The 138,595-nt window shown below is 47.8% G+C and overlaps 3 protein-coding genes and 1 long non-coding RNA gene across 5 annotated transcripts; 2 read left to right on the forward strand and 2 right to left on the reverse strand.

The window, feature by feature from the left end:
- Positions 1 to 10,427: 10,427 nt before the first annotated feature.
- Positions 10,428 to 11,815, reverse strand: LOC105474548 (uncharacterized). Its single transcript, XR_003016380.1, has 3 exons — positions 11,763 to 11,815; positions 11,058 to 11,082; positions 10,428 to 10,483 (listed from the first exon to the last, which is right to left on the reverse strand). It is a non-coding gene; the product is annotated as an uncharacterized lncRNA (long non-coding RNA).
- A 35,486-nt stretch (positions 11,816 to 47,301) lies between these two features.
- On the forward strand, positions 47,302 to 65,390 carry LOC105474546 (coiled-coil domain containing 167). The gene is made up of 4 exons (XM_011729326.3): positions 47,302 to 47,427; positions 63,143 to 63,237; positions 63,472 to 63,524; positions 65,034 to 65,390. Exons 1-4 carry the CDS (start codon positions 47,386 to 47,388, stop codon positions 65,135 to 65,137), a joined length of 294 nt encoding a protein of 97 aa, XP_011727628.1. The 5' UTR covers positions 47,302 to 47,385; the 3' UTR covers positions 65,138 to 65,390.
- On the reverse strand, positions 64,811 to 117,106 carry LOC105474547 (cap methyltransferase 1). Of its 2 annotated transcripts, none has more exons than XM_011729329.3 (24): positions 116,966 to 117,106; positions 114,584 to 114,722; positions 106,200 to 106,351; positions 103,589 to 103,747; positions 99,666 to 99,758; positions 98,132 to 98,203; positions 96,531 to 96,625; positions 96,360 to 96,432; positions 90,842 to 91,040; positions 89,983 to 90,101; positions 88,006 to 88,102; positions 87,565 to 87,697; positions 86,663 to 86,842; positions 78,230 to 78,286; positions 77,400 to 77,457; positions 76,825 to 76,893; positions 75,389 to 75,520; positions 73,691 to 73,813; positions 72,922 to 73,013; positions 72,123 to 72,191; positions 70,672 to 70,719; positions 69,792 to 69,904; positions 69,063 to 69,171; positions 64,811 to 65,831 (listed from the first exon to the last, which is right to left on the reverse strand). In XM_011729329.3, exons 2-24 carry the CDS (start codon positions 114,714 to 114,716, stop codon positions 65,795 to 65,797), a joined length of 2,412 nt encoding a protein of 803 aa, XP_011727631.1. In that variant the 5' UTR covers positions 114,717 to 114,722; positions 116,966 to 117,106; the 3' UTR covers positions 64,811 to 65,794. The 2 variants fall into 2 exon arrangements, with proteins under 2 accessions (XP_011727631.1, XP_011727629.1); XM_011729327.2 differs by lacking the exon at positions 64,811 to 65,831 and adding an exon at positions 66,804 to 68,301.
- On the forward strand, positions 116,751 to 119,064 carry LOC105474583 (CRACD-like protein). Its single transcript, XM_024790606.2, has 3 exons — positions 116,751 to 116,802; positions 116,880 to 117,295; positions 117,415 to 119,064. The coding sequence occupies exons 1-3, from the start codon at positions 116,751 to 116,753 to the stop codon at positions 117,565 to 117,567; spliced, it is 621 nt and encodes a 206-aa protein (XP_024646374.2). The 3' UTR covers positions 117,568 to 119,064.
- Positions 119,065 to 138,595: the final 19,531 nt, after the last annotated feature.

The raw sequence follows: 138,595 nt of genomic DNA on the forward strand, positions 1-138,595 counted from the left end.
TGGGGCTCCCTGAGTCAGGGCTGTGTCCCCTCAGACTGGGGCTCCCTGAGGACGGGGCTGTGTCTCCCTCAGACTGGGGCTCCCTGAGGACAGGGCTGAGTCTCCTCCCTAGGAGTCACCTCATTTATCTCCTGGAACAAGACTGACCTCTTGGGTGTTCTAGGGAGGGAAAGGATGTTCCATATACTCAAAAATTCCTTTCTTCTTGCCAATAGGTGGGCCACAGAATAGAGCATTAAAGGGCCTGGTAGAAACTGGAAAGACCAGGTAAGAGCCATGGAGTCCATGCTCGGTGGTGAGGGCTGATGGAGGTTATGTTGGGGACACACTCTCTTCCCTGGTCCTGGCCTTGGCCACAGCCAGCAGCTTTCTCAAGCTTGCACCAGTTTCAGGGGACAGGAAGGAGGGTGGATGGCTCCCCAGTGCCCAGCCTTCTTAGGAAGGAAGCCTCCCGTGGTGTTGGGGTCTGAAAGACCGTCTCCACACAGAAAAACATAGGGATTTATTGAGCTTCAGGGGCTGCCCACTTCGTGTCTGTTGAATAAATAATTGTAAACTCGCAGGCCAGTTCCTCCCCTAGCCTAGACCACTCACCTCTGCCGGCCTCTGTCTTCCCAAATCCGCAGGGCCAGCCCGTGTTCCCCAGTCGGCCCAGCCACACATTGTCTCAACCTCTCTGTCCCCTCATTGCACTGAAGCCCGGCCTCCACTCCAGCCCTCAACCTTGTCACTCATTCAGGAATGCCCAGGCTCCACCACCAGAGACCCTGGTTTAATTGGCTGGTGGTGGGGCAGCAGGACATTGATTCCTTTTCATTCCCCAGGTCATGCTAACACGCATGCTAGCAAAGCTGGGAGTCTAAGCCATGGGCTCCTCCAGAGGAAGGGGAGCTCCCTTTAATCTCTAAATCCTAGTGTCTAGCACTGTGCCTGGCTCATAATGGTGCTCAATAAATGTTTCTTAATCAATGATTGCCTAACAGATGGACCATCCCCTTCCTGGAGCTGCCTGAAGGTTCCCGGGACTGGAGTCACTCTTCCTCTCCAGCAGGCAAGCCAGTGATTACCTCTGTTAATCTCTGTTGCCAGACAGAGCTGGGTTCAAATTCTGCCACTTCCTCGACCTTGGGTAAGTCAAACCTCAGTTTCCTCATCCACCATTGGGGCTGATAACAGCCCCTCCCTCGGATAGTTGTTTTGAGGCTGGAGAACACTTCTGTGAAGGCTTAGCTCAGGCAGTCTGTGTTAACCTGGGTCCTGGCAGGAAACAGATGGGTCATTCGAACTGTTCAGGAGTTTACCAGAGGGGTTGTTTGCACAGGTGTGGGCTGGGTTGAGGAAAGCAACAAGGAACAATGCAGAACACCTGGGCCGACTGCGCTAGGGAGCTGGCCATCCATAGGCCTAGAGAGGAGACGGGAGGGAGCGGTCAAAGGCACCCAGAGACAAAACTATGCTGTAGGCCAGGCGCGGTGGCTCATGCCTGTAATCCCAGCACTTTGGGAGGCCGAGGCGGGTGGATCACTTGAGGTCAGGAGTTCAAGACCAGCCTGGCCAAACTGGTGAAACCCTGTCACTACTGAAAATACAAAAGTCAGCTGAGCATGGTGGCAGGTGCCTGTAATCCCAGCTACTCTGGAGGCTGAGGTGGGAGAATCACTTGAACCTGGGAGCTGGAGGTTACCGTGAGTCGAGATCGTGCCATTGCACTTCAGCCTGGGTGAAACAGTGAGACTCGGTCTCAAAAAAAAAAAAAAAAAGAAAGCTATGCTGTAGGAGAGGGGCCATGACAGGTACCGTGGACACTGAGGAGGCAGCCACTGCCATCCCAAAATATCTACCCCAACCTCACTCACCTTCCTCCCTCCAGTCTCCAACCATTGGGTAACACCACCCAGAGAAGATCCCAGGATGCGATCCACAGAGTCAGCCTCCCGGGGCACAGTGCAGGGCAGAAGAGGGTGGAGAGGGGATTTGGAGGAGCAAACGGAAGGTCTCCAGCACTGACATCGGCCAGCGCTGATTAAATAGTATTGCTATTATTACTGTTCATTTGGCCCGTGAACCCTCTTGTGATGTCTGACCTGGATATTTAACTTGATATTTAACTGTATTGTATGTACACACGGGGTCTCGCTGGCATAGCAGACGGCCTAAGGGTGGGACCAGGCCCTTGCAGCAGGTGCAGCAGGTGCCCCGAGCACACTGGAGGAAGAAAAGACTATGTCTTTGCACCACAGCACACTTCCACGTTCAGCCACAGGCGTTCACGCTTTTGACAAGCCATCAAATGGCTTTTCAATAGCAAGCTTCATTAAAATGGAAGCACATTGCTCTAGTATGCAGATGGGGCCACTTTATTACTTTTTAATTTGTTTACAGAAAGCCCATGTTTGGTGTACACCATCTTTGCAAATAGTAACAAATGGGCATGTTCGCTGCCTCCAAAGCTGTGGTGTCCCTGGATAAATAGACCGAAACCATGTTGGAGCACTGCGCTTGGTTACTCTTAATAGAATCTGACACACTCTTCAAAATGTGAGGAAGGCTGGAGGGAAGGGGGCCACCGTGTGTGTGGCGTGTGACTTTGGGCTACTCTAGTCCCTCTCTGGGCCCTCTTTTTCAATCTACACAGTAAGAGACCAGGCCCAAATAGAGCCTTTGCAGCTCTCCTCTTCCATGACTTCAAGATTTCTCTACCTTTACCATCCTGGAAGCTGCAAACTTCCTGAACCACCCGCCTCCCAACTCCCAAAGGAAGCCCTCTCCACTCAAATGAGATAAAACTTACAAATTACCAAATTCATTTTGAAAATGGGTCAAATTGAATGGAGAATACTTAATGGAGCATAACTATTCAAGTGGCAGTTAAACACTCATGCGATAGACCCCAAAACACCAATATTCTCAAACTGGGCAGGACCCTCCAATTCCAGTTTCATTCATTATTAGCTGTGCAGTGTTGCTTAACCTCTCTGTGCCTCAGTTTCCTCACTGGTAAAGTGGGGATTGTAATGATATCCTCCACCTGGGTTGTCGGGGGCATTTGATTCCTTTTTGTGGTTTATTTTGAGGCAGAGTCTTTCCCTGTTACCCAGGCTGGAGTGCAGTGGTGCGATCACGGCTCACTGCAGCCTCAAACTCTTGGGCTCAGGGGATCCTCCCACCTCAGCTTCCCAAGTAGCTGGGACTACAGGTACGCACCACCACCACTTGTGACTAAATTTTTTAAAGTTTATTTTTAGAAATGGGGTCTCACTAAGTTGCCCAGGCTGGTCTCAAACTCCTGGCCTCAAGAGATCTTCCTGCCTCAGTCTCCCAAAGTGCTGGGATTCCAGGCATGAGGCACTGCACCTGGCGGGGATTCGATTCTTCTAACCATTCAGAACAGGTATGGCATCAGCAAATAGTCAGTAACTGTTAATTACCGTCATTGCCCATATGCACGGTAGCAGTAGTACTTCCATTAAAGAGAAAGGACTTGGGACTATCTGTGTTACATAAAGTGGCCCATTCAGCGAATCTGTCCTGTCCTGACCACACCCAAGGAAGGATGCTTGCCCTTCAAGTCACTTTCTATCACACTCCCCCGGTTTCTTTTTTTCAAGGCACTCATCATGAAAAAAACCCTTTTTATATATCTTCCTATTTGTTATCAGTCTCTCTTCCTCTCACCATGGGCTCCATGAGGGCAGGGACATTGTGTTACTCATGGCTGTCTCCCCAGTGCCTAGAACAGCATTTGGCGGTTTCTCCATAAATGTTTGTCAAATGAATGAACGTCTACATCCGCAAAGTGTGTGGTATTGCGCAGACATGAGCTCTGGGAACGAAGATGCTTGTTACAAGGGCACTGGTGAAAGTCGGGCCCATGTGGAAGCCACAGTACACACAGGCACCCCTGACCTCTGAAGTCTGGATTCTTGGAACTATCCATTAAGTGGATTTATAAAACAAGATCAGAAAAGAATGCAAGGAACAAAACAATATCCTAATCCCTTTTTCTCCTGGGCCTCCCCTCCAGGCCTTGGATAAGGTGACATCTTGTCCTGAAAAAGGATTCCCAGGGTGCAGAGGCTGTGTGGTGAGGAGGATATGCCATTTTGGGTGACCGGCATGTTACAGTTTTAAAAGTTATCTTGGAGCCATCATCTCACCTGAGATCTCCTTGTGAGAACGGAAAACCCCACGCCTTCTCGGTGGTGTTGCCCCCCTTTTACAGATGTGGAAGCCGGGGGAAGAGGCAGAACTGACTCGCCCTTCTGACAGCCTACCCGCAGCTCCTGCTGATAACACCTCATGGCCTCCTCAGAAAGGAGTATTAATAATCCCGCTAAGGCAAGGGACAGGATTTGTGCATTTCAAATAAGTGTTCAGCTATAGGAGAATGAAACTAAAAGGAATGGGCTATTCTCAGTTAACCAGTGTATACTATTAGCCAGAAACACACACACACACACACACACACACACACACACACACACACACCGACCCCAACAGTCTGCCTGGAAGTATACCTTAAAGGTCATCCCATGGGGTGCCCTCAGAATTTCAGAAAGTAATGTCTCTAATTGATCCCTCTAGCAAAGATGCAGGAGACAACATGGTAAAATAAAAAGGCCACTTCTGAGAAGGCTTCAAAGGCATTCTGTTATTATCATTCACAGTAATAACACTCATCACTTAATAAGTTTGCACTAACTATGCACCAGGTACTGTTTTAAGCCCTTCAGACCACAGCAACTTTGTGTTGTATTATTTTCCCCACTTTTTTTTTTTTTTTTTTTTTTTTTTTTTTGAGATGGAGTCTGTCGCCCAGGCTGGAGTGCAGTGGCGCAATCTCAGCTCCTTGCAACCTCCACTTCCTGGACTTAAGCAATTCTCCTGCCTCAGCCTCCCGACGTAGCTGGGACTACAGTATTTTTAGTAGAGACAGTTTCACTATGTTGCCCAAGCTGGTCTCAAACTCCTGACTTCAGGTGATCCACCCATCTCAGTCTCCCAAAGTGCTGGGATTACAGGCGTGAGCCGCTACTCCTGGCCATTTGTCCCACTTTAAAATGAGGACACGGAGGCGCAGAGAAGTGAAGGGGCACCCTCAAATTAACAAAGCTGGTAGGTGGCAGAGCCAGGATTCACATCCAGGCAGACAGGCTCTTGGGCTCACACTCTTCACTCTTACAGCCTGTTGTCTCTCCAAGGGAAAAATCTTAGGAAATTTTTTAAAAAGTAAAAATATACAGTCTGGTATGGTTTGGCTGTGTGTCCCCACCCAAATCTCGTGTTGAAATGTGATCCTGAGTGTTGGAGGTGGGGCCCGGTGGGAAGTGATTGGATCATGGGGGTGGTTTCTAATGATTAAGCACCATCCCCCTAGTGCTGTCTTATGAGATCTGGTTGTTTAAAAGTGTGTGGCACTTCCCCCTTTGCCCTTTCTCTCCTGCCACCATGTGAAGAGGTGCTTGCTTCCCCTTCACCTTCCTGAGGCCTCCCAGCCATGCTTCCTGTGCAGCCTGCAGAACTGTGAGTCAATGAAACCTCTTTTCTTTATTAACTACCTAGTGTCAGGTAGTTCTCTATAGCAATATGAGAACAGACTCATACATAGCAATATAGTAAGAATCCATCTTATTGCTAAAATTTTAAATCACAAAGATAATTATTAGTAGTGAAAGTGCATGACTGTCCTGTTGGCTGTAAAACCTTCCATGTAATAGCATTATCGGCAAGTGAGGCTACAGAAGATGGCCCAATATTTTGACTGGTGGACATGATGGAAAGAGCATTTGGCCCACGGTTATAAAACATGTGTCCCAGCATGATTACTCCTGGGTCTCGGAAATGGTACACTCATCTCACCCCCGCTGTCATTTTACATATAAAGTATGTGAAGCCCAGAGAGGTTAGGTGACTCACCAGAGGTCACCCAGCAAATTATGGGGAAACCTAACCACTCAATTCAATGAATGCTTAACGTCACGTCTACCATTTGATTGAGTTATGTTCTTTGCATTAGAAGCCAGAGAGAAGCCCAATGCCAGATCAGAATGGGCCAAGTTAACCCGCAAAGGGCTAGAACCAATTCCTTCCAGGGCTCCAGTCACAGCCCAGGGCTATTTTCTGCCTAAGTGCAGCTGCTGCTGTGGGGTAGTCACTTAAGAGTTTTAGCCCTTGGCTCTCCTCAGGAGAGGAAAGAGGAAAGACCAGACACCTACTGATCCTTTTATGCGAGGGCCAATGAATACCTCACACCTTTCAGAAACTTCCAAATAACCCTCTGCCTTCCAATAATTCTAGGAGAATGGAAATTGACTCCCACCTGCCTCTCCTACCACCATTCAAGCTAATGGCTCGGGGAAAGGCCAGGGACCGCTTCTCTGTGTGTCTGCAGCCTCCTCCTCCTCACAGGCCCAGGATATTGATCATCTCCATCAGTGAGGACACAGGACTGGGTGGGGAGGAGGCAGCTGCCCTGCAGGGGAACCTGAAGACAGCGATCTCCAGCCATGCAGCTGGGAAGTGGGGAGAGCAGAAGAAGGGGGACCAGGAGCCTCTCTGAGGGTCTGTGCTGGAGGCTTTCCAGTGAGGTGACAACGGCTTATTACAGCTAATTTCCTTCCCTTTGCTAGAACCAAAAATCCACAGGGTTTTTGCTGCATATTTGTGTATCTGGCACTCTCAGCTCACCTCCCCTTGGGGACCATAAGAGATGCAGAGGAAAGAAACAACATGGCCTTCCATAATTTCAAAGTCAGTTCCAGAGTTAATAATAAATTAAGAGCTGGGGGCGGGGTGGAAGCCTAGATGTGGCAGAACCGCTCTTGCAGCATAGACCAGCCCCTCTGGGAACACCTTCTGGAAGTCAGCAGGAAAAGTAGGTGCCCTGGGGACCGAAGATGCTGAGGTGGCTTCCCCACTGTGGCAGGCTTCCCCCTGGACCTCAGGTTTCTGTGGTATCCACGCCTGTGGGTGCCCACACCAGGATGGATGGGGATGGAGGTGGGAAGAACTGGAGAGTATTCTCTTCCACTTCTCCCCGGAGCAGACACCAGCCCCATCAGGGCACCCATAGTCCCACGGTCTCTGAGGAGGGGGGCATGGCTGTTTCAGACAGAACAGGGAGACTTCTCTCCCTGGATGACGACTGAACCTGCTCACCTCTGAGGAGGTTTCTAGACCAGCCGCCATGCCAGTGGGAAATCCAACAGTCCCAAATGCCTGTGTGATTTTGTTATTCATTCTTTAGGTCCTAGGAAGACTATCTCCCAGACTAGAAGCTCCTGGAGACCAGGGCCTCTGACATCTGACTGGAAGCTCAATCAGTTCTTGTCAGAGCTAGAGCGTGAGGGGACTGGGGAGCAGCAGGGAGGATACTAGGCAGGTTTTGCCCCAAGAAGGTGGAGTGGAGGGTGGACAAGATCACTGCCCTGAAACATCTGAAGGGCGGTCCTGTAGGCATGGAGTTCACACCTAGGCCAACAAGAAGAGCTAGGATGAATGAGAGATGACACAAGGGACTCGACCTGGGATCCAGAAAAGGGTGAACTTTCTGGGAGTGGCTCAGCAAGAGGCAGTGAGCCTCCCACTGCGGGGGCGGGGGTGCTTCTTGGGAGGGGTCTGGAGCACAGGGTGGTGGTCAGACCAGGCGGCTGTTAAGATCCTTACCAAGCCCAAGAGTCAGTCCATGATGGATAGATGTTCTGGTCTCTTCCGCCCCTATACCTAGAGCTCCCCCTCCTGACCACACAGAGAGGGACCAGAGGCAAATGTACAGGAGGACCCAGGGAGGAGGACCCAGCCAGGGAGGCCACCAAACAAATCAATCAGGCAAACAGCCACAGACAGAGGATGGACACAGCGGTGGCTGGTGTGGGGATCTGTCCTCCTCTTCCCCACCCCATGGCCTAGAGGACAGTCCCTGTGTCTGCCAGTTAAACAGGCTAATAAGCAGGAAAATCAGTCTTCCCTGCCAATGGAGAGAGTGTTCTCTCCTCTCCACTGCAGGGGAGCGAGGCCTCAGCTCATCCTGCGTGCTACAGGGGACCCACTCATTCTTCACAAGGAAAATGGAACAGCACAGAGCCAGGGTGTGACTTGCCCACAGCCACACAGCTCACACGGCTGGTAAGAGGAAGGGGTGAGGCAGAGCCCAGGACTCCTACCCTGCTGCCAGCCAGTATTCTTTCTCCTGCCCTTGCCTGCCCCTGTGTCACCATCTGCTCCTACAGCAATTGGGATTCCTTTTAAAACATATGTTCATCTCAGGCAGGTCCCAAAGTGGATGGAGAAATGATATATATGTTCTTTGCTGGCCCAGGAAGAGCTGGCAGAATGAGCTCTTGACATTTCTGGGATACCAGAAGCATTCCTGGGATGCATGGTCCCCATGCTTCCTTCCCACTACCATATTCTCTCCCGAGAACTGCGGAAGCATGGATTTGTCATTCTTCTCCTCCCTGTGCCCATCTGCTTCCTTCCAGGAGCCCCTCCGCACCGTGAAGGCCAGGCCAGCTCCTCCAGTTCCTGATGGGCTGTTAACAAGAAGCTTGGAGGCCAGACCTCTATGCACACTGCTGAGGAGACCAGGGCAGTTCAGGACTGAACACAGCCAGATGTGTCCAGCACAGACCATGACCTCTGCCCGCCTGCGAGGAACAGGAACTAGTTCTGGAACTAATCCACATCTGAACCCAGACCCCTGAAGTCCACCCTCCTTTTCACCCACCAAAGCAGACAGCTCCGTCCCACAGACTGGGCCCCTCCTCCACTACCCAGACACTGTCTGAGGCTGGAGACTGGAGGCAGTGACCTCTGGGGATCCCTTGCCTGAGGTTTCTGGTTCCATCAATCCCAGGGAGCTGGAGAAGGAGAGCGGATTTCCCTCCAGGACTCCCGCGGATACCGACCTGAGCACATCAGCTAAAGTCCTCGCAGCAGCGCGATCACAGGCTCCAGAACAGGGCCTGAGGGTCCTGTCCCCTCCCCCACCCCGCCCCTCCTCTCAGACCCAGGGCAATTTCCCTGCAAGTGTGCTCACGCTGGGCCCTCTGAGCCACCGCGCCAATTGACTGGATTTCAATCAGAAATCCATCTCCCTTAAGGACCGCTTTGGATAAAAGCAGAAGTAACCTGCAATCTAGATGCTGATGCCAAGCCATAATGGGGAAGCCGGAGAGAAGCCGGGCCCAACTCGGCCTCGGCCCCAGCCCCCAGCTAGGACGAAATCAGGCCTCAGCTGAAGCAGACTCAGCTTCCAGGGCCCGAGGAAAAGAGCCTGAGTTCCCTCCATCTCCACCACCAGCTGCCACAGGCTAAATCCTCGAGCCTGCCGATGGGGTTAGCCGGCTGCTAGCCGTATTAACAGTCGGCCAGGGGCCGGGGACCAGTCTTGCACCCCTGGGCAGGTCCTCTGTGTGGTTCCCAGCGCGCGCCCAACAAAGGCCCTTACAGGCCGGCTAAGGAGGGTCTGGGTGTCCTTAAGAGCCAGGAGGAGCTGCGGGCTCAGCACTTGTTCCCACCTACCAACCCCCAACCTCATCGCCAGCTGCCGCTTCCGCCACTGAGTCCTCTCCGGGCTATATTGCGGTCAGGAAAGGGTCACTCCGAGAGAGCGGGGCTGCTCCAATGCGGGTCTGTAGGGACAGGAGGGACTCCGTGGAGCGCTGTTGGCTCTGGTGCGCAGCACGGACAGCCTCCCTGGTAAATAATGCACGCCTCCCGGGCCAGGCTGCAGCAGGTAGTGTATCAAAGTAATATCGCGCTGCGAATTGCAGTGTAATCGCCGTGATTTAGGGCCCCGTGGGTGAGCCCGTTTCGGAAGGGCTGCGCGCCCGGACGGGCAAGGTGACTTGAGCGTCTGCACCGGCTTTGACCTCTGGATTTCCTCCAAGCTAAGTGAGCCCATAAAAAATGGAGAAGCCCAGGCTGTCTCCTAGCAAATGGGGTGTGGGCAGAGAGATTGTATTATCTATCCAGACCCAGCGAGATGGATGCACCTGCCGGGAGAAAAGCGATGTCACTGTGCGCACAGCCCTGCAGGTTGGGTATCCACGTGCGGCGCCCATCCTCTCCCAGGTGGCCGAGAAGGCCGGGCGATGTGTCGGCTGCGCCCTGCCAGGAGCTAGATGTGTTCATTAGGACTTGGGCGGCCCCTGCCGCCGTGAGCTGGAGGATCCGTGCCTCCCACGAGCTGCTCAGCAACCACCTTCCAGGGTCCCCAGGACCTGACTGTGCCATGGCCGCTCCTCCTCCCTCCTGTTGTGCTGGGAAGTTGGGGTATTAATATTCCTGCCCAGGGCCTCCTGGGGGCCTGCTGCTCGTCTCCCCTCCCCCAGTTCTGCCAGGGAAAGTCATTCTGGGGTGGAGAGACGATAGCAGGAAACGTGTTTGCAGGCTCCCTTCTAACTTCTTGATGGGAGCCAGCTGGAAGCGCAAAAGCTGTGTTGTTCCTCTGTGTTGTTCCTCTGTTGTTGCTCCTGGTGACCTAGAAGGCAATAATCATGAGCCTGTCTCAGGAAAGACAAAGAAACGGAAAAACTTACTAGGGGCGGCAGCCCCCTCACATTGCATCAGCAGAGAGCCTTGTGTCTGCGGCCCCACCTTGGTGCCAGGCAGGGTGTTCTGAGTATCTTTAGAAGCCCCCGCCCCCACCCCATGCCTAATTCCCCGGATCCAGGAGTTACTGGTTCCTCCTCACCCATCTCTAAATCATTTTATGTCCCTCATTGAAGAGCTGGGGCAGACACCCAGGCTTCCTAGTCTGAGAATCTGCTGATATTCCCCAGCCCTGTTCCACACCCACCTCCAGCTTTTCCTTTTGCCTAGGTGATGGGCTCTGAGCTAGTAGGGACCTTGGAAACCAGCAGTTCTGGTTAAACAAGCCAGAGTGCATCCTTCCCGCAGAACATTCTGCAGCAAGAATGAGGGAGATTTATGTGTATGGGGACATGGAAAGATGTCCAGGATATATTGTTAAACAGAAAAAGCAAGTTGCAGAATAGCATGTAAAGTACAGTCTCATTTGTGTTACATTTTAAATAAAGGCTATATATACTCACATGCTTGCATATGCATAGAAAATGTCTGGAAAGATAAAAAGAGACTGTTAGCAATGGTTGTCCCACGGGATAAGGAGAAGCAGAAAGGGACTTTAACCTCTCATCTTACTGTTATGTACTGTTAAATTTTTTTAACAATTGTATTACTTTCATAATTTAAACATAAATCTTCCCCTCCCCCCCACAAAAAAACAGCAATCTCTCAGTGCAACCCCTTCTTATGAAACTGAGGCCCAGAGAAGGAAAAGGACTTTCCCAAGTTGCACAGCACTTATAGCTTGGCCTCAGCCCTGGTCCTGCCCTCTCCTCACCCCAGGCACACAGCTCTGCCAGCCAGACCCACCAGACCCATGAGGGAATCATGAACCCCCCTTCCCAGAGCAGGAAGGGCCCCTGACTGGGGTGCGACCTTACTTGAGGGAGCAGTCAGATAAAGGCAGGGGATCCCAAGACGAGAATTAGAGACGGATTTGGAACCTGGCTGGACAGCCTGCACTTGCCCGTGACCTTATCCAGCCACCACCAGCCCAGTCTTCTGACACAGCTGGCTTCTCTTGGTCCAGGTTTGGCCGGGGTAGGGACTGAAGGTTCATGCCTAGGGTGACCTACCATCTCGATTTGTCCAGGACTGAGCGGTTTCCTGTGACATGGGACTTTCATTGCTAAAACTGGGCAATCCCGAGAAAACAGGAACAAGCTGGTCACCTTTGTCTTGCCAGACATGTCCGCAGCAACCTGCTAAGAGCCTGGCAAGGACACCTCTGGGTAACTCAAGGGCAAAGATTCTAGAAGGTTGTCTCTGGGCGGAGAGAGCCAGCCCCTGCTCTGACTTTTCTGAAAAATATGAATTGCAAGAGTTAATTTACATTTTGTCAGTTGTGCTTTCTCCTTGCATTCGTCCACACACATGCACACACACACACACACACACACACACACCACTCCTAGTCTCCCTTAGTCTACTGAGAGGCATGTCCACCGGGGCCCAGAGATACCACCCAGAGCCCACTGAGTCTCTTTGAGCAACATAATCCTCAAGACATTGTAGAGCCTATAATTACACATGGGATGCGGCGCGATTTCTCATCTCTCCCTCCCCACCCCAGGAGACAAAAAGGAAATTTCACACCCTAGTGAGCCAGGCTCATCTTTTCCTCTTTGATGCCAGCCTGGGGTTAAAAAGCAGGGACAGACGACACACACCTCCTCTGGGGCCTGATTCCTTGGCTGATTTTGAGATTCAAAGCATGCATCTTAAAGATCATAATCTGATTGTGCTATGCCCGCCTTCCCGGCCGATTAATGGCCTCCTGGCTTCCGCACTGCAGCACCCAGTGCTCAGCAGAAAGCCACCTCCCACACCCCAGCCCCACCTGAGTCTGGCAACCCAGAGGAGAAGAGGCTAAGGCTAAGCAGGGGGCGTGTCAAGGAAGGAACAGAGATCTAAGTTCAAGTCCTAGTCCTGTCGCTAGCTAGCTGTGTGACTTTAGATAAATTGCTTGCCCTCTCTGGTCTTTGATTTCCTCACCGTGAAATGAGGATATTGACCTACACGGTCTCTAAGGCCCTTTAGACCCGATAAACCAGACTTCCTTGGTTAAAATCCTGACTTCTCCTTCTAGGTGGGTAAACTTGGGCAAGTTTCTTCACTTTCCTATGCCTCTGTCTTCATCCACTTCATTGTGTTGTAGTAAGAATTAAGTGTGTTAACATTTTTAAAGGGCTTAAAACAGTGCCTGGCACATGCCAAAGCACTTGTGGCAGGGACATTGGTGCTCTGTCTTTATACCCCTGGCACTCACTAGTCCCATGCCTGGCTCTTGAACTCCAAGCACCTGTGGTTCTCTGCCCTGCCTGATAGGTTTCTTTGATTCCCACACTCCTACCCTGTCACGCCAGTGTCCTTGCCCTGAGCTCCAGGCAGGCTGGAAGTACAAGGAGTTTAAATGACTCAGAGTAGCCCTCAACCTGATAACTGTAGGGAGTTGGCATATCAATACCCCAGCAGTCCCTCTGAGATAGCTCTGAGGCTTATTCTGCACAGCCCCACAGAGGTACAGCAGGATTGAGCCCTGTGCCCAGGAGGCTAACTGCTCATTCCCACACCTTTTACTGTCTTCCTTCCTGCCCCGGCTTCCCTACCCAGTGCTCCCCAGGATCACTCTCCAATAAACTACTTGCACCCAAATCCTTCCCTCAGTTATTACTCTGTGCTAATGCACTTTACAAATGTACCTTCGTTCTTTTTTTCTTTTTCTTTTCTTTTCTTTTTTTTTTTTTTTGAGACAGCATCTCACTTTGTCACCCACACTGGAGTGTAGTGATGCAATCATAGCTCACCGCAACCTTCAATTCCTGGACTCAAGAGATCCTTCAGCCTCTCAAGTAGCTAGAACTAAAGACATGAGCCACCACGTTTGGCTAATTTTTAAATTTTTGGTAGAGGTGGCGTGTTGCTATGTTGCCCAGGTTGGTCTCAAACTCCTGGCCTCAAGTAATCCTCCTGCCTCGGCCTCCAAAGTGCTGAGATTACAGGGATGAGCCACTGCGCCTAGCCTACCTTCGCTCTTCAAAGCACCTGAGAAGTGAGTGTGATTGTGCCCATGTTACAGATGTGGAAACTGAGGCCAATGGAGGCTAAATGCCTTGCCCCAGACCACACGGCAGGTGAGTGGCCCAGCTGGGATTTGAAGCCATGTCTGTCTGACTCCACAGACTCTACATCTCCATCCGTCTCCCTCTTTTCCCTCTGAGGGGCTGGACCTTGCTTCAGAGATGGAAACCTCATGCCTTCAGAGGTACAGCAGCAGCTCCTTTGCTCCAGGCAGAGAGCAGAGGCACAGGGCTAGGGCCATCTGTGGTATTTTCTCCCTTGCCAGTCACACTCATAGAACCCTTGGGTGGCACAGTCCCAGGCAGAGCAATCAGGCACTTGGTACCACAGTCCCAGTTTACATGCAGACACGTGGAAACCCTTGAGGGAAAGTGGCCTCCCAAAGTGCCAGGGTTGGACCGAGCTGCTGCCTGCCCCAAGGTGGTGCAGCACTTCCTGGTCCCCAGCTGAGCCCCCGTCTCAGCCCCTGCAAGTGTGTGCTGATGGCAAGAGCAACAGGCCATATGCCTGAGACTTGGGGAGCCAAGCCTCACATCATCCCCTCAGCGTAGAGAGCTCACTTCAGACCTGGCCTTATTATAGTTTCTGGCTTTGTACATATCAATAGCTTTTATAGGCACATGGTTCCAAATCCACAAAAGCCTTCCTCTTTTCCTGTGCCCCAGCTTTCCTCTCTGAAAACAACAGCCACTGTCACTGATCTGCTATGAGTCCTTCCAGAGATAGTCTATGCACAGACAAGCACATAAATGCAGTCCTTCCAGAACATTCTTTTTCTCTAGAACAAAATGTCTTGGAGATCTTTCTGTGTGAGTACAGAAAGAACTTCCTAATTCCTTTTTAAAGCTATATAGTATTCCAGTGTATTTGTGTCCCATAATTTATTTAACTAGTTCTCAGTGAATGGAAATTTGAGTTATTTCCAATCACTTACTAATATATATCTTGTTCATAAGTTATTTTACACACTTGGAAATATAACGGTATGAAAAATAGCTAGAGATAGAATTGCTGGTACAAGAGGAGTGCACATTTGTAATTTTAAAAGATGTGACCAACGGACCTCCAAAGGTGCTGAGCCATTTACACTCCCACCAGTTATGTGCTGCGCTGAGGCCCAGCTGCATGACAGGCATGGGTGTGCATTGTCGACTTTGGTCTCACTACATTCCTGGGGGGTGGCACTATTATCCTTATTTGATGAGAAAATTGAGAGAGTTCAATTTTGCCCAAGAAGACCCAATAAACCTTTTATTATTTCATTACATGCTAGGGTCTGTGCTTTACATTTACTATCTTATTTAACCTTCATAATAGCACTATGAGGTAGGTACTTTTTTTTTTTTTTTTTTTTTTGAGACGGAGTCTCGCTCTGTCGCCCAGGCTGGAGTGCAGTGGCCCGATCTCAGCTCACTGCAAGCTCCGCCCCCCGGGTTCACGCCATTCTCCTGCCTCAGCCTCCCGAGTAGCTGGGACTATAGGCGCCCGCCACCTCGCCCGGCTAGTTTTTTGTATTTTTTAGTAGAGACGGGGTTTCACCGTGTTAGCCAGGATGGTCTCGATCTCCTGACCTCGTGATCCGCCCGTCTCGGCCTCCCAAAGTGCTGGGATTACAGGCGTGAGCCACCGCGCCCGGCCGAGGTAGGTACTTTTACCATCACCGCTCATTTTCCAAGTGAGTCTAGTATTGGAGCTCAGAGAGATTATGTAGCTTTCCTAGCATCACACAGCCAGTGGTAAGTGGCAGAACCAAATGTGAGCCTGGGCTCTCCCTGCTCCCACCAGGAGTCTATCACTGGCTTCCTGCTTCCTGCCTTATGTGTGCCTCAAACTCCTCTAGTTTGAGGGACTCTGCACAAAGCAGAGTCCCCTGGAAGCATCAGAGAATCGAGGAGTCAGTGATTGCTAGAAGGTAAGAGCTGGAAAGGATCATGAAAGGGGCAGGGAGGGTGGGACCGGAAATACGAGGGGTGGTTGCCTCGATGTTTGGGAGAGGTGGGGCTGCTGGGATGCTAGATTGTTGTACCCTGCCTGGGATATTCCTTCCCCCCACATGTCCATAGTGCCACCTATTGAGAAATTCCGCATTTCATTTTGCAGATGCAGAAATAAAGGAAGGATCCCCTTGGAAAAGGCACAAGAGTCCTGCATTGGAGGCAAAGCCAGGACGAGAAATCGCTCTGCCGAGAATCTGGGTCCCACCCCTCCAGGACCAGCACTCTGAACTCTGCATGGGGCTGCCTCCTGCACAACTTGAAATAAAGTGAACCAGACCAAGCAGCCTTCGTGTGGGAGGAGGGCTCACTTACCAAGCACCTGCTGTATACACATAATCATTTAAGTTCCATGATAGCTCTATCCCTTTACAGAAGAGAAAATTGGCACTAAGTCCCCCAGCTGAAGGAGGGTGTCGGAAGGCAGATTTTGGGAGGCCTGAAACCCAAGCAAAGGGCTTTATGTTGACTGCGATATTGAGTACAGTGAGTTAACAGGGCTCTAGAAACAGGTTCTTGAACCAGGACATAACTTACATGACTTGATCAAATTCGTGCTTTAGGACACTCACTCTGGTGGCAGTGCTTTGCACGTGCCATTCCCCCTGCTTGGAATGCCCTTCCCAGACTTGTGTGACCCAAGAACTGCAGCCCGAAGCTCTCTGTGGAGCATCCCCTGAACCCTGATCCCCCCGAAGGCAGGGGCTGGGTTTTAGCTTTTCATCCCCAAGCTCTGGTCTAGTGTGAGGCACATCATGGGAGCTTCATAAATGTTTACAGGATGAAGGAATGGAGTGAGGAAGGCCTGACGGAGACAGTGGCAGCGGGAAGCAAAGGGAAATGTGAGAACAAGGGAAAGGAAGATGGACAGGGCCCCTTGACCGGTTAGATGTGATGATAACAGCTTGTACCTTTTATAGCAACTGTTGTATACCAGTTTTTATAAGGGAGGCACTATTAGCACCTGCATTTGACAAATGAGGAAACTAAGACTCGAAGAGGGTACACAGCTAGTTGGTGCTTGAGGTCATATAACTCGCAGGCGGTAGAGCCAAGCTTTGAACCCAGGCAGGCTAACCCAGGATTCATGCTCTTAACTTCTGGTCTGTTCTGTACAACTTACAAGGACAAGCAGGTAGTAAAGACAAAACCATCCATCCTGGAAAACTGGATAATGATGCTCAGAGTTCTGGGTCTTCTGATCTCTCATCTGTTGCACTGTCTGCCAGGTGACCCCCTCCCATTCATCACCTCCTTAAAGGCTCAGCCCAACACCCACCAGGATCCAAGCTCAGTCTCCACAGAATGTGCTGCCTGGACAGAGACTCCGTGTGCAGACATGGGGGTGGGGGACATGTGGGAGCGCAGGCAGGAATCTGGGTCCCACTCCTCAGGCTCTTGGCCTGCCCCAGCAGGCTCCAGGCAGGAAGCCAGTCCAGCCTGCTGTGCCCTCTCTCTGCTGCGCCTCCTCCCTCACCCAAGTCACACTCCACACGCTCAGGTTCCTTTGTGGTGGGTGTTTTGATTAATTTTATTCTAATTAATTCAGTAATCTCAAGCTGTTTGCAAAATCTTGCACCGAGCGCTGCTCTGTGATGGATCTGCAGAAGAGGCTACAGACAAACACCGGATTCATGTCATTTCTCCATTGGCGCTATATATATCTTACGGCTGGGAGAGAGTGGGCTGGGGGAGAGCAGCAGGACACTGCCTGCCTGTCAGCTTTTCACTGTCATTCCCCAAATGCCCTCTGTTTGCCTGCGGCCAGGGCGTGGGGTCTGTGGTTGGGGCACAGGGACCCCGAAGGCTTTCCTACAGGCAGGCGGGCTTGGTGGCAGGGCTTTGAGCCCTACTCTGCCTCTTCCTCTTTGTGGAGCCTCGGATGGTTTGCTTAACCAGCTTCAGCACCCTCACCTAGAAAACGGAGATGAGCCAGGCGCGGTGGCTCACGCCTGTAATCCTAGCACTTTGGGAGGCTGAGGTGGGTGGATCACAAGGTCAGGAGTTCAAGACCAACCTGGCCAAGAGGGTGAAACCCCGTCTCTACTGAAAATACACAAATTAGCCAGGCGTGGTGGCAGGTGCCTGTAATCCCAGTTACTAGGGAGGCTGAGGCAGAAGATCACTTAAACCCAGGAGGCGGAGGTTGCCGTGAGCCAATATCGCGCCACTGCACTCCAGCCTGGGCAACAGAGCGAGACTCCATCTCAGAACAACAAAAAACAAACAAACAAAAAAGGAAACGGAGATGAAACGCCTACCCTGGCCACCTCAGAGGCATTCAGAGCCAGCTGGAGTATGGGGACAGGCTTGGGAAACTGGAAGGACCTTAGAGTACTGCTAATGTCTTTACTGGAGAAGCCGTAGAAGGTGATGGGGAAGACTCAAACCAGATTTCCTGGGTTTGAATCCTGCCTCAACCTCTTACTAGTGGGAAACTTTGCAGAGGTTACTTCACCTCTCTGTGCCTCAGTTTCCATGCCTGTAAAATAAGGGTGAAAATAGCACCCATCTCAGAGGGTTCATATCAGATTAAATGAATATGAGCAAAGCTTTTACAACAGTGATTGGCATGGAGTCAAGCACTATACAGGATAACTATTATTATGGTTATCTTAGTTGTCTTCATCCCTTCAAAATCTTCCCAGTGCATTGTAAATGCCTTCTCTGGTTAGCCAGAACGCACCTTGCACTCCAGTCTCAAAGCACACATCCTTCCCTCATTTCTCTGAATGTGTTAGTCTTGGCCCATAACTGGTTTCCTCTCCAAGTGGCCAATATCTCTCACCCCAGGTCCATAACTCCCACCATGGTAGGATTAAGGGGGCTTGGTCCATGAGTGTTCTAGTAGTCCTATCCAAAGGGACTTGGAGACAACAAGATGATTAGAAGGGAGCTCATCTTAAAGCTGAGTCTGCTAAGTATACACATTGATTTTACTTAAAATCCAAATACAGGAAGGTATGCAAAAATTGAGGCAATGTCAATTATGTATATGAAGGGTTATTTTTCTTTTCTATGGAGGGACATTGGGAGGGACACACGGAAATGGGGGACATCCCTCCCAGTACACTTTTGGCACCTGTATTCATGCCATGAAGAGGAAAACAACTGACCCAACCAACGGGGCAATGGAACAGGGTGGGAAGTGATGCTGTAGGTGGGTAGTCAGGGAAGGCCTCTCTGAGGAGGTGTCAAGCCCTGAGAAAAGGGAGAAAAGCCCATTGTGTGACAATATGAGTAAAGAGCACTCCAGGAAGAGCATACAGTGTGCAAAGGCTTGAGGCAGGAATGAGCTTAGGGGTATTTGGGAGACAAAGAACAGCAGCTGATGGGGACAGCAGGATAAATTACAGTGACGAAGCCACAAGGTCCAGGCCAAGGGCTATCAGCCATAATGAGGAGCTGGATTTCATTCTAAAGGTGCTGGGAGCCTTTGGAGAATTTTAAGCCAGAAAGTGACCTGATTTCATTTATGTTTTTAAAAGATCACGTTGGCTGCTGCTCTAGCATTCATCCATCCATCCTTCCACCTGCTTATTAATAAGATTTCCTGCATACCTACTGTGTGCTAGGGTCTGTGCCTGGCACTTGTAGTTTAGAATTGAGTAGGATATTGCCCTCCCTCGTGGAGCTCAGCATGGATGAGAAAACGATCTTCTGGTGCTTTCAGAAGCAGGGATTGAGTGCATGGCAGAGCTGTGTGCAGGGTGTGCACTATGGAGGAAAGGACTGGGGCCCTGGGACTGGGGACAGGAAGAGCTATTGAGAACAGTGGTTCTCCAAAGTGAGTGGCATCAGAATCCCCTGAAGGGTTTGTTAAAAACAGATTGTTGGCCGGGCACGGTGGCTTATATCTGTAATCCCAGCACTTTGGGAGGCCAAGGCAGGCAGATCATCTGAGGTCAGGAGTTCGAGACCAGTCTGACCAATATGGTGAAACCCTGTCTCTACTAAAAATACAAAAATTAGCTGGGTGTGGTGGTGCACACCTGTAGTCCCAGCTACTCGGGAGGCTGAGACAGGAGAATTGCTTGAACCTGGGAGGCAGAGGTTGCAGTGAGCAGAGATCATGTCACTGTACTCCAGCCTGTGACAGAGTGAAACTCTGTCTCAAAAAAACAAAAAACAAACAAAAGATTGTTGTGCACAACCTCCCTCCAACCGCCATACGGATTCTGATTCAGTAAACCTGGGGTGAGCCTGATAATTTGCATTTTTAGCAAGTTTCTAGCTGGTTCTGATACTGCTGGCCTAGGGACTACACTTTGAAAACCACTGTGTAGGAGGATCTCAACTTCTGTGGACCAGAAAGAGCTATTTCCAGGAATTTATCTCAGCACCCGAGGTGTGGACAGCTCCCCAACTGGCTCCACCACTCAGGCCTGAGACAGGAAGCCTGCTGAGGACAGCATTTCCCCACCATCTCCCTCCACCCACCACCCACCGCTTGGTTTCCTCTCAGAAACCAGAAACCCCTGCCTCTCCTTGCTCCCTCCCTGGGAAGCACATCCTCAAACTCTGTCCTACAACCAAAGGAGCAATTTCACTCTCAGCCACCTTCACTGATTCCTTTCAGGATGCAGAAGACCTCAGTTAGCCCTGCACCCACCCCCTGGCCAGCCAACTGCCCCCATCTGTTCCTTTCCCAAAACTGTGCCCTGGGCTGGGGGACCCCCCACCCCTCCCACCTCTGTCACCTGCATGCCACAGGCCTGATTCATTTCACAGCTACGTGGTCAGATGTCTCCTCCTCCCCTTCTCCTCTCCCTGCCCCCATCTTTCTCTGAGCTTTGAATGTCCCCTTTTTACCCAGTCATATTTCCCCAGCCCCCACCTCTCCTTACTCCTTTGCCCATCCCATCTGTGATAAATTTGGCAGATTATCCTGTGAAAGCCTAAATTATCAGCGTTCCTGGTCACTTTGACCCTTAGTCCTTTAGAAAGACAGTGTTGAAATTGCAAGCATTCATCAGAACCCGAATTTCAAAATTTCTAAAAATTCCCTAATTTGAGGTTGTCTCAACTATTCTTCAAGACCAAAACTCTCCTTGTATTTTTCAGCGGGCAGTTGAGCCCAATCCCTACTCCTCCACCAGATTGTAAACTCCCTGAGAACAAGAAGCTCAGCCACTCAACTCTGAGCCACTCAGCCTAACACAGCGCCCAGCTCCTAGTAAGTACCTAGGAGGTGGCCACTTCATTATTACTATTACCATGATGGCATTGTGGCTGTTGTTATTGCTCTCTGCTCTGCTGTCCTCATGCCTTGCCCAGTGCCTTGCACACAGTAGGGTCTCAGCAAAGTCTTACAGGTACACAGATGACAAATGCATAGTTGTCATCCTCACCTCGCTGCTCTTGCCTCCTACTACCCCATTCGCCTGTAACAGCTTCTCCTTCATTTGCCTTTTTTTCTTTTCTTAACTGCTGCTATGTTCTGAGCCAGAGCATTTGAACAATGTTTGTGCAATAACTCCCCACCCCCACGCCCAGATCTTCGAGGCCTAGGAGATTAGTGTCAGGAGATTTGGTGGGTAATGGGTTCTGGGCAGTAGAAAACAGCCCCCTTTACAGAGATACAATTATACAGGTTATACTTCCCCGAGTTCAGACACAGCCACAGACCTCGGGGAACCTGGTGTCGGCACAGATGGTGCATGAGGCCACATTATGTGGAATATTCTCCACTTGCTATAAAACTGTTGACAAATATAGGAAATGAGATGTTTTTCTTTTCCATGTTTTTTTTTTCTTTTCCTTAGCCAAACACTGCAGGCCCTCATTGAGTCACAAAAGTTTTGAGATATTACTCAGAAATACAGGAGGAAAACTCCATATTTCCCCCTGTCAAAGGTTTGGTTTTCTTATTTATTTATTCGCATGCCACTGGGTAAATTGAACCCTGAACAATATTAAAAGGAAATAAACATATCTCTCAGCCGCTCACCAGGGAGCTGGGTTATCAACAAGCCTCCCCAGGTGGGGACAAAGTTGCAGTCTGGAGGGAGGTGGGGGTCCAGGGGCCTGCAAAGCGGGGGCCCTGCAGCTCCCCACTCCAGGCAAGTCGAAGCTCCCTCTCCCCTGGTCAGCCGCCAAGACCCACAACTGATGCACACATCCACTCGGTGTCCACAGCAGCTCCCAGAAGGTGGAAAGACTCCATTTTTATTTCCACCTTTCCAGTACCTGGGCCTCTTACTGACCCATTCCAACACACACACAAGAACACACACACACACAAATACACACACACGCGCACATCAGCAATGACTAACAAGCCCCAAACCATAATGGAATGTCATTTCAGAGTCCTGTCTGCATGGTAGAAATCAGAGGGTGGGATGCCTGAGAGTGTTCATATGGCCTGTTTACAGTCACTGAGAATCGATACTTACTTTGGGGGAAGAAAAAAAATACATTAAAAAAATTATATATATATATGTGTGTGTATACACACACACACACACTCAGATACATATCGGTGGTGGTTAGATGGATTTTTCTCACCCTGAAAACCATGACAGATGAGTTTTCTTTGGGCCTCTATGCACCTTAAAGGTGCATTTAAACTCACTAAATTAGAATCTGGATCGGTGGCGGTGCCCACCCAACCCTGGCCTCCTCTTCCCCTCAGCAGGAAGGCAGCCAACCAGGTTCTCATTCAGAATTTAATCTTGCCTGAGTGGCGTGACCACTTCTGTCTCTGCCCAGTTTCTCTTTTTTTTTAAATTTTTTTTGTTGAGACGGAGTCTCACTGTGTTGCCCAGGCTAGGCGGCAGTGGCATGATCTCGGCTCACTGCACCCTCCACCTCCCGGATTCAGGTGGTTCTCCTGCCTCAGCCTCCTGAGTAGCTGGAATTACAGGCATGCACAATCACGCCCAGCCAATTTTTGTATTTTTAGTAGAGACAGGGTTTTGCCTTGTTGGCCAGGCTGGTCTCGAACTCCTGACCTTGGCCTCCCAAAGTGCTGGGAGTACAGGTTTGAGTCACCACCCCTGGCCTCTGCCTGGTTTCTGCGATGAGAAAGCTGGGCCATCTCCCCAGGGGACAGGTCTGGACTAGGTGAGTTTACAGGGTGAAGGCAGAGACCCCACTGCCCTGGGGTCTTCAGAGGGCCCATCCCCCACTGCAATTGAGTCAAAGTTGATGGGATCATGACAAGCAGTTCACCCAGGATCCAGGAACACAAAACTGTTCTGACACCCATTCTGCTGCTCAAGAACATGCACTGGCTCCCAATTACCCACAACACTGACGCTCCCTCTCAATGGCAGACCACAGGTGGGGACTGCCTGGAGCTCTGGGTGGAACAGATCTCTGAGGCCTTGTGTGGGTTCAGCAGGGGGACTGCGGTGATCAGTGATTCATGTCTGCCATGAATGAAGGAGGAGAGATTGCAGCCACCCACACTGAATATCAGTCTTCCCTGGACTACAGAACTAAGTCTAAATGCCTCTGCTGCTCTACCAAACTCCTCCACCATCTGACCCCTCATTTCCTCTCCAGCGTCGTCGCCCACTCCTCTCCAGCAAAGCCACCCTGTCACGCCAAGCTTTGCATTGTACTTGGCACACACCACTCAGACCAACCTCTGTGCCTTGACTCAAGCTGCCATTCCCACGCTCCTGCCCCATCTCCATCCTTCCAGTACGAGTTTAGTTCCTAGCATTTCTTAAGGTCCAGCTCAAATCCGCCTCCTCCAGGAAGCTTTCTTAACTGCTCCGATCCATTCCAGCTCTCACGGCACTCGGAGCATTACCACATATTGAAATAGTCAGTGTTCGCAGAGTTTCCTATTTCCAAGTACTCATCTCACCAACCTGTTTGGAAACACACCATCACCACCACCAATGAGAATCACATCTGACTTTCTTTTTTTTTTTTTTTCCAAGACAGAGTCTTGCTTTGTCACCCAAGCTGGAGTACAGTGGTGCAATCTCGGCTCACTACAACTTCTTCCTTCCAGGTTCAAGCAATTATTCTGCCTCAGCCTCCCGAGTAGCTGGGATTACAGGTGCCTGCCACCACGCCTGGCTAATTTTTGTATTTTTAGTAGAGACAGGGTTTCACCATGTTGGCCAGGCTAGTCTCGAACTCCTGACCTTGTGATCCGCCAGCCTCAGCCTCCCAAAGTGCTGGGATTACAAGCATGAGCCACTGCACCCAGCCCTTTCTTTTTTATCTTCCACAGCATTTCACACGATGCTTACCAGGAACCAGCCTGGCCACAAGCACTTACTGATGTCCACAGGTTTACCTAGGAGCTTTAAGATCCTTGGGGTCTCACAAACCAAATTTGTGGGGCCAGAGGTGAAATCAGAAAGGCCAGCCCTGGACTGAGAGTCCCCCACACACAAGTTCCATTCCTGACTCATTGTGCAACCTGTGGCTTATGGGCAGGGCCACTTAACTAAATGTCTAGCCCTCGATGTGCCCGTCTGCAAAATGGGCAGCCGTGTTCTGCTCCCTCCCCGCCCACCACATCAGCGGCAGAATTTTAATCTCTACCCTTCCACTGACTAACCAGCGGAGCCAGGGACCCGCCCTCCTCAAGCCCCAGGGTCCTCCCCTGTGCAATGTAACGTTCCCAGTAATGGAGCAGGTGTGCGGGGAAGCCCTGCTTCCCTGAAGGACAACAGCAGGCCGCTGGGGAAAGGTGAGGCGTGGGGAGGTAGCAGAGACGTGAGCCCCAGCATCTCATTTCTGGTGGACTTTCCTTTCCCCAGAGCTCTCTTTCTCCCCCTTCTCTTTTTTCTCCCTTTCCCTGGGGCTAGGAAAAGGTTTGGGAAGACAGGTGTGCTCCACAGGGTGTGGGTAGGGGACCCTCTCGCCTCCCCTGGCTGAGCTGCAAAGACGCCTCTGAGGTCTGGAAGTCAGTCACAGGACAAGATAAGGCAGGTGGGGAAGGCTCGAGGCCCTGCAGCCTCCCTTTGGACTTCAGAGAGGGCCTGAGAAGGCAGGCAGTCCCCGGGGAGAATCAAAGAGGGGCAGAGAGAACATGTCAGCCAGGCCAGGAGGGCTTGGGCTCCATTCACCACAGGCCCCAGCCAGGCAAGTGCCCACAAATGCTTCTTGACCCCACACAGGAACCACAAGCCCCTCCTCTCCCCCTATTTACTGCAGACCACAGCTGCTCTGCTCCGCCCTTCCCCCTGGAGCCACCACAGATGGCGATGACAGAAACTACAGGAAATATCTGTGGCTCCGTTAACTGAGGAAAGCAGGGCACAGGGCAAGGCGTGCAGCAAGGGCACTGGAGTGCAAGGGCGCTAGAGGCAATAGTGGGCTCTCCAGCAGACCATCCAGGTCAAAACCCAACTCTGCCTCACATAAGCCGTGCGACCGTAGTGAGTCATTTGACCTTTCTGTACCTCAGTTTCCTCACCTGTAAGACAGAGGTGACTAATGTGGGGACCCAACTTGCATGAGTTAGTCCTCAGAAACAATTTGGATCGGGCGCAGTGGCTCACACCTGTAATCCCAGCACTTTGGGAGGCCAAGGAAGGTGGATCACGAGATCGAGAGATCGATACCATCCTGGCTAACACGGTGAAACCCCGTCTCTACTAAAAATACAAAAAATTATCCAGGCATGGTGGCGGGCGCCTGTAGTCCCAGCTACTTGGGAGGCTGAGGCAGAAGAATGGCATGAACCCAGGAGGTGGAGCTTACGGTGAGCTGAGATCACGCCATTGCACTCCAGCCTGGATGACAGAGCGAGACTCCATCTCAAAAAAAAAAAAAAAAAAAAAAAATCAAAAAATTAGCCGGATGTGGTGGCGGACATCTCAAGGCGGATCGCTTGAGCCTTGAAGGTTAAGGCTGCAGTGAGCTATGATTGCACCACTGCACTCCAGCCTGGGCAACAGAGAAAGACCCTGTTTCTTTTCTTTTTCTCTTTTTTTTTTTTTTTGAAGAAAGAAAGTACTGCGAACAGTGCTTGCCTTTTTTTTTTTTTTTTTTTTTTTTTGAGACTGAGTCTCACTCTGTTGCCTAGGCTGGAGTACAATGGCACCATCTCGACTCACTGCAACCTCCACCTCCTGGGTTCAAGTGATTCTCCTGCCTCAGCCTCCCGAGTAGCTGGGATTACAAGTGCCCACCATCACGCCCAGCTGATTTTTGTATCTTTAGTAGAGACAGGGTTTCACCATGTTGGCCAGCCTGGTCTTGAACTCCTGACCTCTGGTGATCCGCCTGCCTTGGCCTCCCAAAGTGCTGGGATTACAGGCGTGAGCCACCGCACCTGGCTGAACAGTGCTTCCTATCACTATAGAAGCCACTGGGATGTGAGCCCCAGAGGGTACAGACTTCTGCCTCTTTTATTCATGGCTTCATCCCTGTATCTAGAACAACATCCAGTGCATAGGAAGCACAAATGTTTGTTGAATGAGTGAACTGGGGAGGGGAACACATGGATCAATCAGCGGCCGCCACACATGTACTCCAGTCAAGGAGGCAAACACACGTGCTGTAACTGTCAATACAGGCCTTTCTGCAAATGTGGAATGTTTACAATGTGCCAGGCAATGTGCTGTGGTGTGGCTGGGGCACAACATAGGGATGAATGAGGCAGGGGCCCTATGGCAGAGACTGCTGGTCGTCCCCATTCCACTCTCCCCTTCTTCCCTAGTCCTGGAATTCTTGGCCAGGCACATAGCCATACAGAATAAAGACCAGATTTCTCAGCCTCTCTTGCAGCTGGACATAGTCCTTTCACTAAATTCAGACCAATACAGTGCAAAGTGTCAAGTGATAGCTTCTGAAACTCCTTAAGGGATGGCTGGCACTCACTCTTCCCCCAGGTGACTGAAAAGTGGATGAAATGGCTGGAATTGAAGCAGCTGCATTGGACTGTGAGGAGGCGGAAGTCACCCCTCACAGCACAACAAGATAATAGGAGCCTGAACCTCGGAGGACCATATCAAACACAGCCACCAACCAGCCCCATACTGCAGACTTTCAAGAGAGGAAGAAATAACACTGCTAAACTGCACGGGCCAATATTTGGGGTTGTACTATTCATGACCTACAGCCCATGCTAAGGCTAACTGATACGGATGCCTCACTAGAAGCTCACAATCAGCTGGGGGAGGCACACAAAGAAACAGACCAACCCATCCCTCAGAGTGTGGTGAGGATGTGTAGACACAGAGTATTGTGGGAGGAAATGCAGGGGTGGGAGGGGATCTGGGAAGACTTCCTGGAGGGAGTGACATCTACGTCAAGTCCCGAAGAATGGGGAGGCCTTTGGTGGGCGGTGGAGGGAGAGGGAAGAAAGTGATTTAATGAGATAGATACATGCAGAGAGTTGGGGAGTTCAGGAGCGAGCGAGAGAGAGAGAGAGAGAGAGAGAGGGAGAGAGAGAGAGAGAGAGGGAGAGACAGAGAGAGAGAGAGAGAGGGAGAGAGAGGGAGAGAGAGAGAGAGGGAGAGAGAGGGAGAGGGAGAGAGAGGGAGAGAGAGAGGGAGAGAGAGAGGGAGAGAGAGAGAGAGAGAGAGAGAGAGAAAGGTAAATTTATCCCAAGGGACTGAGAAAGATTTTTCCGAAGTGAATGGAACAAGGCTCTGAATGATGAGAAAGACTTAGACAGGTTGGGAGGAAGAACAGTCCTGGCTAAGGAACAGCAAATGCAAAGGCAAAGAGGCCACAACTGGACATGGCTTAAGTGTGGTGTGCTCAGGGAGGGGGTAGGAATGACGGCAGATGTTGGGGAGGACTTGGAACTATGTACCGGATGCTTCGTATTTTAAGTGCGTAACATGCGTTAGCTCGCTTACCCTCACAACCCTCCAGGCTAAGTGCAGTCCTATCATAGTCTCCTTGCACAGATGCAGAAATCAGGCTCAGGGGGATCAGGCCGCTTGCTCAAGGATGCACAGCAGTGCCCAGCAGGGCCGGGAGTGGAGCCTGGGCAGTGGGACTCCTCAGCCTTATGCTCCACTCTCACAAGGCAGCGGGTTTGAGGGTACCCACCGCCCCTTCCCTCTCCTGACCTGAGCACCCGTGTCCATACCCAGCATCCTCCGAGGCTTCCTGTTCGTCCATGCTGGCTTATAGACACATCAGGAGGTTTTGATATTGGACGTGGAGGGAAAGGGAAACGTAACAGCACCAGGAAGGCCCAGGGAAGTCCAGAGCAGCCAAAGAGAAAGGCAGATCTGAAAAGGGAACTCTCGGGTTTACTCAGACATGGCCCTCTTTTCATTTCAGGGGTGAGAGTTCCATCAGGAAGCATCCCGTCTCCCATCTTACACATGTGCTAAGGAGGTAGCAGCTAATTATATACTAATGTGTTTCCGACATTGTCTCGTTTATAACCCTCACATCAGTCCTGTGAGGCTGACAAGCTGACTCTTACTTTATGGATGAGATGAAGCACGGAGAGGGTGAATAACTTGCCTAAAGTTGCCCAGCTCATAAATGAGGGAGCCAGGATTCACCCCAGGTCTGCCTGATGCCAAGTCCACAATCACAGCCACCTCACTCTTACAAGTCCTCAGGAAGGCTCTTTCTACATCCGTGACAGAATTCTGTTCAGACACCGTGGCCTCCTCCCGCTTCTCCTCCCCTCCCCTCCATCCTGCTGCCACAATCTGTAGTCAGCATATGCCTCAAAAAGGCGACAAAGCCACAGACGTGTCCTCAGAGGTTTTTTTTTAAAAAATGTAGTTTATTATGCAAGAGCTGAGAGAATCGTTGCTAGAAACACCCCTCGCCTTACTTAATCCTGGCACGTTGGAAAACCATCCGAAGACAGGAATCTGAGCCTCTGGGCACCCAAGACCTTGGACTGGCTTTCTCCTCCATGCCCTGCCTCTGGAAGGAGGCCCCTTAAATACGATCTGAGACAGAGAAGGGCCTTTCTGAGAAGACATGTGTTCCCCTTGCCCTGTAAGGAGAGGCCCAAACCAGGAGTGCCCAGCTGCACAGCTCCAGGGGCCCCGTTCCCACAGAGTACAGCATGCCTGCGTCCGGCAGCTGCTGCAGGCGGCCTCCCAGCTCCCCGACTGTCCTCAGTCCTCCAGTGCCCCGTGGTCCAGTCCATCCTCCGGGAGCTTTGCGCTGGCTCCAGGCCTGCCCACTCCAGGCCTTGTGGCATCTTAAGCCCAAACTTGAGTCTGACGGATGGCTGCATGCGGAGCGGCACACGCGCGTCTGGAGTCCTTCCCGGGAGAAGCCCCAAGTACAGCCCAGTAAATCAATAAACAAATTAATAAGCAAATACTGCTGTCTGCTGAGCTGAACTGGGATTCCTGGGCGAACAGATTTAAAATCAACAACAGACGGCCACAGGGCATGCCGGAACCGGGCACCATACCTGGGTGGAATTTTCAGAGCCTCCATTCCCCAGCCCATCGCTCTCAGGACTAGAAACACGGTGGGGCGTGAGGTGGGGGGGACTCCTGATTTGGGGCCGGCAGGGAGCAGCACGGGACAGGCTGTTGTCTGGGAAAACTCCCCACCAGCTTCTACTCTCCCTCACTTGCTCTAGTCTGTTGCTTCCTGCCAAGAGGAGGACTTGGTGCACCCTTGGCAGGACCTTTGATCTAGGTACCACAGATGATGTGGCCGAGGAGCCCCAGTCACGTGGGGCACCAATTAAGCCGATTGGCCCTTCCTAGCTGACTCCCGGCCACACCGCAGCAGCTTCTGTTCACTTCTCAGAGGGCTGCAGAGGCAGGGAGAGGGAGGCCAGGCGGTACAGGACTGATCCCTGTGGATGCCATCTCATCACCCTGTTGGTGAGAGAGCAGGCAAGCAGGGCACATGGGCCTGGGGAAGACCACAAGGCCAGGTCCTCCAGGCAGAGAGGCCGTGGCAGAAACCTCTGTGCCAACCCCCTCCTGTCCCCACATGCAGAGGCCTGCCCCCTGCAGTGCCCAGGAGGCCAGGGTCAGGAAGCAAACAGAAACGCCTGCGCGCCTGCAAACAGACTCCAGCCGAGCTCAGGAGAATTTCCAGCCAGCAGGCCTGTGGCGCCCTTTGCTGAAAGGGCCTTCCGAATGCCCGAGTCTTCTCTTTTGTGCTCACAAATGCCACCCAATCACAGCGGCCGCGAAGCTGCCTAAATAAGGCAGAGTGTCTGCCTGGGGCGCTGGCCTCTGGGCTGCCTGCCAGGGCTGTCAGGCTGCCCAGACTTCAATACCAACAGACTTAAGGGACAAGAAAACAGCTCCGGTAAAGGCTTGGAAGCTCAGGAGGGAAGTGACCTGCCTTGTGAGGCAACAGAGATCAGTCTGCTCAGGGCCTTCTGACGCGAGGCTATTGCGAGGCCCATGCCCCGCAGGCTGTCCCCCACCGGGTGGGGGTGCCCAGCAGCTGGGGAAGCAGGCCTCGCAAGCATCATCCTGCTGCTTCCCACACCTCGTGCTGCTGATGAGCGGGGTCCACCCTCTCTTTTGCAGCCCATGGGGAGGGGCTCATCAGGCTACCAGAGCTCTCAGTAAACACTTCAGAAAGAAGGGAGGATGCTGCCAGGCACAGTGGCTCACGCCTGTAATCCCAACATTGTGGGAGGCCAAGGCAGGCGGATCACTTGAGCCCAGGAGTTTGAGACCAGTCTGGTCAATGTGGCAAAACCTCATCTCTACTAAAAATACAAAAATTAGCCGGGCTTTTTGGTGTGCACCATAGTCCCAGCTACTGGGGAGGCTGAGGCAGGAGAATCGCTTGAAACTGGGAGGCAGAGGTTGCAGTGAGCTGAGATCGTGCCATGGCACCCTAGCCTGGGCAACAGAGTGAGACTGTATCTCCAAAAAAAAAAAAAAGGGACGATACCAGCCAGCCCCAAACACCTCAGGACACTTGGAGAATTCTGGCCATGAAACTCACCTGCTGGAAAACCCTGGTGACCCACCAGGCCCACAGAACATTGTCAAGACCTTTGAGAACATTCTAACATTCCTTTGCAGAGTCTAGCAGTTATTGGTACCTGCTGTGTCCCAAAGCACCTTTGAGGAAGGTGTCGGGTGGTGACAGTGAGGAAGACAGATATGGTTCCTGCCTTCCCGGAGTCGCAGTGAGGGAATCTGGGCTCTCAGATTCACAAGGCGGGGTGTGGGTTCACTGGGCCTGGAAGGCCGTGGAGCATCTCACAGGCTGGGGCAGCAGCAACTCATTGCAGGTGGTGGGGAGGGAGGGCGAGAAGGAAGCCAGCCTGCTGGGGCTTGTCTGGGCAAACAGAAACCTCTCCCACCTCCAGGCTGACCGGGAGAAAGGCGAAGCCCCAGGCCCTGACTCTGCCTCCCAGGCTGCCTGCCCTAGGGCGCTGCTCATTCATTACCACAGTGCTGCCAAGATAGCCCTGGCCTAGACTCCGTCCCACACCAATTGCCACGTGAGAGGAAAAGAACTGGAATTTGGGGGAAATGACAGAGAAAAAAGAGATCGGCTTCAAGGGAACAGGCCCCGAGTGTAACTTTCTTTCTGGCCCTGAGGAAGATGAGAAGCTGCACAACATGGATTGGAGCGCAAGCCCTGGAGCAAGTCCTCTATTCTACAAGCTGTGTGGCTTTGGGTGAGTCACTTGACCTCTCTGTGCTTCAGTGTCCTTGTTTGTAAAATGAAAGTAAAGACAGTACCAGTGTTCACAGGGCTGTTGCGGGGATTAAATGAGTGAATGCATATTCAGTTCTTAGAGCTACTCCCAGCACATAGAAAGAGCTATATACATGTGACTCATGATTACTCTCAGCGAATAAGGTGGCTGGACCTCCCCAGGGAGGCAGGCATTCTGGGCTGGACCACGTCAGCCTTGTACGGATGGGCTAAGAGGAGTGAGAAGAAAAGACAGTGAGGGAGGTAGCCCTGGAGCTATAGGCAGCCCCACCTCCTGGATGAACAATGGAAGAACAGGGAACCCGCTGACCCAGATCGGTGTGCAGCGTGACACAGGCACATGTGTATGCACTCATACAACCACCATGAAGATCAATTTAATGTTCCCGTCACCCCAGAGTGTTCCTTCAGGGCACTGGCCTTTGAACTCGGTGTTCCTCAAAGCAGGAAAAACACACCCCCACGGGGCGTGAAAGAATCTATTGGGGGCAGAGGAAATGGAATAGAACTTCCACTTCTATCTGTTTTACCACATGCTTTTTAACTCCCCTTTTTCTGTATACTTTATAATGCACATATTAGCACAATTGCACATTTAGAATTTACTAATAAACAAGTGTACATTTGCTAGGGATACACGCTGAGTATCTCCTGCTTACCCCTGGGTTCCTCACCTCCTCCACCTCCCTGCTCTGAGGCTGCCCTGCATGGTCTCCATCACCTGGGCTCCCTGCCCTCAGGTGTCAGGTAGGATTTGGCTAAGGGGAGGCTCGGGGAGATCAGAGGACACTGGCAAAGTGCAGTTGGGGAATTGATTCCACCGCTCCATCCCCTCAGGGCACCGCAGGCAACTCTTTCCTGGAAGCTGCTTACAAGTTGATTGTCTCCTTCCAAATTTGGCTCAGCACCCCCTCCCCTTGTGGTGTGGCGGTCACAGCCCTGCGGCGCAGCCAGCCCCTGCTTACTGCACTGTCCCTCCAGGCGTCCCTGCACTCGCACCTTTACAAAGAGTCCTCTGTGAAGAAATCTGCTCATATTACCCTAATTGAAAAGTGGCATCTGTCTCCTGCTGGGACCCTGACCTGATAAGCGGCACATCCTCAAAAATATTCTGCCCACTGGGGTGTGTGAGCCAAGTGTTTGGAGATGACTGTTAGTGCTCTGGATGGTCTCCATTGGTGGTTCAGGGCGGCTTCCCCTTCCCAGAGGAGGAGTGGAAGGAGCCACCTTCGGCATTTGCACTCAGCTCCATGTTGGAAGCAGCAAGCACTAAGATAGTCAGTGGAGTTTACTGAGCTCCTGCCTGTGCCTCGCCAAGGGGTGCCTCCATTCCAGGAGAAGGATGCCCAGGAAGTGGCGGCTGTGCCCTCCTGCCTACAGAGCCTGCTGTCTCAGTCCCTGTTTCTTGTCTGGGGATTCGGCTCTCCCTCAAGGGGCCAGCATTAGATTCGTGCAGGGTGCTGGTAGCACCGTGATCACAGCCTCACCCTGAGCAACGTGAGGAGACTTGAATAAAGGGCCTCTACAAAGATGGAGGCAGGGTTTAGGGAAACCAACATGGGGAGCCTCAGAACCCTAGGGCTAGCAAGAGTGGGGAGCCCCCTCTGAGAATAGCTGCCTAATAGCAGCTGCAAACGGGGTCAAAGGGACACGGCCACCCTGTGGTGACCTTGCGGGAGGGACCTGGGGTAATAAATTCCCTGTCCTCACTCTCCTCCCTTCCTCCAAACCCAGCTGCAAGCCAGAGGGCAAGGGAGCCCTTGGATGCAGAGAAGTCAGCATTCCAGGCCAAGAAGGAGGGGAAGCCGGGTGTGGAAAGGGGAGTATGCGTCAGAAGGGACAAAGAGAAGGTTTCCTGGATGCACTGCAAATGACCTCTCTTTCACAGAGGCCTGGCCCCTACCCACAGGGCTGCTCCTTACCCCTCAGGCGCTCATGGATAACCATATCCCACCTCCACACAACTTTCCTACAGGAGTGAGAGCAGAGGGACTGAGCGGTGAGGAAAGGCGGGCGGGAGGAGGCTGGAGGAGTGAGCTTGGGCGGATCAAGGCGTGCTTGGAATATCAGATGAAGAAGCCTGAACTTTCCCCATAGGCAGAGCCGTCTCAAGCAGCCGTGCAGTGATCTGGCTAAAGCCAGGCCTGAGCAGGTGCCCTCGTGGAGGGGATGCAGGCAGGAGGTGGAAGGAGAGCTCTCTGATTCCTTACTCAGCTCAAAGACAGGAGGCAAGGAGACAGGAGGCCACTGATACAAACACTGGTGCCTCCAGCCAGACATTTAGGAAGAGCCCCCGAGCCTTTGTTCACTGCCATATACACAGCTCAGCTCAGGCTCTGACTTCCCCTCCAGAGCGCAGTCTTCTGGTGTTGAAGGCTCTGAACTAGCTGGGAAGATGCAGCTGGCAGAGAAGGGGACGAGGGAGCTCTCTCTCCCTCAGCCCCAAGGAACTCAGAGCCGGCTCTGACCCACTGTGCCTGTGACGGACTGTGCTGCTCTAGGCAGGCTCCTGCCTTTCTCAGGGTGGCAGTGCACTCATCTGGAAAGCGGCAATAAAGCACCCACTTGCTGGGGTTCTTGGAGGGTGGAATGCAACAGCACAGGTGACAGTGTGTGTTTCCCATCAGAAGAAATGCGGGGGTTGGGGGGTAGGCAAGTGCCACTTGATGGGAAGCCCAAAAGAAACGCTAGTGGCTACACATGTCTGATGGAAATGACAGCACCTTTCCTTCTCCCCACGAGGGTTTACCGAGCACCAGTGGGGGCCCTCGCCCTGTGGGCTTCTTGGCGCACAGGAGATGGGGGTCTGCTCTGGCAGGCCGCAAGTGGGGCTGCAGACAAAACACACGCAAAAAACAATGTGAGAAATCTACGAGGCTGCATTCCTCATTGGGCTGAGTGGAACAGTACAGGTTTCAGTGTATAGGAATCCCAAAAAGGGGGAAATTGGTCGGAGGAGGCAGGGAGTTTAGCTAAGCAGTACTTGGAGAGGTCAGAATTCCATGACAGGAGTCGCCCAGGTAAAGGCAGGTGCTGGGAGCAGAAACATCACCGAGGAGGGAGGCGGGCAGGGGGCAGCCCTCTCTCCACCAGCGAGAGCTGGCCGGGAAGGGCTGGATACAGGTCCTGGGGTCCGTGCTCTTCCACACCACACCTTGTGTCCTGATAACCAAAGATGTGGAGACCTCACCCCAGAGGAGCTTCTCAAAGCCCTCGCCCGTCCTGCTGACTTTCTTTCACCTCCTCTGAGCCAAGCCCCATCCCTGAATCAGGCCGAACAGCTGCTTTCATCCTCCAGGCGGCTGAAATCAGCACGAGAAAGTGACAGCTTCCTGTCAGTCCTGGAGTTCCTATAAATTCATTCATTCAGCAAATATTTAGTGAACATTTCCTATTATCCTCCACTACGCTAGGCCCTGGGGATCCATCAGTGAGGAGATGGAGCTACATTCTAGTAGAGGAAGACAATAAGCAAAACAAATAAGCAAAATATACAGGAAATGCTATGGAGAAAAAGCAAGGGGAATAAGGGAAATTCAGAGGGGGTTCAACTTAAAGACAGTAGCCAGGGAGGGCCTCGTGGAGAAGGCAACTTTTGAGTGAAGACTGGAAGGAGGGGACGGAGGGAGCCATGCAGGCTTCAGGAGAGAAGGCATGCCAGGGCCAGGAGTAGGGTGAGAGAGTGAGGCACCTCAGGGACAAATCCTGAGGAGGTGTTCCCTCTGGGGTCGTGTTGCAGCCCTGCCCCCCACCACCCTCCCTATTGCAACCAGGCTGACTGTTCTCAAACACAAATCTGATCACAGTGGCACAAAAGCTCAGAGTTGCCCGGGGGCTTGCCTTGGCCTTGGTATAGAATCAGACTTCTGGGAATGGCCCAAAGACCCAGCTGTCCTCCCAGTCTCCTCTCTCCATTCCCTCCTCCCCGTGCACGCCATGCCTCGTCTTTCTCATGCCTCCACCCTTGCAACCTGGAGCCTGGGCCTGGAACACCCTTCCCCCACCTCTGTGCTCTCCTACCTCTTCTAACTTTTCTTTCTATTAATATTGTAAATATTTAGGACCTACATAAAAGGTATAAATAACAATAAAATTAATCCCCATGCACTACCACCTCCACCCAGCTTAAGGAAGAAAACATTACCCATGCAATAGAGGCCCCCTGGGCACCTGTCCTAAGCACATCTGTCTCTCCAGTGACTGGGGCTGTCACTATCTTGCTTTTTATATTTACCATTAGTACAGCACAGGTTTGAAAGTTAGACGTGCTGTGGTTTGAAGATTTGTCCCCTCCAAAACTCACGTTGAAAAATTAATTACCATTGTAACAATATTAGGAGGTGGGATCTTTAAGGGGTGATTGGGCCATGGGGGCTCCACCTTCGTGTGTGGGTTCATGCCATTATAAAAGGACACATTCAACCCCCTCTGGCTGTCATTTGCCCTTCCACTTTTCACCATGCAAAGACTAAGCCTTCCTCCCCTCTGGAGGTCACAGCATTCAAGGCCCCATCTTGAAATCAGAATCACCAAATCTGCTGGCATCTTCATATTGGATTTCCCAGCCTCCAGAACTGCAAGCCAATAAATTTCTTTTCTTAAATTCCCCAGTCTGTGGTTTTCTGTTATTGCAGCACAAAGGGACTAAGACGAGCAGTATGTAGCCCTGTTTTGAATATTTTGAATATTTTCAAACTTTAAGTGAATGGGAGCCTCTGGTTTACATTCCTCTGCAACTTGTCCTTTCATGTAACATTATGTTTGTGAGATTTATCCATGTTGATATGCGTAGATCTAGATCAGAGCTCGGTAAAGTTTTCTGGAAAGGGACAGATTGTTCATATTTTAAGCTTTGTGGGCCCAACAGTCTGTTGCAGCTGCTCAACTCTGTCATTATAGTGTGAAAGCAGATACAGACAATATGTAAATGAATGAACGTGGCCATGTTCCAATACAACCCTGTTTACAAAAATAGGCAGCAAGCTGGATTTGGTCCATGGGCCATAGTTTACTGATCGAGGCCATTTGTTTTCATTGCTGTATAATACTTCATTGTATGACTGTACCACAGTTTATTGATCCATTCTTCTATTCATGGTCTGGTTGAATTATCACTCCCAATTCTTTACTCTAGGACTGTATAGAGTAGATGTACAGAGTAGATGGAGAATATATCCCCATCCCGTTGACTCGGGCTTTGGCCTAATGGAACTTAACCAAGCAAATGCTAAAGAATGTGATACAAAAGGAGGTTTTTTGTTGTTGTTCTTGTTGTTTTGAGACGGAGTCTCATTCTGTCACCCAGGCTGGAGTGCAATGGTGTGGTCTCGGCTCACTGCAACCTCTGCCTCCTGGGTTCACGCGATTCTCCTGCCTCAGACTCCTCAGTAGCTGGGACCACAGAGGTATGCCACCACACCTGGCTAATTTTTGTATTTTTAGCAGAGATGGGGTTTCACTGTATTGGCCAGGCTGGTCTTGAACTCCTGACCTCGTGATCTGCCTGCTTCAGCTTCCCAAAGTGCTGGGATTACAGGCGTGAGCCAATGCGCCCGGCCGCAAATGGAGGTTTTTAATGTGCTTTTGTGGTTTAGTTTGGCCTCTTGAGGTCCTGTCATTTGCCATAGAAGAGCATGTTCCCAGTAAGCTGTTGTCTTTTCAGCCTGAGTCCCCAGATGAGAGCTACTTGTAGCCAGTGTGAACGTGAGTTCACCCCAGCTCACCTGCACTCCTGTGTGCAAGAAATAAATGTTTGTCCTTATAAGCCAATGATATTCTTAGGATTGTTTGTTACACAGCTTTACTGCAGCAGTAGCTAATGAATACAATGGACATTTACATTTTTTATTTTTTGCTGTTGCAACAAAATTCACACTCATATACCTCAATTGGTACACAAATGCATCTTCAACTTTGCTAGTTAATGCTGATTTGCTTTCCAGAGTTTTGTACCCATTTACACTCTGCCAGCAATGTCAGAGTTTTCTTGGTTCTACATCCATGTCAACATTGGTTTTGTCAGGTGTCTGCTGATCTGTGGCTGTAAAATTCCATTGCCCATCTAACTCTTACTCATCTTTCTCTTCCTCTGGGCCTCCTTCCCTAATGCCCCCATCTGAACTGGGTCCATATACTCATTGCATCCATAGCTCCTTACACTTACCTCTTTCACAGTCCTGGTATTGTATTTATCTATTAATCTGTCACCATACAGACAGACCCTGTCCCCCAACCCAGGCACTTAGCAAATAATTGTTGAATGAAAGTTTCATGAGACACCTCAATCAAGCTGGTCAGCTCCTGTCCTAGGCAATGTATAATTGAGACAACTACCTCATCAGAGGTACAGCCCTCATATCAAGGTGTGTCAAAGAACAGAGACTGATTGCTTTTCTTGTGGTTATCACACTTGGGCTTTGAATGTGACTTGTTTTTATGCTAAAAATGTAATCATTCCAGGCTGGATCTCAGAGGAATTGCAGTAGCTAGAGAGATGTGAGTGAAAGCTAAACCCTAAGGGTCTAGGAAGGTTTTGTGGGCAAATGCCATCTTTAAAAAGCAGGTTAGTCGCATAACAAATAGCTTGCATTGCTGCATACTGCTCTAAGCACTTTACATGTACGAGATAAATATCAGAGGAGGAAACTGAGAAAAGTAACTTGCCCTGGGTGCACAGCTGATGAAGGCCTCACTGTAGCCACTGTGACTCCCTCACCCCAAGGTAATTGCTTTAGAGATCAAACAACTGGACACCTGCCAGAACTACCCCCACCCCCCCACCACCTACCCCCACACCCCACCACCAACTACCCCAACCCCCACCACCACCTACCCCCACCCCCACCACCTACCTCACTCCCCCCCCACCTACCCCCACCACCACCTACTCCCACCACCACCACCACCTACCCACACCCCCCATCACCACCTACACCACCCACCACCTACCTCGCTCCCCCACCACCTACCCCCACCACCACCTACTCCCACCACCACCACCACCTACCCCCATCCCCCATCACCACCTACACCACCCACGACCTACCCTCACTCCCCCACCACCTACCCCCACCACCACCTACTCCCACCACCACCTACTCCCACCCCCACCACCACCTACCCCCACCCCCCATCACCACCTACACCACCCACCACCTACCTCACTCCCCCACCACCTACCCCCACCCCCACCTACTCTCACCCCCACCCCCACCTACCCCCACGCCCCACCACCAACTACCCCAACCCCCACCACCACCTACCCCACCCACCACCTACCTCACTCCCCCACCACCTACCCCCACCACCACCTACTCCCACCACCACCTACTCCCACCCCCACCACCACCTACCCCTACCCCCCATCACCACCTACACCACCCACCACCTACCTCACTCCCCCACCACCTACCCCCACCACCACCTACCACCACCCCCACCCCCACCTACCCCCACGCCCCACCACCAGCTACCCCAACCCCCACCACCACCTGCCCCCACCCCCACCACCACCTACTCCCACCACCACCACCACCTACCCCCATCCCCCATCACCACCTACACCACCCACCACCTACCCTCACTCCCCCACCACCTACCCCCATCACCACCTACCCCACCCACCACCTACCTCACTCCCCCCCACCTACCCCCACTACCACCTACCCCCACCCCCACCCCCACCTACCCCCACACCCCACCACCACCTACCCCCACCCCACCACAACCTACCCCACCCACCACCTACCTCACTCCCCCACCACCTACCCCCACCACCACTTACCCCCACCACCACCACCACCACCTACCCCCACCCCCCATCACCACCTACCCCCACCCCCACACCACCTACCCCCACCCCCACCACCACCTACCCCCACCCCCATCACCACCTACCCCACCCACCACCTACCTCACTCCCCCACCACCTACCCCCACCACCACTTACCCCCACCACCACCACCACCACCTACCCCCACCCCCCATCACCACCTACCCCCACCCTCACACCACCTACCCCCACCTCCATCACCACCTACCCCACCCACCACCTACCTCACTCCCCCACCACCTACCCTCACCACCACCTACCCCCACCCCCACCACCACTTACCCCCACCCCCACCACCACTTACCCCCACCCCCACCACCACCTACCTCCAACCTTTGGATGGCATGAGTTTGTTTGGTGTGTCCAAGGTCACATTTAAAGAGCAGAGTTTTGAAAAATCCATGGGTAGACGCCTTTGCTGCCAGTCAGCATGATGGAAAAACATGAGTCTTGGAGCCGGGAGGCGGGTTTTAATCCAAGCTTGGCCACAATCTTAATTTAGATTGTTTTGGTTGTAAGGAAAAGAAATCAATAACTTTAATAACTTCAAAACCCCAAAATGAAGAGGAGAGATGTGCTGTAAGGAATGGGTGGTGCTCGTAGGACAATCAAGGGTTGGAACCAAGAACTGGACCATTGATATAACCATACTGTCATTCTGCCCCTTCCTCCCTGAGCTAACTATGATCGGCATCTCGTCCTAGGGTCAGATTCCCGGGATTTAAAATCTGATTGGCCCGGCTTCAGTCAGGTGTGTTCCTCTGATCCAATCAGCTGTGACTGGGTAGGTGGGATCACACAAACCTCAGGAAAGGGGGCCTATTGTGAGCTAGGCAGATATTCTGTAGAAGGTGCCTAATGCAGTTACTATCAGTAGACCTTAGGGAAGATATCTTCCTTCCCAGACTCACAGTTCTCATCTGTAAATGAGAGATTTGATCTGTGTCTGGTTCATCATTACATCTACTATGCCTGTTTAATAAATGTTGAATGGACTACAATGATCTCTATATTGGCTTCTGGTTCTGACCATCTGTCTTTTAGAATTTTCATAAGTAAAGTGTGTGGGTACAAGGAGCTTGCAGTGAGGGAGAAGCAGGGGAGAAGGAGGGTGTGCTGAAACTGGCTGGGGTGCCTGGGGACTTCAGCTTAAGCAGTCTTTTCTCTGGGCATCTTTCCAGGGCCAATCCTCTGTCCCCACCAAGCAGCATTCTGGCCAGAATTTGGCTTCTCTAATAAACACTGTCCCTGGAGGGACAGTGCCCTTTATAAGCTATTAAATTGGCCACCTGACAGTTGCCAACACAATGCTATTTGAGAAGCATAGTCCAAAGTGGGGGGACTCCGGATTTGATTCCGGTGTCCAGAATCCAGACTCTTCCACTTATTATGTGACCTAGTGGGTCACAGCCCTCTGAGCATCACAGTCTTCGCTGCCCAGACAGATATGGGAATCTTTGTTCTGCCTTATTCATAGAACTGTTTGAGGGATATTGTGTATAAAATTATCCATAATAATTGAACTATATTTGTTGTGTGCTAACTAGATGCCAGGCATAGCATCATGTGCTGAAAAGGATTATTATGTATAATCCTCACAAGAGCCTTATGAGGTAGCTGCTACTATGATCTCTGTTTCACAGATGAAGAAACTGAGGCTCAGAGGTTAAATAACTTGCCCAAGGTCACACAGTTGATGAACAACGGTCAGATGCCGTGCTATGAACCACTAGGCTCTAGTACCTTTGTTTGTACCTTTGTTTGTTTGTATCCAGTTGTAGACAGATACAACATTATGATTACTTCCCAGGGCCTAAGACCTCTCAGATAAGCTGAACGTTGAGACCCACGGAGCTGGGAAAACAAAACTTGGACACCAGAGAAGCAAACTTCTGGGTTTATTCCTTCAGTCTAAAAACTACATGCATCAAAAAATCTGGGCTGTAAATGAAGTAACTCAGCTCAAATTAGCTCACTCAAAAAAGGGAATGTGTTGGCCTCCACTCTCTGAGGGGTAAAAGTGAGCTAGGGCACCTGGAATTCAAGTTTCAAACAAGCACCCCCAGGGCAATCTTCCTCATTGTCTCTCACTGCAGCTGCCCTGTGCTGGCTGCCTGCCCTTTCATACTCCATGAGCTTCTTCTCCGGAAGAGAACACTGCTGCCAGCAGTTCCAGCATCACATGTCAGCTGCTCTGCAACCAAACCTAAGGTGGGATTTCCTTTACCGGCTACAGGTGAAACAAATCTCAGGGAAGGATTCTTATTGGCCCAGCTCAGATCATGAGTCCTCCCTTCTGAACCAATCACTATGGCTAGGGACATGTGGTTCTATGATTGGCTGCCCAGCTTAGATCATATGCCACCCACGTGAATAGTGGGAGTGGGTCTGTTATAAGAAGATGGGGTGCGGGGGGAGATGGCCACACCGATGTGAAATCTGGGGGATTCTCTGAAGCCTGGGTCACCCCAATTTGTATCCTTTCCAACTGGCAACAGCAACCCTGGTTTTCTCCTTCCTCAATCTATATCTACTAAGAAGTCACCTAATAGGCTGTTAGTTTCATATTCTTGTTTTCTTCAGAGAGGCTTATATAGTCTTTTATATAGAAAGAGTGGGTGAGTATCCTCTTCCGCAAACTAGTTCATTCACGGATGTACCTCAACTTTCATGTCTGGAAATTTGGGGCAATGGAGCCTGCCTTACTTTCCTCGCAGAGGTATGTGAGGACCTACAGAGTTAATGGATGCAAACACTGCTGTAGAACGAACAAAGTGCCGTATTTACAAACACAGGATCTATTTATTGATTTATTTATGCTCCTTTGTGTTTCAAAAAAGGATTTGAGATAGCTTACCAAAATGCACACAATATAGTGGGATAAAAATAGTAAGGGGATAGAGCAGAGGGAAAACATGGGTAGAAAAATCAAATAAAGCCAGGGAAAATTCTTGTACCTGGAAACTTATGCTCAAAGTCCCTGAACAAGTTTGGTTCTGAGCTTCCTCATGAACAAAGTGGGAAACATGATCAGCTACAAAAAATAGCCTAGTCACAGGATAAGAGAATATCAGCATGCCAGGAAAGGCCACAGAGCTTAGCTCAGCACCAATGTCTGGTAGAAATTTCTTCTCATCGGGAGGATGCTGCAGGGAGGGCCGGGCGCGGTGGCTCATGCCTGTAATCCCAGCACTTTGGGAGACTGAGGCAGGCGGATCACCTGAGGTCTGGAGTTCAAGACCAGCCTGGCCACAATGGTGAAACCCCGTCTCTAATAAAAATACAAAAATTAGCCAGGCATGGTGGCGGGTGCCTGTGATACCAGCTACTTGAGAGACTGAAGCAGGAGAATCACTCGAACCCAGGAGGCGGAGGTTGCAGCGAGCCGAGATTGCACCAATGCACTCCAGCCTGGGTGACAGAGTGAGACAAAAAAAAAAAAAAAAGATGCTGCAGGGTGGAGTGGTCTGCATATTCAACAATATACAGAGATCCTTGGGTTTTCATGTCACTGGATGTCTAACTCTGTTTCATGTGGATTCACTGTCTACCATTTGATTTATGTTAACTGAAAACTGGATACCAACTAAATAGCAAGCACATTCTTTTCCTCTTCCTTCCTTCCTTCCTTCCTTCCTTCCTTCCTTCCTTCCTTCCTTCCTTCCTTCTTTTTCTTTCTTTTTGCAGGGTAACATGAGGTTGGGTGCAAGGAGTGGTACGTGCGTTTTCCCCAGTGAAGTATGTGGACAAAAAAGTTCTAGCATCTTGGCTTAGCCGAAATGTATAAAACTCACTAAGACATAAAACTGTTCCAAGCAGGCCATAAAGGCGCTGCTGCCTTTGCCTCAGAACTTGGGCTATAATGTGCTGTCCTGGAACAAAACGCACACATAAATCAGCTTTCACAGTATTTTTAACCACCTACAAAATTCTTCATTTCCTGCCTGAAATGCTTCTGACAGTGAGCGATGCCACTCTCCCTCATTCTTGCTCTGAAAAGGTTCCCTTCGGGCAGTGATGAGGACCCAACACTGGGCCCCACAGCTCAGGTAAGCCCAGGAGGCACGGGATAGAGGAAATGATCTCCCAGGGTCTCTAGGACAAATAAGCCAGGGATGTGGCTAGAGTATAAAATGCTTTCGTGCAAAGTTGGAAAGGGCGCCCCTTCTTGGCACAGGAAGCCCTGTGGGTTCCCCCCTGGGATGCCCTCTCCTGCATCTTTGCCTGACGCAATCTCGTCTGTCCTCCTGGACCCATAACCTCCACAAAGCCACCCCCAAATACCCATCCCATTCTCTTTTCTCTGCACTCCAAATGCAACAATAGCGAGTACCAGACAGCTGGCATTTAATTATATGATGTCTGGCATGCACTATTTCATGTTGTCAGTCTGTCGCTCTAACTAGATTAAAGAGATCTTGAGGTAATCGTTAGTTCTTACTTTATTTGTCTCCCTTACAGCTAACGAGGAAGCTTTATGTCTGCATACCTTACAAATAACAAGGTCATGAAAAACAGGAGCCTAGGGTGACTGTCTCATTCTCCCCGCTGTACCCATTGAGCAGACAAAATTGAGAGCCAAAGAGGAGGCTTGACCTGCCCAAGGTCATGCAGTGAGAACTTGGGCTAGCCAGGAACGACTCCAGTTCTCCTGTCTGTCAAGGCAGTGTTCTACTTCCCTGAAACACTTAGTTCTAAAACCCCCAAATAGGAGGTTCAGAACCACAGCTCCCTGGGGTAATAAAGACAGACAGACAGACAGACAGCTGGCCCACAGTAATCTGTCTGCTCATGGGCAGAATTTCCAACACGGAGGCAAGTCAAGCTGCTCTAAGGCTCAGCAAACAGCCTCCATGGGAATCTAAACTGGGTCTCTGTATGTGCCAGGGGGATGAAAGGACCTCAGTGGGGTACCTGGAGCACTTGCATCCTCCCTGACACCACACAGGTCACTATTGTTTGCGATGTCTGGGACAGAGGAAACCCGTAATTGATGGTCTCAGCAGGAAGGACACGTAGACAGGTGGAGAGGGCATCTCCTGTTTACAGAGAGATGCTTGTGTTTGCTAGGGGCTGCCTTTTGCAGTGAATTATGCACCCTTGATAGCAGGAAACCACCCAAGTATTTGCCCCAAATTTATAATAACAGATACAATAGTGTCAAAGTTGATAGAAACTGAAAACAAAATAATAACAAAAAATACCCATGGCAACAATTGGTGAGCAAAACTCTATAATGACAAGCTGGCAGCAGCCTCATCAGTCCTGCTGAGACTCTCCTGGGCACTCACAAGCCACAGCACCCGGCACTTCGTACTTCTCGCAGACACCCTATGAGTTTGGTATGATGTGCTTGTTTATAGATGTGGAAGCTGAGGCTTAGGGGGCTGAAGTATCTTGCCTCACATCACAGGCTGCTAAGAGGCAGAGCTGGGACTGACATCCAGGTTGATCTCCCTCTAAAAGCTTCCCCTTTCACTACAACCCACATAGACTGTCATTCCAACCCCACTTCAAGCATTTCTTCCCATTATCAGACCTGTGGGACAAGGTTTGGTTGGGAAAACATGAGGCTCTTCAGAAAGACAGACAACAGATTGCCCATCATTTCATGGACAAGGGACCGACATGAGGCGCACCCAGATCTCTGTGGCTTTTTCCTGGTGCCAAACAAATGCAGAAGGAGCCACTTCTCAAAGAACACAGTGTTTTTCTTCCTCTTCTCACCTCCCCTGGGCCGGTGCCTGTGATAATTGGGAAGCACAGAGTCTGGTTTTTCTGGGATTGGAACCAATGTTGTGAAGAGAGTTCTGACAATAAATGTTGATTGACAGTTGATGGACAATGTTCTTGAATCAGTTTTTCCTGTGCTGGGTGTTAAGCTGAGAACTGCACTAAGCAACTGCTCAACAGGCTGCTTCCTGTTCAGATAGAATTTACTACTCTCTCTCTCTGTGGGCCTCAGTCAGGTAGCCAGGCGAGATGGTATCTCAGGCCCCTTCCAGCTCCATCACTCAATGTCTCTATCAAGAAGAGAACACAGATCTGAAAATATTTTTTTCCCCCAAACACGGAGTTGGGGTTATTATTCACACACACAAACACAGGCACCAACAGAGATAACTGGTCAGGAAATAAGGAGCTTTGATTCTGGTCTCATACTCTTTGACCTAGTAATTCTACTTCTGTGAATTTATCTTAAAGAAAGAATCCAGAGGACAGAGCTGTGTGCACAAAAATGTTTGCTTTCACAATATTTGGAGTTACCATTAATAAAATGATGTCCAATGCAACAATGGGAGAGACTCACTTGGTGGCACATGAGGCCACCGCAAATGATAATTTCAAAGACACAGGAAAACATCCTCGGCAGTGGTTTTCAAATTGCAATTCACCCTCCATTAAGGGGTCATGAAATAAACCTAAGAGGTTTCCTGCCACCAGCTTGTTTTTATTTTTATTTTTTGAGATGGAGTTTCTCTCTTTTGCCCAGGCTGGAGTGCGGTGGCATGATCTCGGCTTACTGCAACCTCCGCCTTCAAGTTTCAAGTGATTCTCCTGCCTCAGCCTCCCGAGTAGTTGGAATTGCAGGTGCCCACCACCACACCCAGCTAATTTTTGTATTTTTAGTAGAGATGGGCTTTTGCCACATTGCCACTGCTCTCAAACTCCTGACCCAAAGTGCTTGGATTGAGAGGTGAAGCCAGCTGGACTTCCTGGGTCAAGTGGGAACTTGGAGAACTTTTCTGTCTAGCTAGAGGATTGTAAACGCACCAATCAGCATTCTGTGTCTAGCTAAAGGATTGTAAATGCACCAATCAGCACTCTGTAAAAATGCACCAATCAGCACTCTATGTCTAGCTAAAGGCTTGTAAATGCACCAATCAGCACTCTGTAAAAATGCACCAATCAGTGCTATGTCTAGCTAAAGGATTATAATACACCAATCAGCACTCTGTGTCTAGCTAAGGGATTGTAAATGCAGCAACCAGCACTCTGTAAAAACGCACCAATCAGTGCTCTGTGTCTAACTGAAGGATTGTAAACACACCAATCAGCACTCCGTGTCTAGCTAAAGGATTGTAAATGCATCAATCAGCACTCTGTAAAAATACATCAATCAGCACTCTGTGTCTAAAGGATTGTAAACACACCAATCAACACTCTGTAAAATGGACCAATCAGCACTCTGCACAATGGACCAATTAGCACTCTGTAAGTGGGGACAAATAAGGGAATAAAAGCTGGCCACCTCCCAGTCAGCAGTGGCAACCCACTCAGGTCCCCTTCCATGATCGTGGGAGCTTTGTTCTTTGGCTCTTCACAATAAATCTTGCTGCTGCTCACTCTTTGGGTCCGTACTACCTTTAAGAACTGTAACACTCACTGTGAAGTCAGCAAGACCAAGAACCCACAAGAAGGAACCAACTCTGGACACAGGATTACAGGCCTGAGCCACCATGCCCGGCCTTGTTTTTTTAATTAAATAGGCAAGAATAGAAAATAACAGAGTGCATCACAGGTGGTAAAGGTACTTACTGTGAAACTTTGGTTTTGGTTTCATGGATAATTGGGCCATGGTATAAAGTATACTTTTTATCATGGGGTCACAGTCAAAACATTTCAAAGGCCGTAGGTCTATGGTGTACAGTATAGTAGGATTACAACAATATAAAATACTGTGTGTGAGGCCAAGCCTGGGAGGAATAAACAGAAGCAAAGAGTAACTGATAAGGTTGGTAGAATAAAGGATTCTGCTTCTCAGTTATATGTATTCTGTGATGTTTGTAGGCTGTTCTTACAATAAAACAAAACAAAAAGAAAAGAAGTCAAGACACAAAGGAAAAATAACAACAGAAGGTCATTATCAGATTCCACTGGCGGAGGAGCTCAGGGCTCCTGCACCGGCCTTGAAGGATGGACAGAATTTGAATCAGGGGCGTGGCCTAAACAGGGACAGGGTTTTTGCTGAAACACAAAACACACTGAAAGAGAACATGGGGTTAAAAAAGGATCTAAGTGATGCAAAGTGACTTAAAACTGGGGAAGAAAAGGGCAGGTCCACTCCCCGACTGTCCATTGTGCCTCCCTGTACCGACTTTTCCTTCCTCCACCCACCTAGGCTGAGACCTCAAGCTAGAGGTTGCCCCTCATAAACATGTCCGCACCAAGCCGGCCGCGCCCCTCAACAAGATGGCGACGCCAGCAGCCCCACCTCCCGCTGCCTTGGTGGCCAATGAGGGAGAAGCATGAAGACTTGAGCATGCGCATAGCGACTTGGTGGGCGCGTCCAGTGATGACTTGGGGATCCGGGCAACTAACATGACTAAAAAGAAGCGGGAGAATCTGGGCGTCGCTCTAGAGGTGAGGGGAAAAGTGGGGGTTGGGCCACCTCGTTAGTTGCCTTCTCCTGGCCGCGGGATAAGGGCTGGGCTGGGCTGGGCTGTAGGTGGGAGGAGGAGGCAAGCGGAGGAAGAGAGGGCGACGAGGCTTGGGGAGAGGGACGGGAGGGGTGAGAAGGCCCACGGGGTTCCCGGAGGCAAGTTAGCAGGAGAGGGTGCCCGATGGGCGAACCAGACTAGAGGGCATCTCCAGAGAGGAAGAGACATGGAAGTGAAGGGGAGCCCCAAAGACGGCCTGGCATAGAAGTGAGGGAACTGAAAGCGAGGGACACAAAACAAAAGGGATGGGTACAAAGGTGAGGGAGACCCCAGAGAAATAGGGACCTGTAGATGAGGGGAACTCCCAAAGGACTAGGACGCAAAGATGAGGGAGCCCATTCTGGTGTATATTACTAATGGTTTAAATATCCTCTAAAAGGGGAAATTTTTCCTCCAGAGTGTGGAAGCTTGTATCTTCAGAATTACTTTGGGAATATGTAAAGATAATTCGGTCTCATGCGTCCGTATGAAGAGACCACCAAACAGGCTTTGTGTGAGCAACATGGCTGTTTATTTCACCTGGGTGCAGGCGGGCTGAGTCCGAAAAAAGTCAGCAAAGTGTGGAGGATTATCATTAGTTCCTATAGGTTCTGGGATAGGCGGTGGAGTTAAGAGCAATGTTTTGGGGGCAGGGGGTGGATCTCACAAAGTACATTCTCGAAGGTGGGGAGAATTACAAAGAACCTTCTTAAGGGTGGGGAAGATTACAAAGTACATTGATCAGTTAGGTTGGGGCAGAAATAAATCACAATGGTGGAAAGTTATCAGTTAAGGCTATTTTCACTTCTTCTGTGGATCTTCAGTTGTTTCAGGCCATCTGGATTTATACATGCCTGTCATAGGGGATATGATGGCTTAGCTTGGGCTCAGAGGCCTGTCTGACAAATTCTGGAATTGGTGATGTGACGGAATGGCTTAAAAATAATTTGCTGCATATTGAAGGGAAAGAAAACATGCATATTGAGCAACCACCGTGTGCTACTTTCATTGCATTATCAGTTAATCCTCACTGCAGGCCTGTGAGGTTTGTACAGATGAGGAAATTGAGGTTTCAGGTGGAACCCAGGCTGAGATGGTAGAAGTGCTGGAGCCTGGGAATCAGCACAGGTGGTCTTCCTGGAAATTCATCTTGCTTCCCGTTTCCCTTCCCTTAGGGCATCCTCCTGGAGGTTGCAGGAGAGGTACTGGGTCATAGTCTTCTTCAGGCTTACTAGTGAGTTCAGTGATTCTCAAACTTTAGCATGCATAGAGTCACAGAGCTTGTTAAAAATGGAGAGCTGAACTCTTCCCACACCCCGAGTAATTCAGTAGGACTTTGATGTGCATTCTTAATAAGGAATCTGCTTTTTTTTTTTTTTTTTTAAAGACAGAGTCTCGCTCTGTTGCCCAGGCTGGAGTGCAGTGGCATGATCTTGGCTCACTGTAACCTCTGCCTTCTGGGTTCAAGCGATTCTTGTGCCTCAGCCTCCTAAGTAGCTGGGATTACAGGCACGTGCCACCATGCCTGGCTAATTTTTGTATTTTTGTAGAGACGGGGTTTCACCATGTTGGCCAGGCTGGTCTTGAACACCTGACCTCAAGTGATCTGCCCGCCTTAGCCTCCCAAAGTGCTGGGATTATAGGCATGAGCCGCCATACCCGGCCAGAATCAGCATTTTTTTTTTTTTTTTTACAAGCCACGCACACCCCGTGGTGATGCAGGTAGTTTTAGTAGCACCCCTTGAGAAATATTGGCCTATACTTGGTAGGAAAAAGGTTGATGGAAGTGTGAAGAGGATGGTTTATGAATGGTGAAATGAGATGGCACTGCGTGGCGGGAAGAACATAGACTTTATAACCGGTATTAGGGTACGACAAGCTGCAGTAACAGAGAAACTCCAAAACTCAGTGGTTTCAAGAACAAGAAAGTGAGTTTTTTTCTAACAGGCTAGAGCAAGGGGCAGCAGATGTCTGCACAGGGTCAGTAACGATTTTAGAAGAGACGTGGTCTCTTCTAAAGAGCCAAATGGTCTCAGTTGCAACTACAGTTGATCCTCATTATTCACGGATTCCACATTTGTGAATTTCCCTAATAGCTAAAATGCATTTGTAACCCCAAAATCAGTACTCTCAGTGCTTTTGTGGCAAATGCAGAGCAGTGGGAAAAAATTTGAGTTGCTCGAGGTCCATGTTCTCAGCTAAAGTCAAACAGGTGATGCCCTGCCTTGTTTCAGCTGCCCTGCTGTAAACAAGGGTCCTTATTGTGTTCTATTTAGTGCCCTGTTTTTTGTTTTTTGTTTTTTTTCATTCTCGTGTTTTTTATTGGTGATTTTGCTGTGTTTTGCTTTTGAGACGGAATCTCGCTCTCGCCCAGGCTAGAGTGTAGTGGTGCACTCTTGGCTCACTGCAACCTCCACCTCCTGTTCAGGTGTTCCCCCCTTCCCCTGCTGCAGCCTCCCTAGTAGCTGGGATTAGCCCACCACCAAATCCGGTTAATTTTTGTAGTTTTGGTAAAGACGAGGTCTTGCCACGTCGGCCATGCTGGTCTCGAACTCCTGACCTTAGGTGATGCGCCCACCTCAGCCTCCCAAAGTGCTGGGATTACAGGTGTGAGCCACTGCCCGATTTCGTGGTTTAAAGTGCCCTGCCCACCCCCCGACCCCCGACCCCCGACCCCCCGCCCCAAGCATAGGGCTGAAGTGCTGTCTGGTGGTGTTCCTAAGTCCAAGAAGGCTGTGATGTGTGGCAGAAGAAAACAGGTTTCTTGGCCGGGCGCGGTGGCTCAAGCCTGTAATCCCAGCACTTTGGGAGGCCGAGATGGGCGGATCATAAGGTCAGGAGATCGAGACCAACCTGGCTAACATGGTGAAACCCCGTCTCTACTAAAAAAATACAAAAAAAAACTAGCCAGGCGAGGTGGCGGGCGCCTGTAGTCCCAGCTACTCGGGAGGCTGAGGCAGGAAAATGGCGTGAACCCGGGAGGCGGAGCTTGCAGTGAGCCGAGATCCGGCCACTACACTCCAGCCTGGGCAACCGAGCCAGACTCCGTATCAAAAAAAATAATAATAAAATAAGAAAGAAAACAGGTTTCTTAGATCAACTGTTCAGGCATGATATAACTCATGTTGGTTGTGAGTCCAGTGTTAATGAATCAACTATATATTGAATAAGATCACTTTAAACAGAATCACACATAAAACAAGATGGCAAAAATGTGTCCGTAGGCTTGCAGGAACCCAGCCTGGTTCGGTATTTGCTAATTCAATATTGGAGGCAACTTTATAGGACATAGCTACCAGGAATAACAAGAACCAACTGTATTCAGGCTAAGGAGTATGTAAATGAAGCAATATGTAAATGAGTGGGTGTGTCAGTGTTCCACTAAAGCTTTATCTGCAAGAACAGGCATTAGACCATTTGGCCACAGGGCTTAGTTGCCAACTCCTGGTCTAGAGTACCGGTCTGTGGTGGTTCTGCCAGATTCCCTTCCTCTGTGGCTCCACCATCTCTCAGGATCTTGCCACCTTATCAGTAGAACCAGGGCGTACCCCACTGATGTGTCCACTGGCAGAGAAAGAGGAGAATGGAGGAAGCACACCCACCGTCATGGGCCCAAACTGCCCACTTTCCATTGGAAAGAACTAAGACCCCACCTGAGTGCATGGGGACCAGGGAAACGCGTTCACCAGTCAGGAGGCCACAGAGCCAGCTACTGTTTGCTTACTATGGAAGAAGAGACCAGTGTGTTTTCACAGACAGCCTGTAATCTCACTGCAGATGGCACCTCACCTCACAGTGTGGTTGTGAAGATTAAATGAGACATTGTGTTAAGTGCCCAGCACGTGCCTGGCACGGGATTGGTAATCAATACACGGTAGCTCCAGCCTTTGTATTTCTTTTGCATCCTTCCACCATGGCTAAGTCGAACTCATTCTTGGGGATTTGTTCCCTTGTCTATAACATGAAGGACTTGAATTTCACCAGGGGTTACAAACTCCTTGACTATGGACCAAATACAGATCACAGATGTCTTCTGTTTGGCTGACACAGATTTTTAAGTTTTTATTTTTATTTATTTTTTTGAGACAGGGTCTCGCTCTGTCACCCAGGCTGGAGTGCAGTGGCGTGATCTCAGCTCACTGCAGCCTCCGCCTCCCGGGTTCAAGCAATTCTCGTGCCTTAGCCTCCCGAGAAGCTGAGACTACAGGCGTGCATCACCACGCCCAGCTAAGTTTTGTATTTTTAGTAGAGATGGAGTTTCACCGTATTGGCCAGGCTGGTCTCGAATTCATGACCTCAAGTGATCCGCCTGCCTTAGCCTCCCAAAGTGCTGGGATTACAGGCGTAAGCCACCACACCCAGCTGGATTTTTAAGTTTTTAAACTTGGTGGAGCATGTATTCTCCAAGTGCCTTATACTGGGGCAGATTCCATTGTTTTACCCTCTCCATACCACTGTAGATATTTACATTTGCTATCTTGGTCCCTAAGTTTACTTTTTGCTTGGATATTAGAAGATTTGACATCTGTAACCGTGTGCCTTGGCAAAAGCCTGACATCTGGCTGGCTGTCTCCCCACCTTGCTTCTCAGTTGCCCCCAGCGGGTCTAAGTATTGAATGTGCACTGATGCTCAGTAGCAGTAGATATTGTCCTCTTATTAAAAGTCTTGTGCTCAGAGCCAATGAAGTGGTGATTTAATAAAAAATGTTTGTTAATCTGACGAGTGCAATAAAACCCCCACAAGTGAGTGATCTCAGCACCTGCAAACAGTCTCCACTTGTAATGAAGCAATTACCAAGCAGGCAGCACTCACCCGTGGGGCTGGCTCAGGCCAGCTGTATTAGCAGTCACCTCTTAGGATGACCAGGGCACCCTGTAGCCTCCCCCTCAGAGTGGTTCCTTTTATCCAATTCATTTGCCACCATATGAGATCTCAGAGTTGGAAAAAACTGTGTTTTAGCTTCTGATAATTTATTCTTAATAAGAAAAAATTAGAGTTCAAATGAGAAATCACCCACCCAGTACTGATTTTAATGTTGTGTGGGAGGAAGGAAATGTTGAATTCCAGTCTAAACTGATAGGAGAATTTTGACTGATGTGAAACCTGTTTGTGTTTTCAGGTCTCTGATAGTAATGAGCTGTTCCTTGGTCATAGCACTTTTCTTTTGTAGCTGGGCTGTTCAAACTGGTGTCTTTAGATGTTTGGTCTTGAGTTAACAGATGTGTGGTGTCTTAGCCAATATCTTAAAGCAGATAACTTGGTTGGATCTGACCCCTAGTACAGAAAGTCTATCAATTTGGAAAGCTTTTGGCTACAAGTTAAAGAAAACTGACCTCAATGATTTAAGCAAATGGGAGTAGACTTTTCCCCCTACAGAAATTTGTAGGGGCCAGGCACATCGGCTCACGCCTGTAATCCCAGCACTTTGGGAGGCCGAGGTGGGTGGATCATTTGAGGTCAGGAGTCTGAGACCAACCTGACCAAAATGGTGAAACACCATCTCTACTAAAAATACAAAAATTAGCTGGGAGTGGTGGTACACACCTGTAATCCCAGCTATTCAGGAGGCTGAGGCAGGAGAATTGCTTGAACCCAGGAGGTGGAGCTTGCAGTGAGCTGAGATCGTGCCACTGCACTCCAGCCTGGGCGACAGAGACCCCATCTCAAAAAAAAAAAAAAAAAGAAATTTGTAGAAAGGTGGCTACTGGCATTGGTTCCAAAGCTCACCTATGTCAGGGCTGATATTTCTGCATTATCTTAGCTATTTCCTCGTGGTCACAAGATAGCAGCCACAGCTCCAGTCATGATATTCAACTTTAAGTCAGGAAGGAGGAGGAAGGAACAACACTGTCCCTTTTATCAACAAAGCATAAGCTTCCCCAGGAATCTCCTAGCTGACTTCTGGAACGTCTCATTGACCAGAACTGCGTCATAAGTAAGCCTAGCTGCAGTGAGGGTGGGAGAGCATCTGCTGAGGTTTTCCACCTTCTGGAGTAGAGGTGGGCAAAGGAGCTGGGGTGGGGAGTTGGTGTTGTGTTGGCCAGTTGACAGTATCTGCTGTAAGGAATAAAAGCTAATGCGAGTCATTGAAAATTCACTGGAATCCTTACCAGAAAAAGAGGGCAGGATCGGCCCGGCGCAGTGGCTCACGCCTGTAATCCCAGCACTTTGGGAGGCCGAGGCGGGCAGATCACCTAAGGTCGGGAGTTTGAGACCAACCTGACCAACATAGAGAAACCCTGTCTCTACTAAAAATACAAAATTAGCCGGGCATGGGGGCACATGCCTGTAATCCCGGCTACTCGGGAGGCTGGGGCAGGCGAATCGCTTGAACCTGGGAGATGGAGGTTGCAGTGAGCCGAGATCACGCCATTGCACTCTAGCCTGGGCAACAAGAGAGAAACTCCGTCTCAAAAAAAAAAAAAAAAAAAAATAGGGCAGGATCACTGACCATGTGGGAGAAGTGGTAGGCTGAGGGGAGAGAATGGCCTAGGCCAGGAAGAGCACCGGAAGGCTTGACACTTGTGGTTATTTATATGGTGCCAGCCACTGCAGTAGCCTCGGTGGGGCAGGGCGGGCAGAAGCACCAAGTGTGGAGCACTGCTCTGGAGCAGGCTGTATACAGGGCTCAGGGGAACCTCCCAGTTTCCTGAGACAAGGGCTAGGAGCAGGTGAGTGGACTGTCAATAAATATTTGCTGAAGTGGCTCGAGTGGCAGGAGGAAGCATTGAACCTTCCACCCTGACGTCTGGGCCCAGCCGAGTGACTGGGTGATCAGAGGTGAGGAGGCCACAGTAGAGCAGGTGGTTAGACGCCACCTTGCTGGGAGCCCAGAGCCCCAAGCCAGGGGCTGGGAGAAAGGCTCGCAGCACGCAGAGGACTGTTCAGGGGCCGCTGACCATTAAATGAGCCTCACCTGCTGCCAGGCGGGAGCGACAGGTCGCCATTGGGCAGGTGATTTCTCGCGGCAGCCTGCGTCTGGCTCTGCGCCACTTGACGGGGGTCAGGAGACTAAAACCTCATTACCTAGCGCGGCTGGATGGCGGCGTGTGTGGAGTGGCTGTCTGCCAGCATCTTAATTAATGAATTCATAAGGCTCGGGGTGGATGCCAGTTCTTGAAAAGTGCTTTGAGCCTTTCAGCGATGAAGAAGCTTTTGCTAATTTATCAAAAAATAGATATCGGGGGGAAAGAAGAGAAAACAAACTCCACACCACCCTCCAGCCCAGGGACAGCAGGGGTCTTCGGGCGCGGACTGACTCGGGCGTTACTTGTAGGGCTGGCTCGGCCTCCGTCTCCGCACGGGAAGGCGTCGGGACTCGCGTGGGCTGCAGCGGCTCCCTCGCCTTTCCGACCTGGCATGGGGGTGCGTGTCCAGGCAAGTGACAAGCCCCTAGGCTCTCCCTGCTCTTCCTGAAAATTGTTCATTGATTAAAAACTGGGAAGGTCAGCCGTCTTCAGCTGCACACTCTGCGAGAGAAATCCTCACAGGGCCTGTTGATGTGGGGAGCCATGGGCGGAGGTTTGCTTTCTGCCCCCACAGAGCTCTGTGAGCTGCCTCCACAGAAAAACATCCCTTAAACGATGTGGAGATAATAGGCCCTTTGGGGTTTGAGGCTGGTCACCTGGAAAATTGAGGCCCAAGACCCCCCTGTGACTTGCTGTGGAGCCTGAAGGCCCCAGATGGAAAGCCCCTGCACTCTTGCCAGAGACCATCTGGGCAGGCACTTGGCTGCTTTACCCATTATAATAAATGTCCTGGGGTCTCCTGACGTGTGAAAATGAGTGGATTTTCAAAAATCCAGTTCCCAGGCTGCTGGGGCTGGAGATGAAACAGCTGACACCACTCTTCTGGCTGTGAATTAGCAAGTGAAAGGGAAGGCTTCAGTACTGCTGGGGAGAGAAGGGTTTCTCAGGCCGGAGTAGCCCACCTTTTTCCTTCTCCAAACTGGATCTGTTTTGAGTGAATCTTGGAGGGTGCTCTGACAGTCTAGGTGATCTGCGGCAGGATGCCTGGGATGTTTGTGAAGCTTACTGAGTTGGCTCAGTGTAAGGGCAGACGCTGGGCTCCTGTCTCCTCTGTCTCAGCAAACACATTTCAATCAGGGCTTTCCCTCACAGTGAGTATCTGTTATGTAGACAGAAACTGAGCACAGCCTCGTACAAGATTATTCCGAGTAGAGAATCTGCTGAAGCCAGATCAGTGAGCTTAGATGGGCTTCAGCTGGGATGTGGAATGACTGTTCTGCAGAACCCTTCTTTGTCATGAATGGTTTCATGAGGGATTTTGGAGAAAGAGCTTGAAGTGGTGGAAAGAGCATAAGCTCTGAAGCAGAAAAACCCAGATTCAGGCTTCAATTCTGCCCCTTCCCAGTTACACGACCTTGGGCAAGGTGCTGAAGACCTCTGCACGGGAGCTTGCACCTCTGTAAGATGCAGATGGGCCCTTGCACAGTGGTTGCAGACACAGGAAGCTGCCCACAATCTGCCCAGCTCCGGAGGGGTAAGGTGTGGAGGTTGTGTCCAGGAGCTAGGGGTCCCTCAGAGCTGGTGAGCGCTGCCTTCTCCATGTGGCATGGTGGTTAAGGGCACAGACCTGGCTGCCCAGCTCCCAGACTTAATGCCTGTGTGACCCTGGACAGTTACCCATGTCTGAGTTCCCTCCATCTGTCAAATGTGGATGCTAATACCGCCCACCTCACAGGGTTCTTGCAAGCATTACGTGAGTTAATCAGTGTAAAGTGTGTAGGTCAGTGCCTGGCACACAGCACAGACTACAGAAGTGTTGCTGCTGCTGTCACTGTTGTGGTTCCATTTTGTCTGGACTTTTGGTTTCCAGAGGCTGCTTACACTCATGCTGTCACGCAGACACTGGAGACTCCGTGACTTGAGCTTGGCTCAGCTACCCTGGCACCACGCTCTTTGTTGGAAGGTCTCAGTGCCCAGTAAGGACCTGGCCAGCCAGGTGCAAGGTATGCCCCATGCCACTGCCTGACCCTATGGCAAACCTGTCACTCGCTGGCCAGAAGCTCATAAGAGTAAGGCCGGAGAGACAGCAAACAACTTCCTAAACCAGAAAGCAGAGTGGCCTGTGTGGCCCAGCGCCAGGCCCTGGGGGTGCCTTCTGCCCTTTCCCAGAAAAAGGTCTGGCCCTAGACAGTGGCTCATTAGGGAGTGGGCAGAGAGCCACCTCCCCGGCCGTCTAGATGCTCTGTGGGAGCACCATTCAGTAGGAGAATGGAGTGAACGGTAGCCTGTGGCTCCAACTGTCTCATGCTTGTTGGCAGAAGAAAAGCTGCATATGAGGCCCCCAACAGCAGCCAGCCCTGGAGCTGGCACCCCTTAGCTGACCTGGCCAGATGCTGGGCGGTTACCTGTGCATGAGCTGGCAGGAAGTTCCCTGCCCCCAGTGAGGCCTCTGTGGGGCTCTGATTCTGAGAGGGCCTACACTCCTGAAAAGATGCCTCACGGGGATTTCAGACGAATTTTACAGTTTCTCTTAACACAGTAGTTTTACGGCATATAGGACCCCAGGGAGACTTCCTTAAAGCTCCCAGAATAAGGTGATATTCCCCAAGTCAGGCAGCAGAGGGGAGTTTGCTTTTCTGCCTGGGGGCTGCTGAACTCCAGACCCGGGTGCTTGCAGGAAGAGTCCCTCCCCCTGCTGCTGGGCATGAAGAAGCCATTTCTGCTCTTGGCACTTCCCAGCAGGACTGACGGCCCTACTTGGCTAGGGCCTTGTCCCCAGCACCCCTCAGGCCTACAACATAGCCTCTGCGGCCTTGACTGCCGGGCTGACTTTAGATCTTCTCATTCTTCTGCACAGAGCACCCCCTCTGTGGAGGGCCTTTGGTCTCATGGGTCTCCTCGCTGAGCTCACTCCTCCACCCAGCAGGCCTCAATTCCCTGCCCCAGGCTCTGATACTGAGAAGCAGCAGTTCTCATACTGACTTAGGCAGCATCACTACGGGGCTTTTCTGTTTAAAGAAGAGACTTGCTGGGTCCCAGTCCCCAAGGCTTCCCCTGGGGTGTTTCCCACCTTTCTACCTGAGGGAGGCTCCTTCTCCATTCCCTGCCTCATATGCCTCTTTTTCCTTCCTCCTCCCCTCTTCCTTCGTGCTTTGTGTCTCCCCTGCCTAGGCAGACCGCCCCCCCCCCCCCCCCCAGCCATCACCCCAGGCAGTTTTTAGCCACTGCTGGTCTCTGGGTGAAGAACAGACTTTCTCCCAGGACACCCTTCACATTCGTCAACCTGTTCCTTGGCCCCCTGGACCACTTGCACAGGGCTTCACACAGGTCTTCACACAGCGCCTCCAAGGGCTCAGACTGGGCCAGATGCCAGGAAGCACAGTGTGCTGGCTTACAGTGGGTTCATACCACCGCCTCTCTTACCTCCTGGGGTCCCCTGAGCCCCGGCAGATCGCAGCCCTGCGCCCCCTGCTGACTCATCTCAGTGACTGGGACACAGTGCTCTTTTCCCCTGTGTAAAAATTGACCTTGGTTTTCTGAGTATAAATATAATGCATGGGTGCTTCTTAATGTTATTGTACAGCAGGGGGCACCTGCTCTCTGCCCCCACACTGTGCCTGAGTGCCGTCTAGGTCTCTGTCTTGGCTGTCTCCACTTTGCTGGTCACAGTCACAGCCAGAAATGCTGCCCCCTGATAGCTCCAAGCAAGTCCTGGCACCTGAGCCAGCCATGCCTCTTCCTGCCAGGTGGCCCTACTATGCAGCCTGTCGGGCAGGAGTCCTGGGATCCCCCATGGCCTTCAGAATATAACTTTCCCTTCCTATTGAGCTTGGTTGGATCCCTTCCATGGGGCCTCTTCAGGCTGCCTAGAACCATGGTATGAGTAAGCCCTGGCTCTGGCTGCTAGGCCTCACCTGCTGTTCCACATTTTCTCAGATGCCCACTGATGCCCAGACTGCCCCGAGGCTGTTCCACCTTGGACATGGCTCCAGGCCTCTCACGCTAGGATTCTACCAGGCGCCATGTCTGCAACCTGGCCCTGGCTCCAGAGGCCCACCCTAGCTTTTTCTCCGGGCAGGATCGCAAGGTTCCCACCATGCCATGTTTAGAGCAAGTGAAGCGAGGTGGCTTGTGGCCTGTTGCTGTTCTGACATCTACCCTGGGGGCCCTCCCTGCTGAACCCTTTCATGGACTGGGAATGGCCACATCCAAGCTAGAGGGGCCCTCCTCCCTGCGCTGCCAGTCAGCAGCCCATGGAGATTCCTCTCCACCTCATACCCCTGCTGCTGTTTTTGTTTTGTTTTGTTTTGTTTTGAGACAGAGTCTTGCTCTGTCACCCAGGCTGGAGTGCAGTGGTGTGATCTTAGCTCACTGCAAGCCTCCACCTCCTGGGTTCAAGCAATTCTTCTGCCTCAGCCTCCTGAGTTGCTGGGACTACAGGCATGCACCACCACGCCTGGCTAATTTTTGTATTTTTAGTAGAGACAGAGTTTCACCATGCTGGCCAGGATGGTCTCGATCTGACCTCATGATCCGCCCACCTTGGCTTCCCAAAGTGCTGGGATTACAGGCATGAGCCACTGTGCCCAGCCACACCTCTGCTTCTATCACCTTCTCTTACTCTTGCCATGGACTAATTAGGTTTTCTTTTTTTCTCCAAAGATCCAGTGCAAACCACTCTCTGGTAATAAAGATGGCAAACACTTACTGAACTCTGACCGTGTAAAGCATGTTCTGGGCATCTTACCTGTATGGCTCCATGTCATCCTCACATAACTCTTTGAAATACGAAACATGGTTATCTTTGTTTTACACATGAGTCAACTGAGCACGGAATTAAGGGACTCGCCCGTTCGTACCGCAAGTGTGACAGAGCCAAGGGCACTGATCATAGCCCATGCTCCTTACCACTCGCTCACCCGGAACCACCATTCCAGGCTTCTGGGCACTTGAACTCCCAACTGCTTGCCCAGTTCTGGCACTTCTAGAATCTTCTCAACATTTGTCTCCTTATCTGGTCCTAATCCCCACGTCTTCTCTCCTGGTCCTGGCTGTCTTGTCCTCTGTTGCCTTCAGCCTGGTGGTGGCAGGGAGAGAGCTAACCAAAGACTGCATATTTGCCTCAGGTCGTCTGCAAAGTACATAATCCATGTGCATGCAGTTGAGAGTTGGCTGAAAATCCAAGTCAGGACTTCCTTTAAGACCCCCTTTCTGGGTCCTCTCCCACCTTTCAGGCCCATCCTGCTGTGTCAGCTCTGCTCTGTAGCCACCACTCCTGACCCCAGCCACAACTAAAAGAGGCATCTGGACTTACCTTCCCTCCCTGCCTCTGCAGCCAGGTCCCCCGGAGTCTCTCCACCCATGTTGACAGCTGGCTCCTGCTTCAGCAAATGCTGCAGGGTGTTTGATTGTCAGCTTCCCGAACCAGGCCCAGTGCTGGGGACCCAGCAGGGTCACCTTCTGAGGATGGGTTTGTGGCCTCTGAAGAGCCTCTTGACAGTTTTAGCCTCCCCTCACTCAGCCCACATCAAGCAGCTGGGTTATAAAGAAGGGGAACTTGCTATTTAGAAGGGAATCAGAGAGAGCTGTCAGCAGGACATAAATATTCATAGAGGGAGGTTAGAACTTGAGTCCCTAAAACCTTGATTTGTGTTCGACCGTTTAAGCCTCATTAAAAAGTGGCAAATGAAAGTGGAATATTCAGTGGAACTGCAGATAAATTGGGCTTGTTCAGATAAAGGCCCCCGACTGCCAGCTCTGCAGGCTCTGCCCAGAGCATGATAGCAGATTGGCTTGGCCACTTGTGGTTTGCCAACCTCAATTTTAAGATTTTGCTTAGCATGAGTTCCTGGCCTTGCTCTGGGGGCAATTACCACTTGTTTGGGCACTTGGTAGCCTTCCAGAGGTGATGAGGGATGGAAGTCCCCAACCCGCTCCCTCCCCAGAATGACATGCAAACCAAGGCCTGGCTCAAAGGCTGTAAGGAGAAATCTCACCTAGGACTAAGACTTGCACTGGGCAATCTGCAAAGCGCATAATTTATGTGCATGTCTAGTTGTTTCTCCTTCTCCTAGCTTTTTCTAGCTTCTGTGGACATGAGAAGGGAGGGTTTCAGACTCTTGCTACATGAGACCTAAACCGTCTGTCCTAGCCCCTCAGTTCCACCCAAGCTCAACTCCACTCATTGTGGCTAAAAATACAAAGACTGCAGCAGGCTAGGCCTTGTGGTGGGCACAAAGAGGAGACAGATGGTCACTGTTCCTTCTAGGACAGAAGCTTTAGACTCAGGCCTCTGCCAGGACCAGGCAGGTCACATATATAAGTGGAATGGGCCAATCTGTGGGCTAGACCTGACCTACAGGCTGCCAGTTGGCACCATCTAGAGACCCCTAGAGTTTGGGAAGATAGGGTTTGGACACAAACAGGAGGGCAACAAAGAATACACTCAGACTCATGAAGGAAGGACTGGTTAATTTGCCAGGAGGAGGAGGGTGGAATGCACCCCCAGCCCTGCCACGCCAAGGGCAGCAGGGAAGCCTGGTGGAGGAGGTAGGACATCAAGAATTAAGCTTTATTTGTGCTCGAGTGGAATCTGGTTCCCTGATTGTGGTTTCTACACCATAGGAAACTGAGTCTCAGGGTACTGTGGGGCTGGGCTGTGTGCTGGGGGTGCTGCTGTAAAGGGGAGGCCACATGGTGGCCTGAGGCACTGGCATGGGGCTGCAACTCTTCCCTGAGCCTGGCTTCCCAGTGTTCATTTCTCTGCTGCACAGGTTCCAGGTAGGCCTTTGGCTTCCCCAGGGACAGCCCCATCTCCTGGCTGTGTCTGTTTCCCAGGACTGCCCTCCTTTTGGGTGCCCATTGGCAGATAAATGACACAATTAACCAGGCAATTAACTCAAGGCTCTGCGGTTGCTCCCTCTCACAGGGCCCTGCTTATGGGGCTGGGGGTGGCGGTGGTGGGGCTGCAGGGCAGGGGTGGATGGTGTGTCATTGCCAGGCCTTCCTCAGGAAGAAGGAAAAGTGGCTGACATGGAAGTGGGCTGAGATGGGTGTTCTCCAGAGAGAGAGGCAGAAGGTCCAGAGACTTGGAATGTGACTCCCCTGACACCTAGCCCCAGAATGCCTGCCACCCTCTGACCAGCCATCCTGGGAGGCAGGGATCTTACCTGCAGTCATTTATTACTAACCCTGCAGGGGCTAACTCCAGAAGCGAATGGGGCAGAGAACTGGCTGAGACTGATAAGGAGAGGAGTGTCCCACCCTGACTCCTCAGAAAGTCATTCCATTTGGGGGACCCCCATTCTTCCATTCATGAAATAGAGGTCTTATTTGCCATGTCTCCTAGGGAAGTGACGAGAATGAGTGAAGTCAGAGATGGGAAATGGAGCATTATGGGGCTCCGAGGCACTATTCAGTCAGCTGCTGGGAGGGTCACAGAGCCCCCCGAACCCTTCTACCCACTGACACCCAGGCTTGCGCCAGCCAGAGAGATGGCCAGCTAAACACCTGGAGACTGAGTCAGACACAGGAAGATGGACTTTCAATGCCAAATGCATGGTGCCAGGACCCAGGTTTGGACAACCCAGTCCAGTATGTTATTAAACATTTCTCCACAACTCAAGTATTTCCCCAAGAACACTTCTCTGAAACTCTAATCAAACAAATGGAAAAAACAGATACCTTAACTATTTTGCTACCTTGATGGTAGGTAAAGTTGTTGCTTAGGAACCAAGTCAGAAAGGAAGAAAGGCGCCGGGCGCGGTGGCTCAAGCCTGTAATCCCAGCACTTTGGGAGGCCGAGACGGGCGGATCACGAGGTCAGGAGATCGAGACCATCCTGGCTAACACGGTGAAACCCCGTCTCTACTAAAAAATACAAAAAAAACTAGCCGGGCGAGGTGGCGGACGCCTGTAGTCCCAGCTACTCGGGAGGCTGAGGCAGGAGAATGGCGTAAACCCGGGAGGCGGAGCTTGCAGTGAGCTGAGATCCGGCCACTGCACTCCAGCCTGGGCGACAGAGCGAGACTCCGTCTCAAAAAAAAAAAAAAAAAAAAAAGGAAGGAAGAAAGGTGTTTTTGAGGATTTTTCTCAGTGATTTTTCTTGATTCTCACAGAAAAATGTTTATTTTTACAACTTGAACTACTAAGTTATTAAGATGAAATATGTCAATGAGAAAAACACCTTTGCGTTGCCCCTAGATGTCTAATCACCTGGCCCCACATGTGTGGAGTGTCTGGAAGCCAGAGTTTCTTCACAGCGTCTCCGCCACTCTAGGATACACCTGTGGGGAAGGTGCGTGCCGTGTTCAGGGTTCTGGTTGCTCCTGTTGTGGGCCCAACTGGGGCATCATGCTGGGGAGACAACAGATCAAGGGGCTGCTTCTCTCCGCCCCCAACCTGTGCTTGGCCCAGAGGGCTGGGCCAGCTGTGAGACCCTGGGCAACACCCACTGCTATTTCCAGCGTGGCTCAGGCCACTGTCCTATGCAGCTCAGAGCTGAACCACGTGGAGGCAGAGGACAACAAAACAAAGATACTCCAGGGAAGATAGGCCTGGGTGCCCTGCCCTGCCAAAACGAATGGAGGCAACACCTGTCCAAGAAGACTCCCGGAGGCCCTGCTTCCCGGTCCCAGTGTTTTGAGAGCTAGAAGCCTCAGCAGCCCACCTCTCTGTGGCCTTTGTTTCAGATCGATGGACTAGAGGAGAAGCTGTCCCAGTGTCGGAAAGACCTGGAGGCCGTGAACTCCAGGCTCCACAGCCAGGAGCTGAGCCCAGAGGCCAGGTAATGCTCCTGCCCAGCTACCCCACCCTTCCCCATCAGGCCCCCACCCCTTGTATCTATCCTGGGTCCCCCAAAGTAGACCTGAGGCAGAGGGTTTAGATCCCTGACATCTTAGCTTCAATGTACCCTCCTCCCCCGAACAAGACCCAAGCCCTGCCAACCTGGCATGCCAGCTGCCCCTCAAGTGGGGAAGAGGAAAAGGATTTGGGCCATGAAACTCCTTCCCCCTCACAGGAGGTCCCTGGAGAAGGAGAAAAACAGCCTAATGAGCAAAGCCTCCAACTACGGTAAGAAAGTTCCTTTCAGTTACCAGCCCCAGCCTCCAGTCCCCAGAGCCAGGAAGGGTCAGAAGCCCAAGGGGCCTGACAAGGCAGCAGGGAGCAAGGGGGTTCTTTGGGAGGGAGCCCGCCCCCAGAGGCTGCAGACACCCCTGCTAGGCCCAGCAGCCTGTGGGAGAGCGGGTTTGTTGCTTTGTTCTAAGGGAGGATGAGACGGCCTGTGGGTCTGTCTGCTCTTTGGGATGAAGGGATGTGGCCGTGGCCAGGTCTAGAAGACACTCATTCACCCAGACATCGGAAGTCTGCTCTCCCCCCAGCCCAGCCCAGCCCACCACACCCTCCCAGGAAAACCGTGCAGTGGAAGTGAGGGGTAAAGGAAGCCGAACTTCCCACTTGGGTACGGCAAGGGCTCCTGTGGGTGGAGCGATGCCGCCACCTTCTGGGCGCTGGGGGCAGAGGCAGGTAGAGGCCAGGCCCGGCGGGGCACTAGAGGGCGGCTGGCAGGCTGATGGGCTCCCTGCTGAAGGCTGGGGAGGACCACGGTCTACAGGTGCTCCTCAGACTTGTCTGTTCTGTTCTCCCCTGGGGGACCAGGCCTGGCCAAGAATCAGCCCCAGGAAGGCGCTAATGGCAGGGAGCCCCCCAGAAGCGCTAGTCTGAAGAATGCCGTAGGCACAGTACACACCGACTGGCCCTGCCTGGAGTTCAGCATGTCTGGGCCGGGGCAGCCTGGGCCCTGGACTCAGTCTGGCCTGCCCAGAATAGCTCTGCAGGTGTCTCCTTCCGCTGCCCAGCACAGACAGGGATGGGACATCCGTTTCCCTTCAAGTTTAGCAGTTTTCACACAAAACCACACCACCACTCAATTTAGCCCTCACAGAGTACCCTCTACTTGTGTGTCACCTGGAGGGGATACTTAGATACAAGTGTGGCCATAGAGCAGCAGGACTGATTTCCTCTAGAGTCAAGACCAGCTGCCTCACGGACACAAACTGCATCTTAGCATCCCTAGATTCTGCTGCACCAGGCACCCGGCAGAGGGCAGGGACTCAGGAAACACGCGGCCCACCTGGCACCTCCTCCACTGTCGGGCCCAAGGAGGCCCCAGGCGCCCTCAGTTTCTGAGGTGGAGGAGATACCTGGAAGGCTGAGCACCACACAGCCAACCCCATGACAGGCTAGCAGACTCACCTGGTGATGTCATACCACCTCCTAGCCGGGCTTTCAGGTGTGGCATTTTTGGTGACTCCTCACCTACCTCATCCTCGACCTCAACCACATTTAAGAAGCAATAGTTGAGCAGCACTGGGCATTGGGACTTTATTAGGCTGGGTCTGTAGCCAAAAGGGTGTCAGGATTTGGGCAGATTAAGAAGGGCAGGGTCATTTTTATGGGTAAGGAGGTGGCTGGGTGCGTCTCTGCCCTCAGCAGTGTGTACCCACTCATTGGAGAGGCAGAGCAGAACAACAGGTGGGCCTAAACTGCCTGTCCCATCCCTATCACCGTCTTTCCTCCCAGAGAAGGAACTGAAGTTTCTTCGGCAAGAGAACCGGAAGAACATGCTGCTCTCTGTGGCCATCTTCATCCTCCTGACCCTCGTCTATGCCTACTGGACTATGTGAGCCTGGCACTTCCCCACAACCAGCACAGGCTTCCACTTGGCCCCTTGATCAGGACCAAGCAGGCACTTCAAGCCTCAATAGGACCAAGGTGCTGGGGTGTTCCCCTCCCAACCTAGTGTTCAAGCATGGCTTCCTGGCGGCCCAGGCCTTGCCTCCCTGGCCTGCTGGGGGGTTCCAGGTCTCCAGAAGGACATGGTGCTGGCTCCTCCCTTAGCCCAAGGGAGAAGCAATAAAGAACACAAAGCTATTCCCATCTGCTGAGTACATGTCATGGTCTGACTAGCGGAGGGTGGGGGCCGGGGGCAGGAAGGGGCAGCAGCAGGGGCGGCACTCAGGAATCAAGGAAGAAGAGATGTTCAAGGGAAAGCTCTGGCTTACAATTCAGAATAGAGGAGAAGGCCCCTAGCTCGAGTGGGAAGTAAGGAGACAGTGGGAAGCACTTCCCAAGCCAAATAGTGGGAGTTACTTCCAGGGCTCGGGCACTGCTGGGGCTGAGCAGCAGACATTGTGCCACCTGTCCATCCCCCCACCACACACTGTCATGCCATCCAGTCAGTGCCATTGCTTGTAATTATGGCAGAAAAAGTGCAGTCTGTGCAGTGAAGGGCGGCTTGGGGACTTGAAGTGGTCATGTGGCAATCCTGGGGGAGTGCGGAGTTAATCCATCTTCAACAGGCAGGCAAGGCTGGAGAGGCTGCGAGCGGGCAGCAAGAGTCATGGTAATGACCAGACAGACTTACGGTGACAGTGGCTAGTAAATCAGGTAGGGTTTGTAGTGAGAAGGAGGGGTGGGGTTTATCAGAGGAGGAGCTGTGGCAGGAGCAGCAAACTCAGACATCCCCCTTACCCTTCCACCCCCCAACTCTAACTCCTAGCTTAGGAATAAGGAGGGAAGCAGGTAGGAGGCTGCAGCAAGGCAGAACAGAGGAAGGGCGTGGATGGCTGAGATGAAACCAATTAAGTAGGAAAAACAAGGGACGGAGTTGCCCAGGGAGCTAAGGTCATCCACGAAGGACTCTTGGGGCTAAAGTGAGGAAGTCCAGCAAAGTGAAGGAGGACTTTGGGAGGAATCAGCACCAGGGCGATGACTAACTGGTAGATAAATCAGCTGGGAACAGAGAGGGAGGTGCCTGCAGCATCTGCATCCCCCGCCCCCAGGCACAGCCCCCTGCAGGCAGAACCAGCTCTCCTTGGAGGGAAGGCAGGCTAGGGTCAGTGAAACCATCTCTCCCTCCCTCTTTCCCCCAAGTCTAGTGACACTAATTGGTCTGACACCTCTGTTATTTTAGTCACACAGACTGATCTTGGATTGTCACAGTGCCACCATGGAGTGAGATGTGTGATTTATGTAAGGGGGAAGGTGCCTCTCTGCCCTCCCGGGGCTGTGGGTTCATTCATCTGCAGTCCCTGCTTCTAACAGGAGCTGCATAATTTCCCCCAACTCTTCTTTGGGCCCCCTCTTGAGCAGCAAGCAGCAGCCCTGGGAGCCCTGCAGGGGCCCAAGAGCTTGGACAGGCTCCGATTAAACAAACCCTCTTCTCTCCTCTGCTTTGAGTAGCGCTGCCTCCCCTTCACTTCTGACCCAAGCTGTTTCATCCAAGCCAGTCTCAGACCACAAAGCACTGAGGACAAACAGCAGCAGCCCCAACACAGAGCCACACAGGCATTAAAAATATGTTTATCTTTAATGATCCAAGATTCTGCAAGACACACTGATATACCCAGAATTGGGTGGAAATACAGCATCTCAGCTGTGCTGCTGCCAGCCTGGGGGTGGGGAGCTGGATGCTGGCTGAAGGACCCCCATGGTGAAGTCGATTCCAACCTCATGGGAGCCTCAGTGCCCTATCTCCATGGAAACCAGCCTGGCACTGGGATGGGGCCCTAGGGAGCCTGCATGAACATCTCTGAGAGGTACTTCCCATTAAAAACAACCACAGGTGCCCTCCCCCACCCCAAGCTACGGCCCAGCTCCCCCTCCTCTCTGCGTTGTCGGACAAGATAAAGGAAATGGGAGTGACCACATAATGACAAACAAAAGCAGATTGTACCTCCTATTAGGGAAGAAAAAGGAAGGGAAAAGGTAGCAAGGGAGCTGCACTTCCAGCTCAGAATTCTGTCAAGACCCTAGAGCAGCTATGGCAGACAGTGGTGCATGACTGCCAGAGGGCAGCACTACCCAAACCCCTGGAGGTACCCTTGGTTACTGGTGGGGCCACTGCTGCTGTGGGGGAGAGAAAGACGGGTCTTCAAGGCTGCTTCCTGCCATCTAGCGCTGCCCAATGTTTGGACCAAGAGGGGATGGGACCTAGGATGGCTCTACAACTCCATACTCAGTACGAAAGAGAGGGCTCCCAGGATCTCAATGTGGTATCAGGGACGGATGGCCCACATTCCCTCCTTCCCACCCTGCTGGACTGTCAGACCTCTGAGCTAGGAAGAACTTCAGGGAAGGCCAGGATGAATGGGGGTAGGAGACAAGAAAATCGTCTCCAACTTGGCATCCAAACAGTAAGTTCAAAGAAACAAAACCGTGATTTTTTATAGCAGGTTCTCCTGGCCAGCTCACGACAGCAAGTCTCCACCCACTCACGGATGGCCCAATAAAAAGTTGGGCAAAGCAAGGGCATGGCTACCCTCAGGGCAGTGCGTGGAACTCAGAAAAGTGAGTCTACAGGATGCAGGAGAGAACAGCAGAGCCCACAGCTCTGCCACTCTGACATGTCCTCCATCGGCCCCACGTGCCCTAGGCACTGACCTCATACCTGCCTCAGGAGCAGCTTCCTTCAGGCTGAGTCCTGGCAGGGGAAAGTTCCCAGGCAGGTGTCCCAGAAGGAACGTGGGAGTGTTCTCTGCAGGGCCCTGCCTGAGCTCTTCAGGGGGATGGGGAGGAGGCCACCCACTCCTCATGCCAGGTACAGTGCTCCCCAGTCCCTTTTCAAGAGGGGGAAGAAGCCAGCACTATGGGCCCCAGGTGGCCCCGTCTCAGGAATGACAGGGCATTCTGCAGGGGTGGCGCATCCTGAGGCTCTTAGGCCCTGTGCATCTGGATGAAGGAGAGGACATCCTCCTTGGACAGCTTGTCCTGGTCCTGGGGCTTCTGGGAGTCATGCACACGAATGCCATCCCCCCACTCCCAGAAGAGCCGGCCATAGTAGCAGATGCTGGGAGGAGAGGGAGGGGAAAGAGGTTAGGGGACTGCACCCAGATGGCACAGAGTCAAGTGTTCTTAAGGGTGTCGGGCGCAGGGATCTGTCAATGACTTTAGTTGAGGGTCTTCCCCCTGGCAGGCAAAAGGTACCCAGTAGGCCCTAGCTCTGCCCTGCCTCCCAGAACCAACTTTTCCCAACAAACAGCTGTTGCTGCTAATTGCATCCAACTGGATTCCTACAATGACTGATATTCCTGGCTTATCTGTCTGTGCTTCTCTAACAGAACAGTATTAGTAGTGTGGTGACAGAAAATGTCAGTGGCTAATTACAGGCACATTAGGGCTGCTGGGGAAGCCTGTGACCAACAGTCTAATGGACACCGGGTCCTAAAGAGGGACAGCTGGGACCCTGAGTGCCAAGGGGCAAGGCTGTGGGCCCTCAGCATGTTCCCACCATCAGGCCAGTGTTGGAATGTCACCGAAACATGGCTGCTCTATGGGGTGGATACGCTGCCCAGATGGGCCTTCACAGCCAGGCCTGTAACCATCACAGCAGGTCCAGGCATCATGCTTTCCTTACCAGCTCTACCCAGGCCCAGCCACACCTGCAGGGGGCTGCCATCCCCACAAAGGTGTTCTCAGGCCTGTGCTCAGGGGAACCCCTACATGGGCAACAGTCTCAGGAACCAGGGTGTGCCCCAGGACAGCTGGCTGACATCCTGCAGGAGTACTTGAGGCTGCTAAGGAGGGCAGGCTTGGAGGAGAGCTACTTACTGAAATGGGGCAATGGAGTCTGCGGGGAGGTCAAAAGTAGAGTCCTTGGTTTTCTTGTTGTAGAAGAACTTCTTCTTGAAGCTTTTGCTGAATCCCATAGTCCAGGGCTCTGACGGGAGGAAGAGGGGATGAAGCCCAGAAGGGGACACAAAGCACTTGTGGAGGACAGGTGCGTGCCTTCCTCCACTCCTGGTGGTCTTATTCCTGCCTCCCCGCAAAAGCAAGCAGGGAACAGCCCGTGAGGCAGCAGCCTTCATCACCAGCCCAAAGGGGCTCCGGGAGAATGACTAAGCAATGACTTATCAACGACCCCACCCCAGTCTTGCCAACCTGCCATCAGGGTAACATCTCTAGGACTCTGACAGATATAGGACTCTGTTAGCCAGAGGGCTGTGAAGAAAGGGGGATGCAAAATGGAAGAAGCCAAGCTTGACTTTCTGATCTTCGCTGTCTACTGAGAAGGCCCTTTTCCTGCCGTGAGAACAACACGTGCTGTGTACAAGTTGAGCTCCTCTCCCTATTCCCTAACCAACTCCCAGGGCCCATGGAAGAACAGAAGAGGCTCAGGGAACACTGTCCCCTAACATACACCTCAGAGAAATGCCAGCCTAGCTGCTACCCACCTTAGCTGGGAGCCCTTCGCTCTGGCTCAGGTAGGGTCTGGGCCCATCACCTGGTGGGGAGAGGGGAGAGGGGAGGGGATGGCGGGAACAGTCCCTCCTCACCCACCATTCACTGTCCTGACGATGTAGAGGCCCATGGGTACAAAGTGCCGGTCATCACGCCCTGTGTAGCTGAGCTTTGGGGTGCCACTGGAGCCCTTGATGATCTTCATCTCCAACCTGACTTCCCCAAGAAGGTATGTACATGAGAGAGAGAAAAGGTCCTGGCTGATAAAATTAGTCTCTGACTAATAAAATCACCCCAACTGTAGTATCTGATCCTGGTTTGACTTAAGACGAAACTGAGGCACAGAGCCGAGTGAGTGGGTGGCCATGCTGAGTTTAGAATTCAGGTCCTGAATTCCTACTCAGGCAGTGGAGGCAGGGGAGTAACAAATGACCCTGCTGTGTCACTGCTGCTTGGAGGATTTCAGGGTAACACCAGTAAGGGTGAGATCTGATACCATGGGTGCCCATGGCAATACTGTGGCCACTAAAGCGTTAATGTAACCTCCACATAAGCACACCCAGGAGACTGAGATCTGTGAGCACCCGCACACCACTAAGAATATGAGGACGCATTTATGCCCTTTCTACCCCTCCAGGCTCAATTTCTCTCAGCACCGGGAGCTGGGATTTATGGTATTTCCAGCAGCTTGCTGCTCTGCCCCTCGCAGGGCCCATCGTAACTGTGACAGCATCAATGAGCCCGTATTTCTGCCTGACACAGCCCACCCGGCTCCCTCCTGATAGGATGCTGAAGCAGCTCTCAGCCGGGGGGCTCTTGACTGCAGCAGTGCTGCAGAGAGGCAGGTGAGGTGAGGGGACCGCTGGAGCCAGCTCACCACCCACCCCTGACCCATCTCTACGAAACGGAGGATGACTCCAGGACACGGCCGCACCCCCACCTCCTCTTGAATCTGAGCTTCACCGGTCAAGTCACTCACCTGACAAAAATCTTCTCCATCTCTTCCAGTCTGTACACCTCCTTCACCCTGCGGGTAGAGGGACAGAGACAAAGGCCTCCTGGGGGACATTCTCGTCCAGGAGGCAGCTGGGAGGCAGGAGACTGCACCTGACCTTGGCTTCTGCCCCAGGCCCTCCCTGAAACCACCCAGCCCACCGGCAGCAAGGACACCGAGCCTGCCCTGTGGCTGTTCTACACAGACAAGCCCTGGGTTTCAGAGCTGCCAAGCAGCTCCTCAGGCCTGTGTCAGGGCAACTCGGGAGTGAAACTACGGATACTGGAAGACAGGAGGGAGAAAGAGGAGGAAAAGTCTGGCAGACAAAGATGTCTCTGTCAGCATTCTCACCCCCAAGTCATCCTCACCATCACCAGAGGGCAGAAAACCAAGGAGCAGGCTCTTGCCCAGGTCTGTCCACATGGATTTTAGGCCTTCCGTAACAAGTTACTGCTGAACAGTCCTAATAGTCCTATTATCCACAGCGGGTGGGGAAACCCTAACAAGGATGCAGGGCTCCTGTTTGACGCCCACGCTCAGCTCTTGGGGGCCCTGAACATGTCTTTGGAACTGCTAGTGGGGAAGGTTCCCAGAAATCCAGCAATCAAACCACAAGCAATGAAGGCAAGGTCCCCCTGGGAGCTGTCTTTCAGGACCTAGCAGACAGGACATTTTAAAGTGCAGACAGAAACTCCTTTGAGACTTTCACATGCCACCTATAAAGTGCATTCTCAATACTGAATTTAATTTTAACTAAGTAAATTTATGTTAAAAAGAACAAAAATAATGTGGATAAAGTGTAAACTAGATACCTCAGTCTCCAGCCACATGAAGCCCGCAAGAGCAGGGCTAAGCAGTACCCTTTGGCAATAATCTCAGACCTCAGCCTACCCTGGAAAAGTGTGTCCTCCATCTGTCTCCTCCTGACTGTTCTCTTCCTCCTTTCCCTCTCAGGGTCCTGGAACTTTCCCACTATCTACCATCTAACATTACAACAACCCTGGCCTTCTCCCTCAGCACTGGGGGTCCCATTCCCTCAAACCATTCTTCTCTTGTTCATGTTCAAAATTCCCATTCCCTCAGCACCCATTTCTTACCTGAAAAAAAAATAAAAAGGCCAGGTGACGTGCTAACAATGCTCAAGTGGGAACGGGTGATTCATGAGGTGGGCTGGCACTTTCAGAAGCATGTGCATCTTAACAACAAGGATGCCTTAACCTCTCGGAATGAAGTTCACCCACTGCCAGGCAGGATGGGGAGATGCTCTGGGGCAAGTCACCTACCTAGCGCCCTCAAACAAACTTCTCAGCAAGAATGGTCTTGTCTCTAACACCAACTTGCCTAGTGCCCTCCACTCAGCCCTCCCATCCCTCGCTGGACAGGAGCAGCAGGTACTAGCCAGAAAGAAGCATGGAGGGGAGGGACCACACGCTCACCTGATGGGATTCATGTCAGGCCGACTGGGCTTGGAAACGGCTTTCACAAATTTCTCGGCAAGCTGAATTCTACAATCCAAACAGTCTCTCTCAGAGGCAAGCCAAGGATGCCTCCACCAGCACCCCTACCCCCAGGGCATTTTCACAGCTCCAGTCAGAGAACTTTCTGAATCTGTGGCAAGACTGCTCCAAGAGGCAGCACCCATGTCCCCCAGGATGCCCGCCCTGCCCTTCTCCACCGACGTCTTTATTCATGCCCCACCCCTGTGGATTCTGACCTCTAATTTCACTATGTCGGTTGGTTTTCCTGAAGTATGCCTTCAGCTGTGCTCAGTCACCTCCACTAGAACTTCAAGTATCATCTTTATTGTATGTGTCTGCCCTGTCACCCCAAAGCATGGACACCACAGTGCACCCACTCAGATGAAGCAACTTAAATGGGACCACTCAAGCACAGGATATTTCTTCCAAGGAGTACCCATCTTCCCACAAGGTCACCCTCTTGCTCAACCTTAAATACCTCAACCTGAGCAGCTGTGGCAAAATGGAGTGTGCTGGTATCTCTGATAACCAGGGCCCAAGCCCTAGCCAACTCTGAAGTGGCAACACCAATTCTCACCCTGACTTTGGGACCAATTCTCACCCTGACTTTGGGACCACCCAGTGGGTGGGAGAGGGAAACTCAGGATGTGGACAAGCAGAGAAGGCCTGGGTGAGGGGCCACACCTCAGGAGGCTGCTGTCCTCCCAAGCTGCCCTGGCCTACCCCCACCCTCCCTACCCTGGGGCCCAGGTCAGACCGCTGGTTAAAGTGCTGCTCCCGAACATCGGTGCCATTCAGCACAAGGACATCGAGGATGTGGATGGCACTGATCTTCCGCTGGGCCTTCCCCTAGAAGGATAAGTAAGTACACTGCCCAATCTGCCAGGCGTCAGCCTTTAGGCCCCACTAACCCCCACCATGGCATGCTGGCTCCATTCCGCCTATAGCCAGGGGAAAGATAGGGCTCTAAATGCGGGATATTTCTCTTGTCTCCCTCCCAGCTGCTTCTCAGAACGACTGGCCTGGGCTTCTGAGCAGGGTAAGATCCAAGGCATTGGGTGATGAGGCCCCTTGAACCTCAAACCCAGTGAGGTTGCTGCCATGGCACTCCAGCCAGGATCTGGCTTACACCCCTTGCCAACTGTTCCTACTGACTGTGCTGAATGTTACCATATAGATTTCATACTCATGGCTCCTGAGAAATAACAAGTCTCTTCTTTCCCAAGGGATCTCTGGTCAAAAACTAAATCAGCTGCTAAAAAATACCCCGTAGACTCAGTAGGGCCCTCAATGCACAGAGACAATCGAGGTCTCTGATGCACAGAGACTGCACTCCTCCTTACCTGAACCACTGTGGCTTAGAGCAACTGCTCCGGGAGAAGAGTCATTATAAACCCTTAGCCCAGCCTTCGGCCCTGTCAGCCACCACACAATGTAACCAAGTTAACTCAGGGCAAAAGGCCAGGTTCAGCAGCTCCCTAGTCCCCTAGCTGCAGGGCCAACACTTGAGCAGAACCATCTCTGACCTCCCCTTTCAGCTCATGCACAATTTCCACAGATAGCAGAGTGTCCCGGGGCAGCTCTGTCTTCAGGTCTAGCTTGATCCAGCGGTCTGACTGGCGGCCATCCCACGTGTAGATCTGGGATTTCTATAGGCAGAGAGAAACAGGTAAGGAAGGCATGGACATCGAAGGATAAAAGGCTTACTTCTCAAAAGAGCTTTTAGTTGGCAGCTATAAACTGATGGGACTGGGAAATGTCAGAAGAAAATGTCTATGAGAAATTAAATCCATTATACTTTAGTGATAATGATAGTAGTGTTCTCCAGTGCCTCTGCAGAAGAGAAGCAGAGATCTGGCTCAGCCTTGGAACAGGCGCAGGGCACCACTCAAAAGACCTAAGTCCATAATCAGTGGCCCTCAAAAAAGATCCAATTTCGTGTATGTCTAAGGTGGGTTTGGTGAAGAGTCCAGAGAGCAGAGAAGGAGAGAGTAAGTAAAATGAGAAAAAGACAAAGTGTGAGAGGACACAAAAGAAGTAACTGAGGAAGACAGGATCAAATTATATAGAAACACAAGTCAAGAGTTGAAGGAAAAAGCAATGACTTTACCCAGTTAAGTAAGATAAAGAGCTTGCCAACAGTTAAGTAAGATGGCCGGGCGCGGTGGCTCAAGCCTGTAATCCCAGCACTTTGGGAGGCCGAGGCGGGTGGATCACGAGGTCAGGAGATCGAGACTATCCTGGCTAACATGGTGAAACCCCGTCTCTACTAAAAATACAAAAAACTAGCCGGGCGTGGTGGCGGGCGCCTGTAGTCTCAGCTACTTGGGAGGCTGAGGCGGGAGAATGGCGTGAACCCGGGAGGCGGAGCTTGCAGTGAGCCGAGATCACGCCACTGCACTCCAGCCTGGGAGACACAGCGAGACTCCGTCTCAAAAAAAAAAAAAAAAAAACAACAGTTAAGTAAGATAAAGAGCTTGCCAAGGCTCTCCCTCACCTCATTTTAGACTCCAGGGGGCCCAGGGTAGGGACAGGGAGTATCTTTGCAAGATGGGGGATGGCATGGGGTGGTGGTGGTGTTGCAAAGGAATGGCTGCATGGACTCAAGCCAGATTAGCCTGCTGACCACGCTGCTAGCCTGGGAAGCTCTGTATCACAAGAAAAGCGGCAGTGTTCCCTTTAGCAATGCACAGAGTTGAAGAAACAAATGAAAGAATGAATGAATGACACTTGGCAAACTCAGAGGAAGAAAGGAAATAAAGTTTCAAGAAATACCTTCGGCCGGGCGCGGTGGCTCAAGCCTGTAATCCTAGCACTTTGGGAGGCTGAGACGGGCGGATCACGAGGTCAGGAGATCAAGACCATCCTGGCTAACACAGTGAAACCCCGTCTCTACTAAAAATACAAAAACTTAGCCGGGCGAGCTGGCAGGCGCCTGTAGTCCCAGCTACTCGGGAGGCTGAGGCAGGAGAATGGCGTGAACCCGGGAGGTGGAGCTTGCAGTGAGCTGAGATCCGGCCACTGCACTCCAGCCTGGGTGACAGAGCGAGACTCCGTCTCAAAAAAAAAAAAAAAAAAAAAAAAGAAATACCTTCACTAGAGTAAAAGCAACAGCTACTTAGTGCCAAGAGAACATGTACCAAGTGTGGCAGGCAGCAGTCCAGATTCCCACAAAGGGCAAATCCACCATCCCAAGCGGGGCAGGAAGCCAGCTGCAGACTTACCCCCAGGCCGATGAGGAACTTCTGCTCACTGCCAGACACCATGCAGCGGTAGTCAAACACAGGGCGGATCTTCTCCAGGGTTTTAGAGGTGAGCAGTGTGGGCTTGTAGCTGAAGATGTCAATCTCAGTGCCCTGTAGCCACGAGTCAGAGAAAACACTGTCAGGTTGGGGGAAGGGACAGTATGGGTGCCTATATGGGCTGGGGGCAGGCTCGACAAGGCAAGGGACAGGAAGCATTGGCTCTCTGAAATATGCTCCCCTGCACCCCCTTCTCTACCTAACTGTGCACTAAATGGGATCTATTTCCATCTGCTTGGAATGTTCCTGTAGGACCTATTAGGAGAGGCTGGAAAAGTAAAGAACACTGAGTCCCCAGGTACAGATCAATTTACCAGACCTATAAGAAAATGTCACCAGAATATAAAAGCTGCCCCTTCAATAAAACTAAAAGCAAGGATTCTCCAGCAGTTGGTTTGAGAACAGTTTAGTGGCCGGGCGCGGTGGCTCAAGCCTGTAATCCCAGCACTTTGGGAGGCCGAGACGGGCAGATCACGAGGTCAGGAGATCGAGACCATCCTGGCTAACACGGTGAAACCCCGTCTCTACTAAAAAATACAAAAAAAACTAGCTGGGCGAGGTGGCGGGTGCCTGTAGTCCCAGCTACTCGGGAGGCTGAGGCAGGAGAATGGCGTGAACCCGGGAGGCGGAGCTTGCAGTGAGCCGAGATCTGGCCATTGCACTCCAGCCTGGGTGACACAGCAAGACTCCGTCTCAAAAAAAAAAAAAAAAAAAAAAAGAGAACAGTTTAGTGATCTCTTTACCCCATTTAAAAAATTGTACACATACTATTCTTTTGAGGGCATCTTGAACCTCGGTCTCTACTCCCTGACCCCCACAAAACCAGCACAATTGCCCATGATCTGGGCCAGATTTAAATGAGGCCCAAGTAAAAGCTGGAGGTTGAGTGGTAGGAAGAAACAGGGCAAAAGAACTCTGAGGACCAGGTCACCAGAAATAAGACTAAGAAGCTGGGGTTAGGCCAACCCTGCTGTGGGCTTCCCTGGCAGCTCCCTTCACCCTATGCCCAGCTCCCTTGTCTAAGATCATCCTACACTCTATGTCTCTTTTGTAGGCAAATCCCACAGGACCCTGAACTTGCCAGGGTGACACAGCCAGAACCACCCTTTGGGTAGCAGGAATGCTGAGCACAGGCACTGAAGATGAGAATCTTCCATTGGCCTGACTCTGCTCTTGGGGAATTCAACACCCTATACCAAAGGTTCCCCACTGTGGCAGCCTTAGCTCTGCCCCTTAGAATCCATGAGGGGCATCTGCACAAACCCTCTGGAGGTCATGCATTTGGGGCCTCAGTGATACTATCCACATCTAGAGACAGATCTCTAACTTTTTATTTCCACCACAGATACCAGTCTTACCTGGATTAGCTCAAAGAACTTTGACTTGGGGTCAGAGGAAGAAGGAGCCACACGAGCCTGGTCTGGGATCTGAAATAAGACAGCAAAGAGCCTTGACTTTCAAATGCCTGTTTGACCGAGGCCGTTTATGAGTGTACTCAGGTGGAGGATAGGGTCAGACTGGGGAGGAGGAATGGCACACAACAAAGGAGGCTAGGCTGACAGGGATGGAGGTGGACTCACTGCTCCCTTTCAGACTCTGTGGCAATGCACCCCAAAGGCTACTGCCCTTTCTCTGGGGCTCTCTGTGGTCAGTGCTGCTACATGGGGCCACCAGTTGCAAAACTGATGCCAGTCCACCTCCCCACACCCCACCCCTTAGTCCTTTCTGACCCAGCTGCAGGGTCAAACCTGCAGTGAAAGGGCCAAGGAGTTAACTACCAGCAATGCTGAGATGTCAACCTCTGGGATGCTGTGAGGGTAGCATGTATTTTTGGATGCGGAGAGACCCTAAGGTGACAGGATTGGGAGTTAACCCCATTCTTCTCTATGGCTTCCCTGCCCCGAAGCAGCAATGGGCTGGGGGAGACACTCACCCCCCAGAGTCGGAGGCACTCCTTCCGGATCTCTGCCTGTCGAGGCTCACTCAGTGTCCTGGGAATATGAAGCCAGTTAGTGATTAAAATCTCTAAGAGGCACAGAAGTGCCCCCTGTGCACCCCTCACATCCCACAGAGAGGAGGCCTGAATGAATGAACATGTGAGTGTACACACAGACACTATGCTGCCACTGGCCCAGCGTGATTACAACACATGCAAGGCTCTCCTTTTGAAGACAGGAGCTCAAACATACATGAAATGGGATTACCTGCCCTTCTCATCACAGTAGGAAAGGAGAAAGTGCCCTCCAGACCACCTGGATGCCAGGGTCCTCTCTGACACCCCTTTTCAATCACCCGTCAACATGTTCTAGCTCCTCTTCTGCTGACACAGGCCATACTAAACCTGTCCCAGTGGATGTCACCATGCCCCACAAGGCTGAATTAGCTTATGTTCACCCCCTACCAGAGGTTTCTCTGATCAGTCCTACCTCTCCTCTCTTGATCACTCTTTACTCTGTGTCCCCTGAACATTATGTATTCTATTTGTGCTATGCCACTGTACACCCTCTGATGCACTGTTAATAAACTTTCCTGTATCCTTTTCCTGGGTTACTCTTATCTGCCCAAAGACAGTGTAAAGTATTTGGGGACAAGGTTCATGTCATATGCTTCTCTGGCATCCTTCAGAGACCATAGCAGAGTATGAGATAACAGTAGGTGTTTTAAAATGTTTGTTGAAATGAGAAAAACAACCAGCTTGGGGGGAGGAGCAAAGCAAGATCTTCCCTTGAAACAGGTGGTTTCTGAAAAGTGGGCAACACTCACGTGTCTTGAACAAAGGCATGGATTTTCGCCAGAGCTTTGATCTGCAGACCACAGTGGCTAGAAGAAAAAAAAAATTGTTTGATCTCAGGATTACCAAAAAAGACAGGTAACTGACATCAGGACAGAGGGGTTAAACTGGAGCAGTGGCCATCTACGTTTGGTGAAGGAGCTGGAGAGTTGAGAAAGAAACCCACACCCCTACCCCACAGTGCAGTTATGTGGGGCTTACTGAAGGATGAGGGTAGAACAGGAAAACCGAGTCACTCAGTTCTTAGATCCCAAGTCCTACTAAAAGGAAGCTTCTAATCCCACCCTTAAATCATCTGAGAGTAGAGGTGAGCTCACTCAAAGCCCAGGCTCGGTTCAACTATAGACTAAGCTTACTTGACCCATGTATAGTAACAGCCACCCTTTCTACTTTAGTCTTCACTGTTCTTTACATACAATGTCTGGCATTTAATAAAAAATTATGAGGCATATGATGAAGCAAGAAAATGCTACCCATTGACAAGAGGGAAAACAGGCTAACAGAGTAAGACCCAGAGATGGCCCAAATGTTGGAATTCTCAGATGGGGCCTTTAAGATAACTGTGATAAACATGTTAAAAGATCTATTGGAAAGGGTGAATGACATATATAAAAAGGTGAAGATTTTCAGCAAAGATATAGAAACTGTATTTTTAAAGGTAAATAGAAATTCTAGAAATGAAAATATGTTCGAGATGAGTAATTATTTTGCTGGGATTGGCAGACTGAACATAGTAGAGGAAAGAACCAGTGAACTTGAGGATAGACATGTCAACAGAAACCCAAACTGAAACATAAAAGAGGAAAAAAAGTGAAAAAAAAAAAAAAAGGATCATCTAGGTATTGGGGACAATAGCAAACTGCTTAACATAAACATAATTGGAGTTCCAGAAGCAGAGGAAAGAATAAAACAATACATTAGGCTGGGTGTGGTGGCTCACGCCTGTAATCCCAGCACTCTGGGAGGCTAAGGCTGGCGGATCATCTGAAGTCAGGAGTTTCAGACCAGCCTGACCAACATGGCGAAATTCTGTCTCTACTAAAAACACAAAAACTAGCCAGGCATGGTGGTGGGCGCCTGTAATCCCAACTACTCGGGAGGCTGAAACAGGTGAATCACTTGAACCCCAGAGGAGGAGGCTGCAGTGAGCCGAGACTGCACCACTGCACTCCAGCCTGGGCAACAGAGCGAGACTCGAAAAAAAAAAAAAAAAAAGAATAAAACAACATATTGACAAACTAATGGCCAAGAAATTTCCTGAAGTGTTGAATGAAATCAATCCAGGGATCCAAGGTCAGTGAACCCCAAGCAGAATAAATACAAAGAAAACCACATATAATTGTATCAAAGTTGATATACTAAAAATAACAGATAAAATATTAAAAGCAGCCGGAAGGGAAAAAGACACATGACATACAGGAAAACAACAGGAATAATGGCTGACTTTTCATCAGAAACAAGGGAGGCAGAGAACCATGGAATCATATCTTTAAAGTGCTAAGAGAAAAAACATCAACCTCAAATTCCATACCCAAGAAAATATCCTTCAAAAATGAAAGGGAAATATACATACATATATATATATATGTATACATACATATATATATACATACATAATATACATATATATATATATATATATATATATTTTTTTTTTTTTTTTTTTTTTTTGAGACACAGTCTCACTCTATCACCCAGGCTGGAGTGCAGTGGCACGATCTTGGCTCACTGCAACCTCTACCTCCTGGGTTCAAGCAATTCTCTTGCCAGACAGTTTCACCATGTTGGCCAGGCCAGTCTCAAGCTCCTGGCCTGAAGTGATCCACCTGCCTCGGCCTCCCAAAGTGCTGGGATTACAGGCGTGAGCCACCATGCCTGGTCTAAATACATTTTATTTATTTATTTATTTATTTATTTATTTATTTATTTATGATAAAGTCTCGCTCTCTCACCTAGGCTAGAGTGCAATGGCACAATCCCAGCTCAATGCAACCTCTGCCTCCCAGGTTCAAGTGCTTCTTCTGCCTCACCCTCCCGAGTAGCTGGGATTACAGGTACCCGCCATTATGCCGGGCTAATTTTTGCACTTTTGTAGAGACGAGGTTTCACCATGTTGGTCAGGCTGGTCTCGAACTCCTGACCTAAGGTGATCCACCTGCCTAAGCCTCCCAAAGGCCTGGGATTACAGGCATGAGCCACCACACCTGGCCTAAATATATTTTTAAATAGACAAAAGCAGGGAATTAGTCTCCAGCAGACTTGTACTACAAAGACAGGCTAAAAGAAATTCTTCAGGCTGAAGCGAAATGATTCCAAATGGAAATCTGGTTCTACAGGAAGGAATGAAGAATACCAGAAAGGGTAAGTATGTCAGTAAATACTAAAGACCTTTTGTAAAAAAAAATTAGATATATATGTGCATGCGTGTGCATCTTTAAAAGACTATAAGCAGTTTAAAGTAAAAATAGTAACTATATAAACTAGGGTTTATATAAAAACAAAAACACGGCCGGGCGCGGTGGCTCAAGCCCGTAATCCCAGCACTTTGGGAGGCCGAGACGGGCGGATCATGAGTTCAGGAGATCGAGACCATCCTGGCTAACACGGTGAAACCCCGTCTCTACTAAAATACAAAAAAAATTAGCCGGGCGAGGTGGCGGGCGCCTGTACTCCCAGCTACTCGGGAGGCTGAGGCAGGAGAATGGCGTGAACCCGGGAGGCGGGGCTTGCAGTGAGCTGAGATCCGGCCACTGCACTCCAGCTTGGGCAACAGAGCTAGACTCCGTCTCAAAAAAAAAAAAAATAAAAATAAAAATAAAAAAAATAAAAAAAATAAAAACAAAAACACAAAGACAAAAGAATAGCATGTATTGTGTTGTAAGGTTCTTACACTGTTCATAAAGCAACAAAATAGTTTTGGAAGGCAGACTGATTAATAAAAGGTACATACTGTAATCTCTAGAGCAACAACTAAAACATAACAAAATAAAGTCATCTAAAAAACCTCAAGGAGATAAAAGGAATACTAAAAAATACTGAAGTATTTAAAAAATACTGAATTAGTTATTAAAAAATACTGAATTAGTCCCGCCAAAAACGGAGGGAAGAAAGGAAGAGAAGAACAAAGAACAGACAGGATAAACAGAAATCAACCAAGATAGGGGATTTAGAGCCAAACATCAATAATTACACTCAGTGTAAATGTACCAATCACCCCAATTAAAATGCTGAGACTTTTATCCAGGTCAGACTGGACAAAAAGGTAAGACCCACATGTTGTCTATAAGAAACACATTTAATCATAAAGACAAAGGTAGAAGGACAAAAAAAGACCATACAAACACTAAGCTAAAGAAAGCTTAAGTGGCTATATTAATGTCAGATAAAGCAGACTTTCAAGACAAGGAGTATTACTGGAAATAAATAGGGTATTTCATAACGATAAAAGGTCAATTCATCAAGAAAACAAAACTGTCTTAAACGTGCATGTGCCTAATAACAAAGATCCCAAATAACTGAAGAATTGACAAAACTAACGGGAGACACAGACAGCTCAATAATCATAGTTAAAGACTTTAACAACCCTCTGAGCAACTGACATAATAAGTACTCAAAATATCAGTGAAGATTTAGAAGATCTGAAAAACACTATGAACTAACTTGACCAAATTAACATTTATAGAACATTATACCAAGCAACACCAAGATAGAGCATATGATGGGCCATAAAATAAGCCTCATTAAGTTTCAAAGGATCAAAATCATACAGAACACATTCTCTGAGAATGGTGTGACTAAATCTAATAGATATCTTAAAAATCCTGAATTATCTGAATATTAAATACAACATACACATAATCTATGAATCAAAGAACAAATCATAAGGAAAAAATTTAAAATATATGAGCCATAGGATAATTAAAAGACACATATCAAAATGTAAGAGATTCTGCTAAAGCATCCTTTTTTTTTTTTTTGAGACAGGGTCTCATTCTGTCATCCGGGCTGGAGGGCAGTGGTGCAATCTTGGCTCACTGCAACCTCCACCTTCTGGGCTCAAGCAATCCTCTTGCCTCAGCCTCCTGAGTAGCTGGTACCACAGGTATAAGCCACCATGCCCAGCTAATTTTTATACGTTTTGTAGAGATAGGGCTTCACTATGTTGCCCAGGCTAGTTTTAAACTCCTGAGCATAAGTAATCAACTGCCTTGGCCTCCCAAAGTGCTGGGATTACAGGTGTGAGTCACCGTGCCTGGCCCTAAAGGATCCTTAAAGGGAAATTCATAACATTAAAAAAATTATATATATACACATATATATGTGCAGAAATAGAAAAGCCCATCCTAAAATTTATAAGGAATCTCAAGGGACACCAAATAGCCAAAATAATCTTGAAAATGATGAGCAAAGTTAGAGAACTCACACTTCCTGATATTAAAACTTCCTACAAAGCTACAGTAATAAAAACTGTCTACTACTGGCATAAAGACAGACACATAAACCAATGGAAGAGATAGCCCAGAAATAAACTCTTATATATATGATCAAATGATAGATGCCAAGACCAATCAATGGGGAAAGGGCAGTGTTTTCAACTAATGGTACTGGGAAAACTAGATATTCACATGCAAAACGACCCTCACCTAATACTATATACAAAAATTAACTTAAAATGAATCAAAGATCTAAATGTAACAGATAAAACTGTAAAACTTGGCCGGGCGCAGTGGCTCATGCCTGTAATTCCAGCACTTTGGGAGGCCGGGGCGGGAGGATCACGAGGTCAAGAGATGGAGACCATCCTGGCCAACATGGTGAAACTCTGTCTCTACTAAAAATACAAAAATTAGCCGAGCGTGGTGCCATGCACCTGTAATCCCAGCTACTCAGGAGGTTGAGACCGGAGAATTGCTTGAACCTGGGAGGCAGAAGTTGCAGTGAGCTGAGATTGCACCACTGTATTCCAGCCTGGCAACTGAGCAAGACTCCATCTCAAAAAAAAAAAAGAAACTGTAAAGCTCTTTAAAAACATAGAGGAAAGATTAACGACACTGAATTTAACAATGATTTCCTGCATATAACACCAAAAGCACAAGGAATAAAAGAAAAAAATAGGTAAACTGGATTACATCAAAATTTTAAACTTAAGTGCATCAGAGGACACAATCAATGCAGTGGGAAAAAAAAACCCTACAGAATCCCAGATATTTTCAAATCACATATCTGACAAGTGATTAATATCCAGAATATATAAAGAACTCCTACAATTCAACAACAACAACAAACAAACAAAAACAATTAAAAACAGCCAAAGGTCAGCCAGACATGGTGGCTCATGCCTGAAATCCCAGCACTCTGGGAGGCCTAGGTGGGCGGATCACCTGAGGTCAGTTCAAGACCAGCCTGGCCAACATGTTGTAACCTGTCTCTACTAAAAACACAAAAATTAGCTGGGCATGGTGGCAGGTGCCTGTAATCCCAGCTACTCACAGGACTTGTATCCAGAATGTAAAATAATTCCTGCAACTTAATAAAAAGGCAAATCAATTTTTTTAAATGTTCAAAAGACTTGAAGAAACACTTCATAAAAGAAGATATACAAGTAGCCAATAAGCACACACAAAGGGGTTCAATATAATCAGTTGTCACAGAAATACATATTGAAACCACAATGATATAACACTACACCCCACCAAATGGTTAAAATAAAAGACTGATAATACCAAGTGCTGACAAAGATGTAATCAGAACTTCATACTTTGTCGGAAGGAGAATAAAACAATGTATATAAATGGTTTTATTGTTTTTATATATAATATACATTTTTTTTTGTGACGGAGTCTCGCTCATTGCCCAGGCTGGAGTACAATGGCGTGATCTCAGTTCACTGCAACCTCCACCTCCCAGGTTCAAGCGATTCTCCTGCCTCAGCCTCCTCAGTAGCTGGGATTACAGGCATGTGCCACCACGCCCAGCTAATTTTATATTTTTAGTAGAGATAGGGTTTCACCACGTTGGCCAGGCTAGTCTCGAACTCCCGACCTCAGGTGATCCACCCGCCTCGGCCTCCCAAAGTGCTGGGATTACAGGCATGAGCCACGGGGCCCAGCCATAATATACATATGTATACTATATACATATACATTGTTTTAGTGTGTGTGTGTGTGTGTATATATATATGATACACACGCACAGTGTTTTAGAAAATATGTGGTATTTTAAAATAAACATACATCTCCTCTATGATCCAGAATTTCCCACTCAGGTATTTACCCAAGGGAAATTACAACATTTGTCCACCCAAGCTTTGTATAAGAATTGTTTTTATCAGCTTTATTCGTAACAGCCCCAAACTGTCAAGTGGCCATTGACAAAAGAATCCCCATACAATGGAATGGAATACTAGTCAGCAAGAAAACCAAACCAACTAACACAATATGAATGAATCTCAAAAACATGATGAGGAAAAAATCCCAGACACAAAATACAAAGTTCTAGAACAAGCAAAACTAACCTGTGGTGATAAAAATCAGAAGAGGGGTTACCTTGGGATTGCCTGAGGAGGGGCACAAGGAAATTTCCTTAGGTGATGGAAACGGTTTTTATCTTTTTCTTTTTTTTTTTGAGATGAGTCTTGCTCTGTTGCCCAGGCTGGAGTGCAGTGGCGCAATCTCAGCTCACTGCAAGCTCTGCCTCCTGGGTTCACGCCATTCTCCTGCCTCAGCCTCCCAAGTAGCTGGGACTACAGGCACCTGCCACCACGCCCGGCTAATTTTTTGTATTTGTAGTAGAGACAGGGTTTCACCGTGTTAGCCAGGATGGTCTCGATCTCCTGACCTCGTGATCTGCCTGCCTCGGCCTCCCAAAGTGCTGGGATTACAGGCGTGAGTCACTACGCCCAGTCACGTTTTTTATCGTAATAGGGATGGTAGGCTACAAGGCTATACGCATTTGTCAAAACTGATTAAAGTATACACTTAGGCCGGGCGCGGTGGCTCAAGCCTGTAATCCCAGCACTTTGGGAGGCCGAGACGGGCGGATCACTAGGTCAGGAGATCGAGACCATCCTGGCGAACACGGTGAAACCCCGTCTCTACTAAAAAAATACAAAAAACTAGCCGGGCGAGGCGGCGGGCGCCTGTAGTCCCAGCTACTCGGGAGGCTGAGGCAGGAGAATGGCGTAAACCCGGGGGGCGGAGCTTGCAGTGAGCTGAGATCCGGCCACTGCACTCCAGCCCGGGCGACAGAGCCAGACTCCGTCTCAAAAAATAAATAAATAAAAAATAAAAAAAAATAAAGTATACACTTAAGATTTGCATTTCACTTACAGAATTATACCTCCACTTTTTTAGAAAAAGAAAAGTGGTTGGTTATAGAGTTGCTTAAATACTCTGTGCTATTGGAACCACTGAAAAGAAGTCCAGTTCTGCCATGCTTCTATGCACACTTGTTCAGCCAAAAGACATGTTTCATAACCCAGAAGTGTTATAAAAGCCCTAGCCAGGTGGATCCCGGGGCCTGTTTGTTTCCTCATCTATAACATGCTGAAGTTTACTGTCTGCTCCACTTTGGTGCCTACCATTGCTATCAAAATGAGGGAGCTTATATGGTAGTACTGTGGAAAGTTAAAACACAAGGCAATACTGGAAAAATAGGAGAGAATAGGACAAAGACTTCTTCCCCTTCTGTGATTCTCCAGGGCCACCTATATCTTCAAACTTCTCTGGGGGACTTAAGGTTGGACCCTTAACTAAGGCCTTTCCAACACCTGTTTGTCCCCCTAAGAGAGCACTTTCTGTTGATTCACTGCTACTATACAACCCCCCAACCTATCTCCAAGCACTTTTTTCTAAGGCCTGCCCACTGAGAAAACTAAGCCAAATGTCACAACTTGAAATTATTACCACTAACGGAGTGGGGAAAACAAAGAAGATACAGAAAACAGCATTTGGATCACCAGTTGGGAAACTCATGAGCTGGCAAAAGTTTGGGCACTTCCAAAGCATGTTATACACATGCTTTCCATCCATCTCCTGCCTCCAAACAGGGACTTCTCCAGACAACAAGCATGATGGCCTTCTACAAACAGCAGCAATTAAAGGGAAATTACTCCTGCCTCCAGGGACACAGGCTGCTCTCTGTCAGCTATACACAGGCTCCTGTGGGCAGGCCTATACTAGCCAGGCACCTACCTGCCACCCTTGGGATAGGGCCTGGCAGCAGGATGGGGGTCCCTGAGGGTAACTAACCAAAGTCCCAGGCAGCCCTGGAACCAGCAGACCATACTCAGTTGCCAATTTGTCGGGGTTGACAAAGTGATACCAAGAGCCAACCATTCAGTCTTTCACTCTCTGGTCTTCCTTAGGACCTCAGTGGTGCCAGCAAAAACCAGCCCGTTGGCTTACCTCTCATTGGACCGTATCATGTAGTCAGTAAATTCATGGTCTCCCTTGATCACCTCCAGGGGGACCACCAAGTTGACGTCGGAATCAGTGTTCCGCAGCTGATTGAGTTTAATATTCACTGCGAAGAGGTAATCCCGAACGTCATCTATGCCCACCTTCAGGCCCTTGCACACCACATACCTGGCAGGAGATACTCTGTCACTGCACCGAGCAAGGGCTTCCTCCCCATACATTCCTTTCCCCCAACCCCTTGTGGAATCACAAAGCTTAACAACTTCCCTATTCAACCTTAGGCCTATGCACAAAGAACAACACAGACCCTTTGCGCACTAAAGTTCCCCTCAAATCCTTCCCTGTTAAGCTCTATTTCTATTCTGTATGGCAGTAGTTCCTAACTTCCCTGTGACAGACGGGCTGTGTCACAATCACCTGGGGAGTCTGTCAAATTACAGACCTAATGAATCAAACTCTCCCAGGAAAGGCCCAGAAATATGTGTTTGTAACAAGCCACCCGGCAATTCTGATTAGTTGCGTTTTCTCTCACCTTGTGTGTGGGCAGTGTCACACTGGGACCCCAGTAGTGCCTTTGGATAGCAGCTCCTTGCCCCTTCCCAGCCCATGCCCCCCGAAGTGTCCCTACTATTGGTCACCTTCTCCTGGACCAAGCTGAGAGTCCCTCACATAAGCATGGAGAATAAGGCTTGGGAGAAGGAGGCAGAAGCTGAACTGGCACATCACAAGACCAAAAGATCCAGGAATCCTGAATCCTGTTGGCTCTCATCACTTCTTTAAAGTCAAGGTTTTAAATGTAGCTTAAGAGGTCATGCCAGAGAGATGCACCATGATTTGCTGTTCTGACATTTAGCCAACTAATCTGGCTAATATAGAGAGAAAGGCTTCACCTCTCTGAGTTGGCAGGACGGCTGGTAATAGGCTTGAAGAGACAAACTCGTTCAAAGCAGCAGTAGAGCAGGTAGACAAGCCCCACACTAAACGGTGTGAACAGGTCAAAGGTTTTACAGATGAAGTGGCCTCCTAGATTAGAGAGAAAACACCAAAAGCAGCCAATGGGTCTATTCCAAGAGATGGGTGAAGTAGTCTTGGGAGTAAATATGACAAAGTCAAGGAACAGCACCTGGGTCTGTTAAAAGAGACAATTTAAGGGGGAGAACCAGTTTTGAAGGGGACTTTGAGGGTTCTTTCTCCCTAAATTACTCATTTAGCTACCTGTCAGCTAACACAAGCAGATTTTTTTAACTTCCCCTCCAACCCCTTATACATGCTCTTGTCCAATAGGGCCTCTAGTGGGTCCTGGGGTGAGGAGACAGCTGAGGAAGTGTCACCTGTCCGGACAATGGACAGCGCCATGAGGAACTGACACAGAAGCAGCTGCTTGCTGAGGATCTCCTGCAGGTTCTCCTGCCCCTCCACCGAGAAACCCTGAAATGAGAGCACAAGGAATGGGGTTGGAAAGAGAAAGGAGAAGGACTGAGAATAACATCACTACCTCATCTTCATCAAGAGTTCTTGAAGTGTCTTCATTGATCACCATCTGACTGATGAAGCAGCAGCTCAGTGTTGAGTTATTTTAGAAGGTCACTGGGCTTGTTAGATGGAGTAAGCACAGGACTCAGACCTACCACTGGACCAGCTCCACTTTCCTGTTCTATCATTCCCAGGGGATGGAACCAAGCCTACTTTTCCAAGGAGATGGTCTAGAAAGTGTTTTAACTCATGGGAATCCAGGGAAGAGTAAGGCAGAACAGAGGCAAAATATTGGCTAGTCAGAGGTCAACCACAACATAAGAAACAGAATGCTCTGGTGAGTCCTAACAAGACCAGGGAGTGAGTGCAGTGAGAAAACTCTGCTTCGGCTTCCCACTCTGGTGACAGGAGAAAAGTTAACCATCCTAGTCACAGTAATCTTTCTCTGTTGACCCAGGTTTTACTTACAATACCCCCTTTTCTGTCCTAAGACCACAGTGCCTCTTCTCTCCAGCTGGCAGACTCTCTGGCCAGGGTATTTACCGAAAGAATGTGTGATGCTATTTCTAGAGTGGTCTCCCTCCTTGTGAGATCCCAGCAGGAGACAGAGAGTAAGGCTTACATAAAAGTAAAGGAGGCCAGAGGACATCGGGTGGCAGAGTGTTGTTAAATGGGTATAGTTTCTGTTTTGCAAAATGAAAACTTCTGAAAATCTGTTTTACAACAGTGTGAATAGACTTAACACTGCTGTTAACACTTTAAAATGATTAAGATGACCAAATTTGTGTTTTTCACAATAAAATAAAAAAATAAAAAGGACACTGACCTCTATTAAACAGGCCCCAACCAGACCAGGTCTCTCTGACTCAGTTCTACAAAAGTGATAGCTAAAGGACTCAGGATAAAAAATGTTTAGCAGCGTCTTCCAGACTTAAAGATGCTTCTCAAAATACATGTCTGATTATGGAGTCAATTTAAAAAAAAAAAAAAAGCCTGGGTCACCCCTCTACACTGCTGAAGTGCTGAAGCAGAAAGCCCTCGAGTTCGCAACTCTATAGCTGCCGCACTGCAACAGCTGCCTCATAAGCGCTATCAGACTCCCACATCTGCTCAGCCAGAGCAGCACCCTCCTCACAGCCAGCCCCAAGCCTGTCATCTGTTGTTCCCTGCTGTGCACAGTGCTTCAGTGAGCCTGGGCATCTTTGGATATCACGCTGACATCCTGCCCACCTTCCTTCAGTAGCCACACAGCTACTGCTTGAGAGGCCACCCAAAGAGCCCCAGAGGCTTTTCTCAACTCTAGCTATATGACCCTGGAGCAGCTGCCACATTGTCTGTCCTTCCTCTAGAGTAAGTGGTGGCTCACTCCAGAAAGGAATGCCTGCATTGTCAGATTAGTGGGTGAGAGCTTCTGCTGAACAAAGCTGCAATGGGCTTCCTTCTGTGCCTCAAGCAGCTGCCCGTAGACAAGGCCTCTTGAACTTTCACTTTAGCCCAGCCCTGATAAGAGCCTCCCATGGATTCCCGTGCTGCCGTCTTTGGTGAGGTGGCCATCTGTCAGCCTATGAGAGGCTTACAGGTGACCATGTATAGACAGCCTCCACCAGGAGCAACACCAAGATCACCCTACTCCAGGCAAAGGTATCCACAACATCAGTCTCTACAAAATTATCATTTAAAAAATGTACAGAAAGAATAAAAATGCATCCCCTACAATCTGAATTGTGAAATATCACCTTTGGGGGCAGCTAAAGAACCAGACAAAACAAACAATTCTCAAACCTCTAAAATAACAAATCCTTAATGCATCAGTCTATGGAAAAAAGGTAACCTACCCCATCAGCCATCAGAAAGTGGACACCCTTGCGATCTGTGTTATCCAGGACAAAATTCCGAAAAGCAGAGATGTTCTCTGGGCGGGTGATATCTCCATCTCCATCAATCCCACCCTCACCTGTCAGAATACAAGAGTCGTAGTGAGTTCATCTGCCCTATACATGTCAGGAGCTGGGACACGAGTGCTCTGGGACAGATAACACAGGCATCCGGTGTCTCGAGAACTAGGGCCCATCCTGCAAGGCTCCCTTACAGTGATGGACCAGGAGGAAGAATAGTACCCTGCTATAATGAAACACAGTCCCAAACGGGTTGACCAACCAAAAGTCATCAACTCTTGGAACTTTCTCTTCAAGACCCAAATTGTGGTTAGGGCACCAACATCTAGGCATCAATTTTTTAATGAAAGGACTTAGGATTTGCTGCCAAATTACAATCAACATAGAGCAGAGGGACTGCTGTGGGTTGCCAAGCTGTCTGCAACCCAGTGCATTCCACACCTGGCACAGAGGACTAGAGATGGGCATGGGTTTGTAGTTGTTAATAACCCTGCCAGTTCTCAGCCAGAGATCAGGCAGCTTCATTATCTCCTGCCACCACAAAAGCAGAGCACTCCTGAAAGGAGGAATTAATAGAGCCTTGATGAGAATCTGCTGAGGGAGTGTTTGACCTGTATTCTACAGGCCCAGGGTAAAAAGGTATAGTCCAGAGGAAACCAAGATTCTGACAAGATCTGTGAAGCCCAGGGTAAGAGACAGGAAAGAAAACATGTTATGTGGATAACAACTGCTTCTGACCTGAAGTCCCCCTACAGGGGCTGTCCCTCATATCTCCTAGTACCCTCCTCAGTGTCCCTACCATAGTAGGGTTCGAAGAGTTCACTGGAAGCAGAGTAGAAGTCCTCCAGCTTGAAGTCATTAGGGCCCTTCAAAGTCATTCCAAAGCCCTTTGCATGCCACTTCTTCCTCCACAGCACATACTCTGAGAAGCCACCTGGGCCTGCACAGACGTCGGCAAAGTACAGAAGCTCAGCTTCCCGGTCCTTCACCAGTGGCTTCTGCAAAGGGAAATGGAGGACGGGAGAGGAAGGAAAACAAGACAGCTCAATAGGGAACAGGAAGGAGAATGCAGGGAGAGTAAAATAAGCCTTTCAACAAGTACAATCCAGAGCTCCCACCAGGGCCACAGCACCCAGGAAATGTATCTTCTGGTGATCAACACCCTTTAGTGTTGCCTCACCCACTCTCAAAATACCCACAACACCTATCACATCACCAGGCCTAGCTCAGACTCCTCATAAAAACATCTTCATGGAGCCGGGCATGGTGGCTCACGCCTGTAATCCCAGCACTTTGGGAGGCCAGAGAGGCGGATAGTCTGAGGTCAGGAGTTTGAGACCAGCCTGGCCAACATGGTAAAACCCTGTCTCTACTAAAAATACAAAACATTAGCCAGGCGTGGTGGCACACACCTGTAAACTCAGCTACTCAGGAGGTTGAGGCACGAGAATTGCTTGAACCCGGGAGGCACAGGTTGCAGTGAGCTGAAATCGTGCCACTGCACTTGAGCCTGGGCAATAGAGCGAGACCCTGTCTCAACAACAACAACAAAAAAACATCTTTATGGGTATCTGACTGTACATTTTTTATTTCTCAGAGTGTTTTCCTCACCATAGACTGCCTTTCAAGAGTCCTACTGAACAGAATATGCCCCACATTACAGATAAGGAAAAAGAGGCACCAAGATACAAAGTCACAAAGTAATCTGTTCACAGCCAGTCTGCAACAAAACTAAATTAGGGTCCAGTTGGCCTAACCACTAGACTCACGTCTTCCTGTCCAACCAAAGCCTGGGGGGCTCTAACATCACCCTCTCCCAGCCACAGGAACCTCCCTTTTCCCATCATAGCCTCTGTCTTCCCTTCTCCCCTTCCTCCTTGGCTCTCCCAACCACCTTTTAAAAAATCCCAAATAACTTTTTATTTTGGAATTATTTTAGATTTACAGAAAAGGTGCCAAGATAGTACAGAGTTCCCGTACCCCTCAGCCAGTCTCTAGTTTTGTTAACACCTTACACCATGGTATGTTTGGCAAAACTAAGAACATTGGTACCTTACTATTAACTAAACTCCAGACTTCATTTAGATTTCACTAATGTTCTTTTTCTGTTTGGGATCCAATCCAAGACACCACATTGCATTTGATCTTTCTCCTTTTTTGCACTCCCTTTCTTCTTCTCCTGCCCAGTGCTGGGTGTGGGGTTGGGGCAGGGCACAGTCAGAAGCTGACAAGACAGAGAGGGAAGGAAATACTGGTGTGCACCAACAGCAGCTTCCAGGCAACCGTCAGAGCACCCAGCAAACTCAGGACTGACTAATCATCACTTGAATTTTGGCATAATTACATTTGTGGCCCCTTGAGTAGCTTTTGCTCTCTCTCCCCAGCATTTTTTTGTTTTGTTTTGTTTTTGTTTTTTATTTTTGTGGCAATGCGGTCTCACTCAGCCCATGCTGGAGTGCAGTGGTGCAATAGCTCACTGAAACCTTGAACTCCTGAGCTCAGGCAATCCTCTTTCTTTAGCCTCCTGAGTAGCCGGAACCGCAGGCACACATCACACATTCAGCACATTTTTTTTTTTTTTTTTTTTTTTTTAGAGACAGGATCTTGGTATATTGCCCAGGCTGGCCTCAAACTCCTGGACTCAAGCAATCCTCCCACTTCAGCCTCCCACAGTGTTGGAATTACAAGTGTAAGTCACCATGCCCAGCCTAGCTTTATCTCTTAACCTCACATTTATGCTGAACCCAGTACTGGCCCATATTGTATATTTATACTTCTCTTTTACGCAAATGCTAGGTATGCTCTTACCCACACCTGAGCCCTAGACAGTGAAATTCTACCCACCCTCTACAGCAGAGAGGATGAACCATTTGCACTGGTGACAACAAAAGGTTGAGTTATACAAGTGGGTAACTGCAAAAGACTAGAGTTGGCCTCAGACCATGATGAACACTCAGCCAGAAGAGGCTCAGGGACCTCAGTCTTCCCTCTCTGCAGGTTCGGCATGGCTGAGTACTGGTCTGAAGTTCTGCAGCTGCTAGATAACGATCAGAAAGCTTTAGGGGAAACAGTCCCAAGAAAGAAACAGACATACTAACGTTTACAACCCAATCACTTCTTGGTGAGAGGGGCCTTTCTTCTGATGATAGCTATCTAGCTTTATCAAAATAGTGAAAAAGTCTCTGGAGAAAGTGACTTTAGCTAAAAATAAATGTCATCATCCTGTTATAAGCCCACTCCAGGCATGCTGGGTCTTAATCATTCTTTCCCCACTTCCCTACTAAGCCACCCCAGCATTCTTGGTTCCTGAGCCATCAATTATTCATCTTTTTGGATTATATTCATTTGCACACAAAAAAGACCTAATGGTATTTACCAAGAACATTATGTAGCATCTTCGAGTCAGCCTGGTGGTAATGAGGCAGGGGTCACAAGTTTAAGCCCTACACATACTGCAAAGAGGGAAAACAAGGTTTTTTGCCACCGGCCGTGCCCTCTGAGTGAACCACTGGTCCAAAGGAAGACTGGGAGATGGATGCAGAATGATCAATGCGAGCACCTCACCCCTGAAAAGGGGGCATGAATATGACCTCGTTCTGTGATTTCAAGACGTATGGTCGTTATAGGTCATGGCCAGGAAGTCTTTTCACAGGAAGGACAGCTGGGGTTCTCAGCCCTGCTACTTACTGCCTGTGCAGTCAAGGACAAGCACACAATATAAGTCATTAAGCTTGAGCTTGCTCAGTTATAAATTGGGACTGATGCAGGTATTTCTCCAGGCTGTCGTAGGACTAAATAAAGTATCCTATATTGAAAAGCTTTACAAACTGTGAAGTATTAAACAAATCAATGCAAGATGATATTGTACTCAATCAGATCAACTTCCTCAGAGTCAAAACTCTTGTCCCTTTCCATGTTTTTCTCTTTCCAGTGGTGAGTACAGCAGCACTGCGAGTACACTCAATGGAAATTAGACAAATGATGTCTACATTCAGTTGTCTTCTGCAGTGCTTCACACATAATGTATTCTTGTCTCAACAACATCCCCAGGCACATGAACCCCTGATATAATGTAACAGTTTATAATATGCTTCCATATACTCCAAGGATCTAAATTTCCCTCCTTCCTTTGTCTCTTCCAGTTCTTGCTTACAGCTTCTTTATTTTCTGCCCCTCACCCCCTTTCTCCTTTACGATAACCTGCAGCACCACAGACCTACTTAAAAACTTCACAGTTGGCTGGGCGTGGGAGTTCACGCCTGTAATCCCAACACTTTGGGAGGCCAAGGCAGGTGGATCACCTGAGGTCGGGAGTTTAAGGCCAGCCTGACCAACATGGAGAAACCCCGTCTCCACTAAAAATACAAAATTAGCCAGATGTGCTGGCGCATGCCTGTAATCCCAGCTACTTGGGAGGCTGAGGCAGGAGAATCCCTTGAGCCCAGGAGGCAAAGGTTGCAGTGAGCCGAGATCGCGCCATTGCACTCCAGCCTGGGTAACAACAGCAAAACTCCGTCTCAAAAAAAAAAAAAAAAAAATTACAGAGTCTGCGCTATCACTTGTTATCACTTCCTAACCTCTCCACATTCCAAGCTTCAAATTCTCCTGCTCTTAGTCTATAATTTGCCTGATCCAAGAGCCACTACGACCCTACCAAATGTGGGTGTGTGCCTGGGCCTTCAGCCACTCCCTCTTCTGCTGGGGACTGTTCTAGTGTCTCTGCTTACCTGAAAACCACACCAAGCCTGTTGGGCTTGGCTGTATCTCTGGTCTTCAGGGGAAAACGGAAATGAAAAGAGAGAATAAAACACTAGGGGCTCATGAGAAATCACTTTTTTTATAGTGGAACATAGAGAAACATTTCTGAAAGGGCAATTCTCCGTGGCCACTAACAATCAATTCAGGTCAAGAAGCTGCCTGAAGCATTACAAACACGGCTGCCTTTTCCTATGTAACTAACGTCTCTACCCTCGACCTGAATGGTACGATCCTGATGCCTACTTCATTTTCATGACAGCAATACGCAATAACCAGATACCAGCTGCTGGAGGCATTTATATTCAAAAGCCAAAAAAGACACTGTGACTTCCCATCAGCTTGACAGAGCTCCTCTGCCAGGCAGGGGTTTAAAGGAAATCATTTGGAGCTCAGAAAATTAAATCAACATTATATCAACCTAATTTTCTCAAGATGCTAATTCCAAGAGCCCTTTTGTGCTGCCTGCTGGTACTGGGGAAAGAGGAGGGAGACCTGGGAGCGAAAAATGAGTAATGGCTGGAGGGGCTACATGCCAGTTTTGCCAGCAAGGAGGAAGCAGTTAGGTAGGTGGAGCTGAAACATTAAAGAACTTGGAAAATAAGTTTCTTTAGCCAGTGGATAATCAGGGGGTCTAGTGGAATGAGGGTGAGTGAAGCAGAAACAGGTTTGGGGATAGCTGGCTCCTGGCCCTGTCACGGTCAAAGAAAAGTAACTTTCTAGGACCAGGTAAAAATGCTTTGAAACCCTGAAGAGTATTCTAGAATGAAATTTCCTTTTTTTTCTTTCTCTATCACTATGGAGAGTCTACGTTCAGAGAAATGAGATGCAGCAGAGTAGAAAATCATTTTGCTTTACCACTTCTTGAAAAAGGCCAAAGCCTTATAATTACGATCCCAAGCAAAGCTTGTTCAGAGAGGCAGAGAAGGAAAGTGGCTCAGTCTAAAATTACAGTCTCAGTGCTGGGACAACTCTTAAGAGCCTTTTGGTTCTACCCCAGCCCTCTGGCAGGTTAGTACAGCTCATTTCAGAATGAGGCAGCTGAGGCCCAAAGAAGGTGTAAACTTAAGTAATCCCTCCTGCTTCATAAATGCTATGTCCCTCCTCACCACATTCCAACAACACAGGCTAGATTTTCAGATACAACACTGATTTTAAATAGATCAGTGAAAAGGCCCACTGAAATGCCCACATTTCATCCAACACTCAAACCATATTTCCCAGTACCCCCTTCTCATACCAGAAACAGCACCCAAATCAGGTGATGTCACCAAGTTTCAATCTGGAAAATAGCTTGCTATATAAAAACGATATTCACCCTTTCACTCTACCTTCTGTAGGGTTAGGGGCTTGGATTCTAGGACTGAAGCAGCCCTGGAGACAACTGCTTCACTCCTGGGACCACAGAAGCACTGTGGGACCCTATCTGAGGAGCTCAAAGCAAAATATCTCCATCACACAGTCAGAATACTCTCCTAGCATTGAACAAATGGCAATGGCTGAGCCACTGAAGCTTAAACCCACTTAGCACCATGAATTCAAAAGCAGAATCTTGTTCTCACCCCATAAGAGTCCCGCGGATTTGTGAACATGCGATCAAACACAAAATCCATGTTAGCCATCTTCATTGCTGCCCTGCAATAAAGCAAGACAGAAAAGTACTAGATGTACTAGGCTCAACTGAAAAGGTAGAGCAGGGAGCATCAGGGGAGGGGAGGGAAATGTCAGCAAACCTGTTTAGAAAGAAGACTCCTCGGATCATCTCGTAGGGATTGGCCCGAGTCCGAGCTCGCCGCATCTCTTCCCCATCCAGGACATCAAACACGCTCTGCCCAGAGAATCAGAACCTCAAGGTGAGCTCCAGGACAGGAAAGGGATCTTAAGAGCCTGCAGTGCCCAACTCACAGCCCTCCAAGTAAAAAGGTTCCTGTGGCATCTCAGCTCTGAAATGTCTCACTGTGTGACCCTAGACAGGTTGCTTAATCACTTGCTCAACTACCTTGCCGGTAAATTGGTAAAAAAAAAAACAACAAACAAAAACAAAAACAATGTAAGCAGGTGCCTGGCACATGGCAAATGGTTAAAAAACAGCACCCGCTGCTACACACAGAGCCACCTCTGGGAAATTGCTAATCTTCATAGTAAATCTGTTTCTCCATCCCATACCAGCAGCTACTCTCCAAGGGATCAAAGTTCTGGTATGAAGGCTTACCTGACTAGAGCTCACTTAGAGAGAGGAGAAACAAACAAACAAGACCAGCGTTTTCTGATGGCATCTACCACACAGTAGCGATCCCTTCTCTCAAACTCCCCTGACTGGCCGGGTGCGGTGGCTCAAGCCTGTAATCCCAGCACTTTGGGAGGCCGAGACGGGCGGATCACGAGGTCAGGAGATCGAGACCATCCTGGCTAACACGGTGAAACCCCGTCTCTATTAAGAAATACAAAAAAAAAACTAGCCGGGCGAGGTGGCGGGCGCCTGTAGTCCCAGCTACTCGGGAGGCTGAGGCAGGAGAATGGCGTAAACCCGGGAGGCGGAGCTTACAGTGAGCTGAGATCCGGCCACTGCACTCCAGCCTGGGTGACAGAGCGAGACTCTGTCTCAAAAAAAAAAAACAAAAAAAACTCCCCTGACCAATTTCCTCTCTAGATAAAAAAATCCTCACATTACCTGAGTTCCAGTCACCTTATGGATATTCCCAACCCTATGCCTGCCAAAAAGTAAAATCTGTGAGGCTAGTCTGAGGCCTGCCTTCTTCACCAACCCATTTCCTCCTCAGTTTCCCTGACTCATTCTGCCCACAGACAATGTGATTCTCAATTAGGCCAAAAAGTATCAAGGGGAGGCTAACATTTACCCAGGTACTTCACACCCACTATTTCATTTAGTTCTCACAACAACCCCAAGAAATGAGTATTTTCTCCTCATTTTATAGATGAGGAAACTCAAACTCAGAGAAGGTAAAGCAACTGGGCCAAGTTCACACAGCAGAAAGTTGCAGATCTTGGATTTGAATCCCGGTCTATCTGATGCTGAAGAAAGACTCCAAACCTTTTGCTATACCAGGCCCTCTCAGGATTACAATGAACAGACCCACTGAGGTTAGGCGGATCCATTCTTGGCTGCTGACCACAGGGACAGCACAACACCCACAGGGCAGAACGGTCACCCGAGAAAAGGACAATTTGCAGATATGAACCAAGCTATGCATCTGATCTCTAATAAAAATCTTAACTTTAGCCTTCCCACAACCAACTCAAAGGATAAATGGAAAAGTCCAGCAAATCACCTCCCACAAGGTTTTCATATCTGGTTCTAGCCACAAGACCTTACCTTACACTGCAACACACTATGAAGCAGCTCTTCCCCACAAAACTCTGTTTCATCTTCAATAATCATCTTTCTCTACAGGGAGAAAAAAGCAGTAAGTAATGACCACATATGACTGCAACTGTCAGGGATGAAGGAAGAAATTAGGGTTCTAAGTAAGTAAAGCAAGAAGGGACTTGGTTCTCTGCGAAGAAACATCAATCCCTGAAGGGTGGGAAAGAGAAAATCCTAAACCCCTCTGGCTATTCTCCAGATGGCTGTGAGATGAAGCACCCCCTCACCCCCACCCCGGGAGCTCTGAGTAGAGCACTATATGGACACAAGACTCATGAATGCTGAGGCTGGGAACATCAAACAGGAAGGAGATATTCAAGCTGTCTAACTCAGGAGCACCGAGGCAGAAGGATGGGGAATGCCTCAAATGACAAAAGCTTGCCCTTCCACCAGGAAGCCTCTCACTGTGTGATGAGTACAAATGCATGATACTAGGCACTGACCTGGTAGCATTTCAGAAAACAGGGACGTTAAGGGGTCTCACGGGGATATCAAGTGCAACCCCCACATGAGTGAAGCCACTTCTAAACCAGTGAAACTCAATCTCTTTGGTCTCAGGTTTTACACTCTTAAAAATTATTGAGGATCCTAAAGAATTTTTGTTTATGCGGGATAGATAATAGATAGATAATCTATTATCTAGAATTCAAATAATTATATTTGAAATTAAAACTGAGATTTTAAAAATATTTTTAAATTCAGTTTAAAAGACATGTTAACATAAATACTTTACAGAAATATATTTTCAGAAAAATAATCATATTTCAAAAAAGAAAAAAATTAGTGAGGACAGTGGTACTGTTTTCCATTTTTGCAAATTTCTTCAGCATCTGGCTTAATAGAAGGACAGAGCTTCCTCTCTGCTTTTTCATTCAATCTGTTATAATATCACATCATAGCCTCTGGAAAATTCCACTGGACACTTGCAAGAGAATGAGGATGAAAAGTGCAAATAACTTCTCAATATCATTATGAAAACAGTTTTGCCCTTGTGAACTCCCTGAAAGGGTCTTAGAGATCCCCGGGAGCACATATACTTTGAGAACTGCCCTCTAGACCTATTGATTTGGTGGCCATCTACTTTATTCTCACAATTTTCCAGAAGAAGATTAAACAAATTCCCTCTGTAACAATTCCATCATTACTTTCTGAGGACAATGTCCTTTCATCTAGCAGTGATCAGAATATACACAGATATGTATGATAAGCCACTTCAAAAGGCATCCATGAAGAAGACAGAGATTATACATTTTGTCTGCCTTATAATTTAAATGACTCGGAGAAAAGAAAAAGCCCTGCCATATCTCCAAGGGGCATACTTGTAAAGCTCATGACACTCCCTCCTGACACAGCTTTATTCCTACCAACGTGAATGGTCAGATTCACATTTTTCTTAAACTGCAAGTATATGTACATACCAGACTCGAGCAATTGAAGTCAAGAGGGTGCCAAGAAGTCAGGGTACATTTTCCTGAAAGCCTACCTTTCCCACGACCATCCAATCGCTCATTTCCTGAGTGTCAGGAATTTCAGTGGTACATTCTGGAAACCATGACACCTGCTCACAGGCACTGGGCTACAAACAAAAGAGAGGCTAGTAAGACAAGTATGACAGACCCTCAAAGCTAAACCCCAACTCATCAAGACTTACCCAAAACAATCAAAAGGGACTGAGACAGACCGAAAAGGGTGAAGGTTGCTGAAGCCAAATGCAGTGGTCAGACATGAGAAGTGAGAGCCACAATTCTAAAGTTTAATTTCTAAAGGCCAGCTCCAATTCTGCTTAGAATCCTTAGAAACTTCTCAAACCTAAGGTTTCTTTCATTTGTTCCATCATTATTTAATGAATACCTACTATGTGTTAAGCACTCAGAATGCAGAGTTAAATAGGACATGGTACTTGGCAAAAGGGGTTTGCAATCAGAGCAGTGAAGACACAGAGAAGTAAACAGGCAGTTATCACGTATGATGTAGGTCTATGACAAGATAAGTATATCAGACTTAATGACAATGAGTCTCATCTCCTGATTCCTTTCAAAGTGTTATTCACAAAACAATCCAGAAACTGGTAAATAGGATTCCTAGCCCATTCATTCTAAGACAGAACAAAAACTGACATCTCTAATGGCTGCTTCCTCTTAATTTTTCAATTACTTTCCTATCAGGCCAAAACTGTGCATTAGGATCATCTGCAGTGCTTCTAAAGAGTGCTGATGCAGCTGGGTGTGGTGGCTCATGCCTGTAATCCCAGCACTTTGGGAGGCTGAGGTGGGCAGATCACTTGAGGTCAGGAGTTCAAGACGAGCCTGGCCAACACAGTGAAACCGTGTGTCTACTAAAAATACAAAAATCAGCCGGGCGTGCTGATGCACATCTGTAATCCCAGCTACTTGGGAGGCTGAGGTGGGAGAATCCCTTGAATCCAGAAGGTGGAGGTTGCAGTGAGCCGAGATCGCACCACTGCACTCCAGCCTGGATGACAGAACGAGACTCCATCTTAAAAATAACATAACATAACATAATAAAACAAAATAAAATAATAAAATAAAATAAATAAAATAAAATAAAATAAATAGTACTGATGCCTGGGGCTGGGCACAGTAGCTCATGCCTGTAATTCCAATGCTTTGGGAGGCCAAGGTAGGACTGCTTGAGGCCAGGAGTTTAAGACCAGTCTGGGCAACACAGCAAGACCCTGTCTCTACCAAAAAAAGTCCAAAAAATTAGCCAGGCATGGTGGCACAGGCCTGTAGTTGCAGATACTCAGAAGGCTGAGGTGGGAGGATATCCCGGGCCCAGGATTTCGAAGTTGCAGTTAACTGTGTTTATGCCACTGCATTCCAGCCTGGGCAACAGTCCAAGACCTTGTCTCAAATAAAATAAAAACTAAAAAAAAGTACTGATGCCTGAGACCCACCTCCAGAGTATAAGATTCTGCTGGTCTGAGGTGAGGCCTGGGGATAAGTTTTCAGAAGTCCCCAGATGATTCTACTGCGCAGGCAGCGCTAAGTGCCACCAGGATAGAGAAACATGAAATATAAAACCTAAACAGATGGCTAACCTGCATGGCAGCTTCACATATTGGCTCCCAAGCAAGTGTGGAGAAGAGATTCACCATTGCAAATTGAAGCAATGTGATTAAAAGTAATATTACATGCTCTGAAAGGCATAAAATGGTATCACAAAGCAAGGTCTTGAGGGCAAGCCAACCAGCATCAACAGAGAAAAAGTTGAAAAGAAAAATTACTGAAGCCTTTTGTCCATGAATCTGGCAGTGAATCAAGGCTGCTTCTCCTGGTCAAATCTATCACATTTAAGCATAAAGGTGACAGAGTTGGTTATAAATTATAAACTCTAGAGAACAAGAAGCTCATATAAACTTGGAAAGAAAAAGCAGACTCAATCAATGTCCCAATGGAAGTCTGACTATTATAACTACCTACAGAGTGGACTTTGTCCAGAGGGTCATACCCTGTCCTCTACATTCCTAGGCTGCAGTAGCCACTAAGCACGTATCCTGTGGTAACTCCAGGATTGGAATATCCACCCCTGGACACCCAGACTCACCTGCTGTAAAGAAGTGGCTGCCAACTGACACTTATCTCTCTCTTTTTTTTTTTTTTTCCAGACGGAATCTCGCTCTGTCGCCCAGGCTGTAGTGCAGTGGCGCAATCTTGGCTCACTGCAAGCTCCGCCTCCTGGGTTCACGCCATTCTCCTGCCTCAGCCTCCGGAGTAGCTGGGACTACAGGTGCCTGCCACCATGCCCAGCTAATTTTTTGTATTTTTAGTAGAGACGGGGTTTCACTGTGTTACCCAGGATGGTCTCGATCTCCTGACCTTGAGATCCGCCCGCCTCGGCCTCCCAAAGTGCTGGGATTACAGGCGTGAGCCACCATACTCAGCCCCACTTGACCTAACTTTTACTTTTACTTACAAACTTTTACTTACTTTGGGGCTTTTTTTTTTTTTTTTTTTTGGAGACAAAATCTCGCTCTGTTGCCCAGGCTGGAAGGCTAGAGTGCAGTGGCGCAATCTCTGCTCACTGCAACCTCTGCTTCCCAGGTTCAAATGGTTCTCCTGCTTTAGCCTCCCGAGTAGGTGGGATTACAGGTGTGAGTCACCACACCCAGCTAGTTTTTGTATTTTTAGCAGAGACAGGGTTTCATCATGTTGGTCATGAACTCCTGGTCTTGAACTCCTGACCTCAGGTGATCCACCCGCCTCGGCCTCCCAAAGTGCTGGGATTACAGGCGTAAGCCACCACGCCCAGCCTATAAGGTGATTTCAGATTTTGAGTTTAGCAATGTTAGTTCAACATCTGCGCCACTGAAAGGATGTGGATTCTTGTTTTAACACGAATGAAGACATAGAAACCACCAGGTAATTCTGAGATGAAAGCCCACAATCAGCAACCAGCAGCAGGTATCTACCCTATTCCGCATTGCCAGTCTACTAGTCTCAATGCCCACAACTACAAGGCAACAGCGAGACTGGCCCCAGAACCCAAGAGCTCCTCACTCGTCAGAATCTTACTCAGAAGACTTATTAGGTTTTATCACGTGCAGATTCACGTGACTTCTTTCCTGAACTGGAACATTAGGGAGACAAATAAAATATCAATTTTCCAGAGTTCAGAGCCACATTTGAAGCTGAACTACAGCAACTATGCAGAAAGCTAGATGTTTGAGTTCCATTTTCTCTAGTTTCAACTCTATAATGGTAATATCTCAATGTTATTTTTAGGTTTTTTTACTGTACCCACTACAGATCCTTTGTGGAGTAAGACAGGACATAAATAAATGAATAAAATAAAATCTCACATTATCTGTGCCATGAAAAGGGATAATGAGAGTTTCTTTGGATCTTCAGGGTGAAAACAAACTGGTACCCAAGTAAGCAGACTACACCCACAGTAGAAAAGCAATGTGGCATTAAAAAAAGCACCCATTTGGAACCTGGACGGCATAAACCTGTGGAGGTACAAGGATCTTCTTAGAAGGCACCTACTCCAGTCACTCACACAGTGAGAGAGTGGGTGCTGCCTCGGCCTGCTTGAACACTTTCAGCAGAGAGAACACACTGCCTCACAAGGTATCCTAGTCCACTAGTGGAGAGCTGTAACTATTTATTAAAGTTTTTATGGAGCCAAACTCTGCTTTTCAAGCATCTTCTACCCATTGGTCTTAGACAGTCCTATGATGCAACAGGAAATCCACATCCCACCATATCTCCCCCAGCCTTCTGTTTTCCATTCTGGATATCCCCAGTACTTTCCATGTAAAAAACTAATTCCACTTTGCTCGTACTGCCTCTGGAGATTTCTAGCTTGTTTATATGGCTTCTTAAAGTCATGCAACCAAAAACACCAGTGGCTTTTCCATCTCCTCCTCCCTTTAACACTTACCTCTGGCTCATCTCGCCAGTCCACGTTCAGCTCCTGGTCAAAGCCCCGGAGTGTCAGACCCAAGCCTCTTCGACCTTTCTGACTGGAAGCCTCAACGATGTCCTTCCGACCCTGGCTGTATTTACCCAATCCTTCACCTTCCCTGAAGCCCATCTTGGCCTGAAAAAGTAATGGAGCACAATTAATTAAGTCCAGCAGACATTTTTTTTTTTTTTTTTTTTTTTTTTTTTTTTTTTTGAGACGGAGTCTAACGCTGTCCCCCAGGCTAGAATGCAGTGGCGCGATCTCGGCTTACTGCAAGCTCCACCTCCTGGGTTCATGCCATCCTCCTGCCTCAACCTCCTGAGTAGTTGGGACTACAGGCGCCCGCAACCACGCCCGACTAGTTTTTTTGTATTTTCAGTAGAGACGGGGTTTCACTGTGTTAGCCAGGATGGTCTCGATCTCCTGACCTCGTGAACCGCCCGCCTCGGCCTCCCACAGTGCTGGGATTACCGGAGTGAGCCACCGTGCCCAGCCCCAACAGACATTTATTTAACCCCATCACATGCCAGACAGTGTGCTAAATCCTAAGAAATAAAGACGAGTAAGGTCTAAAGTTTGTCTTAGCCTAATGAAGAAAAGAAGCATAAATAAATAACTACAGTATAACTGTGGGCCCAGTGGCTGGCTGTTTTGGAGGTTAAAGTCTATGGCAACCAGAAACTGGATAAATGAGATGGGACCTCATAGCCGTAATTTTTTTTTTTTTTTTTTTTTTTTTTTTTTTTTTGAGACGGAGTCTTGCTCTGTCCCCCAGGCTGGAGCGCAGTGGCCGGATCTCAGCTCACTGCAAGCTCCGCCTCCCGGGTTCAGGCCATTCTCCTGCCTCAGCCTCCCGAGTAGCTGGGACTACAGGCGCCCGCCGCCTCACCCGGCTAGTTTTTTGTATTTTTTAGTAGAGACGGGGTTTCACCGTGTTAGCCAGGATGGTCTCGATCTCCTGACCTCGTGATCCACCCGTCTCGGCCTCCCAAAGTGCTAGGATTACAGGCTTGAGCCACCACGCCCGGCCTTCATAGCCGTAATTAAAAGCACCCAGAGTAGTTAATGAATCTTATTGGACATCTGTTAATTTGTCTGATTAAGTGAGAAATAGATCTAGAGTAGAGGTGATAAAGAGAACATAATTTAAAATGGAACCGCTTCAAGTAACTTGTACCTTACCCTTATCCAGTCAAACCGCCTTACTAGGCAAGGATAACTGGCTTTGCAAGAGATTAAAAACTTGCCTCATATAAAAGTGAGGTATGGGAAGTGCTATAATACCCTGGGACAGAAACAGTTTTTTAAATGCCACAACTATCTGTAAGTTCTTACTAAACTTTAGAGTTACTGGGCCCAGGTATATACCCAAAGATTAGAGACTTGAATCCCAAACCCCACAGACTCCTGCCTAATTAAAAAAACTCCAATCCTAAGAAGATCTAAATTTCCCTGGAGGGTCTGTATTCCCTCTGAAAGCGGCATTACCAGCTAAAGAGCTGAATGGAATTCCTATGGTAGCCACAAATATTTCTCTCAGGTCAAACAAGCTAACTGAGTCACAAGCCTTTCCATCTTTAACTTCCCCAAATCTTGTGCCCTGCAAACTAGAATCCTGACCTATGGCTTTAGCAGTGACAATTCTCATTCTTAAATGAATCCAAGAGAAAATGGAGGGGTCAACTATAATATTTCTTTCTTTCTTTTTTTTTTTGAGACGGAGTCTCACTTTGTTAATCAGGCTGGACTGCAGTGGTGCGATCTCAGCCCACTGCAACCTCCAACTCTCGGGTTCAAGCGATTCTCCTGACTCAGCCTCCTGAGGAGCTGGGATTACAGGCACCTGCCACCATGCCTGGCTAATTTTTCTGTATTTTTAGTAGAGACGGGGTTTCACCTGTTGGCCAGGCTGGTCTCGAACTCCTGACCTCAAGTTGATCCATCTGCCTCAGCCTCCAAAAGTGCTGGGATTATAGATGTGAGCCACTGCGCCTGGCCCAATTATAATATTTCTAAAGCTAGACAGAAGGTAAACTTGGATTTCTCTAACATTTGCACATACACTAAGGAATATGAGCAGGTCTTCCTAGTCACATTCTCCTTGTGATATATCAATTAGGTATGAAAGTTGGGAAAAATAATTGGGCCTTCTTTCAGAAAAAGAATAAATGGAATACTCCCATTTATTTTAGGCATCTGGGAGTGAACAGGATTTTAGTCATTTCTTTTGACACCACTCACTAGAGCAAAAATTCACAGCATGAAGCTTCTTTATCCACTGACAAATATCCATGTTTAGGGAAGTATATTCACATGCTAATAATAAGAATTCATTACTATGGATATGAAAAGGTGATCTAGTCCAGACAGGACAGCAGAAACAGGCCTAAGCAGTCGCTGCCCATAGATGATACAAACATGATAGATACTTCTATCAAGAAGTGGGTCACATTCTGCCAAATTTCAGTAGCTGATAAGCAAAGGAAAAACCTATGGCCAAATTTTTCTTCTTTTCACACCAATACAAACTGCCCTTCTTTCACTCTGCTGGTGGGGCTTGAGAAACCCAACCCAAGTGCTGACATACCATAAGCTTCTGGGAGACGCTATTATACATGGAATAGCGAGAAGAAGTTCCCTCCACAAGGGAGTCTGCTTTGAATGCATCATCGAAAGAGTCAGAGCTGTGTTGTTTCCCCTCGGTCTCACTATCAGACCCACTAAGGCTTGTAGTAGATGCTGAAAAAGAAAAAGGAAAATGTTTAGGTAGGTTTATGGCACAAAATAGCCTCCAGAAGTCCAAGTTTCATTTATTCAACTACTGTTCAGTATACACAACGCACATATAAAGTTCATTAAATGACCTAAGGTCAAATCTATTCTCTACCTCTTACTAGCCAGGTAATCTTGGGCAAGTCACTACTGAAAGTTCCTAATGGACTTGACAAAATGGGGGCTCAAAAATAAGTTTTCATTCCCTACCCTTTCAATTTCCTCCACTACAAAACTGGGATGGTAATACCTGCTTCACAGGATTGTTTAAAGATTAAATGAAATAATGTATTTGAAAATACGTTGTTGGCTAGGCATGGTGGCTCACGCATAATCCCAGCACTCCAGGAGGCTGAGGTGGGTGGATCACATGAGGTCAAGAGTTCAAGATCAGCCTGGTTAACATGGTGAAACCCTATCTCTACTGAAAATACAAAAATTAGCCGGGTGTGGTAGTGCGTGCCTATAATCCAAGCTACTTGGGAGGCTGAGGCAGGAGAATTGCTTGAACCCAAGAGGCAGAGGTTGCAGTGAGCCGAAATTGTGCCACTGTACTCCAGTCTGGGCAAAAACAGTGAGACTCCATCTCAAAAAAAAAAAAAAAGGAGTACATTGTCAAATATAAAGTGTATTTACTGAAGATATGATTGTTATTTCTGCTGCTGGTGGTTATTATTTGAACATCAGTATCCAAACATTGATGCCTGATTCCATTTTCAACAATTCCATTATAAGGCTAACATTTTTATTTCTTATAATTGCAAAAAGAACTTTTAGAAGGAACGATATACAAGAAGACCAATAAAAGTCATTATTCACACATTCAGGGTTTAGTACTTGGAGACAGAATACCCAAACAATTACTCGGAACTAGTGAAAGCGAAAGTGACTTACATTTTTATACCACGAAAGTTTACACTGGCTGTCTTTTTATATTTTTTGACTTACAAACCATGTGAACATATTATCTATTAAAATTTAAAATAAACATGAAAATACCAACTTAGCAATGTGGCATAATTCCTTTGAAAAAGGGACACCACTCAGAAAGGGTGTTGATTCAAAACTTGGCTACTTGTGAGAAGAAGTGAGGGAAAGTCACAGAAGGCAGTGTGTAAAACATTTTTTAATGGACCCAAGATGGTCACTATTCAGGTATTTCTAACTTGAAGAATACATTATAATTCTGAAGCCAATCTTCACTGATCCATCCATTTCCCTACCAGAACCAAAACCTGTTAAGGGTTGACATTCAAGAAGAACAAAGCTTTTCCCAGCACTCTAGGCCTAATGATTATCCCCTCCACTGTGCTCCATCCAGTAGTACCAGTGCCACTGGCACAGCACTCATCACATTGCGTTAGAGCCAGTTATTGTTTGCCACCTGCTGTCCCCACTGGACAGGGTCACTCCTGGAGGGCAGGAACTGTGTCACAGTCTGTACCCAACACCTGGACTGAGGTTTTCCATTTAATAGAAATTAAATTATTACCATAGTAAATGTAAAGATGCGTCAGCCAAGTGTCACTTTCCTAAGGACCTACAGAGTATATGACTCCTTAAGACATTTTCTCTTACAAATAGTGCAAGCTGTTCAGGTCTCAAAAGTTTAAGGATGAGAATGGGATCTCTATATCTTAACAGAGAATGGAGCCCTCCTGGGGTTATGATTTAGCTTCTCCACCAGTAGGGAATTAGGACATCTGTCATAGTTCAGAACACTGATACTGTTTAAAAGATCAGACTACTATACTGGTTCAGCACCTATTCTATAAAAGATCGTGCTACATATAATGGGGTACTGTGCAAAAGTAACAATCCTCAGAGAGCTTAAAAATCTAATAGGTAAGATAAACATGCATTTTCAAGGATATAACATTTTACAAAAGAAAGAAAAGATAGGTGAACATGTGTGAAATAATAAACTTAAAACCAAAATTCTGGCTCCTAATAAGTTAGCAAGGAGAAATTTTGGTTGAGAATGTCCCTGTAAGAGAGGCACAAAATTCTGCCCTTCCCTTTAAGGTGGCTGTCTAATTCTCTTAATCGAGTTGACTTGCTTACATGAACCAATCTGGCAAACGCCACAGAGTGCCAGAGTGTGCCACTCAGAAAACCCAGACCATTAAGAATGAGTAACCATGGAAACCGAGAGGTGAACTCATATTTCTTTTGTTTTGCATTTTCCTGCATTTGCTGCATTTGTGAGACACAAGAATGTATTAGTTTGAAAATTAGGGGCCAGGCACGGTGGCTCACGCCTGTAATCCCAACACTTTGGGAGGTCGAGGAGGGCGGGTAACCTGAGGTCAGGAGTTCAAGACCAGCCTGACCAAAACGGAGAAACCCCATCTCTACTTAAAATATAAAATTAGCCAGGCATGGTGGCACATGCCTGTAATCCCAGCTACTCGGGAGGCTGAGGTAGGAGATTCACTTGAACACAGGAGGTGGAGATTGTGGTAAGCAGAGACCGAGCCATTGCACTCCAGTCTGAGCAACAAGAGCTAAACTCTGTCTCAAAAAAAAAAAAAAAAAAAAAATTAGGGTAAAAGGAAGCTATAAATAAATACATTACCATTCCAAGCCTTGGGAAGAGGTTGGTTCCTTTCCAGAGAAATCTTCCAAGAGCAGCAAATCTGAGGGGAAAGGCCTTCTAAATGGCTCAAGACTGTTCTAGGGCCTCTCGTCTATTCTCCCACGCAGAGGAGAGAGATGCACTCTGCAACAGAGTGCCCACATGCTAAAGAACTGCACTTCCAAAGGTGTAGATTCTCTTCACCAATTGCTTTCATGCCTTCAACCTGTACTGCTTAATACAGAAACAGGTGGTACCAGGAATGTGGGCAGCTCCCTAAGCACGGCCCTAAAGTTCCTTTTGGGCAACCCAGGGATCCAGGGCCCTGACTAATCACAAGCTACAATGCTAAATCAGTTGCTATTCCTTTCACCAGCAATCTGGACATTCATAGGTCTACCTATGAAAAAGTCTGAAAACCTGGTATCCTCCTCAAAGGAGAGTGTGGCCTTGCTCCAGCTCTAGAGAGTTGCCAGGCTGTTAGACTTGCCTGATGCCCCAACTATGAGCACGGAAATAGTGCAAATAACATTCCTGGGCACGCAGGGTTCCTGCCACCCTAAGATCTCAAAGGGAGATCTTTTGTTTCCTTCTATCTTCAGCATATCTCTGGGCAAAAATGACAGCGAGAACCAAATTTGAGTGGAAGGCTCACGAAGCAAATCAGTGGTGACTCTGGTGTAAAATTCCAGTACCAGACTTTGGCACAAAGATTTTTCCCTCCTACTCTTCCTCCCAAGGTGTTACCTAATGTACGCTGTCCTTTCCAGGTTCTAAGAGTGAGGTTAATGTGAGTAAAATATCACCCTACTAGGCAATTCCTTGTGAGATCAAGAAGTGTGCTAGATAAGCAAATAAGTCTTATTTTTTTATTTTATTCACGTGGTATAGGAGGCCACGTCTTATCTTGACATGTTTTAGGCCAAAGATCCCTAGATTATTCCTGATGTCCACAGACTGCCACAGCCACTACTCATTCTTACTCAGGGGCCTTTGAGGCTACTCTTTTCACATGAAAGGGAGACAACTGTCACGGCTGCAGCAGGAACTAAAGAGGAGACTTAGCTTCTCAAGACTGATAAAGAATTTAGCAAACAACGAGCAGATAATTTTGCAATGAGGTCATAAATTAATAGGAGTAATAAGGTCAGTCTATTAAACTCATTAGTTTCATTAAGAATTTGCCAAAGCTGGACGGCATTCCCATTTACCTCCCGGGGAACTCCCCCCCTAAAACCTACCAGAGAGCCCAAAACAGTATTTAGGGTTTTAAGATTTCTTCTCGGCCGGGCGCGGTGGCTCAAGCCTGTAATCCCAGCACTTTGGGAGGCCGAGGCGGGCGGATCACAAGGTCAGGAGATCGAGACCACAGTGAAACCCCGTCTCTACTAAAAATACAAAAAATTAGCCGGGCGCGGTGGCGGGCGCCTGTAGTCCCAGCTACTCAGGAGGCTGAGGCAGAAGAATGGCGGGAACCCGGGAGGCAGAGCTTGCAGTGAGCCGAGATCACGCCACTGCACTCCAGCCTGGGCAACAGCGTGAGACTCCGTCTCAAAAAAAAAAAAAAAAAAAAGATTTCTTCTCCACCTGATAGAAATCACTATTAAGTCATTACAAGGAAGAAAGATTCAACTTTACAGAGGGAACAGAGGTCTCCTGGCTGTTGGCAAAATTTTTCACATGGCAATACAGCAATGGGACAAACATGTCAAAATTTAAAATGGCAGTGACAAGCTGGGCACAGTGGTGTGTGCCTGTAGTCCCAGCTACTTGGGAGGCTGAGGTAGGAAGACCACCTGAGCTCAAGAGTTCATGGCCAGTGTGGGCAACATAGTGAAACCCTGTCTCTAAAAACAGAAAAAGAATACATATACTATGTTTAAAAAATGACAGTGACAACAAAGAGGGGCAGCTCCAACCACTAACGGCCAAGGTGAGTAGCACACAGATACAGAAAAATAAATTATGAATTTTAATAAACATCACATGCTGCTTAACAACTGTTGTGAAATAAACTCATTCCTGCTTAAAGACTCAATTTCTCCTTCATGCCAGACAAATGGTAACTTGTTAAAGCAATTTAAACAGATACCGATAAAGGAAGCTTTTGATTAAGGTCATGAATCTGGGCTGACAGGAAAGCGATGGTGTTTCAGGGCAAATAGCCTATTTAGGAAAGAATTAAACCTCATGGAGAGGAAAGCGCCTTTAATATGATACTGGTGAAGGAGCCCGTCAACTTCCAAAGCAACTCACTGCAGCAGGGCCAGGAGCCCACACCAGATGCACAGCTAAGGAGAGAAGGAATTTTCTTAGGGTCTAGACCATAGTTTCCCTGTGAAAAACCACCAAAAAGAACAAAATGACCTCATCTGCCTCTCCTTAATTCAAAAAGTTATTTGACAACAAATTTGCAAGAATGTATTTACACTTGAAAATGCCTTCAAACTCCTTTGAAAATACTCAAAAGATCACATGACGCAACAGTGGCCCTGACAACAACATCCCTTTTCCTCTTTACTCTGGCCAGATGTCAGTCTTTGACCTGGCAATGTAGCTGCCACGTGAATAATGTAAAATAAACACACTGATTAAACTAAATAGATCTAATAATGAGTCATCACATTGATTTAGCAGACATAGACAGAAATAGTAACTACTATTTTGTTTTTCTAATTGTCCTCCCTAAAGAGCATTTTTCAATCATCTATTTGAACATTATGTTCAGGTAGAAGTGGCTGCAGTAAATGGAAACACCCCTGCTTTAATAGAATGATTTGAATATGAAAGCTGCATATACATTTCAGGGGATATGTAGACAGCAAATCACCAGGGTATACTGCCCAGGGGACACCTAAGAGAATTTGATACAGAATATAGATGATATAAATGCTAAGTACTTAATGAAATGATCTTCTGCAGACTGGAGGAGACTGGCAAAATGAAAACTGTGATGCAAGTTAAGCTTCTTGGAAAAGATACTATTGTTGCCTTTTATCAGTTCTATTCAATAACTATTTACTGAGCTTTTGCTCCAGGCTAGGCATGGTGGGAAAAAAGGCACAGGGAGCAGTCCTGCTGATAAAGATACTGCTCTCAGTTTCTGTGTCAATGCAGAGCTGCCCCTTCCTAAAATAAATTAACCTAGGGAAATCTATAAATGTTGGTTTGCCTCTGCCTCCCATCTTATTTTCTGCAAATGAAAGGACCAAGTGGCACATACAAGGAACTGGACACCCCTGGATTTCCATTTTTTTTTTCTTTTTGAAACAGGATCTTGCTCTGATACCCAGCCTGGAGTGTAGTGGTACAATCTTGGCTCAGTGCAACCTCTACCTCTTGGGTTCAAGTGATCCCTTCCACCTCAGCCTCCCGAGTAGCTGGCTCTACAGGCACATGCCACCATGCCCAGCTAATATCTGCATTTTTTGTAGAGATGGGTTTTCACCATGTTCCCCAGGCTGGTCTCAAACTCCTGGGCTCAAGCAATCCACCCACCTCAATCCCCGAAAGTATCAGAATTACAGGCATGAGCCATCATGCCCAGCCTGGATTTCCATTCTACACACACAACAGCAATAGTCAATCCTGACTAAGTCATATAGTACCACTTCCAGAGAAGGAGGAAGAGTAATCTCAATTCAGTCACAAAAGTTTGAAATTTAAATCAGAATGGTTTCCTTGAAGGATCCTTACCCTTATACACTTACCTTCTTTTACCTGGGAGTTGTCCTTTCCTTACTTCAAAGAGATGTTATTTGAAAGCAAATGTCTCCCAAGATCCACTTAGAACCAGATATCATTTGTTCCCCAGACATGCTCTCTCTTTTTCCCTTACAGGTCATTTCTCCCAATACCCCTATCCAAGGAGATTCTATCTTCACCAAGTTGCTCAAATTCCAGGTGAGAGGTAAAATTCCCTTTCCTCAAGAATCTCCAGAACTATCGCGTCCAATAAGTCCTTTTCTTCCTACTCAGAAACTTCAATTCCTACCTACCCTGGAATCTACTGTGACTTTAAAGCAGAGGTGTCCAATCTTTTGGCTTCCCTGGGCCACACTGGAAGAAGAATTGTCTTGGGCCACACATAAAACACACTAACAGCAGCTGATGAGCTTAAAAATAAATAAATAAATAAATAAATAAATAAATAAATAAAATTCCCCCAAAATACCATAATGTTTTAAGAAAGTTTACAAATTTGTGTTGGGTCCCATTCAAAGCCATCTGGGGCCACATCAGCCCACGGGCCGCAGGTTGGACAAGCTTGCTTTAAAGGTGTGAATACCTCCACACACAAAGTTGTAAGTAAGTCTCTTATCCAGCCTGGACTACAGCCACACCAATGCTCCATTCACTGTACCACCTGTCAAGCTTCTTCTCTCTGGACCAGCTTCTCAGTAGCAGCTGATGAGTAACTGCCCTTCAATAAGCTTATCACTTGTGAATAGACTGTATTTCCTACTACCTTCGAAGGGTGCTTCACACCCTTTCAGTCACCAATCTGTTACGGAATTTCATTCCAGTTTCCCAGTGATCCAACAGAGGATCCAATATGCAAGCCTGCTGGCGTGCTGGGTTGAATATGGTATCCAAAGCCTGTAAATGTGATCTAATTTGGAAATAGGATCTTTCCAGATTACATCAAATGTAATACTAGATTACAGTGGGCCCTAGCCAATGACTGATGTCCTTATAAGAAGAGGGAAATTTGGATATAGACACACACAGAGGAAAGGTAGAGGCAGAGATTGGAGTTATGCTACCACAAGCCAAGGAACACCAAGGAATGCCAGCAGCCAGCAGAAGCTATAAGTGGTAAGGAAGGTCTTCCCAAGAGCCTGTGAGGGAACGTGGCCCCACCAACACTTTGATTTTGGACTATTAGCCTCCAGAACTGTGAGAGAATAAATGTCTGTTGTTTTAGGTCACCCAGTTTGTAGTAATTTGTTACAGCAACCCTAGGAAACTAATACAGGGGGCAAGTCAAGGTACATGCAAATTTATCTTGAGGTATTTGAGGCAAGCTCCCAGAAATTTTACCATTTTTCAGAAAGCATCTATGGAAACTGTAAATAACCCTAAAAGACAGGCAAAGCAAAATGCTAGTTTCAACCAGATTAGTGAAATCCTTCCACGCTTAATGCAAACAGTGAACACAGCAATGCTCCAGTACAGTTGGATGTTTCTGACCACGACTGCTGAAGGAATTGAGAAAACAGCATGCATGCAAAAAAGTGAAAATTCGCTTGATGGCTGCAGCAAGAGGCCCTCCCTTACAAAAGAGCCCCAGGATCATTAACAGCTATTCAGGGACAGAGCACTCAATGCTCACCACTACTTCTCACTGGTTTAAGGCACCAAGAGTGCCACCTACTGAAGGACAACCAACAGAAAGCAACTTCTGGAAAAATTACCATTTCTTATTTAAAACAAGTTTCCTCACTCTTAGTAGGAGAATGGCAGAAGGGAAAAGAGTCCATAGCCAACATCTCTCTGTAGAGTATTCCTAATTTTCCTCAAGGGACCAAGGGGCAGAGGACTATAGTCTGCTCCAACCAGACACCGTGTGTTCAAACAACAAGATGGCCAGTGGCCTCAGACCACACAAGCACACGTACCTTTTGCTCCATGACTGACAGAGGAGGGAGGTTCATCGTCAGAAGTGGAGCTGAGGCTCAGGGCAAGCTCTGCAACTCTTTTTTTCTGTTTCTTGATGGGGGCAGTGCATTCTGGGTCAGTTCTCCTCTTCATCGTTAACTGTAACCATAAATCCAGAAAGTCAGCTGCCCTTGGGTCAGAGCCACTGGGATCAGAGCAGGGATTCCAAAGTGTAAATCATCAATGGGATGAGATTTGGCAACTCTACACATCTTCCAGTGCCAGCACTTGAATAGCCTCTTCCTCAGAATGAGGTCTAGGAAGGATGCTAGCCAGGTGCTGGTTTTCAATAATAGCTGTTTTACTGGAAAATGTGGTGCTCACAGACTGAGACAGCCCTGGGCCACTGGTGTCACATAACAGAAAGTCATGGATCAACTCCACAAGCCACTGGGGGAAAAGGCTTGGTACTTGTAGTTATTCTATACTTTTGATGCAATATTGGCCATGCATGACAATGTACACTGAAAATGAACTATAAAACCTAATAAATATTAACCAATATTTCCAAGGTGAAGGGACCATCCCAGAATGACTGTTTCATCAGCATTATTTTACCAGAACAATTAAGAAATTACATATCATAAAAATACTCGTTTTGGTTTACTTCATAACGTTTGAAAACATGAAAGAATTGGGAAAGTTTTTAAGCAGAGTAAGGAATGGAAGCAGTGAATGGCTTAAGACTGAGGAAACACAAGAGTGGGAAAGTTATTGGGACTGGAGGTAGTTATCTCATAGAACTGAGTTACAAAAACAACAATTTTAAGGACAGAAATCCGCCTCCACAAAAAAGGATGGAAACCGGTTGAGAGTGGTGGCTCACGCCTATAATCCCAGCACTTTGGGAGAAAGAGGTGGGCTGATCACCTGAGGTAAGGAGTTCAAGACCAGCCTGGCCAACATGGTGAAATCCCATCTCTACCAAAAAAACACAAAAATTAGCCAGGTGGTGGCACATGCCTGTAGTCCCAGCTACTCAGGAGAATGGCTTGAATTGCTGAGGCGGAGGTTGCAGCAAGCCGAGATCACACCACTGCACTCCAGCCTGGGCGACAGAGCAAGACTCTGTCTCAAAAAAAAAAGAAAGGAAACAGGCACCATGCCACCATCAATCATCCATCCTCATGGTTAGGTACATGAGAGATAAGCACAAGAAAAAAGAGATGGAATGAAGTGATTATGAAACCCTGAAATCTTAAGGAATGATCAAGTTAAAAAGCAAGCAAGAGTAGTGAATACAGTGTGGCTTACACACCACTGATTGGCTGTAGAGAACTCAGAAAAGAGGACTCAATACAGGGTGGGCAACCAGCTGGGAAACAATCCATAGGGAAGGCGAGGTGCAGCAAGAAACTATTGAAACCCAAAAATGTCACTGATCCCCCCAACCTCATAAAACCCTGGATTACATGTTTCAGTTCTCTCCAACTCAAGGAAGAGCCAATCAATCCAATGCACAATCGCCACCTTCCTGAGAAAGCAGCCTCTTACTAGACACAGGCAGGGGCTGTCCCAGGGAAGAACCGGAGACACTGAGCAAACAGAAAGCGAGACCAAGCTAAGCCACATTTCACTTTAAGCCAGTAGTCTTAAATACGCCCAAAAGGCCCCCAGGGTGAGCTAAAGGAAGGCTCATCACAGAACTTGCTTCTAGCCATTGCAAGCACCAAAAGCTTTTAATTCTTAAGTAACTCGGGGGGGAGACTGGAAGTACAGCAGACTCAAAGCGGATTGTGTTGCATAGTTGTGCGAAAGGCAGAAGAGGTGGATGCTCCTCCCCAAACCACATCACCTTAGATTTGGGCCTTCCAAATCATCTCATCAAACCCTATCATCTTCCACTGGAAAAGACTGCAGCCGCAGAGGGGAAGGCCACACAGCTAACCAGTGCCAAGCTCAAGTGACCCACACAAGCCAGAAGAATGCTCTGGCAGGGAACTTCTAAGCGGAAGGCAAGTGGCCTGGTTCTACCTGCTGCTTCCGCACAGAAGGGGTTCAAATCCCCTCTGCAGTCTTCTCTCCCTGGGCCTCGGTTTGGCACTGCCACCCCTAATCACACACAGAGAGATAAGCTCCCATGTCCCCCGGCCAGTCCCTTCATTTGAAGATAACGTGAGCGTGTGAATGTGTGCGCAGAGACGTGTGTCAGCGGCAGCTCGGGCTCCAGGGAGCCGGCGTTGGGGGTGGGAGGAGGAGGGAAGACATAAGGGGCCAGAAGGCGAGGAGAGTCACGACCGCGGGTGGGGGGCCCAGGCGGCGGTGGAGGGGAGAAGGATGCTGAGCCCGCGCGCCCGCGCGCCCGCCCGCTCGCTCCCCCCGGGCCGCGCGTCGGCACTCACGCTGAGGGGAAAGAGCGAGCTGCCGGGGAGCGGAGGGGGGTGGTCAGGCCGACACTGTCGCCGCCGCTGCCAGAGCCGCCGCCTCCTCCCTCAGTTTCGTTTCCCCACAAGCCAGCCCAGGTCCGCCAGCCGCGCCGTCGCGCTCGGGTCCAGTACTGCGGGCAGCGCAGCCTGATGACGTCACGGACAGCGCCGCGCCGCGCTCCTCCCCCGGCCGGGTCCTGGCCCCGGGAAAGGCCGCTGGGGTTCTGGCCCGCTCCACCCCTTAACCTGGGAGGTCCAGGGGCGCCTGCGCGGAAAAGTCGCCGGGAAAAGGCTGCGAAAGCAAAAGTAAGTGAGTAGCTCCTCCTCCGGCTCTGAGGAAGAGAAACCAATACAAAAATTGTAAGTGCTAGGTGCCCTCACACGACCTCGTCTTACTTAATCTTATCATTACCTTCATTTTACAGACTAAGAACAAGTTCCGAGAGGCAGATGGTAACCTGGTTGAGGGCAAGAACCCAGGGTTCTTATTCCCTGCTGTATCCCCAACATCCAGCCTATGGGACATCTCAACAGATTTTGAACGAAGGACGGGAGGAAAGAAGGAGTGCCGCCCATAGCATCTTACCATATGGACACAGATGGCTCTCCATCCCAAACCTCTCTTCTGATTTTCAGGCCATTATGGCCAAACGTCTGTTGGACATCCTCACTCAGTCACCTCAAACCCCATGAATTCAAATTTCACCTTATGTTCTCCCATCAGCTCACTTTTTTCCTGGTGAAGGGCGCTGCCATCCATCCTGTTGATCCAGCTAGAAATCTGAGGAGTCTCCCTCTTCTTCATACACCAAAGCTTCTCATACACTTAATTGAGTTTATCTCCTAATTGTCTTTCAAATCCATCCATTCACTCCCATCCCCATTGCCACAATTCATGCACTCACTCCGACTCAGCAGAATTTCTCCAGTAATCTCCAAACCCCCGTGACTCTCCAGTTGTGATCCCTCTAATGCGTTCTTCACAAAACTAAAGTGATTTTTTAAATTTTCAACACCTATGAAAAGAAGGGAATTTAAAATTAATTAATTAAACCTGATCCTGTCACAACCCATCAGTGATTAAAATCCATCAATGATGTCCTATTGCTCTTAGAATAAAGCTAATGTCTTTAAAATGGCCTCCGAGACCCTCCAGCATGACGCCTTCTTCAGGTATGCCTTGTACTACTATCCCTTAGTTCTCCCCATGCTGACTCCTGAGTTTATCAAACATGCCATGTCTCGGCCAGGCGCGGTGGCTCACGCCTGTAATCCCAGCACGTTGGGAGGCTGAGGCGGACGAATCACCTGAGGTCAGGAGTTCGAGACCAGCCTGGCCAACATGATGAAACCCCGTCTCTACTGAAGATACAAAAAAAGTAGCTGGGTGTGGTGGTGCGCGCGTATAGTTTCAGTTGAACCTGGGAAGCGGAGGTTGCAGTGAGCAGAGATTGCACCACTGCACTCCAGCCTGGGCGACAGGGCGAGACTCCATCTCAAAAACAGAACAGAACGAAACAAAACATGCCATGTCTCTTAAGAGTTCAGCCCGCTGCCTGGATCATGCTTCACCTCTTTGCTGGGCTAATGTCCATTTATCCCTCAGGACTCACTTTAGTGTCCTTATCTCGAAATATTTCCTGATGTCACAAGTCTAGGTTGGGAGCCCCACCTGTGAGCTCCTGAAGCATTCTGTCCCTCCACTATCAAAGCACTTACCACAGTGTTGTGTAATGGCCTGCGGACTCATCTGCCTCCCCAACTCAGCTGTAAACTCTGTGCAGGAAAGATTGTCTGTATTAAATTCACAAGACTTAACAGAGGCTGGTGGTCAGTGCTCAATAGATGTTTACTGAATCTGTGGAAGTGTGGAATATGAATGAAGGTTAAGTGATATGTTCAAGGTTACAGAGCTAGGAAGCAGCAAACAGGTATTTACCTAGTTCTCTATGTTCTAAAGCTTAGTGTCCTTCTTTCCACCTCACCAAGGCTTCTTAACATGCTCTGTGACATGAACACTTTTGGTAATCTTGTGGAGCTTATGGACCTGTTCTCAGAATAATTTGAGGGGTATAAAATAAGGTATAGGAAATGAGTTATATTGAAAAAGTTAACATATTTAGCAAATTTAATGATTTAATTTTTATGTAAAGCATTAAATAATGAGAGAATGCATTCAAAATATAGTCAAGTTAAACTTAAATTTTATTTTTTAATATATATGAGTATACCAAATAAATAGTGCTGGAAAAACCAGATAAATATATAGAGAAACATGAACTTTGATTTTTTTTTTTTTTTTTTTTTTGAGACAGAGTCTTGCTCTGTCGCCCAGGCTGGAGTGCAGTGGCGCAATCTCGGCTTACTGCAATCTCTGCCTCCCGGGTTCACGCCATTCTCCTGCCTCAGCCTCTGGAGTAGCTGGGACTACAGGCGCCCGCCACCACGCCCGGCTAATTTTTTGTATTTTTAGTAGAGACGGGGTTTCACCGTGTTAGCCAAGATGGTCTCGATCGGCCGGGCGCGGTGGCTCAAGCCTGTAATCCCAGCACTTTGGGAGGCCAAGGCGGGCGGATCACAAGGTCAGGAGATCGAGACCACAGTGAAACCCCGTCTCTACTAAAAATACAAAAAATTAGCCGGGCGCGGTGGCGGGCGCCTGTAGTCCCAGCTACTCAGGAGGCTGAGGCGGGAGAATGGCGGGAACCCGGGAGGCGGAAATTGCAGTGAGCCGAGATCGCACCACTGCACTCCAGCCTGGGCAACAGCGTGAGACTCCGTCTCAAAAAAAAAAAAAAAAAAAAGATGGTCTCGATCTCCTGACCTCATGATCTGCCCGCCTCAGCCTCCCAAAGTGCTGGGATTACAGGCGTGAGCCACGGCTCCAGGCCCACTTTGATTCTTACTTTATGCTAAATGCAAATTAAGTTAAGATAGATCATAGCCCTAAACATAAAATCTAAAATGATAAAGCTTATAACAGAAAACATAGGAAAATATTTTTGCAGACTTCGGATAGACAAAGATTTTTTTTATATGGGACCCAGGGAATATTAATCAGAAAGAAGAATAATGATAAAATAGAGTTCATCAAAATAAAAGGCTTCTACTCAACAAAAGACACCATTAAGACATTGAATAATCAAACCATGGAATGAGAGGAAAACATTCACAATACATAAATCTGACAAACGACTTATCTCTAATATATATATATGTACATATATATGTGCATGTGTATATATATAAAATACCCAAGAATAAAAAGAAAAACAGAAATTTCCAATTCCTGTCAAAATGGAAACAGCACATTTCATTCTGTTTCTCCCACTGAATGTAATTTAAAACCTTAGAATGCATGGAACAACCATCTGAGGATTCTGAAAAGTAAATGGTAAAGCATAAAGTAAATGGCCAGAATATGGAGAAAGGAAACCAGAAGTCAAAGAACTGTCAAATCAAGAGCGAGTTTCTCAATTTTTCTTCCCTTCGTTTTCTCCCAGCTTGTACTAAAAGGCAACCTAAAATGCACATATTTTGCACAACAATGTGAATATAGTTAACACTGCTGAACTACACTCTTAAATTACATTTGGCTTACATGTGCCTCCGTACATAATGTAATCTAACAATATGTAAACAAACTGTAACCTAACTTGAGAGTATATTCTTTTTTTTTTTTTTTTTTTGAGGCGGAGTCTTGATCTGTGGTCCAGGACAGAGTGCAGTGGCACAATCTCAGCTCACTGCAACCTCCACCTCCCGGGTTCAAGTGATTCTCCTGCCTCAGCCTCCTGAGTAGCTGGGACTACAGGCACATGCCACCATGCCCAGCTAATTTATGTATTTTTAGTAGAGACGGGGGTTTCACCATATTGACCAGGCTGGTCTCGAACTCCTGACCTCGTGATCCGCCTGCCTTGGCCTCCTGAGAGTATATTCTTGTAACAAGTAGCTGAGTCTGGGCTAATCATAGCAGGTAAACTTTCAGTCAGTCATGGGGATGCAAACTGCCAAAATATATCCAAATAAGGCAAATGCCAAACTGTAACAATCAGGTTATTTTTGTATGTCACTTCCTTTTTCTGTCTATGAATACTGTGTGCCTCCATTGGTAGGTAAAGCTGTCGGAACTTTTACTGGTTTGGGATGCTTCTCAACTAATGAATTGTTTCTTTTCTCAAATAAGCTCTGCTAAACTTTATTTATGTAAAGTTTTTCTTTCAACAACACTTAAAAATGGTTAAGATGGTAAATTTTATGTTGTGTTTTTCACCATAATTTAAAGAATAGCTATTATAACCATAACCTAAAACACAGGAGTGAAGTCTCTTAAAAAATGAATAGAAGATAGTGAGTCTCTGCAGAAAGAACCAAATGGAAATTTTAGAATTAAAAAGTACAGTAACAAAAACAAAAATTTCACTAGATGGGTTCAATAGCAGAATGATGATGCTGGGGGTGGGGGGAGTCACTAACTTGAAGACAGATCAATGAAAAGTATCAAATGTGAAAAACAAATTGAAAACAAAAAAGTGAATACACCCTCAGGGACCCAGGGAACAATACCAAATGATCCAATACTTATGTCATCAGAGTGCTACAAAGAAAAGGAGGTGGAAAAAAATTTGGCACTAAAAAATATTTGAAGAAATAATGGGGCTGGGCGCAGTGACTCACGCCTGTAATCCCAGCACTTTGGGAGGCCAAGGTGGGCGGATCACCTGAGTTCAAGACCAGCCTGACCAACATGGTGAAACCCTGTCTTTACTAAAAATATGAAAAATTAGCCAGGCATGGGGGGCGTGCACCTGTAATCCCAGCTACTCGGGAAGCTGAAGCAGGAGAATCACTTGAACCCAGGAGGCGGAGGTTGCAGTGAGCCGAGATCGCGCCATTGCACTCCAGATTGGGCAACAAGAGTGAAACTCTGTCTCAAAAAAAAAAAAAAAAAGAAAGAATGGTTAAACACTTCCAAACAATGGCAAAAGGCATAAATTTTCAGACTCAAAAAGCTCAGAATTTCCCAAACAGTAAATGCCCAAAGAAATCCACTCCCAAATGCATCATAACCAAACTGCTGGAAACTAAAGCCAAATAAAATATCTTAAAAACAGTCAGAGAAAGTTGTCAGAATCAAAATGGAGTCACTAATGTTTAAAACTCTGACAGGCCAGGCGCGGTGGCTCATGCCTGTAATCGCAGCACTTTGGGAGGCTGAGGCAGGTGGATTACCTGAGGTTAGGAGCTCAAGACATGCCTGGCCAACATGGTGAAACCCCATCTCTACTAAAAATACAAAAAATTAGCCAGGTGCAGTGGCACACATCTGTAATCCCAGCTACTCAGGAGGCTGAGACAGGAGAATCACTTGAATCCGAGAGGTGGAGGTTGGAGTAAGCTGAGATCACACCACTGCACTCCAGTCTGGGTGACGGAGTGGGACTCCATCTCAAAAAAACAAAACAAAACAGAAAAACAAAACTCTGACAAACAGAGCCAGGGAAGCCCACGAAGGGAGGGTTCTCATGCATAAATGTCTGAAAACAAGAACTATCACAAAAGACTCTGCAAAAATCACAATCTTCCACAAAAGTCATCACAACCTAACAACAACAACAACAACAACATACTTCTGCAAGGACATCTCCTAGCAACTGCCTGTCCAAACTTGCAGTGACACCACCCTTGCTATCAAGGATCCTTGTAGTGAAGGATCATTGTCTCGAAACATTTATGTGATCCTCCTCATTTCTCCTCAAAAATTTTTGGTCTTTCCTTACCTGTCTGAATACACACATTATTTACTGTGGCATCTGCATTCCCGTTGCAATGCTTATTCCTGAATAAACATCAGCTTCTTTTTTAGAGAGTTTCTCTCTCTCTCTCTCTCTCTCTCTCTCTCTCTGTTATTTAAGTTGACAAAACTATGTATCCCACTTAGGGGAAAAACAATTAGAATGACTATGGATCTTACGTCAGAAAGCACGGAGGCCAAAAAAGTAGTGACACAAAAAATTTCAAGTCCAGAAAGAAAAGAACAGTCAACCTGGAATTCTATATCCAGTAGAAATATCCTTCAAGAATGAAAGCAAACTAAAGTGATTCTCAGAGGAAGAAAAACTAAGAGAATTCATCACCAGCCACACTTTGTAAAATAAAGCCTAAAGGAAGTTATTCAGGCTGAAAACAAATGATAACAGAGTAAAACTAGAAATGTCAGGAATGAAGGAAAAGCAATAAAAATGATAAATAGCTAGGTAGATCTATAATAGGCTATTTTTCTCCTTTTAAGTTCTCACAAATATACCTGATGATTAAAAGCAAAACATGGCTGGGCACGGTGGCTCACACCTGTAATCCCAGCACTTGGGGGATTAGGTGGGTGGGGGGCCAAGGTGGGCGGATCACAAGGTCAGGAGATCAAGACCATCCTGGTTAACACGGTGAAACCCCGTCTCTACTAAAAATACAAAAAATTAGCTGGGCGTGGTGGTGAGCGCCTGTAGTCCCAACTACTTGGGAGGCTGAGGCAAGAGAATGGGGTGAACCCAGAAGGTGGAGCTTACAGTAAGCCGACATCATGCCCCTGCATTCCATCCAGCCTGGGCGACAGAGCAAGACTCCGTCTCAAAAAAAAAAAAAAAAGCAAAACATATAACATTGTCTGATAAAGTTGCCAATGTGTGTAAATGTAACAGGTATGATAACTACCACATAAACGGGGGAGGGTGAAGGGATCTATAAAGCAGTAAGGTTTCTACATTCCACTGAAAGTGGTAAAATACTAATTCTAAATACACTGTGAAAGTTATTCTGGAGTTGCCCTTTTTGGAAAGGCGAAGTAAGGACCTCTGAAATATAATCTTCCATAAAAACAAAGAGAATACCAGCAAAATTGTCAAAATTGGGAGGAGAGGATTCTGGGAAGATGGCAGAGTAGGAAGCACCGGGAATACGGTTTCTCACCTAGACAAAAATTGTGCTGGCGGAATCTGTCTGATGTAACTATTATGGGACTCCGGAGTCTAATAAGGGCTTGCAACATCCAGAGGAAGGCAAGGATGGTAAATTGTGGTTAATTTTGGTTCATTTCAGCTCTTAGCACAGCAGCAGCCGCTCATCCACCACCACTCAGTCATATGGCAGACAGCTGTGCACATGTTCCTGGCACAGCTTACAAACAGCTTGTGGGAGCCAGGGTAGGCAAAGAGGACTTTGTCCTCTGATTATGGGGGATCCATGCCCTGATCTCTCATTGCTGCTTCCTATCACAGAGGTATAAACAAAGCAGGGAAAGCCATTGTTGTTGCAACTTCCCCTATTTGTTGCAAGCCTCTTGCCCTCTGGCTGAAGTGACTTCTGGAGATGTAAAGGGCTGGTGACTTCTATTTCCCCCTTTCATTTTTGCTTTTTCTCCTTTTGGGAGCCAGACATTAAAGACTAGGACATTAAAAAATGACTACATATATGGAGCAAATTAGAAAGTGACTGAGCCTGCCCAGGGAAAGTTTCCAAAAAGATCTGAGGAAAATTGGCCAGGTGTGGTGGTGTGCACTTGTAATCCCAGCTACTTGGAAGGCTGAGGTGGGAGGATTGCTTGAACCTGGGAGACAGAGGTTGCAGTGAGCCAAGACTGTGCTACTGCACTCCAGCCTGGGTAACAGAATGAGACTGCATCTCAGGAAAAAAAAAAAAAAAAAAGACCTGAGAAGACCTTAACTCTATACCTCAGGCTCATCCTTGGCACAGAGACAACCTGCACTAATCAAAAAATAAAAATTGAAAAATAAAAACAAATACAAAAAAACAGCAAGTCCTGGGGAAGGTGAGGAACTGGCTTTCTGGAGTTACCATCTTATTAGATGCATATGTCCAATTTTCAACAAAAATTCACAAGGCATACAAAGAAAACAAAAAAGTGTGTCACATTCAAAAGAAAAAATAAATCAACAGAAAATGTCCCTGTGAAAGACCTGATGGCAGATCTACTAGACAAAGACTTTAAAAAAAAGTCTTAAGATGTTCAAAGAACTAAAGGAAGATGTGGAGAAAGTCAAGAAAACAATGTATAAGCAAATTGGAAATATCAACAAAGAAATGAAAACCCTAAAAAGAAACAAGAAAAATTTCTGGAGCTGAAAAGTACAATAATCAAAATAAAATATACTCACTAGAAGGATTCAAAGTCAGATTTGAGCAGGTAGAAGAAAGAAGTAGTGCGCCGGGCATGGTGGCTCATGCCTGTAATCCCAGCACTTTAGGAGGCCGAGGCAGGTGGATCACCTGAGGTCAGGAGTTCGAGACCAACCTGACCAACAAGGTGAAACTCCCGTTCTACTAAAAATACAAAAAATTATCTGGGCATGGTGGCAGGTGCCTGTATTCCCAGCTAGTTGGGAGTCTGAGACAGGAAAATTGCTTGAACCCAGGAGGCGGAGGTTGCGGTGAGCTGAGATCGTGCCACACTGCACTCCAGCCTGGGCGAAGGAGCGAGACTCCGTCTCGAAAAAAAAAAAAAGAAAAAAGAAAAAAAAAAAGAAAGAAGTAGTGAACCTGAAGATAGGACAATGTTAATTATTGAGTCTAAGGAACAAAAATAAAAAAGACAACAAAACAAACAGAGTCTAAGGGGCCTCTGGGACACCATGGAGCAGACCAACATATATGCATTGTGGAGTGTCAGAGGGGCAGAGAGAATATTTGAAGAAATAATGACTGAAGACTTCCCAAAATTGATGAATATAAAGATTCAAATTTGATGAATATATTCAAGAAGCTTAACAAACTCCAAATAAAATAAACTCAAAGATACGCATATTGAGACACATTACAATCAAGTTTAGAAAGACAAAGAGAGAATCTTGAAAGCAGCAAGAAAGAAGCAACTCTTCACATACAAATGATCACCAATAAATTAACAGCAGAGTTTTCATCAAAAACTCTGGAGGCCAGAAAGCAGTGGGCCAATATATTCAAGAATATATTGCTAAAACGTGGTGGCTCACACTTGTAATCCCAGCACTTTGGGAACCCAAGGCAGATCATGAAGTCAGGAGTTCAAGAACAGCCTGGCCAACATGGTACAACCCCATCTCTACTAAAAATACAAAAAAATTAGCCAGGCGTCGTGGCACACGCCTATAATCCCAGCTACTCAGGAGGCTGAGGCACAAGAATTGCTTGAACTCGGGAGGTGGAGGTTACAGTGGGCTGAGATCGTACCACTGCACTCCAGCCTGGGTGACAGAGCAAAACTTGCTAAAAGAAAAAAAAAAAAAAATCAAGAATTCTATATCCAGAAAAACTGTCCCTCAAAAGTGAGGGAAAAATTTCCCAGCACTTTGGGAGGCCAAGGCGGGCAGATCACGAAGTCAGGAGTTCAAGACCAGCCTGGCCAACATGGTGAAACCCCATCTCTACTAAAAATACAAAAATTAGCTGGGTAGTTGGTGCCTGTAATCCCAGCTACTCTGGAAGCTGAGGCAGAAGAATTGCTTGAACCTGGGAGGCAGAGGTTGCAGTGAGCTGAGATTGCACCACTGTACTCCAGCCTGGGCGACAAGAGCAAAACTCCATCTCAAAAAAAAAAAAAAAAAAAAGTGAGGGAAAAATTAAGACATTCCTAGATAAACAAAAGCTGAGAGAGTTTTTGTTACCACTGAATCTGTCCTTCAAGAAATGCTCAAGGAAGTCCTACAGGGTGAAATGAAAGGACAACAGACAATAACTTGAAGCCATATGAAAAAAATAAAGATAACAATACAGGTAAATACATGGATGATTATAAAAGCTAGCATTATTGCAACAAAGGTTTGTAATCCACTTTTTATTTTTTATATGATGTGAGAGATGAATACATTAAAAAACAGTTATTAGCCTAAAACCGAGTATTATTTTAACTTTGGTTTGCAACTCTATATTTTGTTTTCTGTATAATTTAGGAGACTAATGCATTTTTAAAATGTTAGTGATACAGGAAGAAAAAGGTACTTAGGCAGATACTGAGGGTAAGGGAGTCCTCAGTAAGGTTTTCCTTTTAATTAAAAGCAGCCCCCAAATCATTTTCTTTTTTAACAAAGAGTAGCCTGTAAAATTGAGCTGCAGACATAGACAACCAGGCTAGAAGCTTGCACGGGTGAATGCTGGCTAGTTGTGCCAATTAAAAAAAGGCTACCTGTGACTAGGCATGATCAAAATGGTGGGTCCATCTTCTTTTCTCTTTGCCAGCAATGTAAGAACAGTGTACAGTAAGGAACAGACAAGATGGCACTGTCCCAGTGGAAAGTCCATTTACATAATAAGATTAGGGTGGGGCAACCAGCCTTCCCCATGTGCTATGTAAATGTCACACTGGTTGAACCAATCTGTGAGCCCTATGTAAATCAGACACCGCCTCCTCAAGCGTGCCTATAAAATCTGCTGTAGTCTGCCGCAGGCCACCTTTTACCTTTTGGACACCTCTCTCACAAAAGACAGACCTGCTCTCCTTTCTCCTTTCTTCTGCCTATTAAACTTTCCACTCCTTAACCCACTCCATGAGTGTGTGACAGTGTTGTTAATCTTCTCAGCGTGAGACGACGAACCCTACCCAGATATTTACCCCAGACTACGAGGCCGTTTCGTTAGTCTATGTTTAGGGACACACAATGTATAAAGATACGTAATTTTGTGACATCTACAATGAAAAGAGGTGAATTCAGTGTTGTATGTAATGAAGCAGTTTTTGTATGTTATTGAAGTTACGCTGGTGTAAATTCAAATTATAGTACTAACACAGGATTATCATGTTAAATGTAATCCTAATGGTAACCATAAAGAAAATAGCTAGAGAATATACACAGAAAGAAATGAGAAAGGAATTTAAACATTTTACTACCCCAAAATCCATAAAGCATAAAAAAGGACAGTAATGCAAGAATGAGGGACAAAAAAGCTATAAGGCATATAAAAACATATAATGGGCTGGGCATGGTGGCTCATGCCTGTAATCCCGACATTTTGGGAGGCTGAAGTGAGTGGGTCACTTAAGATCAGGACTTTGAGACCAGCTTGGCCAACATGGTGAAACTCTGTCTCTACTAAAAATATAAAAATTAGCCAGGCATGGTGGCATGTGTCTGTGGTCCCAGCTACTCAGGAGGCTGAGGTGGGAGGATTGCTTGAACCCAGGAGGTGGAAGTTGCAGTGAGCCCAGAGCATGCCACTGCATTCCAGCCTGCGTGACAGAGCAAGACTCTGTCTCAAAAAAAAAATTAATTAATTGAATTCAATTGAATAAAAATGAAAACATATAACAAAACGACAGAAGTAAGTCCCTCCTTATCAATAATTACTTTAAGTGTAAAGAAATTAAATTTCTCAATAAAAAGGTGAAGATTGGCAGAATGAAAAAAAAAAAAAACAACATGATCCTTTATATGCTGTCTACAAGCCACCCATTTTAGATCCAAAAACACAAATAGCTTGAAAGTGAAAAGATGGAAAAAGATATTCCATGCAAATAATAACCAAAAAAGAGTAGAGTGGCTAGACTAATATCAGACAAAATAGATTTTAAATCAAAAAGGGTTATAAGAGACAAAGAATGATATTACATATTGAAGGTTCAATACAGCAAGAAGATAAAAGAATAGTAAACATTTACATGCCTAATGACAGGTCATCAAAATACATGATGCAGGCCAAGACAGTGGCTCACGCCTATAATCCCAGCACTTTGGGAGGCCGAGGTGGGCGGATCACCTGAGGTCAGGAGTTCAAGACCAGACTGGCCAACATGGTGAAACCCCATCTCCACTAAAAATACAATAGCTGGGTGTGGTGGCATGCGCCTGTAGTCCCAGCTACTCAGGAGGCTGAGGCAGGAGAATCACTTGAACGCATTGAACCCAGAAGGCAGAGGTTGCAAATGAACCAAGATTGCACCACTGCACTCCAGCCTGGGTGACAGAGCAAGACTCCATCTCAAAAAAATATATATACATATATAATATATATATGTATATATATACACATATATATGTATATACATAATATATATATACATAATATATATGTATATACATAATATATATATGTATATACATATATATGATGCAAAAACGGACAGAATTGAAGGGAGAAATAGGCAGTTCTACAACTATAGTTAGAGGTTTCAATACCCCCACTTGCAATGATGGATGTAACAACCAGATGAAAGGTAAGAAAATGCAGGAATTAAACAGTATAATAAACCAATCAGGTCAAATAGACATGTTCAGAACACTGTACTCAACAATGACATAATGCACATTCTTCTCAAATGCACATGAAACATTCTCCAGGATAGACCATGTGTTAGGCCACAAATTAAGTACCAATAGATTTTAAAAGATAGGGATCACACAAAGTATCTTTTCCAGTCACAGTGGGATGGAGTCAGAAATCAATAACAGAAGTAAAACTGGAAATTTCACAAATTTGTGGATATTAAACAACAGACTCTTAAACAACTAATGGACGAAGAATAAAACATAAATGAAATTAGAAAATACTTAGAAATAAATGAAAATAAAAAACACAATACACCAAAACTTATGAGATGCAGCAAAAGCAGCGCTAAGGGAGAAATTTATAGCTATAAAGGCTTATATTAAAACAATGAAAAAGATCTAAAACCAGCAACCTAACTTTACAGCTCAAGAAACTACAGGCCGAGCACGGTGGCTCACACCTGTAATCCTAGAACTTTGGGAAGCCAAGGCAGGCGGATTGCGACCTGAGGTCAGGAGTTTGCGACCAGCCTGGCCAACATGGTGAAACCCCATCTTTAATAAAATACAAAAATCAGCTGGGTGTGGTGGCATGTGCCTGTAATTCCAGCTACTCAGGAGGCTGAGGCAGGAGAATTGCTTGAAACTGGGAGGCGGAGGTTGCAGTGAGCCGAGGTCCCGCCATTGCACTCCAGCTTGGGGGAACGTGAAATTCGGTCTCTTAAAAAAAAAAAAAAAAAAAAAAAAAAAAAGAGGACCGGGCGCGGTGGCTCAAGCCTGTAATCCCAGCACTTTGGGAGGCCGAGACGGGCGGATCACAAGGTCAGGAGATCGAGACCATCCTGGCTAACACGGTGAAACCCCGTCTCTACTAAAAAATACAAAAAAAACCTAGCCGGGCGAGGTGGCGGGCGTCTGTAGTCCCAGCTACTCGGGAGGCTGAGGCAGGAGAATGGCGTGAACCCGGGAGGCGGAGCTTGCAGTGAGCTGAGATCCGGCCACTGCACTCCAGTCTGGGCGACAAAGCGAGACTCTGTCTCAACAACAACAACAACAAAAAAAAAAAAAAAAAAAAAAAAAAGAAAGAAAAGAAAAAGAAAAAAAAAAAAAGAGAGAGAGAGAGAAAGAAGCTAAGGGAAAAAGAACAAACTAAACCCAAAGCTGGCCTAAGGGAGTAAACAATGAGATTAGAGCCGAGATAAGGGAGATAAGGAAAATACAGACCAGAAAAACAATAGAGAAAAATTGCCGAGCGAGTTGGTGTGAGCCTGTAATCCCAGCTACTTGGGAGGCTGAAGCAAGAGAAACACTTGAACCCAGGAGACAAAGGTTGCAGTGAGCCAGAATCGCGCCACTGCACTCTCACCTGGGTAACAGAGCAAAACTCTGTCTCAAAAAAAAAAAAAAAAAAAAAGAAAGAAAGAAGGAGAAAAGAAAAAGAAAAACTATAGAGAAAATCAATGAAGTCAAAAGTTAGTTCTTTGAAAAGATTGACAAATCCTAGCACTTTGGGAGGCTGAGGTGGGTGGATTGCCTGAGCTCAGGAGTTTGAGAACAGCCTGGGCAACACGGTGAAACCCCATCTCTACTAAAATACAAAAAATTAGCCAGGCTTGGTGGCATGTGCCTGTAGTTTCAGCTATCTGGGAGGCTGAGGCAGAAGAATCACTTGAATCTGGGAGGCGGAGGTTGCAATGAGTCGACATCGCACCACTGTACTCTAGCCTGGACGACAGAGCAAGAATCCGTCTCCAAAAAAAAAAAAAAAAAGGCCGGGCGCGGTGGCTCAAGCCTGTAATCCCAGCACTTTGGGAGGCCGAGACGGGCGGATCACGAGGTCAGGAGATCGAGACCATCCTGGCAAACACGGTGAAACCCCGTCTCTACTAAAAAATACAAAAAAACTAGCCGGGCGAGGTGGTGGGCGCCTGTAGTCCCAGCTACTCAGGAGGCTGAGGCAGGAGAATGGCGTAAACCCGGAGGGCGGAGCTTGCAGTGAGCTGAGATCCGGCCACTGCACTCCAGCCTGGGCGACAGAGCCAGACTCCATCTCAAAAAAAAAAAAAAAAAAAAAAAAAAAAAAAAAAAAATTGACAAAATTTATAAACCTTAAGCTAGATGAATGAAGAAAAAAACTAAAATTATTAAAATCAGAAATGAAAATGCAGACATTACTACCAATTCTAGAAAAATAAGGATTAGGCCGGGCGCGGTGGCTCAAGCCTGTAATCCCAGCACTTTGGGAGGCCGAGACGGGCGGATCACAAGGTCAGGAGATCGAGACCATCCTGGCGAACACGGTGAAACCCCGTCTCTACTAAAAATACATAAAAACCTAGCTGGGCGAGGTGGCGGGCGCCTATAGTCCCAGCTACTCGGGAGGCTGAGGCAAGAGAATGGCGTAAACCCGGGAGGCGGAGCTTGCAGTGAGCTGAGATCCGGCCACTGCACTCCAGCCTGGGCGACAGAGCGAGACTCCGTCTCAAAAAAAAAAAAAAAGAAAGAAAGAAAAAAGAAAAATAAGGATTATAAGAGAATATTATGAACAATTGTATGCCAAGGAATTGCATAACCCAGATGAAATGAATAAATTTACGCCGGGGCGCGATGGCTCACGCCTGTAATCCCAGCACTTTGGAAGGCCGAGGCGGGCGAATCACGAGGTCAGGAGATCGAGACCATCCTGGCTAACATGGTGAAACCCCGTCTCTACTAAAAATACAAAAATTAGCCGAGCTTGGTGGCGGGCGATTGTAGTCCCAGCTACTTGGGAGGCTGAGGCAGGAGAAGGGCGTGAACCCAGGAGGCAGAGGTTGCAGTGAGCTGAGATCCTGCCAGGCCACTGCACTCCAGCCTGGGCGACGGAGACTCAGTCTCAAAAAAAAAAAAAAAAAAAAGAAAAGAAAGAAAAAAAAGAAAACCCATAGAATAGGAAAAAATTTCAAATTATAAATCTGACATGGGTTTAATAGCCAGAACATATAGATACTCTTAAAACTCAACAACAGAAAGACAGAAGACCTGATTAACAAATGGGCAAAAGACCTGAATAGACATTTCTCCAAAGTGGATATACAGATAGCCAATAAGCACATGAAAAGATGTTCAGCATGGTTAAAGAAATTCAAATCAAAACTACAATGAGATACCACCTCACACCCAAAAGGATGACTACTATTAGAAAAAAAGAAAAAGTGTTAGCAAAGATGTGGAGAAATTGGAACCCTCATTTATGGCTGGTGGTAATGTAAAATGGTACAGCTGCTGTGGAAAACAGTATGGCAATTTCTCAAATACTTAAACATAGAATTGCCGTATGATCCAGCAATTTCACTTCAGGGTATATACCCAAAAGAATTGAAAGTAGGGTCTTGAAGAGATATTTGTACATCCATGTTCAAAGCAGCATCATTCACAATAGCTAAAATGTGGAAGCAACTAAATTATCTATTGGCAGATAAATGGATAAGCAAAATGTGATATAAAAATACATACAATAGAATTCATTCAGCCATAAAAAGGAAGGAAATTCTGCAATATGCTATAACATGGAGGAACCTTGAGGACATTATGCCAAGTGAAATAGACCAATCACAAAAAGATAAGTACTATATGATTCCACTTACATAAGATACTTGGAATAGTCAAAATCATAGAGACAGAAAGCATAATGGTGATTGCCAGAGGCTGCAGGGAGGAGAAATGGGGAGTTAGTGTTCAATGGGTGTAGAGTTTCAGTTTTACAAGATGAAAAGAGTTGTGAATGGCTGGGCGTGATGGCTCACACCTGTAATCCCAGCACTTTGGGAGGTCAAGGTGGGAGGATTGCTTGAGGCCAGGAGTTAAACACAGCGTAGGAGACCTCATCTCTACAAAAAATAAAAAATCAGTGATTTGGTAATGCACACCTGTAGTCCTAGTCACGCAGGAGGCTAAAGTGGGAGAATCACTTGAACCTAGGAGGCCAAGACTGCAGTGAGCTATGATCACACCACTACCCTCCAGCTTGGCAACAGAGTGAGAACCTGTCTCAAAAAAAAAAAAAAAAAAGGCCGGGCACAGTGGCTCATGCCTGTAATCCCAGCACGTTGGGAGGCTGAGGCGGCGGGCAGATTGCCTTAGGTCAGGAGTTCCAGACCAGCCTGGCCAACATGGTGAAATCTCATCTCTACTGAAAATACAAAAATTAGCTGGGCGTGGTTGTGTGTGCCTGTAGTCCCAGCTACTCCGGAGGCTAAGGAAGGAGAATCGCTTGAACTCGAGAGGTCAAGGTTGCAGTGAGCCGAGATCCCACCATTGCACTCCAGGCTGGGCGACTCTGTCTCAAAAAATAATAATAAAAAAAAGAATAAAGAAAGAAAAAAGAAAAGAGTTGCAGAGATGGATGGTGGTGATGTCCACCCAACATTATGAATGTATTTCATAACATTGAACTGTACACTTAAAAATGGTTAAGAGGACAGTTTCATGTTATGTGATTTTTGTTTTGCTTTGTTTTATTTTGTTTTTTTAAGACACATTTATCTATTGGCAGATAAATGGATAAGCAAAATGTAATATAAAAATACATACAATAGAATTCATTCAGCCATAAAAAGGAAGGAAATTCTGCAATATGCTATAACATGGAGGAACCTTGAGGACATTATGCCAAGTGAAATAGACCAATCACAAAAAGAAAACTGGCAACTCACTCTGTTGCCCAGGCTGGAGTGCAGTGACACAATCATGGCTCACTGCAGCCTTAACTTAATAGGCTCAAGAAATAGTCCTGCCAAGGCCGGGCGCGGTGGCTCAAGCCTGTAATCCCAGCACTTTGGGAGGCCGAGGCGGGCGGATCACAAGGTCAGGAGATCGAGACCACGGTGAAACCCCGTCTCTACTAAAAATACAAAAAATTAGCCGGGCGCGGTGGCGGGTGCCTGTAGTCCCAGCTACTCAGGAGGCTGAGGCAGGAGAATGGCGTGAACCCAGGAGGCGGAGCTTGCAGTGAGCCGAGATCGCGCCACTGCACTCTAGCCTGGGCAACAGCGTGAGACTCCGTCTCAAAAAAAAAAAAAAAAAAAAAAAAAAAGAAATAGTCCTGCCTTGGCCTCTCAAAGTGCTGGGATCACAGGCATGAGCCACCATATCTGGCCATGTTATGTGTATTTTACAGCAATAAAAAAAAATGGAAAAAAAATCTAGCCTCAAGCAATAATATCTGTGGGAAAAAAAAAAAACTGTCAAAATCAACATTTTTTTTTTTTTTTTTGAGATGGAGTTTTGCTCTTGTTGCCCAGGCTAGAGTGCAATGGCAAAATCTCGGCTCACCGCAACCTCCGCCTCCTGGGTTCAAGCGATTCTCCTGCCTCAGCCTCCTGAGTAGCCAGGATTACAGGCATGCACCACTACACCCCAGTTAATTTTGTATTTTTAGTAGAGATGGGGTTTCTCCATGTTGGTCAGGCTGGTCTCGAACTCCCGACCTCAGGTGATCCGCCCACCTCGGCCTCCCATAGTGCTAGGATTACAGGCACGAGCCACTGCACCCAGACCAAAATCAACTTTTTCAGAACTCTGGAAAATATCAAAGGCTTGCAAAATTCGAAGAGTGTTTATTCAACAATAATGGCTTAATCTCAGTAATACAGAGCTTTGTGGTATTTCAATTTGTTAGAGTTCCAACCCTTTTTCCATGCTCACCTTCAAAAACAACAGCCTTGCAACTATGATAACTGTAAAAACCAGCAATGAAGCCACCACTAGAGAGGACAAAAATGGGTTTTAACTTCCCAAAAGCCCCACTCCCAGAGAAATTCTCAGTATTGCACCTGTCTGGAAACTCTCTGAGAAGCTCTATTCTTAGAGCTTGTCTTATTTTACCTAACTCAGGGCTCACTCTGTGCAAACAGTCCTGTCTGCAGAGCATTGTCAAAAATAATTAGCAGCAATTGTTTAACAGTGCAGTTGCCTGAGGCAGCATTACCAATTGGTGCTAACAAAAATATTCAAAAGAAAAACCTGGGGAATGAGATGCCCATAGAAGGCTCAGAAAAGCTCTGAATATTCCAAGAGAGCTAGAAGGCTGCATGCATGTGCAGGGCTACACAAATGCCCAGGAGAGATCTGAGAAGGCCCTAATCTCTCACCTTTGACTTTGAGGCTCTATACAATAAAAGCATAAAGTGAAGGTTAAGACACAGTTGTATACCGCCTGCCAGAGCATTGAAGCCATATACCAACACACACAGAGAGACCTTCAAAAAGGCTGGGAGATTTATTGGTTCATGGAATTTATGGAAATCTGTCCAGTCGTTAGGCAACCACTAAGCTTACCAAGTAGAGATTCAGTAGACAAGCATGAAAAAGTACATAGACTACAGAATTAGTCCAGGAAAGTGATTAAAAAAAAAAAAACAAAAACAAAAAACAGCAACAAAACAAACCTGAGTGATCTGATTTCCACAGGTACCACGTTATTTTAAATGTTGGGCTTTCAACAAAAACTTAAGAGACACACAAAGAAATGGTAAAGTATGACCCATAGACAGGGGGAAGAGCAGTTAATAGAAAGTGTACCTGAAGAAGCACAGACATTGAACATATTAGACAAAGACTTTAAGTCAGCTATTATAATATGTTAAAAGAATTAAAGGAAACTATGTCTAAAGAATTAAAAGAAAGAATGAGGACAATGTCCCACTAAATAGAGAAAATAAAGAGATAAAAATTACTTTTTTTTTTGAGATGGAGTGTCGCTCTGTTGCCCAGGATAGAGTGCAGTGGCACAATCTTGGCTCACTGCAAGCTCCACCTCCTGGGTTCACGCCATTCTCCTGCCTCAGCCTCCCAAGTAGCTGGGACTACAGGTGTGGACCTGGCTAATCTTTTGTATTTTTTAGTAGAGACGGGGTTTCACTGTGTTAGCCAGGATGGTCTCGATCTCCTGACCTTGTGATCCACCCTCCTCGGCCTCCCAAAGTGCTGGGATTATAGGTGTGAGCCACCATGCCTGGCCAAAAATTACTTTTTAAGAAAGAACCAAATAAGACTAAATTGTCTTCTCCAAAAATTTTTATGTTGAAGCCCTAACCTATATCATGACCGTATTTGGATATGGGGTTTTAGGAAGTATTTAAAGTTAAATGAGGTCCTAAGGATGGGCTCCTAATTTGATAGAATTGATCTACTTATGAGAAGAGGAAGATCACTCACTATCTCTCTCTCCCCTTCCCATTCCTCCATCCCCTTCTTCCTCCATGTGTACATAATGAAGAAAGACCATAGCACACAGAGAGAAGGTAACCGTCTGTAAGCCAGGAAGAAAACTCCCACCAGAACCTGATCATGCTGGCTGCAGAACTGTGAGAAAATACATTTATTTTGTTTAAGCCACCCTGTCTATGGTATTTTGTTAGGACAGCCCTGACTGACTAAGACAGCACTCAACAGCAGAGGTGAATTGTCAAAAGAAAGGATCATAAAACTTGAAGTCAAATGAGATTATCCAGGCTAAGGCACAGAAAAAAACAATAGTAATGAAGAAAAATGAACAAAGTCTCAGACACCTATGGGATACCAGCAAGTGTACCAACAAACACATAATGGGAGCTTCAGACATAGAGGATAGAGGAGAAGAAATAATATTTGAAGAAATAATGGCCAAAAACTTCCCAAATTTACTGAGAAGCATTAATCTGCACAACCAAGAAGTTCAATGACCTCCAAGTAGGATAAACTCAGAGATACACACTACATTGTCAAAGTGGCAAAAAACAATGAGAGAATCTTGAAAGCAGCAAAAGAAGCAACTCATTACATATAAGGGATCCTCAATAAGATTAACAGCTGATTTCTCATTAGAAACCGTGGATGCCAGAAGGCATATTCAAAATGTTGAAAGAAAAAGACGCTCAACCAAGAATTTTTTAAATCACTCTCACTAAATTTGTCTAGCTTATTAATATTTTCAAAGAATTACTTTTTTTTTTTTTTTTTTTTGAGATGACGTCTCACTGTTGTCAGGCTGAAGTGCAGTAGTGTGATCTTGGCTCACTGCAACCTCCACCTCTTGGGTTCAAGTGATTCTCCTTCCGCAGCCTCCCAAGTAGCTGGGACTACAGGCGCCTGCCACCATGCCCAGCTAATGTTTGTATTTTTAGTAGAGACGGGGTTTCACCATGTTGGCAAGGATGGTCTAGATCTCTTGACCTCATGATCCTCCTGCCTCAGCATCCCAAAGTGCTGGGATTACAGGTGTGAGCCACTGCGCCCGGCCACAGCTACCTATTTTTTTTTTTTTTTTTTTTTTTTGAGACGGAGTCTCACTCTGTCACCCAGGCTGGAGTGCAGTGGCCGGATCTCAGCTCACTGCAAGCTCCGCCTCCCGGGTTCACGCCATTCTCCTGCCTCAGCCTCCCGAGTAGCTGGGACTACAGGCGCCTGCCACCTCGCCCGGCTAAGTTTTTGTATTTTTAGTAGAGACGGGGTTTCACTGTGTTAGCCAGGATGGTCTCGATCTCCTGACCTCGTGATCCGCCCGTCTCGGCCTCCCAAAGTGCTGGGATTACAGGCTTGAGCCACCGCGCCCGGCCTACAGCTACCTATTTTTAAAGAGATGGTGTCTCACTGTGTTACTCAGGCTGGCCTTCATCTCCTGGGTTCAAGTGATCCTCCCACCTGAGCCTCCCAAGTAGCTGGGATTACAGACATATGCCACTATGCCCAGGTTCAGCCAAGAATTCCATACCCAGCAAAACTATCTTGCAAATGTGACAGAGAGGCCAGGCGCCGTGGCTCATGCCTGTAATCCCAGCATTTTGGGAGGCCAAGGTGGGCGGATCATAAGATCAGGAGTTCAAGACCAGCCTGGAAAACATGGTGAAACTCCATCTCTACTAAAAATACAAAAATTAGCCAGGTGTGGTGGCTCATGCCTGTAGTCCCAGCTACTTAGGAGGCTAAGGCAGGAGAATCGCTTGAACCTGGAAGGCAGAGGTTGCAATGAGCTGAGATCATGCCATTGCACTCCAGCCTGGACAACAAGAGTGAAACTCCATCTCAAAAACAAAAACCAGAAAAAAGTGACAGATAAATGAAGACATTTCCAGATAAACAAAAACAAAAAAGAGAATTTGCTGTTAGCAGACCTGCCTTACAAAAAATATAGAAAAGAGTCCTTCATGCTAAAATGAAAGAATACCAGACAGTATATTGAATACATACACACACACACACACACAAACAGATGTTCCTCAAATCAATATGGGGTTAGACCCCAATAAACCCATCATAAGTTTAATTATCATAAGTCAAAAATGCATTTAATACCCCAATAAACCCATTGCAAAGTCAAAAAATTGTCCATCAA

This window comes from Macaca nemestrina, chromosome 5 (assembly GCF_043159975.1).
Source record: "Macaca nemestrina isolate mMacNem1 chromosome 5, mMacNem.hap1, whole genome shotgun sequence".
Classification (NCBI taxonomy): domain Eukaryota; kingdom Metazoa; phylum Chordata; class Mammalia; order Primates; family Cercopithecidae; genus Macaca; species Macaca nemestrina.

Coding starts and splice junctions, on each gene's coding strand:
- LOC105474546 (XM_011729326.3), top strand. CDS start 47,386: ATGACTAAAAAGAAGCGGGAGAATCTGGGCGTCGCTCTAGAG. Junction 63,238..63,471: donor GAGCTGAGCCCAGAGGCCAG/GTAATGCTCCTG, acceptor TCCCCCTCACAG/GAGGTCCCTGGAGAAGGAGA. Junction 63,525..65,033: donor GAGCAAAGCCTCCAACTACG/GTAAGAAAGTTC, acceptor CTTTCCTCCCAG/AGAAGGAACTGAAGTTTCTT.
- LOC105474547 (XM_011729327.2), bottom strand. CDS start 114,716: ATGAAGAGGAGAACTGACCCAGAATGCACTGCCCCCATCAAGAAACAG. Junction 70,720..72,122: donor CCTGACATGAATCCCATCAG/GTGAGCGTGTGG, acceptor CTCTACCCGCAG/GGTGAAGGAGGTGTACAGAC. Junction 69,172..69,791: donor CATCGTCAGGACAGTGAATG/GTGGGTGAGGAG, acceptor TCCTCCCGTCAG/AGCCCTGGACTATGGGATTC.
- LOC105474583 (XM_024790606.2), top strand. CDS start 116,751: ATGTGTGCGCAGAGACGTGTGTCAGCGGCAGCTCGGGCTCCAGGGAGC. Junction 116,803..116,879: donor TCGGGCTCCAGGGAGCCGGC/GTTGGGGGTGGG, acceptor TGGGGGGCCCAG/GCGGCGGTGGAGGGGAGAAG. Junction 117,296..117,414: donor AAAAGGCTGCGAAAGCAAAA/GTAAGTGAGTAG, acceptor TTCATTTTACAG/ACTAAGAACAAGTTCCGAGA.